This window comes from Adelges cooleyi, unplaced genomic scaffold (genome assembly GCF_023614345.1).
Source record: "Adelges cooleyi isolate 19-005CV unplaced genomic scaffold, UGA_ACOO_1.1 ACOO_flye_CR_arks_rails_tigmint_CR_PRNA_1, whole genome shotgun sequence".
Taxonomy (NCBI): Eukaryota; Metazoa; Arthropoda; class Insecta; order Hemiptera; family Adelgidae; genus Adelges; species Adelges cooleyi.
In genome coordinates, this window is record NW_026095751.1 from 279465 (window position 1) to 407380 (window position 127916).

Below are 127916 nucleotides of genomic sequence, written 5' to 3' on the forward strand. Positions count from 1 at the left end.
TTAATACTCCTAGCTACAATAAAAACATATAATAACTGTTTTACATGTATATAAATGTATAACACATACGTATTATGCATATTGGTGTACAATACTTAAATAAATAAATTTACCTAACTTTGCTATAACTAGCAAGTAACTCCAAATTCGATTGTTGGTCGGATTAGGGGCTACTTCGAATGAAAGTTACAACTGGGCTAGTACACATAAGTCACGAATTTGGTCATAATCGTGAGAAAAATTGTTTAATACAAAATACATTAAATTAATTTATAATATGATTTAGTACTATAATATAACTGAAGAATTATATTTTTAATTTCTGGTTTAAAATTTAAAAAACTGTTTCCTGTGTGGTTATACTTTGGTTGTACACTAGGCATACTCTCCTCATATGAAAATATATTAGGCCTTTAGACTTACTCTTGGTCAAAATAATATCATATATAAATATTATAATAATACATAAGCAAAATATGCGTTTACAATTGTGAGTAAAGCAGTTTATTATGAAATACAATGATTTAATTGACGATTTGATATTAGTGCAATACACAAAAATGATTGATATATTAGAAAAATAGTACAATATAACTTTATAAAAGTTTTATTTTTGACTTCTGGTCTAAATTAGCATATTTCTTCCCCGAGTAGTTGTGTCTTTAGCTGCATTATTTGAAATCCACTGTTTTCGGCGTCTACTTGCCAATATTTGTTACCAATGAATGCGTATTTTTTAACGTGACCGACTTCATCCTTTATGACACAACACTTATTATTGTCAACTTCAGCAGATTTAATATAAAAAGTTGGGATTTTTGTAGTCATCCACAACCCTATAAGACAACACAACCGTTCATATGTCATTGCTAAATCGTATCTAACTGAAAAATAACAAAAAATTGTTTTTATAAAAACATGGTATATTTGGATTACTCGTTTAGATTTAGGTTGAAACTTTTATTTCTTTACAGTTAAAACCGCTACACGTGTAAATAAGTAAAAAAAATAATAATAATATAATATACGTGGCGTCTTTATTGTATAGCCATGCGATATTTAGTCAATAAATTATTTTATGACAGAAATACTGCTGGACACTGTGTACATCATAACATATTGATCATAAAATTTGTATAAAATATATTTAAAATAAGAAAAAATATAGTTTAATTTATAATATAGATATATTCAATTTAATATTAAACATGTCATTCGAAAAGTTTTCCCTTGTTAAATGTACATAACACTGTAGTGAATTAAGTATTATAGAAAAAGTGTATGTATGGAGACAAGATACTTAAAAATTGATATTCTAGTCATACTTATTAGATATTTGTTAAGAAATGAATTTCGATTTATCTTTGTTATATTGTAAGAAGTTATACTTTAGAATTGGCGTTAATGCGTATTGCACAAACGACGAACCATACGAGTCTAAACGCAGTTAAGAAACAAGAACGAACTTTGAATATGCCGGCTTGTGTGCAATATTGTAAATCTTATCGGCTACATCGAAAAAAAAATGAATCAATGATATGTTTTAGGTTATTTTCTAAGTCAGTATTGATAAGAGATCAGTTTAGTTAATAATTTTAAAGAAATCGGTTGAAAATTGACAATTCGTTATTTGTAACCAGAAATCCTGGTCAGCGGAGAGGAAAAGGGTGAAAGAAAAGTTCTAAGGGTTAGATAGGGTGTAAGATGTTAGAAAATGATGCATGAGGTTGAGAGTTGGACGGTAATGGGGAAGAGTTTTATGAAGTATAAGAGTGTAGAAGAGGCTAAGAAATGCTAGGAATGGGTTGAGGAGGGTAGGGAATAGGTTTCGAAGCTGGAAGAGGTCCAGTCGCGCTAAACATGCCAGATTAAGCCAAAAACATATGCATGTTCAAAACAAAATTGCTCAAAAGAATTAAAAAAAAAAAAATTGATATTTTAAAAAACAATTATAGTTCAATTTACCTATATTATGGATTTTACGATTTCTATCATTTTAATTAATCAAGTAAAACAAATATATTTATGACTGTAGTAAGGATTTAAAATGTCTTTGGAATGTGCAAAACTATAAAAATCATTGTTAAAAAAATTACTGAAATTAAGATGTTTTTATAGGCCAATTATATTAATAAGACGTATATAGTATCAACAAAAAATCAACACCATGATAACTCTATAATAATGTATACCTATCGCATAAAGAAGTATTTTTTTCAAAGCTTTTCCTGTAAGACGTCTTCTTTCTTTTCCAAGATCGGTTAAATTTACGTTAGCCATATCTGCAAAAATGAATTCTCGCGATACATAATTTTATTAAATGTCAAAAAACGGTGATTTTATGAAAATAATTGTTTTCATTAGTATCACTGAGACACGTATTAGCAAATATAAATTAGGTCTCATCCTCTCTCCTAAAAATTTAATGTTTACTTTATTTTAATTATTGTTTTGTAAGAAAAAAAACAATAAATGTTATTTTTAAAACAAGCATTAAGGGATATACTTGACTATTCAATACATTATTAATTACTTGGGTCTGGAAGATTAGGCATAGGAATAGCTGTAACAAAATTATAACTTAACAAATAGTTTGCACACTAATTAAAAGCCATATTTTATAATTAATCCATAATAGTCAACCTAAATTTGGGACTAATTAGATTAATTAATAAATGTGACCTCAAAAAAATTAAATAATTACACACATAAAGTACATCTTAATTAATATCTATAAGATTCACGATAAAATTGCGACCAATAAGAATTATTTATTGATGCAATACCTTATATTAATATCAAATTATTTTTAATAGCCACGTTTACACTAAAGATTAGAATTATATTTTAAAGGATCATCAAAAGCTTTGGTGAAAACAAAAAGTTTTCTGACTTTGAGCTTCAATCGAAATTTTACATTTTCTCTTTAGAACTCCAAACATGTACCTAAATATCATAAGAATGTGTTGAAGTTTTCACGGGTTAAGATTTCACGAGGATGACTTTTATATCCGTGTCAATAGTTGAAGGTGGAATGTGCAAATACCCCGAAACGTCGGCTAATAACTACTGACACGATATATATTTGAAAATCTTCTACGAATAATGTTTACTTAGAAATATTATACTTACATAATATGTCGATCATTTCTTGTGCCATTTCTGTATAATGATCTATGGAGTCTGAAATTTGAAAAAAAATAGTTTTGAATGTACAGGTGTCTTCTGATTGAATCCAAAAAAAGGTACAAATTTAATCTCGGTATAAGTAAACAATGAACGTAAGTAAAGTATTGTAAATATAAAACATAAAAATGTGGTTACTCTGTATGTTTACGAGGTCTGCCTTTTCTGAAATGAAAACGAAATTATTGTATACTTAATGAATATCAAACATTAATGGCATGGAAAAATGTCGAATGATGCAATAGAAGTTATTACCTGGTACAGCGAATAAAATACTCATGTCTTCTGAAAATATCATTCCCTAAATTAATGATATCTTTCAAGATTGAATGTATGTTATATATATAAGTAATTCGAAAAAATTTTTTTTGCATAAAGATTTTTAGAATTTTTGTTGCAACTCTTATATAAATATCAATTTTTTTTTCTACTAGCAAGCTTCATTTTTTATATTATATTGATTTTTATATAAATACTACTACCCATTGAAAATTGATTTTCATAAACAATTGCTTTAATAAGAAACTCCAATCCATCTATAATAAACAAAAAAAGGTTTGAAGTTTTTTTTTATAAGCAATTTCTAATAAAACCATAATACATAAAAAAATAAGAGTTCGCCATCTTTTAAATGATGCCTATTAAGCTTAGCACTACTTCCTCTGTTGGATTACATATCCACTACCTAAAGTCAAGTGTGCCTTTTTTTAATTATAGAAACTGCCAATGGCGGCTCGAACCTATGACGTGTTGTCACGCCCCCTTATCAAAATTATAAAAAAAAATAGTTTTATTATATTATTAAGAACTGAAATAGTTATAATTCTTAAACTATATTTATTATATTATTTATATATTTCGAGAATGATAACTTTAATATATGTTAATATAATTTACATAGTCTGCCAAAATAGGTTATAAGACTCTGCCAAAAGTTACTCCCAGATTTTCCGACGTGCGGCAGCTAGGAATTGTGGACATTAAAATCGGGGTTTGATTTATACATATAAGGCGGTATATATTTTATTTTTTTTTAGTTTCTGTATACTATTTAATTTTTATTAAAATCTTTTAAATCTTGAATATGCCAAATTTCATATAAATTGAACGATATGAACATACGCATCAAATCTTCCGAAACACTAACCATAGTGCCCAACCAGCTGAATGACAAAAATTTTAAAATCGATAATTTGTTGGTTATCATTTTAATGGAAAACATAAAACTTAATAACGATTATTTCACTGATCTCGCGATTTAAAGAAAAAAATTAGAAATAATGAAACATTAATATATATATATATATATATATATATAATAAATACTATTATCTTAAATAAAAACAAATTTGAGTGATTCCAACGATTAGTTTTTATTTAGCTTAAAATACTGAACAGAAATCATTGTCTAGCATTTTAACATAAATTACCATGGAATGCAAAAACGACATTAATGACCCAAAAAGAAATCCCTACTAAATATACAAATTTTAGAATAAGTTTGCTTAGGTACTTTGAACCGTAAACGGTGTCGCTAACTCAATAATGCAATTTTGTCTAAGCAAAAAAAATGTGTATCCAGCCCAAAAACATAATGTTATATAGAATAAAATATTATATTATATTTCGTAAATCAAATTAAACAACTATGCTCGTATATTAGTTAATTAATTTTAAATTTATATATACATATAAACATATTACTTCCATTTATATCATTACGGTCAGAAGCATTCTGGATGATTAAGTCTGTAGTAAATAATTAAAAAAATATCAATGAAAGCTGTAAAATTAATTAAGAACTCAATAAGTTCTGTATAATAATAAATGTTACCAACTTGTAATAGAAACTACCCTCTTATAGGCCACTGTAAGAGGAGGTTAATATTATATTTTATTTTAGATTTTTAATTACCTCACGTAGAAAAGTAAGAACATAAAATAATTACTTATATCAGCCGAAACATTTACAAAAACAAATGATATTACAACACAGAGTAGTTTCATTTTTATCTGCAAAGAATAATAATCATAAATCTGTTGGTCACAGTCGCTTCATATGCAGAGATAAAAAAGTTTTACAATGATTTTTTATATTGTCGAATATACAATTATATATATATTTTTATATTTAGATCCCTAAGATTACCTAATACGCTAAACAGATTTTTTCATGTATGTAATTATCAGTGCACCATCATAAATCTACGTTTTTTAAAAAACATTGTCAATTGGCGCTGTTTATAACATTTTTATTGTCTTATACAAAAATAGCTATTAGTAATAAATCTTAATTACTATACGATATTTTCAAAATTTACGGTTTTGGTATAAGGTAGAACCGATAATCAATTCCGTCGATATTGACCATATCGTTTATTGGTTATTTTTGTCGTGTATATTTTTTTGAGCTAAGGGTCTACCTAGAATAAGCGTCATCGATTTCCCGATATCTTTTTCCCAACAGTGATAAAAAAATAACTGATTATGTATGCTGATAAGATACACCTGATAAAGCATAAGTGATAGGATAATAATTATGAGAGACAGCATATAATAGCTTCTGATAAAATAAAATAAAAAGTTATCAGCTCATGCCTACATTTTAGTAAAATGGATAACAAGGGCAACAAACTATTATAGACGAACGATAGACTTTAAATCTGAGTATTCTGAGTAGATGAAATTTTACTAAGCTATTAGTTCTAAAACAAACAAAAATGGCTTATACTAAAAGAAAAAAATATTGTAATTAAAATAATATTTTAAAACTTATGCAAATCAGCCGATAAATTAATTGACATTGTCGAAATTTACTAAAATCTTTTTTTTATTAAATATTGCCTACACAAAACTCCACAAAAACAGCCCGCATGCAATCCCCTTAATATAAAAAAAATATCAATTTTTTTTTTGGAATTCATTGTCTATATTTGATTAAAATTGTACTTACATATTTTGAACCTTGAAATTATTGCTTTTAAAATTTATTCTTAAGATAAAACTTTTAAGACAAATACCAAAACGATCGAATAATTGTTAAACTCGTTATTTTAAAGTGAATTTTTACATCTTAGGTATAGACTTATTCTTCTACCAGTGAAGTAAAATCTAAACTGTTTTTGCAGAGTCACTATACTAATTTATTTACATAGCTGTTTTTTTTTAATGATTTTTAATTTGCGTTACACTTACGTATAGTGTGACTATGTTCTTCAAATTTATTTGTTTTACAATCACCCAAAACACTAATGTTTACATTAAAGTTGACATTTTATTTATGTGGTCCAACTAAAAACTTAGTCAAAATTGTGTTATTAAATATATTAGAATTATTAAAATAAAATTGTATAATATATTTAAAAAGTCTTTATAATAATTATTCTGTATTCTAATTATACTTTATATATCTTACTTGTTGTTATTTTTTACTTTATATTACTAAAAATTAATTTCATAAAAAAAATCTCAAAATAATCAAATTGAACTGCTTTTTAAATTAACCGTTTGAAAATGGGAATTGTACGATTTAAAGATGGGCTAATTTTATATTACTAAAAGTTTAGAATCTGAATAGGATCTTGCAGGGTACCCGTGTAAATTTATTTACAAAGCTGGTTCATTTTTAAAATTTAATTAATGATGTTTAGACTGTGTTCTTTAAAGCTATTGATTTATATTGACTCATACATACAGGGTGTTCTAGCATGAAAGGTAAGTAATAGGTTATTGGACATCTGGGGATCTCCAAATAATCTTCTATTACTTATCATTTACTTCTGGTTTCTAATCATTTTTATCTTATAGTTTTATGTTAGGGCCCGTAATGGACTGAAAATGATGAGACCCCTTTTTTAAGGTGAGCTTTTTGCACTGATTAACAGGACATAATTTTTTTTTTTAAGTGATTATTTTTTTACTTAACTGTCGAATCCTTTAATTTTTGCCTTATCGAAAAAATGAAAACGGGGAGCTTATTTGGGGGTCCCCAGATGTCCAATCACCTATTACTTACCTTTCATGCTGGAACACTATGTATAATATATTAGATAATTGGATTATCCATTAGATAATTGCAACTCAATTTTTTTTTATAAAGCCTAACTGTGTATTTTGTCATACACAAAAATGTATTATTTATTAAAGTATAGAATGGAATGTTTTGAACATTTTAAGATGTTCACATTTTCAAAATCTTATTTAAAACATATTAAAAACGTTTCATTATTTTATTGAGAACAATGATTGTTATTGATGACTTATGGCCACTTTTTTATTTTAAATTCTTTGTATAAAACGTTTATATTAAATTTATTTTGTTTTTATTCAAAACAATATAAACATATTGACAACACCCCAATTCCGGCCTATGATCTTTTAGGTCTTTTCCCTGTAAAATAATATTAACGAATATGAAAAAATACGGTTCTCTATAACTATTTTTTAATTAATCTAATTCGTTCCAAATTTGTATGGAATATTTTAACATGGATATGTAATTAAGTTGGATACAAGAAATTTCATGTCGCTATTTTCGCGTTTTGCTAAGAAATAAGTGATAAGAGATTAGAGATTATTGATAAGAAACTCGAAATAAGTGATAAGATATTAGAGACCGGATATAAGAGATATTATTTAAGTAATAAGTGATAAGTAATAATAGATAAATAATAAGATGTAAGTGATATGTACTACAATAAACCGCAAAAACATATACACGGTTTAATGTTTTTCCATGGAGTGGAGAAAATACTAGTTTTTTTAAACATAGTACTACCGATGAATATTGACAAAAAAAAAAAGTATCAACACTTTATGCAGGTACATCAATACATGGATATGTCCTGATAATTATATGATTATTTTCGATTTATAATCTCCTTGCGATAATAGTTTTAATTCTATGTTCTGGCCAAACTTTTTTTATTAGTTTTATAATATCTAGCCTTAATTTTTTTACAGGCAATATTTATCAATATTTAACATTCCTCATAAATTAATTTCCGTGGTTCGCCAGTAAGTAAGTGCCTACCTAAAATTTCATTTGACTATCCTTATGATAGTATCCATTCTGTCTAACTTACGCATTATACTGTGTTTGGTTCGGACTGTACTAATATGAACATACTATTCACGGATTCGCATCGGAGCGTTTATTTATCACTTTCATTTAAAATAAATTTTTTTTATTTGTTGTTTCCACACTTATTTTTTTAATACTGGGCCGATTCACTGGATTTGCTTCTCTAAGGATGACTTGTTGTATGAGGAGGCTGGTCGTATAAATTGTGAAGTATGAACAACAAATTTTCTAATTTTTTATGTGTTACCACTGTGAAAACCTTTGATGGATTTTTTTAATTTAAAATATTAATAAGTTAATTAATTTAATTTAGCTTTCAAGTATAAATATTTTTTAATTAATTATACTACACAAGAAATAACAAAGTCAATAAAAGTAAAATTTATTTTAATAAGTGTGTGATTTATATTACATTTATTTAAGACGTCATTGAAACCAATAAATCTAAAAATAAACACTACATAGATTTTACCTGTTGAAAAAAAAAAGTAGGTAATGTAACAAATTATACCTTATAGGTTATAACTTATAACGCTTTGACGTGCCATGTTTAATGTATTTTATAATAATTTTTGAACTGGTTACCATTTTTATACGGAAAAAAAAACAATTGAAACTTATTTAATCCTTATGTCTATATTACTAAATTTACTGATATTATTCACTCGGGTTTGGAATAGTAAAGACGGTTACGTCCGTCTCCGCATCGTATTTAAAACCAAGCTTACTCAAATGCTTGTCTATATAATCCGTGTAAGAGTCCAGTGTGTTAACATAAAAATCGTAGCGGTTCATAATTACAGTTCTTAGATTTTTATATTTAGTCTCCAATTCTTCCAAATCGAATACAGGAAGTTCTGGTTTACAGTCTGTGTTTAAAAGATTCTCCAAGTATTCCACAACAGGCGTGATTTCCCAGTTAAAACCTTTGGATTTGATTAAAAGTTGAACACCATACAAACGCCCGTAAAGCGCACTTAGATTTATAGCTCTGTCGACAGAATGCAGCAGTTCCAATGCGCGCAACAAGCTTAATGTAGTTAACACTAGCGTTTCGAGACTATTGTTCAGTTTCCTCCAACAATCGTCTGCGACAAACTTTTGTTGGAAACTTTTACACTCTTTGACCGTATGGACCATTAGTCTGAAAAAGTTATAAAATTTTGATCCGTAACCGCATACCATCATACAAGGGATAACATTAAACTTCTGTATCGCGCGGTTTATGACATCTGGATTGGGCAAATCACATTTCTCCACCCACTGCGTTTCGGCTTTGACCTTTTCGAACCACATCTCTTGCCAATGTTCCGGTCTACATACATAGTTGACAAGTTTCATTTTATGTCTAGTGTATGCGCCGTCACACATCGTATTATTTTTTATGCATATAAGGGCTATGGCAATTAAAAACTTAATGATGACAATTTTTCGCATGTTAAATTCGTTTAGGTGCCCGATTTTTTTTTTTTCAACGAAATGAATATGACCTGCCTGGTCTACAACAAAAACGAAAATATCTAAATTAAATAGATTTGTGCCACGTACTAAATGCCAATACTCCGAGCAAAAACGAATAGACAAGATTTTGCTAAATATTCAATACTGGTTTTTTGCTTGGAACAATTGTATTATTACCACAAATCATTTAAACATCAAATTTTATTTTGCTATAAGTTTAATAGAATTGCACTAAAAAAAGTGTACAAGACACAGTTTTTGTTTAACATGTACAAACTAGATACTATTAGATGCATCTACTCTGAGAACCCTTTTGAGTCCAGTAAATAAATTACAATAAAATACTCTAATAAAAAACATAGTTCAACGTTTATAATTAGTACTTTTTCTTAAGAATTTTTCGGGTGTTTTTTTAAATTTTGAAGAAGATCTTTTTTTGTAGACTTGCTAAAAAAATAGATACAAGACACAATATAAAAATGTTAAACATATTCATTAATAACAATTATCGTCAAAATTACAATTAATGTTATCAACTTAAAAGTTAAAAGTATAAAAAATAATAATTCCTACAATACATATTAAGCCAAATAATATGATAAAATTAAAAATTAATAGAATAATAATGTGGTTAAATTCAAAATCTAACTTAGCATTTTATACAAAATTGTACCGACTTATATTTAAGATACAAAATACAAAATAGAATTTTGCATCTTCAATACGTTTTCAAAATTAAAGTATTTAAAAAAATTTCCTACTTACATATTTTTTAACTTTATGGTAGGTACAGCATACTTAAGCGATTCGATTAGATTGAGAAACTGTTTTAAAGTGACATTCTTGGGTCTTGCTTATGGGATTATATGTCCACCGAAAAGTAAATTTTTACCTATGGTGCCTATGTTGAATTATTTACATAGCTGGTGTATTTTTTTAAATTATAATTGTACAATATTTTGACGCAGAGTTTAAATTATTAAAATTTTTTTTTTTAGTTTTTGGTTTTCTACATTATACATCACGTGTAACCTAAAATTATTTGGGTATAAGCCTATACGAATTTATTTACAAAGCTGGTGTATTTATTTGTATTAAAAAAACGATTCACACTTACTTACAATTATAAATTTGTATTAAATAGGTATCAGCATTTTTCATAGTGATACATATTAATTAATTTACATTATAGAATACACATTTTTAATTTGCTTTAAAACTATAAGGGATTAGTTTTGCTTTTTATTCTTGTTATGACTTATAAGTCAAGTGCCACTACGTTAACTTACTACTTCTCAATTGAAAATTTAAACTGTATTTTCAAACCTAGTTGTCGGTAAATCGAATAAAAGCCTAATTGTTAAATAATTATTTTGTATAAGCAAAATTGACTTAATTAATAATTACTTTATTTTAAAAAAATTTGATTTATTTAATTAAAAAAAAACAGGATTTGGAACTAACACTACACGCCAACATATTATGTTAACAGAAATTATTTGGCTCATAACGATGTAATATTTTTTTACAAATAAATAAATGCAGAGCAAAATGGTGTTTTTGCAAATAATTTGTTATTTTATTAGATTGGTTGCTAAATAGTAAATAATAGTAAATATCAGAAATTGTAGGTAGGCACTCCAAAAGTATAATATTCAAAATATTTCTTTTGGAAAACATTTAAAAACTTTTTGATTAATGGATTTTTTTGTAAAACCATAAATGATTTATTTTGGTTTTTTTTGTGACATTTACGCACCGCCAAAAGGTCATAATCTGTCTTTCACAATTGTGAGAAATTTCGTTTTTGTTTAAATTTGAAGTTGAGAAAAATATCAACTGAATATTTATTTAGACTGGACAATATTGTTTGACATAATATTTTTACCCGTATAGTGCACATCACTGCTAAAATTAATAAAACCGGAATAACATGTGAATAGAAAATTCCATTGGCAGAAAAGGAATATTTTTAGATAGATTTTCAGATAAAAATTTGGTCAAAATTACATCTTTAAACAACGATGTTTAAGTCTTTGATATAGGAAACATATAGTAAAGAGAGATGAGAAATTTTTGTTATGCCTTGTTAATGTTAAATTATGTATGGGAGTATGTTGAGGACGGGTCTTCTTAAAAATATTAAAGCAACTCTAGATATTTTGTGTATGCAAGGAAGAAGTCATAGAATGTCTACAGAAAATGTAGATTGCTATTTTTTTTTATAGGTTCTTCAAGTGTATCCGATGAAAACACATTTTAGTGAGAACCGCATAAGCGCAACTAAAAGAGGGGCTTGGGGTGCTTTATCGGGAAGGTAATACAATAAATCAATACAATTTGTCATTGTCTGCTATTGTTCGCACGAGTTATTTGATTAGTGCATATTTATTATTGGTTTTATAAAGTAATAAAGGCACGAGTTCTAAGAAAAACAGCAATGTGCACGATACCTAAAATAGTTATGGCTGATTCGAGATTGTTGTCAACTTATGATTTACTATAATGTTTGTTGTTCACAAAGCTAGCACATCATTCTTTCAACGTATATTCAAATGGTTTTTTAGATATTCTAGAAAACTATAAACCCGTGTTAGAGATTGAAAAAAACAATGAGCCATAAAATATGCAAATTAAGTTATTTATAAAGAAGAGCTGCTGGTTTTTACAATTTAAGGATTGGTAATACAAATTTTCAAAATATTGTACAATGTGTACCAAAAAGTCTTGGAAAAAAATTTTGTCAAAATAATAATATATCGCGAGAAAATGAGTGTCTTATCCTTAATGAATCACCTTGTGTACAAAATTTCAATCAAAAATAAATAACGAAATAAAAAAATGTTAACATCAGTTATACAAGTAATTTAAAAAAATAACTGAGAAGTCAATACTTAGTCTAAACACCATGTGAAATAATAATTTTATCAACATGAAAAAAAGCAAACCAGCTATGCAAATAAACAAACATATGTACCCATATAAATATATTTAAATTGGTATTTCTTCCATCAAAATATAAGCCTATTTACCAAAGAAAACTGCTTTAAAACTGTTCATTTAAAAAAACTCTACTAAGTGTTTATTGTCTTAAAAATTGTAAAAGCTTAATATTTTATGTAAGCATAACTATCAAATTCCTCAAATTGTAATTAGGCTTTCAATCAGGTATGGAAAAATTATTTTGATATATATTTATTAAGAAATAATAATACAAAACAGAATTGTAATTTATATCACAAATAAATAAGTCTAGGCCATTTTAAGTACAATTTACAAGTACATATAATTTTATAAACTTTCTACCACTTAATTTGTTAAAATTTAGGTATTAGAAATGAATTCTTTTACATTGTGGAGAGGAAACATTCATTCTTGGGCCTAGTTTTTGGAATTTATTTATCAAAATTTATATAAGAGTTTATCTAGAGTGAGACTCTAACAAATACATTACTTTTTTTTATAAAATCTGTATAAACTCTTTTATAATGTATATAAAAAAACAGCTAGAATTTATTCCGAATAAGGCCGTTTTAACCAAAAAAATTATAATTAAAATTAGCCGGTTAAGAGAAATGGGCATTATTTCGTTTGGCGAACATCATTGTAAAACCAAAACCTTCTAATCTTTGCACCAAAGTAGACAGTAAATAATATGGATTGATTTTATGTTTATTTTTATTTGCAGATAAAATGAAAATTTTCCGTATTTTACTATCACTTTCTTTTGTATATGTTTTGGCCGATATAAGTAATTATCATGTTATCATACTTACCGAGTTAGCAAGAATCGAAAAATATATCAATCAACATTTTTTCTTTACAGCGGCTTATAATAGTTTGCTCGCCATTACAAGTCAGTAACATTTTTTATCATAAAGCTTACATTTTCGAGGTTTTTAATTATATATTTTTTTAAACATAATTTTTAAAAAAACATTTAAAAACCTAAGACACACACATCCTGCAAGCTTCTATTTATACTGATCCTGTAAAAGGAAGTAAGATATTATATTTCATATCATTGTAATAATAAACAATTAAATTTTTTTATCGCCCGATTGTCAAATAATTTATAAATTAAAAATGAGTAATTCTATGAAAGATTTATGTTTTAGGGTTCACAAGGTAAAAAGAACCAGTGTTTGTTTTATTTTTAAATTCTAAAAATCGAATTATTTATATTTACATTTAGTTTAGTAGTTAATATAATTTACTAGATCAATCTTGAAACTAATAAGTGTCTACTTAACAAAAAAGAGGGAGTAGCATTAAATGAAATGGCCATAGTTAAAAGCATAGTATTTTACATTTTACAAAAAAAAATAACTCGACTACAAAGGTCATTGGCCAGAATTAAAAGGTTGGAAGTTATCTTTTGGACATAAAAATTAAAGTATATAATATAAAGTAGGTATCGTTATTTTTTATAGAATTTTTTTATTATATTGGCGAATTTGTTAAATTTTGGTACCTATGTTGTAGATATTTGATGGTCAATTGTTGAGGTTGTCATTTTTTTTACGATTGGTTACTTATTATTGTAACTTCTTTAGTATTTTTATTTTGTCGAGTCAATAAAGTTTACTATTAACATTCCATTGATGAATATATTGTATTTTTTCTACATTATTTTTGTTAGTTTGTAAACTATATTGGTTGCATAACGATTGAGCGGTTATATCGATATCGATTCTTATACGATAGCGGAACACGAACAGTATTACAATTCTATTTAAGAATTTTTTTTATAGAATTAACTTAAATTTGTTATTTTTAGATGGATTGGAACACGTAATTAAGACAATGGTCTACGAAAACAGATTTACGTTGGGTAGTTATAACTTATAACTATATAATAATAAAAGTCAAGCTTGCTATTAGAAACAATATTCTTAATTATTACATAAAATTGCAACAGGAATAATCTTTATGCAAAATTGTACATATATATGTATATATAAGATAAACTGAAATATAAATCATACATTTCAACAATTAGATAACTATATAGTTTTCATTCAATTTAAAATAATCTAGCAAAGCACTTTTGTCCATAATACTAAAATAAATGTTTTTTTCTTTCTACCTTGACTTTCGTCTTCAAATGTATAATAGAGTAAAAAATGAAATCCAATATAATGAATTTATGAAATGACAATTTCAGTCAAAATGAACTTTATGATCGCTATACCGGGTAATAATATTTTTAATATATTTAATGTAAATATGTCTACAAAGTCGTTTGATATTTAGAATGAATATATAGGACATTCTGTGTCATTCTGGGTCATCGCCCCGACTTCCTCAACATTTTTTTTAAACTTCTGTTGATCTAATATAAGACCTTCATTTTTTTTCTTTTTTTACTCATATTTAGTTCAAAAATAGAGGGTTTTTTATGTTATTTTAATCGAAAAATCGATTTCAACCAGTTTTAAAATTCTGAAATTTTAATAAAAAAATCAGAGTCTCAAACCAAATTAGTTTGGTCTAATAACGGCAATGGGTCGAGAATTATTTATTTTTGTTTTTTAACCCGAAAACAAAATGTATATTTACAGTTTTTTTATTTAAAAAAATAAATCTCTGTCCATTCCTATTATTATACCAAAACAATTTATTTGAGTCTCTTATTTTATGATAACATTTTCAGAATTTTAAAACTGGTCGAAAAAAATTTTAGGAGGTCGGGCCGATGACCACGTGGTTTAAATCAGAATGTCCCATACACTATGTTTTCGTATTCATTTCAGAGTATGCAATCCTTACTGACGATAACAGAATAGGTAACCACATTTATATATATATAAACCTTTACACATAAAAAATATATAATTACTAGAATACTAGTTTTAGTTAAAAGAAACATGTACATAAAAATGTATTTTATTTTAAATTTCAGAAATTATAAACCACCAGTTGGATATGCGACAAATGATAATACGTGAATTGCGTAAATATAAAATTTAATTTTTTTCACCGAATAATTCTTGAACTTTATTACTGAAAAGTTATAAAAAAAAACTGCATTTAAAAAGTATATTTATGTATAATATTATTGGTTTGATTTAAATATAAAGCTAGTTTATGTATAATGCTTGTGTATTTTTTGATATCTTAATGATGGTTTGCAATAATAATTATCGAATACGATGCTATTAGAAATATGTTTATGTTAATGCAGTATATTATAAATAAATTTAAAAAAATCTCATTTTCGAGTGTTCGTAACAGCTAGTATATAGCATCAGTATTCACTATATGTTTAATTATTTTATAGTTTTATTTTTTGTTCCAGCTATTCCTGTGCCTAATACACCAGACCAAAGTAATTGCGAGCTTATTGGATAGCAGTAAATAAACTTTAGAGCTTGTTTTAAATAAGAAACTTGCACCATTTCGTTGGGAAAACAGAAACGTAGAAGTTCAATGCGTCGCATTTGTTATATTTTTTTTGCATTCTAGATTTCAGAAAAAAAAATAGCTCCTCTACACATCCATGCTAAATCCAAATTTTTAACTAAATTCTTTTACATTTTTTTTAGAGAAAATTGTTAGTAATATTTTATAAGGGTTCCATTGTATGTCGGTATTACTAATACTAATATCCTACATAAGTTTTTAATTACTAGTGTTTTGACTATTTTTCAAAAAGTACTAACAAACCGTTATTCCTATTGGTTTTTTAGAATTATTTTTGATTTTAGAATTTTTAAGATACGATTTCTGATCCAAAAACTTGATACATGGATATATTGTACCATTTCTTAAAAATGTATTGCATGTAAACTTTCTGAGACTAAATCTCAAATTTTTCATTAATTGCAGTCAGTCATTTTTGTTCGAAAAATACTAAAATCATCCTCAAAGCATTTTGACATTTCATGACTAAGTTTTTTTTATATAGAATTGCGAAAATGATTTAAAGTCAAAACTCGAGTGAAATCCTTAAAATTGGAGATTTTGATTATACGTATTTCTTTATTGTCAAAGATATAAAAAAAAATTTAAATAACTAATTCTACAAGTAATTTTATCACTTTTATTGATATAAATTCCTGTAGATCTGTGACCTCTCCGTCTCCCCTATGCTTTCTTTCTGTTATGCCCCCACCCTACTGTACTAGTACTCTCGGACAAAATCACTTTCAAATAAACGCTTTGATGCTAATTTGTAAATATTGCACCTCAATTTAATTCTTCCTTACTTTTCTGGGTTTTCCTATGCTTGGATTAAAAAAAATAACTATTGATTCGCATTAAAGCATTTATTTCTAAGTGATTTTATCACTTTCAGTTGTAATAATACCTGTAAACCTCCCCGTTTACACTATTCCCCAACCCCACTGTATTTTGAATTTCAAGTATATAAGTAAGATTTCCTTCTGGTTCTACAAAAAAATTAGCAATAATAAAGTACTTTAAGTTACAATGTTATGTTATGTTTTAAGAGCAATTATTTTTTTTTTGTTATCAACACTTTTGTTTATTAATTTTTGCAGAATATATGAACATAAATTTGCATAATATGGGAGAAGCGAGACGAAAAATTACTAGGAAAGCTTTAAAACAAATAATTATGGATGAATTAAGTAATTAATTATATAAAATTGTAATGTTATCGTTTTTTTTATCTAATGTATGCATAGTGGATCAAATGGGTAGGTTTACTAATTAAAATAATTGATATAATATATATTTATATATATATATATATAAACTTTCTTTTTCAATAGCATTTTTTTTATAACTCTAATGAGGATACCTAAGGCTTAATATTTTCAGACAAACATGTATGAAAGTTGAATTTTACTATAGTAATACAAATCTAGTTGTTTTATTAAACTAAAATTATAGAGCTTACACAATACACATAATATGTTTGGCTAGTCTCATTTTCTAACATACAATATTTGGCAAGTAATATAAATATTGAAATTATTTCCCTTTTTAATTTAGTTCTTGTTCTTTAATTGCCAATAACTTATTTTGGTCCAAAAACCAACCTAACCGAAAATTTAGAAGATATAATTATTTATTATAGAAAAACATAAGAGAAAGATATTATCAACTTTTTCTTACTAATAAAAATATACTTGTACTTCCCTGATGAAATAAATATAATAATAATAGTAAGTAATTCTGAAATCTACTTGTTTATGTGTTTTTCACAAAAAAATACTAAAAATGTCTGAATAAAGTTTCACTTCCCACTCACTTACTCGTAACATACACACTGGTTATTTTTAATGTAAAAGTTTTTAAGATATGAACAAATTTAATCATGAAACATGTATAGTTTTATTTCATGTGGTGTATTGTATACTATTTCAATGATCAATAGGGTGTGATATTATCCACTGTCCCACGGTGTTAAATTATTATTAATTTATTAATTATTATCAAGTGATTGAGCTGTGGCTCTCGCGATAAAAAAAAAACCGTAGCTAGTTATCAACATTTTTCAATATTAAAAAATAATTCTTTTATTTTTTAGATCGGAAGCAACCGGTTTTCTATTTTAGCCAGATGTGTTGTTTTATAGGATTGTGGATGAGTACACAAACCCCATCATTATATACAAGAACTACTCAGGCTGGCTTTAAGAATGTTTGTACCATAACGGACAGAGCCGACCATGTCATTAAATACAGGTCTTTGAATGGCATCATTTGTCAAGTAGACGTCAATAACATTGATGAGATAATAATAGAATTAAAAGTACAAATACTTGAAGAACAGTTACATTAGACCAGAAATCAAACATTAAATCAAATGCGTATATCTTCTAAATTATTTAGTAGTGTTTTTATTTTATTTAAATAGTTATTAAATATTGAACTAGTAACCAAATAGTCAATTAATGTATTTCATAATAAGACATTTTGCTATCTATTATAAACATATTTGATAATTGTATAGTATTATGATGTTGCGTACAACTTTATTTTGATAAGGAATAGATGTAAGGACTCTAGTTTGTTTTTCTTTTACTTCTCTCTACTAGACAAATCATGCTCAAAGAGAGCCAATCACTAACACATTGCAACCATATCCACTCAGCCACTCATCACGAACTTTAAATAATTAATATATATTTAATATAACAAAAGCGAATGGTAATATAGGGAGTGCAAAAACTAGACCGTCTACACGACATCACGACGGCCGACCGATTGATAAGTATATTTATACGATAAGATATCAAAAACAAAGTTAAAATTCTCGGTCATCCTGTCTTCAAAATGACCTCATTTAAGTATACTATAAAACTGAATTCTTATAAATTCAGTAGCATATAATGGATCATAAACAAAACAAAAAAACAATATTTCTAAATATATCAATAAACAAAATAACAAATAGGAACTCAACTGATAACATAATCTTTTAGTTATTGTGGTTTTTTTGTAACTCTTCTTGACCGCTTCTCCTCTTCAATTTGTATGGTAGGTGGATTGGTAACTTCTTCAATTTCTCCTCCCGTCTTTTCTTCCTCATTTTTATCAACATCTCCATCGTCTTCCTTCCTTAGTAAATAATTTGAGATCAGATACGTGTGCAGTTGTACTATACTGATGGCCACTCCGTTGTATCAGTTCTTCGAGTCGTTAAGACGTGTCCCCGGCTAGTACTTGTTTGATCACCAGAGGACTTCTGTACTTAGGTTATAGTTTGGTTGGTTTTCCTGTGTGTTCGGGTACTCTTTTCGAGTATAAAATTTTTCTTACTGAATATGTTATATTAGTATTTAATGAATTATACCTCTGTTTTCATATCTCATGTTCTTTTGTTATGCGGTCTTTGGCTTTGGCTTGTAGGGTTTGACTATCTGTCCATAACTGATTATTATTGAGTAAGCTAGTCAAGGCTCCGTCCTCTACATTAGCATAGTATCCAAAAAGGGTGTATAATGGTGTATCTCCAATAGTTTTGTTGATTGAGTTATTGAATTGACTCTATACTCGCCGAAGTTCTTTATCCCATGTCATTTCCTAATTCATATTAGCTTGTATAACTGGTAGTAGCGTGTCATTAGTACGTCCCACTTAGCCATTTGCTTATGGGTGTCTTACCGAAATGATTGAATGAGTTATCACATTAGAAACTCCATACTCATTAAAAGATTTACTAGTGAAACACGTATCTCTATCCATGATGACCTTCTGAGGTAGAACATAATCCAAAACTTTTGAAACAAGTTAGGAGCACCTGGGTCCTTGTGTTTTTTTAACTGCATACAACTTTACATATTTTGTTAAGTTATCACTAATTACCAATTCACAAATGTGCCTATATGATCGATATTTAGAATCTGGAACTGCCTCCTTCCTGGTGTAATAGGATGCAGTTCTCCGGGTATTTTCCCTCGTGGAATTTTAAACAACAAACATGCGGGACAACAATTTATATGGTATCGTACATAGCGCCACATTCCCGAAAAGTATTATTTTCCCTGGATTTTTGATAATGTTTGATCCACTGCTCCATATCCTCCCAGTTCATGGTGCTTGACAAGGATGCTCTTCTGTATATATCTTAGTACTTCCCATAACAGTTTTTTCCACAAATTTAAAAATGACATCATAACCAAATATTAGCTAAGTTTTTGACTTAAAAAAAAGAGGCATTATCGCGATCCGTGAAAGTTTGGCCAACTAATAGATCATAATTTTGAGCTAAATCGTCCATTACCAAATAGTTCAATTACCTCTGTCATCATATCGATTAGCAAATTGGCTGTAGTAATGCCACTCACCACATTTATTGAGTTGGTGTCATATACAGTCAGTTGTCGCGTTGTAGGTGAAACGTCTAGAATCATTTGCTTGGCTACGCAGGTCTTTAGCAGACACACACCCCATCCAGTGTCTATTAGCCTTTGCATTTACTTTTGGTCATTAATTTTTACCATTTTAATATAATTCGACTTACTTGAGTCTAAGGTCACAAAACTGAACGCTGGCTGGTTTGCTTTACAGTATTTTTTAGTGTGGCCTTCCTGCGAACACAAGGTGCACTTAAGGGGTTTACGTGGAGCTTTACAGTCCTTATTGATATGACCAGTTAACTGTCATTTATAATAATATAAATGGGCGGTGAACACACTTAGGAAAAAAGGGCCGAGAACACTCATTTTGTAACTACTAATATGAATTTCCCAATCGTCCAGAATTCATTTTTAAGCAGTTGGTTTTAAGAGAAAACCAAAAATAACTAAATTGTATACACATTCATTGTCAATTAAGTAATTTGCACTTAACTATCTCCATCCTCACGACTACCCGTCTCCACTGCTCGGATTTTATTTTTATACAATGTAAAATAATGGCGAAAAACTTTGTAGTATAAAATATGAACGATTTATTTATCGATATATTGGCAAATACAATAATTAATTCATTAATGTAAACATTAGTAAGATCAGTGATTGTAAAACTAACAACTGGGTAATAAATAGTCTAGACCCTGCGTCAGAATAATGTAAATATGTAATCACATAAAAAAATACCAACTGTGTAAATAAATTAATATAGGAATCTTGCAAAATATTTTTCGATTTTACTGTTTCAGTCATAATATAATCCGATAAACAAGACACAAGACAATCACTTCAAAAGAGTTGTTTTGACAGGTGGATTATTTGAGTAATTATATCAAGCTTAATTGTTGTAAGTGCGCATTTAATTAGATATGTGTAAATTATAAAATACTTTACTCATATAAACGTATTTAATATGCGAAATTGTTTTATATATTTTCTAACTACAATGCCGTTTAAGTTCTCGCTATTTTAGAGCTTTAAATAAATTACAAATGTAAAACATTTTTTTTTTTTAAATATTAAATGAATACATGATTTAATAATTTTGGTAATATCAGGACAATGTACCAACAAATTGGTTAAGAGTTCGGTAAATGCAATTTTTCGAAAACATTTAATCAAAAACTAAAAAGTCTTATGTATTATTCATAGCCGTTAAATGATTTTTCCGATACCGATTATTTTATTATAAAACCTTACTAGATAAATAAAAAGTGATTGCTACTATTAAAAATCACTTTGCTCAAGAAAAATCGGTATCTGTTATGTTGAATATCGATTCTGGACGATACCCAGCTCTCTTAAGAGCTAAAAGTAGTCGTGTGAAAAATAGTGTATAGTAATTATTATTAAGACATTTCTGATTGTTGGTAAATTTTTTTATAGGACTATCATAGCGTTTCATTTGAAAAATACAGCTTTTTAATCAATTTATGATATTGAAATTCTTAAATATAGTCGACACATTTTCTGAATCGTGTATAATATTTTTTTTTTTTTAGAAATAGCGCTTACACATGTATGGTTAATAGCAACAAATTATTATCAGCGAAACAAATTACACATTTTAAAGAGAAATAGGTAATTTTTTGTGAACTGAATAGATAGCCCATTAATATACTTCCATGTAAGCTTTTTTATTTGATAAATGAATAAATAAATTTAGTGGTCTAGAAGATATTGTTTGTCTAGTAAAAAAAAAAAAATATATACCAAACAAAAACATACTCGTAAAATCAAAACTTTCTCATATCCGTACCAAAGATGACTTGTGACCAATATTAATTAATTTTTTGTTTTTTTTTTATTTTAGATAAGAATGAAAATAATTTGTGTTTTATTATCAATTGTGTTTGTCAATATTTTGGCAAATATAAGTAAATACTATACATTCACACTTATTTGAGGTAGTTAAAAATCGAATAAAAAATTTATTTTTTAAAAATACTTTTTTTTACAGCACCCTATTTGAGGTTGACCGCACTTACAAGTCAGTAAAATTTTTCATCGCACAGTCTAAAGTTTGGTGTTTTTAAATATAACTGTTTACACTTATAATTTTAAAATTTACCACAGATAAACACATCGAGCTAGCTTATGAATATTTTGATGATATAAAAGGAAGTAAGATATATTAAAATTAATATACTACCGAATAATTGTACTTCATGATTCCCTGAATGACAGACAATTTATAAATTAAAACCTATTGTATTAACTATAACGATGAGAGTACGAGAGGAATTTATCATTATTGTACCAAACACCGTAAAAATCTATTCGTTATTATTTTAATTTAAATAATCAGTTTCTATAATTTACTAAAAGCATACTTGGCAGTGAACTTGATAATGATTTTGTTGGAAGTATATTTTTTAGACTAATACACTATTATTGTCTTTCGTGATTCCCTGATTGTAAACGATTTATAAAATTTTAGTTTAGGATTACTCTTACTATTTAGGATTAGAGTGCGTGAGATTTATAGTACTGGTGTAATAAATACTGTAAGAGTTTGCGAGTTAAATATTTAGTCGTTTTAATTTTTATTTAAAGTAGCCTTTTCTATAGTTAACTAAAAGCACGCTTAAAACTAGACAATCTAACCCAAATGGGGGAGTAGCGTTAAGTTGATAGTCATCGTCAAAGGTCTTATATTGCTGATTTTTTATCTATTATGATTTTATTTGAAATTTTTTTTACAGCTCAATTTATTTTTTGTTTTTTCTAGATGGACTGGAATATGTAATTAAAGCAATTGTCTGTGAAAATTTATATACGATGGGTATATATTATTATAATAACATAATATACAAATTAAACTCGCTGATAGAAAAAATATTTGAAGTGAATATCAGAATTACAACAAAAATTAATCCCCATACAAATTTATCGGTGCTACAAGTCTCAAAATTTAGACATTATGATTCTGTTGAAATATTACATTCCATTTAATAAAATCGAGCAAAACACTTTTGACTAAATAATTAATATTTACCTATGATTTTTCTACCATGACATCTTCTTATTTATATTAAATTTATAAAATACTCAATACAGTACAATTAATTTATATAATGTAAATTTCAGATGAAATGAATTTTATGATCGCTGTGCCCGGTAATAAATTTTATTTCATTAAATGAAAATTTATCCATACAATCGTTAGACATTCATTGAATATAATATATAATGTTCTTATTCACTTTAGATAAAGCAAGTATTGCTGCCAATCAGAGACTGGGTAACAACATTTATATAAACAATTCTTTACACTGGTTCATTATTTGTACACATTTAAAAAATTCATGGACATTTTTAATTAAATTTCAGTAGCTGTATCTCACCAGATGAATATGCAGTATCAAATAATAATAAAATTGGGTAAATTGAAAATTAAATATATCGAAGCGTTCATCAGTTCTCTAAATAGATTACTACATAGTTCTTAAGGAAAACGATAGAAACTCGGTTTAAGGACAAAGCCATAACGATTTATGTTTTTGGCCTAAGTTCTTTGTGATTATTTTAATGATAAAGCAATTACGCTGCTATTAGAAACAAATAATTATTTAATGTTTTCACAGTATTTTGTAACAATTGATCTGCCTTAGTAATCGCAGTTTTGGGTGACTATTATGGATTAAATATAATATAATCGATGTTTATTAGCTGTACTGTTATTTATTATTTGGTACTTTTTTTTGTTATAGGTATAATGCCTGAACTTAACGCTGCAAACCTATGTAATTTCAAATTTATTGGATATTAATAAATATACTATTTTATAGGATGTGATGCTTCGACTCACGCAGGGTATATGGTGGTTAAGGGGGTTATTATGGGGCTTATTAAGGGGTTAAAGATGGTTCTTATGTTTATTACTATATATTGATAATACTATATATAATTGAAGTCCTACACGAGTTTAGAAGTATTTCAAATATTTTTCAAAAAATTATAGAACTAAATTAAGTTGAAAAATACCGAAATGATTAGGGTGTCTCTTTAACTAGAATTTTAAAAGAGTGATATGATTTTTTTTTTTGTTTCAGCCTTAAAGAGTATTATTAATAATATACGTATTCTGATCTAATGAGCTACCACATGACGATGTCGGTTCATTGCATTGCCTAAAAATATAGTGTAGTTTAACTTTTTGCGATTTTTCAACCAGATTTTCTGGAATTTTATTCAACAATTTCCAACAATTTTTTTTCTAACAGAAGCTAGAATCATCCACAGGTGTTTTTTTTTAATATTTTGACATATAAAAAATATTATTTTTTAGATTAAAACTCGAATTAAGACCCTACATTTCATAGTTATAATAATAATACGAATTTCTTTGTTAGAAAGGTGTAAAATTCAAAATTGTATTCACAAAAAAAAAACGCTCAACTATAAAAAAAAAAAATATCTCATTAGAATGCAATTGGAAATCGCAATTGAACGTTGCTAATTTTCTGATACTCTAATTTTTAGGTTGTTCCCTGAACTCTATCGCTCCTCATCACTCTTAAGTTGATTACAATGTTAATTTGTTATATTAAGTTCTTCGAGTTTAAATATACTAATCGCAGGTTGTACAAACAATTTGTAATGTCACAATTCTTTGATATAGAATTCATTTATTCTTCACTTTTTATTTGCATTATTTGTTTTAAACACCGTTATTAAATCATTTTTGTAGATTTCGGAAACCTAAATTTGCCCGCTCTTGCCGCATGGAGAAGACGTTTTACTAGAAATGCTTTAAGAAATATAATTCGCCGTGAATTAAGTAAATATTACAATAGAGATGTAACGTTATTGCTTTTTTAACTATTTTATGTATGAATACTTATAATGGTTAGGTATGCTAATTATAATGATTGATTTAAACAAACATTTATTTTAGAAAAAACGATTTTTTCATTTAACTCGAAGTATAATACCGTATGCTTAATATCAGACGTGCATATCAATGATTAATTCTTATCACAGTAACACTCAAATTTAATTTTTTTCATTTTAATGAAACTGTACAACTATATATACAGATATATACGTTTGACTAGACTCTTTCACTATAATAATGTCTGGTTGTGTTTCTGCCATTTAGAGGAATTTTTCACTTGTTGAGCATAGCGCACTATGTAAAATACATTATTCCTTTTGATGTTTGTTTAATAACAAATGTGTTTTGCTTTAATTATGAATGTGTAGTAACTAGTAAAGCCACTAAAATAAATTGAGTAATTAAAAAAAAATTGTTTTCAGTTAGAAACGAAACGGAAAGAGGACCAGAACGCGTCACTTTTAATCAGAAGTGTCGGTTTTTAGGATTGTGGATGAGTATAATTGTTCCAACATTATATACAAAATCAACTCACACCGGTCCCAATAATGATTGTGTCATAACGGATATAGCCAATCATATTACCATTTACAGATCCATTGAGGGCAAATATTGGCAAGTAGACGCCAATGACATCAATCATAGAATCATACAACTTGATGAACAGTTATATTAATTATTTAGACCTTGTAACATCGGTCGATCTTTTATAAAATTGGGAGTAGTATAATACTATGGTTTTTTAATTTAAATAATTTTTAAAAATTGATCTAATATCTAAGTTGTCAATTTTTTTATCGTACTTCGTAATAAATAGTTTTACTCATTGTTATATACACATTTTTTGCTGTGTATAATTATTATTATTGCTATGCCTTTACCGGAAGTAGGGTTTAAGGCCTCGTTTTGTCGCCTACGAAAACGAAAGTGTACTTATGGCTAATGCCTTATCGGCTTAATACAAAATTTAAAAAAAATATAATATAATTTTTACTAGGGCCCTAAGAAATACGCTCAATTGTCAAGTCAAGTGAGTCATTAAATAAAGTGTAATTTTATTTAGCAAAGCTAAAGACCAAGAAAAGTATCTTAATCCCTTTTCCCTAAAAAGGGAAAAAGCTAACTGTGGAAATCGGCCGATGAAGAAGCCAAGACTATTGTGTTTAAGTTGTTTAAAATAATATACTGAGAGTGCAGGTAATCAAATATTTTTTTTTATATTTAAAAATATATCATCATCGTCAGCTTAACCGGCCTTTAAAACCTAACGCTACCACGGTGAAATGATGGGTTCTAGCTCACTGTCCGGGACGGGTTGTCACTTGACAGTCCGTCATCGGTAATTATTAACTCTTTTTGTTCTCATAACTTTATATCAACAATGACTTGGATGTAATATAAAATAATAGCAAAGCCTTATAAAATATGTAAGATTTTTCTATCGATATATTAGCAAACGCAATAATTTAATTCAAAATTAAATTCATTTTTTGATGAGTGGTTGTAAAACCAATAACTATAAAAATATCCTAGACCTTGCGTCAGAGTAACATAAACGTGTAATCGTATCAAACCAACTATGTAAATAAATTAATATAGGCACCTTGTCAAATATATTTAGATTTTACTGTTTCGGTCGAAGTATAAGCCCCTAAACAAGTCACTTCAAAACAGTTAGTTTAACAGGCGGATTTTCGTATTGCAAATTACTGTATTATTCCAATTATTTAACAAATAATATCAAGCTTAAATATTGTAAGTGCGCTTTTGATCAGATACGTGCAAATTAAGTTAAAATCAAAAAGTCTTGTACAGTATACATAGGCGTTAACTGATTTTTTCGATATCGGTTATTTTATTATGAAATATGAGTAGATAAATGAAATGTGATTGCTACTATCAAAATTGACTTTGTTGAAGAAAAATAGGTATCTGTTATGTTCAAAACATTGGTTACTCTATAGTCTGTATACTAAAAAATGTATTATATTAGGGTCAGGGTTAAGTATTTTTTAGACTGTGGCTAATACGAATTGATTATATGTTTATTTTTTATTTCAGATAAAATGAAAATAATTTGCGTTTTGATATCATTTGTCTTTGTAAATGTTTCGGCTGATATAAGTAATCATTATAATTTTATACTTACTGAGGTGGTCAAACGTTGAATAAAAAAATGTATTATTTAATAACACTTTACTTTACAGCGCCTTATTTGCAGTTAATTGCAGTTACAAGTCAGTACATTTGTTTATCATACAAAATAAAGTTTTGGGTTTTTAAATATTACTATTTTCATAAATAATTTTAAAATGTATTATAGACAAACATATCCAGATAGCTTATCAACGTAATTATGATATAGTTGGAAGTAAGATATATTACACATGTATATTAAACATAGCAATATTGTTTTTTATGTTTCCCAGATGGTGAAACGATTTATAAAACCATACATTTTTTAACTATTTAGGATTAGAATGCGCGAGGTATACAGTACTAGTGTACATAACATCGTAAATGTTTATGGGTTCAATATGTAATCACTTATATTTATATTTAAAGTAGCTTTTTTTATAATTAACTAAAAGCACACTTAAATCCAGATCGTGACAATATAATTCAAATGGGGGAGTAGCATTTAGTTAAATGGGCATCGTCAAAAGCATGATGAAGCCTTATATTGCTGATGTTTTATCTATTATGTTTTTTTTTTTTAATTAATTTTATAGTTCAATCCTTTATTTTTTTTATTCTAGATGGATTGGAATATGTAATTAAAGCAATTGTCTGTGAAAATGTATTTACGATAGGTATATATTATTATATTATAATAGCAGTAAATACAAATAAAATTCTCTGATAGGAAAACAAATTTGCAGATAATTCCAGAATTAAAAAAATTAACCCTTATGCAAATTTATCAGTTCTATAAATCTTAAAATTTAACTATTATAGTATTGTCGTAATGGTACATTCTATTTTTTACTATAGAATATTAAGTACAACATTATTAATTTGTATAATTTAAATTTCAGAAAAAATGAATTTTATGATCGCTGTACCGGGTAATAATTTTCATTGCATTAAAAGAAAATGTGTTCACACAAGTGTTTAATATCCATTAAGTATAGAATAATTTGGTGTTCATTTCAGAGTATGCAAGCATTGCTGTCAATCAGAGATTGGGTAAACACAAATTTAATTTACAAAACTTTACACAGATTTATTGTATATATATATATATATGTATACAGAGTGTAATGTAAAGTTCTACCGAGTTTCAAATGAGATATTCAGGATGCTCTATGGGTACAATAAATGGTATTCATTTTTTTTTTATTTTAAAACTATTTAAAATAGAACTGGTATCTTATTAAAAAATTGTCTTACAAAAAAAAATAATTTCAGATTTGAAAACAGGAAAAAAAGTCTTTTTGAATTGATATGTAACATGATTTTTTGGTATCTGTCCACACATACAGGGCGGCCACCGAGTGGCCGGCATGTGACTAAAACTAACATATGGCATGTAACATATAATTTAATTTAAAATAACACCTCGGAACTAGAATAAAATAATAACTGATAATGATGTGTCACTTGTCATATGTTGGTTTTGGTCACAACTCAGCGGCCCCTTAGTGGACGCAAATGTGGCCAGATACAAAAAAATCATGTTACATATCAATTCAACACGATTTTTTCTTCCGATTTCAAATCTGAAGTTATTTTTTTCGTAAGAAAATTTTACATAAGATACCAGTTCTATTTTAAATAGTTTTAAAATTAAAAAAAAAATTAATACCATTTATTGTACCCATAGAGCATCCTGAATGTCTCATTTGAGATTGGTAGAACTCTATATTATACCCTGTACATACATAAAAAAACCTATACAGTTCAGGGTTCAGGGTCTACAAGAATTTTTATAGCTGAAAATGATAAAATCACTTTTAAGTAAACGCTTCGGTGCAAACTTATGGATAGTAGGCTAACCTATAGATGTTTATCGGTGGTACTATGTTTAAAAAATATTTCATACAAGTTTGGAACTCATTCGACTATGAGTCTATTTAGTTGAAAAATGTGTACATTTTTTGAGCGTTTTTCTCAATTTTAAAAGAGAAGGGGTGAATTTTTTTTAAATTTTAGACCCAATAAAGTATCTTTCAAGTACGATTTCTGATCTACAGAGTTGCTACATGGAGAAATTGGTTCAGCGGTTTAAAAAATAGTGGGTCCAGACATAAAAATAAAAATAAATCACATAGCACATCGTTGTCAATACAGCTCCGCATCGAAGCTAAAATAATTTACTCAAGTATGGTTTTAGCTATAAGAAACATGTATTTTTATTTAAATTTCAGCATCTATAGATCACCAGTTTAGTATGCAAGGACAAATATTGATGAAATTGGGTAAATTTAAAATTTCATATTTTTAAGCGTTCAACCGTTTTCAAAGTTGATTGCTACTTAGTTCTTAAGAAAAACTATAAAAGCTCGGTTTACGTCATAAAAGTATATGTTTTTGGTCTACTCACTTAATGGTCATTCGAAGTATAGTCAAATATTATGTTGTAAATGATAATTTAATGTTAACACAATATTTTGTTATCTCGCTAATCTTTGAGTGACTGCTGGGGATTGATGAGTCGGTGTTCATTATCTGTATTGTTAATTACAAATTTTTTTGTTATAGGCATTCCTGTACCTAACCCTGCAAACTTACGTAATTGTAAACTTATTGGATAGTAATTAGTAGACTATAGTATAGGCTTGTTTTTAAATGAAATTTGCATTGGTATATGTGCTGTTTGTTTTCCACACAGTTATTTAATCATTTTTACAGATTTCGGTAACCTAAATTTAACCAATCTTGGAGTATTGAGAAGACGTTTTACTAAAAAAGCTTTAACAAATATAATCCGCCGTGAATTAAGTAAATATTACTAAAGAGTTGTTTGATATAATATTATGTTTGACTAGCTTGTGACATTTAAATTAGCATACATAGTCTTTTTTATTAAGCTCTAGTTTTCAAGCTATCAGTTAACTAAATGGGGTTTCTTGGCAGTTTACCCAGTATGTGATGACTAGACAATTTGTACATACAAACAATAACTAGTCGCCACTTGCATATTATATTATATGTAACTTTTCTTAAAATACACAATTCACTTCAAAGTTATATTTAACAGGCGAAATTTTGGTTTCCGGAATTGCAAAACTTAAAACATTTTACATTTTTAATAAATCTTATTATATAACGAAGCACGAATTTTTATTTATGAAATTTCTTTTATATTATTTCGAAGAATAATAAATTATGATTTAATATTGAGAGGCCGGTATAAAATTATTGACTTGTTAAGCATAGCGCACTATATTATATTGCTTCTTATGATGTTTTTTTAATACATGATGTAAAGCAACTAATATAAATTTGCAGTTAAAAGAAAATATGTTTTTTTATATGTCAGTTGGAAATGAAACGGATGGAGAACCAGAACGAGTGACTTTTAGTGAGAAGTGTCTTTTTTTAGGATTGTGGATGAGCACAAATATTCCAACATTTTATACAAAATCTGCTGTGACTGGCACTAATAGTGATTGTGTCATAACGGATATAGCCAATCATGTTATGGTGTACAGATCCATTGAGGGCAAATATTGGCAAGTAGACGCCAATGACATCAATCATCGAATAATACTACTTGATGAACAGTTATATTAATTTAGACCTGTTATCATAAGTCAAACTCTTCTAAAATTAGGTATTATATTATAGTACTGTTGTTTTTGAATTTAAATCATTTCTGCGTATTGCTCCAATATAAAAATTGTAATTTCATATAATGTATGTCATAATAAATAGGTTTCCTCACGATTATATACACATTTGTTGTCGTATGCCTTTATTTTGACCTGAAGTAGGTTTTAAGGCCTACGAAGAGTATGGTTGGTGGAAGTGTACTGACGACAAGTTAGTTATTTATTATAGTCAAGTATAATTGTATTTCAATACCAACCAAATTTAATTTGTCCTTTTTTTATGTACAATTTACTTTTATTATCCATGATTACATCGTTTTGAATAAATTCAGTTTTCAACTTACTTAAAAATTTGTAATCCATAATTTTACATTCATTCAAACGTATATGTTATTTTTTTTTATATTATTTATTCTTAATTTTATTTTGTATGATTAATTTTTCTAGATTAAATTATATTTTCATTTATAAATACTGTTATACTGTATTCAATGATATAAATAAATAAATTAGGATGTAAGAAATCAAAATAATTTATTTTATTATGTCCAGAATCCAAGTCCATTCATCCTCGAAATCATCAGTTACCTTGTGAAGTTAATCCAACTTCTTTAGCAATCGCAAAATATGTTACAGATGTAATACCTAATACAAATATGTATATTGTATGATTTTGTTCAATAAAATTAATTGTCCAGAGATGAAAACAGCTATTAACCGTGTTTCAAGTCTATTATTTCTATAATATTTTTTGCAACCTATACACCTGCATGTACAAGTACTGAATCTAGGTTAAATACAATAGTATGCGGGTATTGTTATTTTCGCTAACACTGATGATTATGTTTTCCTCCTTTTTTTTGTTCAAACAACAACCTACTAGAAAGACTTTTTAAAGTGCTTTCTGTCTTTTGACGTTCGAGATAGCTCTGCAGCTACAGACTACAGACTAATTCATAGCTTGCGCCCTTTTATTAAACTCGTTTTTTCTTAAAATATTTACAACTTAGTTGTTTTTCTTTTATTCTTGGTTTGTCAATGTTTAATAACGGTACTATGTTTCAAAAATATTCCATACAATGTTGGAACTAATTCGACTAATTTAAAAAAGTTATGGAACATCATAATTTTAAGTTGAAAAATATGTTGTTTTTCTCGATTTTGAAGGGAAAGAGAGTTTTTTTTAATTTTTGGCCCAACGATTGTTCAGAAGTTAGCAAAAGTTGGCGAACATAATATTGTGTTAGTCAACGTATAAAAAGCGATGTGTCAATTCTAAAGAGTGTGACACATTCTAAAAGTGCGAAACATTTATATTGTTTTAATTTTTATAATTATTTTTATCACTTAAAAATAAAACAAACCGAGTAAAGTTGATTACGTTTGGCATAAAATATTTTACATACTGTTAAGTAATTTGTATTGTTTTAATTTCTGTTGTACTGCAAATTATATGTCTGCAGTAGATATACATACATTTATATGCATGTACGTATGTATGTTATGACCTATGAAAATCAATATACAATCAAATAAAACCCCTAAATTTTTTATTTCTATAACTTGCTAAAGATGATAACCCTTAATATTATAATTAAAGTAGATATTGGAGCAGGAACGATTATAGGATACAAATTTACATTAAGGGATAATCTTTCACTATCTTTACACCGCTTGGTATGTACATGTGTATAATATTAAGTAGGTATTTAAAAACTGTCTGTATACTGTATACTGTGCTTCAGTACATTCTATTGTAATTTTGTTTATATATTATTTGAAGAATAAAACTTTTATAGTTTTATAAATTACTTATGTTAAATCATTTGGTAAATTGAAATTCGCTGCTTTATCTCTTTGTTTGTCAATCATAGACGATGTTACTCAAGAACGAAGCTGTTCATCATGATTGTTTTATCATCATCATTATGAGTAATGATGTACTCTAAATTTATTTTCGGAGAATACTCCAGTTAGCGAGGAAAATATTCGAACCATATAATATTATGGCCATTAAGATCTTAAATAATATCAATGCAACCTTTTCGCATCATCTGTAGAATCCGATTAATTGTATGAGACACTATAAAAAAAAAACAATCGTACCTATTTAAGTGATGTCTCTTTTATGAGGACTTGAATTTAATTATGTATTATTTTCCTATGTGTTTAACAGTTTAACTTCATAAATCTTCTTACTTTCAGACTAGTCTAACTCACTAAGACAACTAGCAATAATAAAAGCAGGAAAACAATTTAGGAAAATTATTATCAAAATATTAATAAGCAACAAATGTCTTCATAAGCATAAGCAAAATCGTTTATTGTGAAATATATTAAACTAATTGACAAATATTTTAATATTAGTGCAATATGAAAAAATTGTTTTAACATTATTAAAATAGTATTATATAATTCAGAAGAAATATAATATTAATAATTGGTACAAATAATTGTATAACTGTTTCTCAAGTGCGAATATTTGCTTCGATGGATATGTATTTTGTATCACGATATTGGATGTATCCATTAAGGTACAAACACTGTTAGAGTCAGTCTAAGTAATGGCTATACTGTTCCTCGAGTAGCTGTGCTTTTAGTTCTATTATTTTATTATCAATGTCAACGGCATCTACTTGCCAAAGTACGCCATTAAAGGATCTGTATTTTGTTAAATGATCGGAACCATCCATTAAGACACAAACACCATTATTTTCAGTCTTAATACCTGTTATATATAATGATGGGATTTTTGTACTCATCCACAATCCTATAAAACAACACAGCTTACCAAATCGATGTATCTGGCCTAAACTGAAAACTGGTTCTTTCGAGGCTAAAAAATTAAAAGAATTTTTTATTTAATTTACATATTTTGCTCACTTGCTACTACTTGTATAATTTATTATGGTTAAATCGCTGATGCACACTTCACTCAATACCATATAGGGTTTAATCAGTTATTAAATATTTGTTGAGTAGTGATTTTGTGCAATATGATCTCATATTTTGATAAACTCTTATGTTTTAAACCTCCCCCGCTCAGTTAGTTATTTTCATCTTTTAACTTTTGAAATTTAAATAGTAACGTATACATTTTATTAACTTATTAATTAATTTAAAAATACTGAACATTTTGACCAGTTTAGAATAATTATTCATAATGTTATTTAAGTTTAAAGTTTAGCATAGGAGGATGTCTAGGGTGGTGGTTAGTTTAATTTTATCTGTGCGCATTACTTAACCGCACTGCCCCTCCTGTCATAACTTTTAAACTTTATAACGTTAACAAAAAAAAAAAATTATCCAGAACTGGTTATCGTCAAGTAAAATATTTTAGTAAATTTAATATAAAAATAACTAATTGAGTAGGGGGTTAAAAACACGAAATTTTGTAAAAAACTAAGGTCACATTGTATAAAAACACTACAGAAATATTGAGTGGTTTACTTTAAAATAATCAACCTGCATTTTTTTCAATGAGTACTTTAGTAAACAATCATTAAGTTAAGAAAAAAGTATTTTTGTTAATTATTCCAAATAGAAATGTTTTCAGAAATCAATGACATACAACTCTCTATCGATATTTACCTAATATCTTGAGAATTATTTTTCTTAAAGCTTCTCTAGTGTAGCGTCTCCTTGCCTTTCCTAGTTCAGTCAAGTTGGAGTTTCGAAAATCTGCAAAAATCAATAAATAACCTGCCATTAATATTGAAAATAGAAGAAGGTATTCTTTCTGTACTTAAAACTAAAGGCGCTTGTAATGCATTAACATTGTATTCAACTTTGAGTTGAATGAAAGGGTACAGAGCATGACCTACAAATTAGAGCATCCGACCACTGCAGTATTTAATTTCAATATTCTATCATATTATAACAAATATAATATATTTCAAAAAAAATTGTTTTTAATTTTATGAATTTTGGACACTGTGGTTTTTAGTAAATAAAAAAAATTGTTTCCACCATTATAGGCAAAAAAAAAATACAACTTCGAAATGTAGAGGTATAATTGATTGTGAATCATTTCCGTTGTTTCAAAAGAAAAGCCATCAAATTTATTGTGTAAAACTAATTATATACAAATCAAATTACATCTTCAAAACAAGCATTAAGGTCTAATTATTACTATACATTAAATTTGTGATTACTTTGGTATGCAGCATCAGGCATAGGAATAGCTGTAAAACAAAAATATTAAATATCAAACAACTACCTATACAGTTACATAACTTTACTCTAAAACTGCGATTAATTTGACCAATTTTATTCAATGTAAAGTATGGTATTTGCATTCAATTATTTCCAATAGCAACGTTTGAATTACAAATTTAAATTATGTTTTGAATGGCCATCAAAAGCATATTATGAATTTGAACTTGTATCAAATAAAAAAATATTGAAGCTTACACTATATACTATATTTGCGGTTACTTCTACTTGAATATAAAGTTTAAATGGTTCCTAAACTTTACTGTATATTAACCGCAAGCTTTGTAAATAATGTAATAGCAAATTGTTGTAAGTTTGCTTTCATACTACTCCTTAGATACTAAGTAATCATCAATATTATGAAAGTTGTTCACTAAGAAATGATAAATTGTATAATTACATAATGCAGAAGTTATTTCAACTCTCATAAATCTCTGGCATTCTATGGATCCTAATATTAAAAACAAAATATATATTTAATAGACATGTTTCTTACGTTTGAAATTGAATATATTAGTATGTGCATATATTTTGTAATATTTATAAACAATGAATCTGCGTGAAGAGTTGTAAAATATAAATGCGGTTACCCGATACGTTGGTAAGGCTTGCTTTCTCTGAAACGAATACAAAAACATTTTAAAATTAATGAATAGGCGTCCAACAAGCGTGTGGAAATACTTCCATAAAATACAATGATTATATTTACCCGGTACAGCGATCATAAAATTCATTTCGTCTAAAGTTAACATTACATACATTAATAATACTGCATTTTATTTTATATTCAATATACATTAGAAGCGAAGATGTTGCAATAGAAAACATGTCTGTTAGTAATTCGGAAGAAAGTGGTTATGATTATAATAACATATCTAAGCTGTTTATTTCATATAAATTGAAAACTTTATGATAGTAAAAAGACTGAATTAAATTAAATGTTGCTTCAGGATGAGGGGGAAACAGCCAACAGCAGTTTTGTTTTCCTAAAGTTTCCGTTTAGGTAATATAGTAAAATTTAGGATATATACCATTGATAAACGTATTTATTTTTTCTATGTTCATTAAACTTTTAAATTATTTTTCTACTAACCCATTGAAAATCCATTTCCATTAACAATTCTTTTTATTACATACTCCAATCCATCTGGAATAAACAAATAAATGTTTGAGGTGTACATTAACCGATTTTAAATAAATCATAATAAATAAAAACTGGTCAGAATAAAACGTTCTGCTATAAGTTAAGACCATTTAGTTTAACGCTACTGCCAGTATTGTGATAATTAGTCACTATTTACAGTTGGTGTGCTTTTAGTAATTTATAGACATTTCTACTTTAAATATAAATGTCAACGATATAATTTCTTTAATGAAATATTTACACAGTGTTTGGGACACATCACCTAGTGCACTTTTAACCTTTAACTGTTAAAAAAAAAACTATAACTGTTATTTTATAAATCGTTTGACAATCAGGAAAAAAATAACTATTCGGTAGTAGATTAACTTTAAATATATCTTACTTCCTCTTGAACCAACATTATTTTCAAAAGCTAGCTGAATGTGTTTGTCTGTAGAAAATTATTTTAAAAATAAATGTAAGAACAGTAGAATTTAGAAAGTCAAAACGTTAATCTGTATGATAAAGAATGATACTAACTTGTAATGGAAACCGCCCTCATATAAGTCGCTGTAAAGAAGACATAAATATTAGAAAGGTTAAATCGATTTTTTAACTACTTAGGTAAGTATGAAATATGAATGTGTAATAATTACTTATATCTGCCCAAACAAATACAAAGGCAAACGATATTAAAACACAAGGAAGTTTCATTTTATCTGCAAATAATATTAAACATAAAATTAATTTATAGCAGTAGCAGTCACAAGAGCAGGTACTTTAACGTGCCAACATTTAAAATACAAAAGGCTTAAAATATGTTAAAAATTAAAAAGTACAGAGTTATTCCTAAAGAAGTGTGTTTGGTACATAAACGATATTCAAAATTTGTCCATACCTGATTAACAACTTTAGGAGTTTGTTAGCAATGCTTTGTTTAGCAAAATCTAAATTGTTGAACTGATAGAATTCCTAAGACAATGCACAACTTGAATGACTTTTCGAGCAAACAGTTTTAAAATGGTCTTTTGGTGCCTTGTAGATTGTCTTTTATCGCAACCGTCAAATCAATATCTAAATATAGTTAACTGGTTACATATGTATGTTCGCATTTATTTAGATTGCCGGGTTTAATGTTAAATATGATTATATATTTAGATTACCTGGCACGGGGGTTCAGACTATGTTTTTCTTAGTGATTGGTTTTACAGCCACTCGTGCGTCTAATGTTTACATTAAAGAATTTAAAATAAAATTTTATTTTTATGGTCTAACCAATGACTGTGTCAACAAATTATAAATCTTTCTATTTGTTCAACACCCAAGTTTAGCATCCATAATATTGCGATACAAGTCGACCGTTATAAGCTATCTTATGTTTGATCACTAGGTGGCCCCAATTGTTGTTCGTAATAAATCCAACTCAGACTCATCCTGGTTTCATCGGACTAATTTCCTGACCATCGGATTTCACTCACACCAAGTACATCTAATCCTGATCTTGTCATTTCCACGTTAATGTTCCTCAACTTGCCAATACATAATAATAGTTCTCAGGTTCCACGTCCCAATGTTTTTCTAAAGGTTTTTTTTGATGACGACCCAAGAAACAAGTTGTTCCTTCAACTACCGAACTGATATTTTCGAGAATATCAATGCTTAACTAGATATTTTTGTGGTGGTGTCCTTCTCCTTTCACATAGTGGTTGATAAGCCAGTAGTGGAGTATGTCCTACCTTTCATCATCAATGTATCCTTCTATTGCCGTTAATTATGCTACAGAAATCGGCAACGGCTGGTAGTACCGTTTACTGCTGCCTTTGACTACCTCCTTTCAATCGCCCTTTGCGATAAGCCGGAGTTACTGTAGACCTATTCTAAACCCCAGCCACGTGGGCTTAAAAACCTCTTAGAGTATCATGTTTCTATTTGTTAGATGTATTGATAAATACAAATTGACCACGGATCGTTTTATGATAGGCAATAGTATTTTTGAAATATAGTCGAAACATTTCTGTTATTAATACTATAAATTCGTAAGCAAGCCCCGTGGATGGTATTGATGATGCGTTAATAATTTGACCAAGTAATTTTAATTTTGGCATTTCGTTTGATATTTGCACATCCGAGCTGAGACGGGGCTAGTATGTTATTATCCACCGAAAAGCAATACCTTAACGTTGTACCAGCGTCTACTATTTCTTCTTCAGTAAAAGCTTAATATCTATTATCTAGCCAAGGTCACAGTAGACGGGCCGAAAATTAGGCAGAACGATGTAATTGATTTGTGCTACATGCTTTTAATTCGATAAACAGTTTTTAGCTTCGTTTTTAAGTATACAGTGAAGTGTTATTTTTATTTTTTGCCCATTACTCATCCGCACTCCACCTCCCGTCCTAAACGTTAAACTTCATTGAAGATTAATCAAAACTGGTTATTGATCACTCAATATTTTTATCACATCATTCTTAATTTAAAAAGCTAATTTAAAATATATGTTAGTATTTAAGTTTTTAAACTTAATAAAGTTCTAGAAAAAGATATTAATTTGAATACTGTCTTATAAAGTAAAGTGCCATAAGCTGAAATACCTCCAATAAGAAAGTCTACAAAATTGGGATTAGCTTTAAAGAAAATTGCCTGTTACAAATAGCATATATAACATTATATAGAATTTAAAAAAGTTTTGTGGTACAAAATCAATATTATTTGTAGTTAGCATAAAAATAGTTTAAAAGAAAAACCAGCACGGTAGAAATGAGTACAGTAAAGTGTTAGCATAGCTGAGATTCACCCAAGCAATAATGATTAAATTGGAATTTTCATCACTATCAAGTGCTTTGATTCGAGTCTGCTAACATAAGAATCAAACACCGTCCAAATCAAGCACAATTTAACAAATCTTACACCCCATAATAACTCCAACATACTATCTCAGATTTTTGAGTGAGCAGGAGGAAGGTGAATTTATTGCTATACGTTTTACTTAATTTGGAATTAAATACAGTTTAATTAAAAAAAAAAAAAATGCTCTAAAGATCTTATACTAGTACCGGGTGATTGGTTACCTATGACCCAGTCAAAAACTTGTAAAAAAAAAATGACTTTTCTTAATTATATTTTTTTAAAACTTTTATAGTTATTAGTTGGGATAATTGCAATATATTTGTTTTCAAATAAAACGCCATCCCTTATATGTTAAGACAGTATGACCTTAGGTTTTTCAAATGATAACGTATATACTTGATTAACTTTTTAAATTAAAATCAATTTGCTGAACATTTTGTATGTATAAATTTTGGCCATACCTGACCTTGGGATGCAAATAACATGAATTGCTAAATACTTAATACATGTGTGCGCAATAGCATGCAAGTATTTATTTTATAAAAATAAAACGTTTGTAAATAGGTAACATATTTTAGACGTATTGTATTTTATGCTATATGTCCCAGACCGCACTCCGTCTCCTGTTAATAACACCATATTCACGATAAACCGCGTGTATTTGGTAAAGTGTTATTATCATGGCTTAAGACAGCCACTGAGTTAATATTGAACAACATTTTTTTATTCAACAATAGATGCTTGAAGCACGGCACACGCACATTATTATTAGAACGTAAAATGTAGACACCAGACGACATGTATTTATAACTAAATACCTTTTATTGGTTTTTTTATAACATAAGCTATGTTAATCAAATAAAGTCGTCGGGTAAATGTTTCATGAGAATAAAAAAAAAAAAGTATTTACTTAAAATGAAAAAGTAGAATAATTAATTTCGTTTAAACACACTAGAAAGTTAAACTGGTGTTATATGAAAAATTAAAGTGCCCGCATATGAACTGTTATAAATAACTCAGCTCTTGATGTTTTAGATCTTCCATTTTATAAATTGTTTCGATGAAAGTTATAAGAAACAATACAGCTAAAACCAAGCACACCCTAAGGCCGCACAGTATGAAACACAGAGTGAGAATTTTTTCAAATTTTGGTATAGTATCCACAGGTTCAATACGTTTAATACTATTTGTGATTTATAAACATACCAGTTGAGTAAATGGGTTAATGTCAAGAAACTAAATTTTTTTTTTATAAAAATGTGGATTTTTAAAGCTATGTTGAGTTTATCGGCATCAAACTTGTTATCCCCACTCCATAGAAAAGTGTCCTCTACATTTTATTAGAACATATGGGAGGATACTGGGCAAGACGTAGAAACCAGTAAAAAGCCAATTAAGAAAAGTGATGGGAAGGGGAGCTGAGAATAATGAGTGAATTCCATGGATAGGAAACAAGGGAGGGAACATCAAGGGGGTTGTCCGAAGCCGTAATCAATATGAAATATTATAATCTATAGCCGTTGTACTGTTAACCACATATATATTATTTGACTATAAATATCAATAATAGTAATAGTTGAAAATATATGTTTGAATGCTGAAGCTGCCAGTTGTGTTTGACACATTATACCAATCAGAAGTAACTTTATTATAATTATAGTCTGAATGTATTATTGCATATTTTACATTTTTACTGTAACATTGTAGTAAGACCGAGCAAATTCTTACGAAGCCGTTGTTCTAAACATTGGCTATATTATAAATAAACGAAAAAACTTTTTTTTATTATTGCAGGGCGCCGAAAACTGAGTCAGAGTAATGTAAACATGTAATCGTACTAAAAAAACAAAAAACAGCTATTTAAATAAATTAACATAATCATCGTGCAAGTCGTAATTGGATTTTCTGATACAAGAAAGTCACTTCAAAACACTTAGTTAAACAAGAGGATATTTGTCGTACAAAGTGGAACGTTCCGAAAAAATTCGGTAATTATATCAAGCTTAAAAATCTTAAGTACGCTTTAATTTGATATGACCAAATTTTAAATTCGTATTATAATACTATTGTGCTGTCTGTTTTCTAACTTAAATACATCTGGTGTACAAACTATTTAATATCTTTCGATTTATTCACTATTTAACTTAATGTATATTGTCGATTAGATTGTAATAAAGGTTGCCTTGTAGTAATCTTGGCAAATGCACCATCCCCCGTCGTTACCTATTAAGTGATGTCACCCACTATACGAAAATCAGGCGGCCGTTAACGTCACGCGTAGTACAACCATTGTTTGTAATGATTAATATTAAGTATTAGTATTGTTTTAGACATTATATTTATATATTATAATTTTGACATGGACATGTCTTATGGCCGGGGGTCGTGCTAAACATTTTCCCGCAACGTCACGCTGGATGTCACACTCAGCATTGGCGGAGTTGAGAAGGCTGAGGATAAGAGATCAGAGAAAAGAAAAGTACCATAAGTACGTAACCAGGGTCCTATACTTCATCAGGTCCGGATTAAACCTACAGTGAGAAATGTCTTGTGGCAAAATAAAATAACTAGCTCTAGTTCTTAATTTTATTTGTTCAACTGACGAACAAATATATTATTATAATTACACGTTTAATTTTTAAATACACGTGTAATTGGCAAACGCGCGTATTTACATATTTTTCATTTTCGTTATAAATTTGAGTTTGAGTTAAACAATTTGTACAATGTTTATACTTGTGTTTGAGTTGGTATTCATTTTATTTCCAATGTTTTATCGTTATGAACCTAATAAATATGTTTTTTGTAGTTTTTAAAGGGGTTATTTCAGTATTTTATTTTAAGCTGGCAATTTTGGCTGGGGGTCAATACACAAAGGTCCTTACTCGTTTCATCACCCACCGTCTTTGGCTTTTTCCCCATTTCCTCATCCGACCTTCTTCTCTCCTTGCATTTCCCGAGCTTAGGCCTAGCCTCGGGCACGCTCGACACGTTCCTGTCGCTAACCGCCTCACTAACTACCGTGGACATTACAAATCAACACTATTGCTGCGAAAATAACTATTGATAAAATATGTTGACAGTAAATCTATTTAGGCCAGATATTATAAAACTACTATAACATGAAACATAAAACGTTATCGAGTATATATATTTATAATAATTTATAATGTTCTGGGCAATTAGTTTTTGTCGCTCATTCAACCTGCCCATTCAGACAGTATATTATATTTAACATATTCATAGTTGACATTAGACATATATACATAGGCCTATGTATCCGCTTGTAGTGTGAATACTAGATTTGTTTTCACATATTGTGTTGCATTTATGGAGATCTACATATTATAATACCTTTTCCCTCTTCTTTATCTTGGCGCACACAATCGTCCTATAACCATACTAAATAAACCATAATTTGGCCAGATTAAACCAGTTTTTTTGTAGGGGTAATAGCTTGTCGGGAAATGGGCTGTCGGGAATGGGGTATGTCTGGATTTTGGATTCGGGGAAATGGCCGGCAAACTAAATAAATATAATCTATACATAAATACAATTTGGTAATTAAAATAAATTAGTCACAGCTTGACTATTTTTCACAAAGTTACAGCAGACGTAATTTTAGGTTGCGATATACTAATACTCTTAGAGTGTTTTTCTTATTTAAATGTTGGCAAACTAAAGTACCTACTCTTGTGACTGCGACTACTATGAATTAATATCATGTTTATTATTTGTTGCAGACAAAATGCAACTTCCTTGTGTTTTAATGTCATTTGCCTTTGTAATTGTTTGGGCGGATATAAGTAATTATTATATATCATTCATACTTACCATGACAGTTATATATCTAAAAACATCTAATATTTATCTTTACAGTGACCTATATGAGGGTGGTTACCAATACGAGTCAGTATATTTTTTATCCTACAATCTACCAGTTTGAGTTTTTAAATTTAGTATTTTGATACATATTTTGAAAATTCCCTACAGATAGACACATCGAGCAAGCTTATGCGAATTACAATAATTTAAGAGGAAGTAAGATAATATATTTAAAATGTACATACTAATATTATTTGTTATAGTTGTCTTATTATTAAACAATTTAACGAGGTATACAGCACTTTTGTAGCTAACTCCGTCAACATATTTTATTATGAAAATTCAAATTACTCATAATTCTATTTCAAAAAAGCAGTTTCTATACTTGACGACCTTACTTGAATCTATGTAGTGATGATTTAACCCAATGTGGTTAGTAGCGTTAAGTAAGATGGCCATCGTTAAAGCATGATGCCATCTCACTTTGATGGTTTTTGTATAATGATTTTATTTGTAACTTTCTTGTAACATAACCCGTTATTCGTTTATTTTAGATGGATTGGAACATGTAATTCGAAGAATTGTCTGTGAAAATGAATATACCTTTGGTAATTAGGTATATATCAATAAAACTATAGCTAACTAGCAGAACAAATATTTGTAATTTATGTAAAGATAGAAACAAAAATTATTCATTGTGCATGTATGTATCAGTGATATAAATCTTAAATTTTAGCCATTGTATTATCATAGTGTGTTACCACTCTATTTAATATATCGGAATAAGGACCTTTTTTACCGAATTTTCAATACACATGTTTTTTTTACCTTAATGTTCGCGTTTTAATTTATAAATGATGAAAAAATTAAATCCAATATTATTATCATTTTATGTAACTCGAATTTCAGACCAAATGAATTTTATGATCGCTGTGCCGGGTAATCATTTTTATTGCATTTTATGAAAATATTTCCACAAAGTCATCTGATATACAATGTTGTTTTCATATTACTTTCAGAGCGAGCAAAATTTACCAACTTACCGGGTAACATTTGTATTTACAAATCTTTATAAAGATTCATTATTTATGTATTATTATTTATTTATTTTGTTTTTATTTCAGAAGCTGTATTTACCCAAATAGCTTTACAAGGAAAAATAAGCTTTGAATTGTGTAAATATAAAATTTAATACTTTTGAGCGAACAATTTTCAAAATTACCACTACTTAGTCCTGACAAAGAACATATTAAATGTAAATTCATAAATCTATATGTTTCTGTCTTAAGCTCTTAAAGATCATTCGAAATATTAAATTCGCTGTTAAAATGTTAATACATTATTTTACATATTTTAATTAACTATTTTCAATACTGAATGACTGTTATAAATAATATTATATAAGTTTTGATTAACTGTATGATTATCTGATTTATTGTATTTTTTGTTACAGCTATTCGTGTACCTAATGTTCCAATGCACTGTAATTACGAATTTATTGAATGGTAGTAAATAGGCCTAAAGCGGTCTGTTTTTTTGAAGTTTTAGACAAAAAAGCCAGACAATATTTTGACTACTTAGATGGGTCCGATTTCTATTCTGTAAAGATATTCCAGTTCTTTGATCAGTTTAAAAGGTTATGTAGAAAAACGATAATTGATTTTTTTGCTTTATTATGTAAAAAAATTGAATTTTAGTATCGAACAAATTACAAACTTATTTAATTAATTAAAAAAAACTAACATTTTTAAATTAAAAACACTACATAACATAGTAAAGTAGCTAAAGAACTCAAATCTCTTTTACAGAACTGAAATTTGACTATTCTATGAAGTCGAAAATTTGTCTGGTACTTTGGTCTACAATTAACCAAAATGGCTTTTACTCGCAAGAAAAAATGTTTACATTAAAAATAACACCATAAAGCTTGTACAAATTAACCGGTATATTAATCGACATGGTCGAAATTTATTAAAACTACCTTTTTCTTAAATATTGCCTATCGAAAACGCCTTAAAAAAATACCGCATGTATATATATATATTTTTTTTTAATACAAATATTATAAACATAATACATAAAATAGTATATATTTTTTTGAGTTGAAACACTAAGGCAAGTTGTACAAAAAAATTAAAAGAGCACGATTGTTCAAAATGTAGTGAAATTATGTACTACAATTCCCATGTAACTAATTAAACTTTTTTTTATGATTTGTAATAATTAACACGGTTATTTATTTTAATTTTTCCAGATTTTGGAAATGTAAATTTGACCGAACTTGGAAATCTGAGAAGAGTTCTTACTAAAAAAGCTCTAAATAATATAATAAGGCGTGCATTAAGTAAATATAGTATAGAGTTATAATGTTTTTGTTTTTTTTATTACAAAAATAAAATAAATATAATGGTTAGGTATACTAATTAAAGTACTTGATTTATTCAAACGTTTGTTTTTCTATAAAAGTTTTTTTAAATTATCATAAAATACCTACGGACTGCTTAATATTTTTCAAACTTACTTATCAAAGATTCATTTTTACCACAGTTATACACACATTTAATTGTTGTTTTATACAAAACACGTATAGTATCTTTGATTCGACTTTTTTCCAAACATAAATATTTAGTAACGTATTACATTTAACAGCAATATTTGCTAAAAATAATATTAGAATTAGTTGTGTTTTCTATTTTGTCTATTTTAGTAGTTCTTTAATTATCCATGGACTCTTTTGGTCCAACGCTTGATTTGATGCGTTTTAACGCAAATGCTTTTACAATATATTAAATAGAAATAATTCACCACATTATAACATAAAAACAACAGCTAATATTTTAATTTCCTAACTATTAAGTTATGATTTAAGTATACATTTACACTTTGTAATGCCACGTTCTAAAACAATGTTTTTTCTTAAAATACACATTTCACTACAGAATTAGTATTGAGTAAAGCAAGACATCATTTTCCACATTTTCAATTCGTGTTTTCTCAATACAATAGCTTGTCCTTTTTAATAAAATATGTAATTGTAAAACAAACTAGAGTTTTTTTTATTTTAAACTGTATCTTATACCATTGTTGTTGGCTATTGTTTCTTCCATTTAGTTAAGTTATTGACTCAGAGCTGCATACCTAGTACAATACGGTCACCGTATATATTTTATTATTTTCTATGATTTGTTTAATACATGTGTATTAGTTGTGTCCTAATATAGTATAAGCTAGTAAACAAAATTTCGAAATTGAAAAACATTTTAATTTTTCAGATGTAAACGAAAAAGATGTCACTTTAAGTCAGTTGTGTTATTTCATAGGATTGTGGATGAGTGCAAAAATTCCAACATTATATACAAATTTTATTGATACTGACTCTGATAAATCTGTATCTTAAAGGATGAATCCGACCATGTTATAAAATACAGATCTATTGGTGGAATATTTTATCAAGTAGATGTCGATAACCTTGATTATAAAATAATAACACTTGAGGAACAGTTATACTAATTTGTACCAAGAATTAAATGTGTATTTCTTCAAAAACTTATACAGTACTACTGTTATTATATTTATTAAAGTAAAGTAGTTTTCGCATAATATTACACTTTTACCCAAATTGTCAATTTATTAAGTGTATTTATAAATAAACTATTTTGTTCACTTTGACCGGGAATAGTTTTTTGAAGCTCAGTTTAATCGCCTATGAGTTTCTCCCTCTCTAAACAGTCGTTCGGCCAAAGAGAGAGACCTTTCTAGCCGAGCTAAACAACACCACAATATAATATATTATTTGAAAAAATAGTAAAGACGACCTATAAAATATAAAATGTGTACGATTTTCATCGATCGAATACCATAAAAAATAATAAATGTTTAACAATTCTAATGCGAACTTTAGTTTTAAAATCTAGGTTAATACTAAAAACACACACCTATACATACTTATACACATATACCCCACATACATTATGATGATGTTATACAGACAAATAGTAAAAAATTGCACACTTATTATAATTTCCTTAATTATACAAAGGCGGGAGCGTGATTCACAGTCAACACAAAACGCACAAGTGTAATTGTCTAATCTCACACTATGATTAGATAAATTGCAAACGGACATTTCATATATAAAAACCACTGTGTTTTCCTTTCCGTTTAGATAAAGTTATTAGTAAACATTATGTTATTGCCATTATCGTAAAACCCCACGCAATTAAAATTATACGATGTGAAGAATTGTCTGTGAAAATGAATATACCTTTGGTAATTATTGGTATATATCAATAAAACTATAGCTAACTAGCAGAACAAATATTTGTAATTTATGTAAAGATAGAAACAAAAATTATTCATTGTGCATGTATGTATCAGTGATATAAATCTTAAATTTTAGCCATTGTATTATCATAGTGTGTTACCACTCTATTTAATATATCGGAATAAGGACCTTTTTTACCGAATTTTCAATACACATGTTTTTTTTACCTTATATGTTCGCGTTTTAATTTATAAATGATGAAAAAATTAAATCCAATATTATTATCATTTTATGTAACTCGAATTTCAGACCAAATGAATTTTATGATCGCTGTGCCGGGTAATCATTTTTATTGCATTTTATGAAAATATTCCACAAAGTCATCTGATATACAATGTTGTTTTCATATTACTTTCAGAGCGAGCAAAATTTACCAACTTACCGGTAACATTTGTATTTACAAATCTTTATAAAGATTCATTATTTATGTATTATTAATTTATTTTGTTTTTAATTTCAGAAGCTGTATTTACCCAAATAGCTTTACAAGGAAAAATAAGCTTTGAATTGTGTAAATATAAAATTTAATACTTTTGAGCGAACAATTTTCAAAATTACCACTACTTAGTCCTGACAAAGAACATATTAAATGTAAATTCATAAATCTATATGTTTCTGTCTTAAGCTCTTAAAGATCATTCGAAATATTAAATTCGCTGTTAAAATGTTAATACATTTTTTACATATTTTAATTAACTATTTTCAATACTGAATGACTGTTATAAATAATATTAAGAAGTTTTGATTAACTGTATGATTATCTGATTTATTGTATTTTTTGTTACAGCTATTCGTGTACCTAATGTTCCAATGCACTGTAATTACGAATTTATTGAATGGTAGTAAATAGGCCTAAAGCGGTCTGTTTTTTGAAGTTTTAGACAAAAAAGCCAGACAATATTTTGACTACTTAGATGGGTCCGATTTCTATTCTGTAAAGATATTCCAGTTCTTTGATCAGTTTAAAAGGTTATGTAGAAAAACGATAATTGATTTTTTTGCTTTATTATGTAAAAAATTGAATTTTAGTATCGAACAAATTACAAACTTTATTTAATTAAAAAAAAAAACTAACAATTTTAAATTAAAAACACTACATAACATAGTAAAGTAGCTAAAGAACTCAAATCTCTTTTACAGAACTGAAATTTGACTATTCTATGAAGTCGAAAATTTGTCTGGTACTTTGGTCTACAATTAACCAAAATGGCTTTTACTCGCAAGAAAAAAAGTTTACATTAAAAATAACACCATAAAGCTTGTACAAATTAACCGGTATATTAATCGACATGGTCGAAATTTATTAAAACTACCTTTTTCTTAAATATTGCCTATCGAAAACGCCTTAAAAAAATACCGCATGTATATATATATATTTTTTTTTTAATACAAATATTATAAACATAATACATAAAATAGTATATATTTTTGAGTTGAAACACTAAGGCAAGTTGTACAAAAAAATTAGAAAGAGCACGATTGTTCAAAATGTAGTGAAATTATGTACTACAATTCCCATGTAACTAATTAAACTTTTTTTTATGATTTGTAATAATTAACACGGTTATTTATTTTAATTTTTCCAGATTTTGGAAATGTAAATTTGACCGAACTTGGAAATCTGAGAAGAGTTCTTACTAAAAAAGCTCTAAATAATATAATAAGGCGTGCATTAAGTAAATATTAGTATAGAGTTATAATGTTTTTGTTTTTTTACAAAAATAAAATAAATATAATGGTTAGGTATACTAATTAAAGTACTTGATTTATTCAAACGTTTGTTTTTCTATAAAAGTTTTTTTAAATTATCATAAAATACCTACGGACTGCTTAATATTTTTCAAACTTACTTATCAAAGATTCATTTTTACCACAGTTATACACACATTTAATTGTTGTTTTATACAAAACACGTATAGTATCTTTGATTCGACTTTTTTCCAAACATAAATATTTAGTAACGTATTACATTAACAGCAATATTTGCTAAAAATAATATTAGAATTAGTTGTGTTTTCTATTTTGTCTATTTTAGTAGTTCTTTAATTATCCATGGACTCTTTTGGTCCAACGCTTGATTTGATGCGTTTTAACGCAAATGCTTTTACAATATATTAAATAGAAATAATTCACCACATTATAACATAAAAACAACAGCTAATATTTTAATTTCCTAACTATTAAGTTATGATTTAAGTATACATTTACACTTTGTAATGCCACGTTCTAAAACAATGTTTTTTTCTTAAAATACACATTTCATTTCACTACAGAATTAGTATTGAGTAAAGCAAGACATCATTTTCCACATTTTCAATTCGTGTTTTCTCAATACAATAGCTTGTCCTTTTTAATAAAATATGTAATTGTAAAACAAACTAGAGTTTTTTTTATTTTAAACTGTATCTTATACCATTGTTGTTGGCTATTGTTTCTTCCATTAAGTTAAGTTATTGACTCAGAGCTGCATACCTAGTACAATACGGTCACCGTATATATTTTATTATTTTCTATGATTTGTTTAATACATGTGTATTAGTTGTGTCCTAATATAGTATAAGCTAGTAAACAAAATTTCGAAATTGAAAAACATTTTAATTTTTCAGATGTAAACGAAAAAGATGTCACTTTAAGTCAGTTGTGTTATTTCATAGGATTGTGGATGAGTGCAAAAATTCCAACATTATATACAAATTTATTGATACTGACTCTGATAATATCTGTATCTTAAAGGATGAATCCGACCATTTAAAAAATACAGATCTATTGGTGGAATATTTTATCAAGTAGATGTCGATAACCTTGATTATAAAATAATAACACTTGAGGAACAGTTATACTAATTTGTACCAAGAATTAAATGTGTATTTCTTCAAAAACTTATACAGTACTACTGTTATTATATTTATTAAAGTAAAGTAGTTTTCGCATAATATTACACTTTTACCCAAATTGTCAATTTATTAAGTGTATTTATAAATAAACTATTTTTTCACTTTGACCGGGAATAGTTTTTTGAAGCTCAGTTTAATCGCCTATGAGTTTCTCCCTCTCTAAACAGTCGTTCGGCCAAAGAGAGAGACCTTTCTAGCCGAGCTAAACAACACCACATATAAAATATATTATTTGAAAAAATAGTAAAGACGACCTATAAAATATAAAATGTGTACGATTTTCATCGATCGAATACCATAAAAAATAATAAATGTTTTAACAATTCTAATGCGAACTTTAGTTTTAAAATCTAGGTTAATACTAAAAACACACACCTATACATACTTATACACATATACCCCACATACATTATGATGATGTTATACAGACAAATAGTAAAAAAATGCACACTTATTATAATTTCCTTAATTATACAAAGGCGGGAGCGTGATTCACAGTCAACACAAAACGCACAAGTGTAATTGTCTAATCTCACACTATGATTAGATAAATTGCAAACGGACATTTCATATAAAAAACACCACTGTTTTTCCTTTCCGTTTAGATAAAGTTATTAGTAAACATTATGTTATTGCCATTATCGTAAAACCCCACGCAATAAAATTATGACGATGTGAAGAATTGTCTGTGAAAATGAATATACCTTTGGTAATTATTGGTATATATCAATAAAACTATAGCTAACTAGCAGAACAAATATTTGTAATTTATGTAAAGATAGAAACAAAAATTATTCATTGTGCATGTATGTATCAGTGATATAAATCTTAAATTTTAGCCATTGTATTATCATAGTGTGTTACCACTCTATTTAATATATCGGAACAAGGACCTTTTTTACCGAATATTCAATACACATGTTTTTTTTACCTTAATGTTCGCCTTTTTATTTATAAATGATGAAAAAATGAAATCCAATATTATTATCATTTTATGTAACTCGAATTTCAGACCAAATTAATTTTATGATCGCTGTGCCGGGTAATCATTTTTATTGCATTTTATGAAAATATTTCCACAAAGTCATCTGATATACAATGTTGTTTTCATATTACTTTCAGAGCGAGCAAAATTTACCAACTTACCGGGTAACATTTGTATTTACAAATCTATATAAAGATTCATTATTTATGTATTATTATTTTATTTTGTTTTAAATTTCAGAAGCTGTATTTACCCAAATAGCTTTACAAGGAAAAATAAGCTTTGAATTGTGTAAATATAAAATTTAATACTTTTGAGCGAACAATTTTCAAAATTACCACTACTTAGTCCTGACAAAGAACATATTAAATGTAAATTCATAAACCTATATGTTTCTGTTTTAAGCTCTTAAAGATCATTCGAAATATTAAATTCGCTGTTAAAACGTTAATACATTATTTTACATATTTTAATTAACTATTTTCAATACTGAATGACTGTTATAAATAATATTATAGAAGTTTTGATTAACTGTATGATTATCTGATTTATTGTATTTTTTGTTACAGCTATTCGTGTACCTAATGTTCCAATGCACTGTAATTACGAATTTATTGAATGGTAGTAAATAGGCCTAAAGCGGTCTGTTTTTTTGAAGTTTTAGACAAAAAAGCCAGACAATATTTTGACTACTTAGATGGGTCCGATTTCTATTCTGTAAAGATATTCCAGTTCTTTGATCAGTTTAAAAGGTTATGTAGAAAAACGATAATTGATTTTTTTGCTTTATTATGTAAAAAAATTGTATTTTAGTATCGAACAAATTACAAACTTATTTAATTAATTTAAAAAAACTGACATTTTTAAATTAAAAACACTACATAACATAGTAAAGTAGCTAAAGAACTCAAATCTCTTTTACAGAACTGAAATTTGACTATTCTATGAAGTCGAAAATTTGTCTGGTATTTTGGTCTACAATAAACCAAAATGGCTTTTACTCGCAGGAAAAAATGTTTACATTAAAAATAACACCATAAAGCTTGTACAAATTAACCGGTATATTTATCGACATGGTCGAAATTTATTAAAACTACCTTTTTCTTAAATATTGCCTATCGAAAACGCCTTAAAAAAATACCGCATGTATATATATATATTTTTTTTTAATACAAATATTATAAACATAATACATAAAATAGTATATATTTTTTGAGTTGAAACACTAAGGCAAGTTGTACAAAAAAATTAGAAAGAGCACGATTGTTCAAAATGTAGTGAAATTATGTACTACAATTCCCATGTAACTAATTAAACTTTTTTTTATGATTTGTAATAATTAACACGGTTATTTATTTTAATTTTTCCAGATTTTGGAAATGTAAATTTGACCGAACTTGGAAATCTGAGAAGAGTTCTTACTAAAAAAGCTCTAAATAATATAATAAGGCGTGCATTAAGTAAATATTAGTATAGAGTTATAATGTTTTTGTTTTTTTACAAAAATAAAATAAATATAATGGTTAGGTATACTAATTAAAGTACTTGATTTATTCAAACGTTTGTTTTTCTATAAAAGTTTTTTTAAATTATCATAAAATACCTACGGACTGCTTAATATTTTTCAAACTTACTTATCAAAGATTCATTTTTACCACAGTTATACACACATTTAATTGTTGTTTTATACAAAACACGTATAGTATCTTTGATTCGACTTTTTTCCAAACATAAATATTTAGTAACGTATTACATTTAACAGCAATATTTGCTAAAAATAATATTAGAATTAGTTGTGTTTTCTATTTTGTCTATTTTAGTAGTTCTTTAATTATCCATGGACTCTTTTGGTCCAACGCTTGATTTGATGCGTTTTAACGCAAATGCTTTTACAATATATTAAATAGAAATAATTCACCACATTATAACATAAAAACAACAGCTAATATTTTAATTTCCTAACTATTAAGTTATGATTTAAGTATACATTTACACTTTGTAATGCCACGTTCTAAAACAATGTTTTTTTCTTAAAATACACATTTCACTACAGAATTAGTATTGAGTAAAGCAAGACATCATTTTCCACATTTTCAATTCGTGTTTTCTCAATACAATAGCTTGTCCTTTTTAATAAAATATGTAATTGTAAAACAAACTAGAGTTTTTTTTATTTTAAACTGTATCTTATACCATTGTTGTTGGCTATTGTTTCTTCCATTTAGTTAAGTTATTGACTCAGAGCTGCATACCTAGTACAATACGGTCACCGTATATATTTTATTATTTTCTATGATTTGTTTAATACATGTGTATTAGTTGTGTCCTAATATAGTATAAGCTAGTAAACAAAATTTCGAAATTGAAAAACATTTTAATTTTTCAGATGTAAACGAAAAAGATGTCACTTTAAGTCAGTTGTGTTATTTCATAGGATTGTGGATGAGTGCAAAAATTCCAACATTATATACAAATTTTATTGATACTGACTCTGATAATATCTGTATCTTAAAGGATGAATCCGACCATGTTATAAAATACAGATCTATTGGTGGAATATTTTATCAAGTAGATGTCGATAACCTTGATTATAAAATAATAACACTTGAGGAACAGTTATACTAATTTGTACCAAGAATTAAATGTGTATTTCTTCAAAAACTTATACAGTACTACTGTTATTATATTTATTAAAGTAAAGTAGTTTTCGCATAATATTACACTTTTACCCAAATTGTCAATTTATTAAGTGTATTTATAAATAAACTATTTTGTTCACTTTGACCGGGAATAGTTTTTTGAAGCTCAGTTTAATCGCCTATGAGTTTCTCCCTCTCTAAACAGTCGTTCGGCCAAAGAGAGAGACCTTTCTAGCCGAGCTAAACAACACCACAATATAATATATTATTTGAAAAAATAGTAAAGACGACCTATAAAATATAAAATGTGTACGATTTTCATCGATCGAATACCATAAAAAATAATAAATGTTTAACAATTCTAATGCGAACTTTAGTTTTAAAATCTAGGTTAATACTAAAAACACACACCTATACATACTTATACACATATACCCCACATACATTATGATGATGTTATACAGACAAATAGTAAAAAATTGCACACTTATTATAATTTCCTTAATTATACAAAGGCGGGAGCGTGATTCACAGTCAACACAAAACGCACAAGTGTAATTGTCTAATCTCACACTATGATTAGATAAATTGCAAACGGACATTTCATATATAAAAACCACTGTGTTTTCCTTTCCGTTTAGATAAAGTTATTAGTAAACATTATGTTATTGCCATTATCGTAAAACCCCACGCAATTAAAATTATACGATGTGCACGTCCGCTCATCATTATCTAAACCCACACGATTTACTCAACAACACTTTACAAAATTATCATAACCATATAAAAAGGAGTAGTAAGTAGAGCTAGGCCAGACGAACTACAACACTCAACAAGTATACGTTCTTATGACTAGTGGTCATTTTTATGTTTAGTAAATTTTACAAGTGTTAATAAAATATTATATCTGAGATTATTCAGAATTCTTTACTTTATTTCTAAAAACCCATCTCCCTGCATTGATTTCAACGTCCGAACAGCAAATAAATATTCTTAATAGTCTGGTACCAGTGATCAGTCTATTACAAAGAGTGCCCTAGTTTTAAGTTGAAAAATATTTACACTTTTTCTGTGTTTTTCACGATTTTGAAGGGGAAGTGGCCACAATTTTTCACAATTATTGTTATTGTCCAGAAAAATACCTACATTTCTCGCCTTGGCGTCGAATTGGTATCATGGTTCAATCAAATACATCCACGTTCATCAAATTTTGTTTTTTTGCTTTTGCACCTGTGTCAGTGTAAAATGAAATTTATGTCAAACGTCCTAAAAAAACGTCAAAAAAAAATCTGCATAATGGCAGAGCATTTTTGAATTAAAAACCCTGTACTTTTTTAATGCAATCCAAGTAAGATATACTATTTTATTAGAACTAAGAAGTTTATTTCTCACAGTTTTTTATTTATTTGCTTTTTTATGAATATACCTGACGGAAAATATATTGCTATTCCCAGTTGCTTACTTGCCTGATTGTTTAATTTCCTATATATGAGTCATATAGGACACATTAATACATTGACATAACATAACACGTTAATTATTTCTTCGTTTTATTTGGTACCGCTATCTATTAGTTAATGAATTTCGTTATTATAATATTTCGATTCCTCCCACCTTTTATTGGTTATCACTCATACGTTATTTATCTCTTACGGCTTATCGATGTTACTCGGTTTAACTACTTGAACTTGTTATGTTAAATTACAATATTCATAATAGCGTTTTATCACATCAAGTACTGAAGTGTTAAGCAATTGCATTGTGTTAAAAGCGCACCTTACTTAAAAGATGAAGTTTTGAATAAAAAAAAAAACAATAGAATACAAATTAATTACACGTATGAGTACGGTATTGAAATTAAGGAAAATAATTTTACAAACTTAGTACTTAATATACTTGGTGGTCCGGAAAAAGAAGTATTGCAACCTACAGACGTCAAAAACGATAATAATTCAGCAAGTACATTTTAAATTTGTTAATGATAATGTTTAACTGATGTTGTTGTAGGTTACCGAATTACATCATTATAAATACGAATTAATTTATTAAAAGAATATTTAAATTTAAATAAAACCAATCAACAGATAAATAAGACAGATTTAAAATTCAAAATTCGCGGTATAAATATTTTAAATGTAGGTAATAATTTTATAAATTAAATATTTATTTTTTAGTGTTTTTAACTAAATTTTTAAACTAAAAAAAAACAATTTTAACCCAATTTATTCCGTTGAAGTTATTATTAAAAATTACATTTTCGTTCACGTTATTCTTCTATACAAAATATACTATATTTTTTATAAAGTATCAAAATTGTATTTTAGTTTTTCGAAATTTGCACTTTTACACAATAGCTTGTAATATTAGACCTCAACATTTCTGGTGGATTAAGTATAAAAGAATTAGTATTTTATTGTACATATTTGCATATTATTTCAATGCAAATTTTAATTAAATGTCGGAAATTTTATTAAAAATTAATAATAAGGTTGGCTTTTTAGACACAAAATAAAAAAACAATTTAAAAAGACAGGCATAAGCATTCATTGAAATCATTACAATTTAGTATTTAATAATTATAATAAATATTATATAGTGTTACTGTAAACATGAATCGTGATGTAACTGTCTCTCAGTTTGACTCTAACTGCTATGACTCGTCGTTCCAAAAAAACAAACATTTTCTTAACACCCTGGTAAACCGGTACATTAGTCACATTTCTAAACTAATGGTACTTAGTTTATCCGTGTTGAATATTGACTCATAGCTCTTGCATAATATATTGATTTTATACTATTCATGTTTATTATTTTGAATAATTATAAAAATTAACGTTATTAATTATTATAATATTAATAACAGTAGTTATAAAAGTCTATTAAATCCTAAGTTCTTATCTATATTTTATTTTTGTGCTTTTATCACTTGAAAACATTAAAATACTTACATTATAAAGTTGTTTTGAAAAATGAAAAATGTATACCTAAATAAGTAAAACGACAAAAATAAACCAAACAACTATACAAATGGTCAAACTGGACTACCGTCAACTACTTAAAATTAAAAACAATAACAGTTACAATATCTTGAAACGTTTTTAACAAACAATAACGAATATAATGTATGCGGCCGACCTATGCGAATGCACTTATGCGTTCTAGTTGAATGCAATTGTGCAAGTGAGTACTGGCAAAATAATTATCGTCAAAAGAATTTCGTAGATGCCGCCGACCACTTGTGGCGACTTAGGTAAAAATATTATGTAATAATAATAACACCCGACCGCATTATTACCATTAAGAAGAAATCTATTATAATTTAATAACAGCCTTCTGCTGTTCGATCATCGTCGGCATGAATAAACCATAAGACATAGCTTACGTTTTAGCATAGTCATTAACATATTATACATAACCGTGTTCAAGTGTTCACACCACCATTGTTATTAGTTTCGATAAGATAAAAATCGTCGCCGCCGTTTTATTTATTTAACTCATCGACTACAATATTTGAAATAGGCAAGATAAACGTACATTTCGCCAAAAAAAAAAAATATGAATGCCTTCCGTGCGGTACCCACCCACCCTTTGCCTAACAGCCAACAGACAGTCCAGTTATTTCTGTTTGCATATGGTTTTGTCTTTTAATATTTTAATTCGTTTGTATGCATGAAGGTGTACGAGTAACACGTTTTCAGGTCGTAATCATGATAAGTCCAACGCAGATTCTGATCATTTGTCTATCATTGAAGCTCGCCTTGGACGTTTACGAGTACAGCAAATACCAAAATGGATATACAAATATAAAAACAACTGTGGCGGCGATGTCAGTAGCGTTTACTTTGTATTGCGGTTATTATTTGTTAATCAGACCAGTGAACATACGAAGGGTAGGTTAGACGGCGATGACAACTGCAATGACAGTGCATTTAACAGTGCGTTCTGTAACTGATATAATATAATAATCATTAATCTGTAGACGCTGGCACACTTGGGCTATGATGGTTTATCACAAAACCAGTGGGCATCAAATGAGAGAATGAACATGATCAAACAAGCGATGAAGCTTAAGAAAAAAGGACAAATGCCACCTGTTTTCCCGAATGGATGGATTTCGCTCATCGAGTCTGATCAAGTAAAATTAGAACAAGTCCAATATGTATCGGCTCTAGGTAATATCTGTTTTATAATTTTGCCGTTTTCCAATAACTAGCATAATATGTCTTATTTTAAATTACTTAACTCTGAACACCATTAGTAATTCAATAATTTTTTTATTAATAACGTTGTTAATTTGTTTATGTCATAGTTATTGAGGCAATTCATTTGATATTCAGTAATTTTTTTAATTTAAAAATGATACAAACGATTTAGTATCGTTAAATTTTTATTGTATCTAGAGGGCAATATATACGATGCCAAAAGCCTCAGTATATTATTTAATGTTTTGGAGGGAATGTAAAGTGAGAGCAAAACATTTTGTAATTTATGAAAAATATAATGTTAAAGAAGTTTTCTTCTTGCTAACCAAAGTTAATAAATCAGATATTACGTTATTTTTATGTATTTATGGAATTTCTTATCAAAATTACAAAGTTAAGTTCAAAATATTTGTTTAACATCATAACATGTTGTAACTTACTTAACATGTCAACAAACATTTTTGTCTTAAATATAATTAAATGTTAAATTTAATATTTACTATGCTACTAACTTTTCAGGAGAACATTTTGCGGTGTTCCGATCAAAAAATGGCATTATCAATATTCTAGATGCCTACTGTCCTCATTTGGGATCTAATATGGCATTTGGAGGCTCAGTTATAGGAAATAGTCTACAATGCCCATTTCATGGCTGGACATTTTCGGGTAATAACGGGAAGTGTGTAAAGATTGCAAACAGTTGTTCAAGTGGTAAACATTAAACTTTACAAGTGTATATTAAAATAATACATACGGCTTAACTGGCATAATACATTTCAAGGAGATATTTCTTTATTACAAAACTATTAAAAAATTGTTTTTTAAAGGTATTTTTTTTATTTTCATGTAATAATCGTACACGTAAGAAATGGTTAGCCAAATTTTTCACATGTTATATTTTATTTATTAGCAATCATCATTAGGTTAATTATTTCCTGCGAAAACTAACAAGTTTTTTTTTATTTTCCAATGATCAAATTAACACGTAACATACTAATGTAAAAAAAGAAATTCGCAACTAGTTGTTTTTAATAACAAAAATTTTTTTACTAAAGATTTTCACTTAAAAAAGATATTGTGCCAAATTTTTCGTAATCTGTTCAGGCTATTTTTCGCTTTTTCTGTACATTTATATATCCTGGCAAATTCGCAAAATGTGGTCACTTAAAAGAAAAAAAAAATTATAATTATCTTCTTTCTTAGCACTTCAAAGGTTAAAATCCCAAAAAGTTCGTCATACAAAAACATTTAGTTTTTATTTTACCCTGAGGACCAGGGGTGACAGAATATCTATGGAAACTATCATTATCTTGGTTACTTGGGAATAAAACAAATTAATTTTAATGATATGGATTTACTGACAGATAACGTCATATTCTGATATACATTTACGATAAAATTACTTTCGTGATGTGACTTATCATTGACAGGGTGTAAAATCATATTCAAAAATTCACCCCATCCCCACTTTTTTACTACTAATAAACTGCTTATCAGACAAAGTCAACAACATGGTTGGTTTTCGAGAGAATATAGCAAAGTTGTCAACTCCATAAAAAAAGTTTTCCAGCCGAGTCTGTAACCACGAAAGAACATTTTCATGTCTCGTCGAAGTACCAAATAAATTTAGAGCAGTGGTGGAATTATAGATAAAATGATATAGTATATAAACAAGCTAGTATATTAAAACATCAAGTTTCTGGCTAATATTCTAGTGTTTAATATCTGGCTTAAAACAATTCATAGAGAATTTGGGTCCTTAAACTATTTTGAATTTATCATTTAGTTCTAATTTCAACGTCGAACGTACAACATATCCCCTTGTCTCCCACCTCCAACCCCATCCCCGTGTGATAACGCTTTTTTCGTTATTAATTTTTGGTAACACTTTTTTCGGTTATGTGCCAGAGCTAAGATATGAAAATGTCAATAATATTACGAAAACAGTCAAACCCTAGCGGAAAATTCATAACTTGATAGGGAAGCGAAGTTCTAATGGTGAAATTTAGACAAATTTTTGTTCCAACGTACTGATAAATCTCCTGATTCGATAAGTAATCTGAACAACAAATTTAAATGTCTAAAAATCTCTTCTAGGGGAAGACTTCTTCTTAACTTAACTGCTATGTTGTGCGTTAAATTAACGCAGACAGGAAATATTGCTTTCCAATCCTCTAAACAATTAAAATTTTGCTACCAAAAAACTTGATGAACTTTCTAGTCAAACTATTTAACGTTTTGCCCTAACATAATAATAATAACCATTTTATGTATTATACAATGTTGTCGTTTTTTAAGTTATCCCTAGAGTATCAGTTAAAAAATGGATATCATGTGAAGAAAACGGTTTTATATTTGTTTGGTATCATGCAGAAAAAGAACCGCCTCATTGGTATCCACCTAAATTAATTAATAAGAATCTGCTGTACCGAGGTAGAAGTGAACATTACACCAATAGTCACGTACAAGAAATAGAAGAAAATGGTGCAGATCTTTCACATTTTTCATTGCTACATAAAGATGCGGGTGTCGGAGGACTATATATGTCTCAAGTTTTAAAGTCTATTTGGAATTATGTCGGCCATCATGAATGGAAGAGTTCATGGAAAGTTAGTCAAAATGAAATTCATAAAACAGAGCTGGAAATTGAACATACATTTGAATTATTCAATAGATTTCGAGTGGGTGAAATAATAGCAAAAGCTAATCAAGTACGTTTGTAAAATAAATATAAAAACTAAGTTATTCAATAGACATCAAAATTTTAATTATGATAAACCTTACATTTCGATGGCTAATAGATAGTTTAAATAAATAATCTACAATAAACTTGAATACAATCTTCCTTGCACGAATTTAGATTATGTACAAATAAGAAATTATATTTCAAGATAGTAGGTAATACGCTTTTTTTACTATTTTATCTATAAATATAGTAATAGAATCACTTATTAATTCTGCAGAATATCGGCGTAACATTCCATGTATTTTAATTGTCTTGACTTACAACTCTTTCAAACCTTAGACATTCAAGTACTCTCTCGTTACTTCCTAATATAAAATTTCTGTCAAAGAATATCGATTCTTTCGATTGACAATAACACTTGTATATAACGTATATAGTAAATGTATATATGTATATAAAAAATAAATTTTAAAACCCTTTGAGCTCTACTTTGTTATAATATATAAGAGCAGCTAGAGTTCTTTGGAGACGGGAAATATTAAACTTTAAAACAGTGCAATGAGTAATCATTTAAAAAATATACATCTATATATAAATATGGGAGATTGAAATAAGTGTTTTTTTTTCAATATACAACTATGTTTTTAGATTGGACCTGGATTAGTAATTTTAAACATGAAATTTTCGATTGGAACTATATCAATAATACAAGTGATTACACCTGTAGAACCTCTTATTCAAAAAATTGTGCAGCACGTCTACTGTCCTTGGCAATTATCACTTTTTGCTCCACTCGTTCTGAAAATGGAAACAATTATGGTATATAATATTATTTTATACGAATGAATAATATTATATTATGATTTACCTTGACCTAAAGTAGGTACTTTACTTTCAAGTTTAAAAATGTTGTAAGCTAAATGTTTTTTTTTTCGATTTTGAAGGGAAGTAAGCTTTTTCAATGTTTTGTATTTCAAAAGTACAATAAGCGAGTAATATTTCCGATTAATAAACTGTATTAGTTAGGAATTTGGAATTAAAGCTTAAGTTTTTAATTAAGATTAATAAGTTCACGGTAAAAACGTGGTATCCTTTCTAAATAAAAAACGGCAGAATTTTGGAGGACTATAGCAGTCATATTGGAAAAATTGATAACTTGAGTTTTTTGCATTCCTACATTTTTATTTGTTCATACTCATAGTCGATTAACCTCCTTAAAACTACACCGTCCCTCCGGTTACAATAATTCGCGGTATCATGTGGATTTCAATTTTTAATCACTCGCAAGTCGCAATACGTTAAAATACCTAAATATCAACAAGCAGTTCATCTTAAATTATTAAAAATTTTAAGTCCCAAAACCAAAATTTTACAGGACAAGGAAAAACCTTTTTTCTACTAATGGTCTAATCTCATGTAAACGGAAAATCCAAATCCTTATTTAGAAGGGAAGAAAACTCCGCGATACCGGTATTTCTCCAATCTTCATAAAATGTGTGTCTAGGCTTTAACAAAAAAATTATTTTGGCTTAAATATTGACTTATGAGGTTTCACAAATGACTGATTCAATTATATAATGATAAGTTCTAAAACTAAAATTATATATTATTTATAGGCATTTGCAATATATATATGTAACACCCGTAAGCATAATTTAATTATACTGTTTTATTCTTAACTCATTTTTTTAATTTTAGCTGGAGAGAGATATAGTAATATGGAATCACAAGACTTATGTGGAAAAACCTTTGTGTACAAAAGAAGAATTAACACTTTTATCTTACCGTCAATGGTTCAAACAATTTTACAGTGAAAACAGTCCAAAATTTAGTTTTAAGAAAGAAACAATGGAATGGTAAATAATTGTGTAAATCTAATTAAATACAAAATTAAATAATTTGTATTTTTTTATTTCAAACCAGCAAATTAAGTATTAAATATAACATAATTTATTAATGACATCATTAAAATAATACTAACTGAACAAATACAATTAAAAACAAAAAACTTTAATAATTAACGTTTTATTGGTTCAGTCTATTTTTTTAGCCACCTTGAAGCTCTTTCATCGCCAACTTTTTGTAGTAGTGGTGTTAATGTCTCCAAACATTTCTTGTGATAATCATTTAAATAAGCAATCTAACACAGATATGATAAAAATAATTATTTTAACACTGGTTCAACGAGTTAAGTTAATCTACTTACTTTTTTATCAGTGAGTATATCAATAACCAACATTTTAGTTTGAATGGGACACATTAATACAGTTTCAAACTCCAAAAATGGTTTGTGTGGTATTTTATATGTGGTTGTTGAGTAAATAAAGTTGAAAAATGTATTATGGTAAAACAAATCATCTATTTAACAAATTATTTGCTTCCTGCAGTTAACCTTTAATTTAAAAAATTACTTCAATTTTTTTTTTTTTTGGGAATAAATAAAGTAGAAAAACTTTATAATTTGAACGCACATACAAATTATCAGGCATAGATCTTAAAAATTTAAAGGTATTTTAAAAATATAGTACTTGGACATAAATTAAATAAATGGGAGATAATTTTTGTATCCTGTTTGTATAACAAACCAACCAGGAAACTATAATAAAATAAAAACATTTTCCGTGTGTCAAAAAAATAAACTACAATTTTGTTATACTCCATCTAATTTAAGAATATCCAGACGGCCACATAAAAAAACTGGTTTTCAGTTGGCCGCCTATTAAATTAGATGTAGTCAATTTTTTTTTTTTTTAATTTAATATAATTTAGGAATTCATTAAAAAAATGTTGGAGTATTAAGAATATTTTTTTTACAACCAGTTGCATATTTTGACTGCAAGGGCCATGGATGGATGCTGTCCAAGAGGATTTTCTCTTTATTTTTAAACAATTCATAAATATTGTATTTACACTATTTAATTTTTAAAACTATTATCATTATTATAAGTTTTTTATCAAACTCAAATTGAACAACATTTATAGTCACTTATTAGTAATTAAAAAGGACGTCATACACCCATTTATTAAGGAGCGAGGTGTAGGCAATTTTATGCAAAATCTTAATTTACTGGTTAAACTGTGACGTGTTAATTCGATTATTAGTTAAGTAATTAGGACTCTTTTTTGGTAGCTGAAATGTTATCTCCTTCAAAATTTCAATTATTGCAGTTGTGTCATTGTTCTACCGGGGTGGCGATACTATCTGCCTAATATAAACCTGATTATTTCTGTTGTTATAATTGCTATCGCTTATCTAGTACTTAACATACTATACGTGCATGCAAATGCATTGGTACCATTAGTACCATAAATGTGCTATATCAAACTTTTCCAATTGCAACTGTTTTTAAGGGGATCGGGTATTAACATTTCTTATTCCCAGCCAACCTAGTGTTACGATAAGAAATCTGAAAACTTATTTCAATTTATCATAAAGTTTTCTTGAGATCGGCTTTTATACTTTTTTAAACTTTAAGTTATACACTTTTTTTAATATATTATATTCTGAACATTCAAAATTACTATTGGACAAGAATATTCCTGGTTGTAATCCTGGATCGTTAGGTATCTCTCTCCAAGAAATTCCCATTGGGACTTCATAAACATTTAAATAAGCACCAATCCCATGTCCCGTACCATGCATATAATCTAATCCAACTTCCCACAGAAGTCTACGAGCAAATGAATCTAAACAGTTACCCTGGAATACAACATTTCAAATTAGTTTTAAATGTGTAATGTAATTAGATAAAGTAGAATAATTATTAGAAAAAATGTATTTACTAAAATCTTATGAGGAAATTTGCTCATTGCCAAATTTGCTTGGTCCTTAAAAACTCTAGTAAAACATTCTCTTTGATAATCAGTTGGTGTTCCAAAATGTAATGTTCTGGTAACATCAGGTGTGCCATCTATAAATAATTATTTCATAAAATTAGTTATTAGTTCTATTAAATAACAAATATTTATAATGACAATGGTAGTATGCTAGTAGCATTACTTACAAAAATTGATAAGACCTAAAAACACCAAATTAATATTATATCCATTTATCATTAATTTCAAAAATAAATTGTAATACTGCCAATACCTTTAATTTAAACTGGATTTTTGATAGCTTTCGTAAGAGGAATTGGCGTTGGTTTAGATATACGATTTGATTTTACAGGAGTAGTGACTAAATTATAACTGGATTTATCCGAAACCCAATTTTACCAGTTTTACTTCTATCCGATGCCAACTAAGAAAACAAATACAAAATGTAAACATTCATAGATTTCTTTTATGCATTTAGAAATTATAAGTGTTAATTAAAAAAAAATGTTATTTATAAATTTATCTATTGGTTGAAATAGGTAAACAAATAAAATAAAATGATCTACAGTCGAATAAGTCACCTCAAAAATTACATGTCATTAAATTAAAATTTTACACTAAACATAAATAACCTAATTACTCCAAAAATTAAACTTAATTTTCACTTTTATCTTCTTATAGTTTTATTTTTAGGATCTGGTATCCATAGTTCATAGTTTTAATAGTTCCATATATTAGTTAATCAACGTAAAACATATTTACCTTGTGTAAGTTCCGCGAGGAATAGTAATTGACTATATACAATTTGGTCAAAGAAATTTGAAACTAAAATGGTAACATAAATATTAAAATGCATTTTTAAATTAGGAATAATTTTCTGGAAATTTCGACTGGCCTTGTTTTGAATAAATAGTCTTAAAGTTATTAAAACATAAAACTTAGGACGGGAAGAAGGGTGGTGTGTGGTTATCTTTATCTGTGCGCATTATTTAAACATACTATACCTCCCGTCACATATTTTAAACTTTAAAACTATTTATTCTAAACTGGTTATCGATTAGTCAAAATGTTTAGAATATTATTTTTAATTTAAATATTTAATCAAATATATATATGTTATTATTAAGTTTCAAAAGTTGATAAAGCTCTAGAAAAATACTAAAAATTTAAATATTGTCTAATACTGTAATATAACATTAACGAGTTTGTGTTCAAAAAGGATAACTGCTGAATTGAAATTTCAAGAGTAAACTAGTGTAGGGTGTTAAAAGAATCACTCAGCATACATATTGTATATTGTAATATTAAAAGTATGAAACTCTAGTTGATCTGCTGTATAGTATACTATTTTTTGTTTATAGGTTTTAACTTTTAACTAATGTGAAAGGTTCTTATAAGATAAAATTAGATATGTACCACAATACATTAATCACTTAATTAATAACCTAAAATAAAATCAATAGATTTCAGAAAGATAGTTAGACAAGCAGACAAATTTATATAAAGTACATTTCATGTCTATCTAATTACGAAATAAAACATTCTACATATTACATTTTAAGTGCAAAACTATTTCTTACTATATCATTGAAAAAATAATGTATTGTTTCATATTATGGATGGATCTTAACAGATAAATTTTCGTAACGTATTACATTAAACAGCAATATTTGCTAACATTAATATTAGAATTATTTGTGTTTTCTATTCTATCTATTTTAGTAGTTATTTAATTATCTATGGACTCTTGTGGTCCAACGCTTGATGAGATGCGTTTTAACGCAAATAATTTTACAATATATTAAATAGAAATAATTTACCACATCTATATATATATATATATATATATATATCTGTCTGTCTGTTTGTTTGTCCTTTATGCATTAGTACACCATTCATCCTATCACCATGAAACTTTGGAAAGTTTCGGAGTACACTCCCGTGAACCTAACTGACATAGTACTTTTCGAAAATTCCACCCCTAAGAATGACCTCAAACACGAACTTTGTACTTAAAATACGAAATGTAAAAAAATTAAATGTTTGTAACCATAGTAGCCCAAAATAAACACTTGGTTCTTAATTGTGACCGATTATAGGACATAATAACCGAAAAATGTGTCACACTGTTATCTGATAAGAGATTAGAGATGAGGGGTGGGGTTGGTGATTGGGATGGGGAATGGGAATTATTTTACTCAGCCCTGGCAAACTAAATACCGGGCAACGCCGGATCCGGACAGCTTGTACATAATAAAAATCGTAAAAACTTAAAACGATAATGTATTAAGTTTTATTTTATATAATAAAGAATAATTTTTTTATTATATATGACCATAGTTTGCTTAAGTTTTTTCTGGTTTTTATTTTATACATTGAATCTCCGTTGGTAATATATTTTATTGCGTTCTATTTACACCTAAAATTTGTATTGATGTGAAATACAATTTTAAATAATAAAAACACTTAAAAATATGGTCTATGTACCCAGATTTTTCATACTACGAATGCCAGTATATAAAAGACCTTGAAGTACTGTGTGTAAATTACACACAACTATTCATCATTGTTTTTAGCGTTTTTTTTTTGCTCGGCTTCGTATCGAAGTAAATAACAAAATATGATCAATAGCCCACACAAAAACGGTTCTCTAAATCAACACACAAGCGCATAAACAGTTTTACAAATTTAGAATTTAGCACACAGTAACGCTCTGAAAAATACTTTGAAAACAACATACTGTTCAATTTAAAATATGTGGGATTAATTTTCGTACTGTGAACTGTTCTTATATAAATCGTATTGAAGCCAATCCACTTCCAATGTGGTTGGTCAGTCAGATTTGGTTAGGTTAGGTTAGGTTAGGTTAGGTTGGGAGGCAACTCTGGCTTTCTGACTGTATATAATATAATATATATTCTACACTATTTGATTTTAGTCACTCCACATTAGAATTCCATTTAGGTAATTCGGTAATTATTTATATTATTACCACTCACCCTGTCACCAGCTACTACGTATATCCGAAATAATTGTTCGTGGGTTTGAAAGTAAAGCATACACTACAGCTGTATTTATTGACATCACCAAAGAATTTGATCATGTTTGGCACGTAGGGCTTACTAAACAATTTAAATCTCTCAACCTTCCAGCGCGTACATACTCAAAATCCTAGATTATTTTATCTTAAACAGATCTTTCCAAGTACGAGTGGAAACAGATGTATCTAAAATCTTACCCCGTAAAAGCTGAAGTTGCCCAAGAGTCAGTCTTGGGCCCTACAATATTTAACCTATACTGTCATGACATCCCAATACAGACAGATTCGTAACTAGCTATGTTTGTCGATGACACTACAGTCATCACCCAAGACAAATGTCTCGACTCAGCTATTCACCAACTTCAAAGCTCACTAAACCTAAATCCCAGCAAAATTGAAGCCAAAATATTTACTCTAAAAAGATACAACAATCCAATCTGTATTCAAATAGACAACTAAACAATTAACTGGAACAAGAAGGATGATACCGTCAAGCAAATAGGGGTTTTTCTAGATGAAAAGATTTCCTGCAAAGCAGATATTAACCCAAGGCTACGCCAGAATGAGAGTTATTTACCCATTAGTGAACTATAAGTCCACTCTTAGGCGCTAAGAAATATGCTAGGGGGGGGGGGTGTCAAAATGAAGATGCCGACTTTAAAATTTTAATTGCTGACTAAAATATTTGGGTATTTTCGTAAATATATTATGATATTTTACATCACAAGTCACAACTTTTTTACTAAAATTAATGGGAATTAATAATTGTCGAAAACAAAAATAATGAGTAATTTAGTAATAAATATTGTTTGATTATTATTTTTTTAACTTTATTAATTAATACAAACAAATTTAGATAGTACAAGTAAAAATAAACAACAGAAGTTAAACTTTAATACGGCGTTTTTCTTTATTATTTCTTCCAAATCAATTATATCGAGAAGATCTCTGGATGGAGTTTGACATCGAGAGGTCATTTTTAATAATTTTCAGATCTCAGTCACCAAAACTAGAACAATTTGAGCCCTACTGGAAGAATGGATTTAAAAGCATTTTTTAAAAACGTTTGAATTTATGTAAAATAATTATAACGTATTGCAGTTGAAACTGCAATTTAACCGAGATAACGACGGCTACTGTTTTTTTTTTTTGGACAACCTAAGAAACATAATGAAATACATTATCTTTACAAAGTCGATGGGATTAATGAAAATTGAAAATTCAAACGCTAAAATATTTTTAAAAATGTTTTTCTTCGGTCTACATATTTATGGAACTAAAAACATATGTTTCCATTTGGAAAAACAAAGTCCGTGTTTATTTGACGTATATGGGATGAAGATACAAATTTTCGATATTAAGTTTTAAAAATATTGAAAATATATAGTAAAATATACAGGGTGATTCATTGTGGGTAAGACAATCCTTCTCTCGGAATATATTAATATTTTGAACATTATTTTTTTCCAAGATTAATAATTTGTATAACTTGAGAGTACTATGTTTCAATTGTATTTCTTAACCCGTGCAAAGCAGGGTACACGAGCAGCTAGTTATAACATCATAACAATAGCTAATATTTTAATTTCCTAACACTTAAACTATTAAGTTATGATTTAAGAATAAATTTACACTTTGTAATGCCACGTTCTAAAGCCATGTTCTTTCCTTATGATACACAATTTACTACAGTATTAGTATTGAGTAAAGCAAGACATCATTTTCCACATTTTCAATTCGTGTTTTCTCAATATAATAGCTTGTCCTTTTTAATAAAATATATAATTGTAAAACCAACTAGAGTTTTTTTTATTTTAAACTGTATCTTATACCATTGTTGTTAGCTATTGTTTCTTCCATTTAGTTAAGTTATTGACTCAGAATTGCATACCTAGTACAATACGGTCACCGTATATATTTTATTATTTTCTATGATTTGTTTAATACACGTGTATTAACTGTGTCTTAATATAGTATAAGCTAGTAAACAAAATTTCGAAATTGAAAAACATTTTAATTTTTCAGATGTAAACGAAAAAGATGTCACTTTAAGTCAGTTTTGTTATTTCATAGGATTGTGGATGAGTGCAAAAATTCCAACAGTATATACAAATTGTATTGATACTGAGTCTGATAATATCTGTATCTTAAAGGATGAATCCGACCATGTTATAAAATACAGATCTATTGGTGGAATATTTTATCAAGTAGATGTCGATAACCTTGATTATAAAATAATAACACTTGAGGAACAGCTTTATTAATTTGCACGAAGAATTAAATGTGTATTTATTCAAAAACTTATATAGTACTACTGTTATTATATTTAATAAAGTAAAGTAGTTTTCGCATAATATTACACTTTTACCCAAATTGTCAATTTATTAAGTGTATTTATAAATAAACTATTTTGTTCACTTTGACCGGGAATAGTTTTTTGAAGCTCAGTTTAATCGCCTATGAGTTTCTCCCTCTCTAAACAGTCGTTTTGCCAAAGAGAGAGACCGTTTTAGCCGAGCTAAACAACACCATAAACCACAATAGGTAACAATATTAAATTTAGAACAATTGTTGTAAATGTTATTGTTTGTTTCCCCTTAAATTGGACCGCTTATTCAAATTTCCTATTTAGAGGATGTCGTATAATTAGTAAACGTTATGGTTTTATTAATATAACTATAATATATTATAGGGAAAAATAGTAAAGACGACCTATAAAATATAAAATGTGCACGATTTTTATCGATCGAATACCATACAAAATAATAAATGGTTAACAATTCTAATGCAAACTTAAATTTTAAAATCTAGGTTAATACTAAAAACCGAAAAAAAATAATCTAAAGTGTTTCGCAAAATAATGTAACTATAATACTATAGCCGTTTTGAACGTTTAAGCGTGTTCGAGTTTTAAGTTTTTCAGGATTTTGAAAGGGAAGTGGTTACTATTTTTTACAATAATTGTTATAGTTACCTACCTTTCCCGCCTTGGCGTCGAACGTATCATGGTTCAATCAAATACATCCACGTTCATCAAATTATGTTTTTTTTTGCTTTTGCACCTGTGTCAGTGTAAAATGAATTTTAGGTCAAACGTTGTTGAAACTTAGTTCGAACTTTTTTTTGCCGTTTATTCGCCATTTGACAAAGGTTCCAACGGTCGTTGTTCATTACACCTAACTGAATTTTAACTATTTTGAAAACCCCCAACTATGCATTTCAAGATCGCCGTTATTCTCTGTGCGCTGTATTTCATAACATCAGCATGGGTAAGAATATCGTTTAGTTACTAATTTATTTCATATTATAATAATTTCAAAAACAAATACATGTACGTTGGTTATTTCACGGTGGTTTGACGGAGATGCACATAAATTAATTGTAAATCTGCAGACGTATTATTATATAAACTAATAAGTTATACTTCATTTTAGAGCAATGGGCTCAGCAAGGCGCAAATAGAAACAGTTGCTAAAATGTACAAAGGTAACGAAAAATCCCTAAAAAAAATCTGCAAAATGGCAGAGCATTTTGGAATTAAAAACCCCAAACTTTTTGAATGTGGTCCAGGTAACATAATGATTAAAATATATTTTATTAATTGAACCAGTAGGTTGAGGTTTATAACACTAATACAGTGCCTTGCTTGATTAACAGTACTATATCTTTTTAACTTGATATATTTGATAACAACAAATTTAACTACAGAGTACTTATACTAACATTGATCTTGTTAAATATATGTCATAAATTACTAAAGTTTAGCAGTACACACGATAGCTAGTCAAATAGGAATGCTAAATGTGAGTAAGGTAAAATTAAATTTAAATTGATTTTCTAAGATTGTGGTACTGAGTTGAATTTACATTATTAATGCGATGAACTATTATATCAGACAAATTAAATACAATTATTGGCTTAGAAGCTATCCGTTTGCCCCTGTGGCTGATTATAATGACGATTTGCTCGTGTTTCTACTGACTTAACTTATGTTGAATAATTGTAAGGAGGGAATAAATACGCCCAGTAAATTACAAATGGTCAAAAAATAATAATAACGGGTAAAACTTGGCTAATAATATGAATTCAGGAAAAATAAAAGTACTTACTACTCACATAATGTAGACTGCAAAACTTTTTGCTTGACAAACTTTGTTGAATAACATTACGCTGTTTTATTAAAAAAAAAAAAATTAACGACAGTAAACTAATTGCAAAAATTTAATCAAATTATATAGAAAATCCAGAATCTACAGTATTGGAGAAGTTTTTGATAGCGTTGGCCACAGATGATAACACAATAGCCGGCGAATCTAAGGTATGCGGTCTAAACTCGTTTAACTTTTAACTATTAACAAATATCAAAGTTGTAAAAAATGATTAGCAACATTTTTTATCGTTACGTTGGGAACGTGGCAGGACAGTTAAAAAAATTTTATCTCATTCATTTCAGCTTCGATGCAGAGTGGCAAAGGTGTTGGTTTTACTCTGATGTGTGTTTTTTTTATCTGTATACACTGTAACTTTTTTAATACTGGACCAAGTCTTTCGAGTAGCATCTCTATAAATCGCAAATTTCATCTAGGTGGTACTTTAGGGGGGGGGGGGGGTAAAAGTTGAAAAAGTTTACTTCTGCACAGACGAAAATTGAAAAAACAAAAAAAAAACCGTACGAGTTTTTAAGTTAGAACTTTTACTGGCTATAATTTCGAGAAAAAGAGTCGGATCCAGTTGAAATTTATAAGGAATAGCTATTTGGTATGCCCGCACACGTCAGTTGTATCAAATTTATTTTATTAAATTTTATCACTTTTATTTATATTAACTCCTGTAGACCTGTGACGTCTCCGTCCCCTCGTTGCTTTGATTCCACTATGCCTATACTCTACTATTCTAGTCCTCTCGGATAAAATCACTTTCAAATAAACGCTTCGATGCTTATTTGTAAATACAGCATCTCAATTTAATACTTTCTAACTTTGCTGGTTTATACTGTGCTTGGTTTGGACTGTATTGGCTTAAAAATGTTAACTACCGATTTGCATCCAAGCGTTTTTTCGATAGTGATTTTAACACTTTCAGATTTAAAAATTCCTGTAAGCCTGTGACCTCCCCGTCTTCACTTTGCCCCGACCCAACTATACTCCGTCCCCACTATGCTCCGACTCCACTGTACTGGTTTTTTTTTTTTACAATTAATTTCTAAGCTTTTATACATAACTTCACCTAGTTTTTAATCATTCGACATGGTGAATATGTAATTTTACTTTGACAATTCTCTAGGAAGGCAAAGTGATTGATGCAGACACGGTCGTTTTATACATAGAATTATTCCATTCGTTTGACGTTGACGGGAACGGTGTCATTTCCGGAGAGGAGTGTCCAAATTTAGTAAAAATATTAACTAAAACTATAGATATGTCGGAAAACATCAAGGAAAAGAAACTCGCTGTCGAAAAGTTGGAAAATAACGTTGCAACATTAAATGGTAATCTCATCAGTTATAGATTACCGAGTTAACGATGGTTATTGGAAATCACTTAAAAAACTTAAATTTCAATTTTCAGATGAAATAAACCTTGCGGAATTCTTGAAAATCATCATTCCCTTTGAGATAGACATCGAATAACAGGCCGGAAAACCCCTTCCTTGAAGATTAAATATTTAATACTGTGCATGTTCGATAATCAAACAAATAATAACGTTTGTAGCATTTCGTTTATTTATATTTGTTTTTGTAATATTTGAAAATATCGCTTTGTATTGTCTAATATATAAAAATAACATTGTTGGGGTTTTTGTTTGTTTTTGGGATATATACTGAATATAAGTTTTAATTATTGAAAAAAGAACCATAGCGCATTGTAATTCTTTTTATTCTTATTAATAACCTATTATATATTTTATTTGCTACTTATTCTGCAGTAGGGTAAACATGTCTAATAATACTGGACTGGACAAAAAAAACAGATGTCTCAAACCGCAGTAAACTCTTTATATTAAGCAGCTGTAACATTAAGCGATTAAATGGACAAAATGTATGCCATAAACGCTGGTTGTGTATTTTAAAGCACACAGTTTTTAATTTAGTGAAAAGGCAAACTTTGTCATAAAAAATAATTTGTTTTTAAAAACCCAACAACCGAACTAATTTCTTAAAGTAATAATTAAAGACTTATAGAAATACAGTACACAGGTAGAGCTTTATTACTTAACTTGTTATACAATGCGAGCTTACATAAAAATAGTGTGACAAGTGAGTAACTAAATAACACCCCCCAATACCTTTTTATATAAGACCAAATAATGTTCTAGATACAATATCGTTCAATATCAATATTACTAATGACGTGAATTAAAACGTAATTTATTTTAAACAATTTTGATTGCTTTTTATAGATTATGCTTACATGAATATTATGCTTATTAAAAAAACAAGTTTTTCTCCTTTTAACAATAATAATGCTTACGTACAATTCTAAGAAGAATACAATTTTTATTGCTATTTAAAAAAAAAACGTTGTACTTTAAAATCGTAACATGCAAATGTAGGTCATCAGCAAACGATTCACACCAGAACAGAAAAATAAATACATTATTAATTGACTGCATAATCAAATATCACGTTATTTGAAAATATTTTTCAAAAAAAATCAGGTCTGTTTTAAATAACTAATTCGATGAGTATTTTGTAACATATTAAAATTAATTTTATTTAAAAAAAATGTTTTAACCGACTTTTGTGCTATTTAATTTTATTATACATACAATTTATTAACATAAGTCATTTCAAGTTTGTTTGCTTGAAAAATATATTAGAATTTTTATTATTTCGTGTTTTAGACAATATATATTAGTTTGTGAACAGTGTTTTTTATATTATTGTTCATGGAAATTGACAATTATTAGTGCGGAGTACAGAGTAGCCATAACTATCTGGCCAATACATCTAAAAAACACTATATTGAATTTTTTTTTTATTAAAAAATATATGTGAAAACCGAGATAAGCGGTGAACATTATGCTATGTCGACAAAAAGTTATTAACATTCATTTAAAAAAGTTTCGAAACTTATATACAAATATTTAAGCTAAGAAAACTACGTTAATCTATTTATGAGTTTTTCTATATTAAATATTGTAATTTAACAAATATGACATTTCACATAATTGTAGAGATAAATTATGTACGCAAAATCCCAATAAAATTAATTAAAAAAAAAAAAAAAATATGACATTTGCTTTTAAAGAAATGCTTACATTTATCCCACTTTGCCTAAAGACAAAAACTAAATTCTGTTGTAACTAAGCCAGTGCGATATTTATTGTAAATACACAGGGCGAAAAATTTAAATGAGACACTCTTTTTTTCTGAAAAAAATATTTATCACGTAAGTAGTTTGACTTTTTACAATTATTTTGGATTTAGAACTCCGTTGACAACTAAAAGCAGTTTCATATTTAATATAATATTATGTATTTTTCAGAATTTTCTGGATATATTTTTTTTTTAAATATTATAAAGGCTGTGATGGAATAAATTCACCAACTTCTAAATTACTAAAAAATATCAACGTTGACTAGAATACTATCTATGCTTGAGCTTAACAATTTTTTAATAGTTTTTTTTCTATGAATTTTTCAAGTTAATGTTTTTATAGTATTTTTCAATGAACTGTTAAAAGTGTGTGTATTGAGTTATCAACAATAAAAAAAAAAGTTTAAACATAGCTAAATTTGGTTACAGCAAGTCCAAGACATTTTAGTTTTTATTCTACATTGTTATATTTTTCTATAAAAATGATTGTAATAGACTGACTAAAAAAAAGTATAACCAATAACTAAAGTTATAACTGTATTAAGTAATATAGTTATACTACAGGTATAGTACTGTATAATAGCTAGAGTTTAAGCTCTAATTGTATATTAATAAAACAATTTTTTGATGTCTGATATTTTTTAATGTTCTATCTTTTTTTCACCATTCACTTTTCTTTGTGCGAATGACACCACTAACAATTTAAACTCGTTAGAGATCTATAATTACTCAAGCTTGCTTACAATGGTAAAAGTTAATCATGGTTTTGTGTTTATACTATTTTGGCTTTTTGGGTATTCTAGGACATGTGTGGGGTGTGTTCACTATATTATAACACTGGCTTCGTCTAAAGTCATCTGATATGTTTAATTTGGGGTAATTGGAATCCCTTGCAAACCATGTTTTATAATAATGGGTAAGCGAATCGTCTAATAACCGATTAAGGGCGTTAGAAAAAAAAATATACACAGATAGAGGCGTTACTTTATTTTTTAAATGGTCATAACAAATATTTTATTAATGGAAAAACGACATTTCTTATATTATCTTTTTAAATTTTGGTCTTCTTTTTCACCGCTAACTTATCTTAATCTTTTATATCATCTTCCTGGTCCTCATTGAGCTCCTTTTCCATATTTTGGATCTAATTTACCGTCGACATAGACTCCAGCATTAGTAAATTGTACGGACGAGCCGGTAACATTTTTGCCGTCAATAGTAAAGTTGTCACCGGTCATGTCTACGTTAGGACCCCGGTATCCTTATCCAACAAAAAGCATTTGAAAACATTCGAATTAGTTCAAAATTTGTATGAAAATATATTCTTTACAGTACTGTCGGTGTACACTGTCAAATTAAAAAAATTGAAACCCTTCTACCATAGTAAAATATAACGATATATGATTAACAACGGCCAAAAACTATTATAGCCCAATAAAAATATTGCATGACACTTCTTACTGGTCAATGTTTTTTATTATTATTAATAATCAAATAATACTATTTTCTATTTAATTACCTCGTGTTTCCCCACCACCACGAACATCAGCTGACTGAATGTTAACAGATGAACTTCCTTCTCGACTACCTCCCGGACGTCTAATATTTTCGCTAACGTTATCGGTTCTTGGTGGCATACCACGGTTTGCATATCTATTACCGTAGTCATATGTTCGTGATTGGCTATCTGGAAATTTGCAACATTATTCTAATTTAGGTTTTTTGTTTTCACAGATTACAATTAGCGCCGACACTATTATAGCTTGACGATAATCATCAAAATTTGAACGTTACCCCTATTGTAGTCCATTGGCATTCCCGTTGGAACAGTTGGCGGTATTTTATCTGAAAAAATATTAATTTAGTCCGATTTGTTTTCTAGCTTTCACAGTTTGAAACTAGCGCCATGCTGTTACTGTAAATGACTTGCCTTTCATCCATCTTGGAAAGTCATCAAACATATTATTCCATTCTACTCCTGGCTGAGGTTCTTGCGAATTACCTAACAAATAAAATAATTATATAATTTTAATTTTTGGCACTGATATGGTACATACGTCAACTTACTATTATAGCTGGAACCACCACCTGCATATGCTTGACTATTGCCGTAGGCCCGACTTGGGTGCGATCCACTTGCATTTTGTTCTGATGTTTGCTCAGCTTGTGATTTTCCTTTACCGTGATGCGTAGGCCTAAAAAAATCTTCATCATCACCCATAAAGTTGTCCATAAATCCTGAAAGAAAATCGCTTCGTAGGCCGCTTATATTATTGCGTTTTCCTTTTCCTTTTCTATTAATGTTGTCTAAAATATAAATTAAATTATTTGGAAAGTTATGTTAACAAATAACATCCCTCAATAATTATTATATACACTAATAATAATAATAGTTGATTTAAAATATTTTTAGCATTGATACACAACTGAGAATGTATTGGTTTTAGAATGATTAGTTTTAATTTAATTTTGTTGTGGTTTTTACTTTGTTGATTGCTTTTTGGAATATTACAACTGAAAGTGGTATAAGCACTTTCTAATAAACGCTTCGACTAGCTACTCGACAGAAAAAAAATTTTGTGACTTCAATGCTTTAAAAAAACATCACTATAAAACTAATATCTTCTAGGCTAACGGTTTTTTTTTTGGCATCGAAGATAAAAAAATTAAAAATTCATCTGAAAATAAAACCGTATTTACGTCTAATGTTTTAATTAAACATTTGCGAAACAAAGCTCGAGTCTATTTCTAATAACAAATTCGTTGAGAATTTTTCAAAATAATGAAATTAAATTAATTTTAAAAGTTCTTTTTTAACCAACTCGTTTGTTATTTAATTACCATTTCTGTTAGATTCATTATTGCCAGAACACCTGAAAATTAAATGTTCAATGTATTTTTATGTATAAATGTGCACAAAAACTATAGACTTTATTTCGTTTTTTGTTCAAATTTGAAACCAGAAATAATTTTAAAAAAAACTTACCACACATACGCTGTTAGACTAAGCAAAAGAATAATCTTAATATTTATCATGTTACTAGTGTTATATCATATAGGTTTAATATTCGACTGTTATAGTATACTGTTTAAATCGACTGTATAATCATACTACGTGTTCCCAGTATTTATGGGACAAAATTTAATTATTATGTCTACTATTTATAAACATAGTGATTTTTATGTTTGTTTTACAATTAATAAATGTTTGAACAATATATTATAATTTATAATTATTATTATTTCGTGTTCTAGACAAAATATATTTTTGTAAACAGTTTTTTTCTACAATTGACAAATATTAGTGCATAAATATTTGAAAGTGATTTTATCCGAGAGGACTAATACAGTAGAGTATTGGCATAATGTAATCAAAGCAATGAGGAAACGGAGAGGTCACCGGTCTACAAGAATTATTATAAATAAAAGTGACAAAATTGAATAAAATCGCTTTCAAATAAACGCTTTGATGCTTCTATTTTGTAATTTTATCGGTCATTTAAAAAACGACACAAGTCACAAATTTGAAATATTACACTAGTCACAAGAAACTTCATAAATATATTTTGCAGTGATTCAAATTTCTTGTACTCAACATTTGTATTAAATATGAGTTTGACAAATTGAGTTTTCACACAGAATACGTAGCTAAGTATATAATTATTACATTTGATAAAAAGACAGTTTTGAAAAATCGGTGACCTAAGTCGTTTTTGAAATGGCCGATTCAATTTAATACTTTCTAACTTTGCTAGCTTACACTGTGCTTGGTTTAGATTGTACTGCCTTGAAAATACTAACTACCGATTTGCATCGAAGCGTTTTTTCGAAAGTGATTTTATCACTTTCAGATTTAAAAATTCCTATAAACCTGTGACCTCCCCGTCCCCACTATGCCCCGACCCCACTGTACTGGTTTTTTTTTTAAGATTTTAAGTGTATTTTGTTAAAATATACGCAATCTGCGAAAACACAGTTTTCCGGCTATTAAAAAAAAAACTGTATTGCTGAATTATTTTTCCGTTTAATATGTTATGGATACATATGAGTTCCAACTACTGGCAAATTTTCAACCCAAAGGTCTTAAAATTACGGCTAAAAACCCCGAAAAACAAAAAAAACCTGTACCCCCCCTAGGGGGGTAGGCATTGGGTTAAATTTAAATTTGATACAACTGACGTGCGCGGGCATACTAAATAAATATTTCTTATAAATTTCAACTCGATCCGACTCTTTTTCTCGAAGCTATAGCTAGTAAAAGTTCTAACTTAAAAACTCGTACGGTTTTTTTTTTTGTTTTTTCAACTTTCGCCTGTGAAGAGTTAAACTTTTTTAACTTTTACCCCCCCTAAGTACCAACTAGATGAAAATTGCGATTTATAGAGTTGCTATTCGAAGGAATTGGTCCAGTATTAAAGAAGTTACAGTGTATGCAGATAAAAAAAAAACACACATCAGAGTAAAACCAATACCTTCTCGCTTTGCATCGAAGCTAAAATTACAAGCGGTAGCATACTACAACGTAGGTTAATATATAGTACGGTACCTTAATGTACACAGCAATACACGGTGATGTACTCATAATGTATAGTAAAATTACATTAGCGTAATGAGCTATACGTATGTTGAAATAAGCAAAATTGAATCCCTGTTTTTAATATGTATAAACTATTTTGAATTTCATTATTAAAGAAAACTCTTATTCGCCGACAATATAAAAATATTTAAAGTTATATCCTCCTTACACGATTCCCAGGTACTATTAACCGAGGTTTTACTGCTCCTCTCTATGAACACCGTTTTATCAAAGTCATAAATTAAATATTAATTTTGTTATAGAAATATTAAGGAATTCCTCTTAGAACCTGTCTTAGAAACATTTAATTTGGAACCATTTAATATAATGCGATCAAAGCTCTATTTATGGTTTCATTTTTTTGATGTAGGTTTTTTCTTTGTGTCTGTATATGCATTGTAACTTTTTTTAACTGGACCAATTCCTTCGAGTAGCAACTCTATAAATCGCTAATATACAATCTAGTTGGCAATTTTAAGGGAGTAAAAATTGAAAAAGTTCACTACTTCATAGTTAAAATTTAAAAAAAAAACCATACTAGTTTTATAGTTTCAACTTTTACTGGCTATAATTTTGAGAAAAATGGTCGAATCGATTTGAAATTTCTAAAAAAGAACATTTACTTGAGATTCTAATTTAAGTTAGACCCCTCGCGGTGGGATGCAAGTGGTTTTTTGGGGTTTTTAGGACTTTTTAGTTGAAATTTTGTCCGGAGCTAGAACTCTTATGTACACATAACATGTTAAATCTAAAAAAAAAAAAATTTATCAAATATTTGATGGATACTCCTTAGAGTGGCCTCAGTAATGTTCAAGTGCACAAGTACCAGTTTAAGGTTTTAATTAATTTTTAAAAAAGTGATTTTATCGCATTCATTCGGCTTGGTGCAACTCGAATCCCAACCCAAATTGTAATGGATTTTTCCTTTGAGAAAATCCGTCGATAGCCATACTTAAGGTTAGGCTACTATTAGTTTTACGGACTATTAAAGGCAGTAGTTGTATAATACGAATAAAATATTTATGTGTGCAAATCGTATGTAAATAGTATATCCGATTAGATAACATTTTCAAGTTTTGACTATTATCTATGACCTTCGAATTTTCGACGTAAAAAGTAACACTAAAATTTGCACAAAAAAAAATTTGTAATTCGAACATCAACAATTTTATATAATATTGTTTTTGTCGTTCGATCGATGTATTTTTCTGCTTAAAATGTATAAACATCAAAGGATGGCAAAAAAAAAAAATGACTTAATACATTCTCATGTGTGCGCAAGTGCCGAAATTGTATGGTGATATTTGTTTTTTTATCTGTGATCACTGGATTGCTCTTTGAGGCCCAAATTTGGGTTTCCAAACCATAATATGTAAGGTTTTATTTTATGCTCTGAATTTTCGTTGTATGTTATTAATGCGCAAACAACACACGGTTAGTAATATTTTATTTTTGCGTTTTATTTACCTTAAGTTTGTATCGGTATGAAAAAAAATACCAGTCATAATAATACACATAAAAAAGCTGCTTTATAGTAGATGTACTCAGATTTTTTGTACTAATATTAAATGCGTTAATATATAGAAGGCCTTGGAGTTTTATAAGTTAAACATATTCGATATAGACACAAATGTGTTGAATACCTTTGGGTAGAATTTACAGGAATGAGAAAATTGTATCATTGTATACGAGATACATTTTATATGTATAAAAAATATAAATAGGTATTGATAAAAGCACTGTAAAGACATTAATGTACTTAAAATTAGCCTACAATTATTATTGCATACAATTAGTACCAATCATGTCGCACCCTTGGAGCAAGACTGTCACAACTGAAAAAATAAAGTTTTGAGCAAATACAACTTAAAGATTGAACCTGCTCCCAAATGGTTAATTTTAACTTTTTAAGCTTTAATTTCAATACTTTTCAATTATTTTTGTTACCCGGTGCTTGTTATTTTATTTTCAAGCTACTTATTAGTTATATCTCGGCCAGACACCACAATTTGAGGTTACGGCTATTTAGCAAAAGGTTTTAACAAACCAAACTGGCAAATTTGATTGTTGTGCCAGTTTACCACTTAAAATATTTTATAAGCCGTAATGAGAAATGAGGCGATTTTGTTTTTCTTTTTAGATTATTAATATATTGCTACAAGACAAAATGTGGCAGTTTCTTATTATTTCACGGGTGTCATGCGGTTGAGAATTATTATTATGTTAAAAGTTTAAACGCCTCAAAGACACAGTCTTGATTTATTATGCTTAAGTATAAAAACGTGTAGCAGTACTATTATAAATGGTAAACAATTCTAATGCAAACTTTAGTTTTAAAATCTAGGTTAATACTATAAACCGAAAATAAATAATGTAAAGTGTGTCTCACAGAATCATGTAAATATAATATTGTAGCCGTGTTGAACGTTTAAGCGTGCCCAAGTTTTAAGTTTTTCACGATTTTCAAGGGGAAGTGGTTACTGTTTTTTACAATAATTGTTATAGTCTAGGAATATACCTACATTTCTCGCCTTGGCGTCGAACGTATCACGGTTCAATCAATTACATCCACGTTCATCAAATTTTGTTTTTTTGCTTTTGCACCTGTGACAGTGTAAAATAAAATTTAGGTTAAACGTTGTTGAAACTTAGTTCGAACTTTTTTTTGCCGTTTATTCGCCATTTGACTTAGGTTCCAACGGTCGTTGTTCATTACACCTAACTGAATTTTAACTATTTTGAAAACCCCCAACTATGCATTTCAAGATCGCTGTTATTCTCTGTGCGCTGTATTTCATAACATCAGCATGGGTAAGAATATCGTTTAGTTACTAATTTATTTCATATTATAATAATTTCAAAAACAAATACATGTACGTTGGTTATTTCACGGTGGTTTGACGGAGATGCACATAAATTAATTGTAAAACTGCAGACCTATTATTATATAAACTGATAAGTTATACTTCATTTTAGAGCAACGGGCTCAGCAAGGCGCAAATAGAAACAGCTATTAATATGTACAAAGGTAACGAAAAATCCCCGAAAAAAATCTGCATAACGGCAGAGCATTTTGGAATTATTATAATGACGATTCGCAGTGTTTCCCGTGTGTCTACTGACTTAACCTATGTTGAATAAATGTAAGGAGGGAATAAGTAAGCCCAGTAAATTACAAAATGGTCAAAAAATAATAACAACGGGTAAAACTTGGCTAATTATATGAATTCAGGAAAAATAAAAGTACTTACTACTCACATAATGTAGACTGCAAAATGTTTAACTTGCCTAGCTTTGTTGAATACCATTACGCTGTTTTATTAAAAAAAAAAAATTATCGACAGTAAACTAATTGCAAAAATTAATCAAATTATACAGAATATCCAGATTACGCAGCATTAAAGAATTATTTGTTGACGTTAGCCACAGATGACACCACAAAAGCCGGCGAATCTAAGGTATTAGGTCTAAACTCTTTTAACTTTTAACTATTAACAAATATCAAAGTTGTAAAAAAATTACCAGCAAAATTTATGGTTTTTTTTCAATTAATTTCTAAGCTTTTATACATAACTTCACCTAGTTATTAATCATTCGACATGGTGAATATGTAATTTTACTTTGACAATTCTTTAGGAAGGCAAAGTGATCGATGCAGGCGGGGTCGTTTTTTACATAGACTTATTCCAGTCGTTTGACGTGGACGGGAACGGTGTCATTTCCAAGGAGGAGTGTTCAGCTTTAGTAAAAATGTTAACATCAAGGATCAAGGAAAAGAAACTCGCTGTCGAAATTCCGGAAAATATCGTTGCAGCATTAAATGGTAATCTCATCAATTACAGATTACCGAGTTAACGATGATTATTTGACATCACTAAAAAACCTTAAATTTCAATTTTCAGATGAAATAAACCTTGCGGAATTCTTGAAAATCATCATTGCCTTTGAGATAGACATCGAATAACAGGCCGGAAAACCCCTTCCTTGAAGATTAAATATTTAATACTGTGCATGTTCAATAATCAAAAAAATAATAACGTTTGTAGCATTACGTTTATTTATATTTGTTTTTGTAATATTTGAAAATATCGCTTTGTATTGTCTAATATATAAAAATAACATTGTTGGGGTTTTTGTTTGTTTTTGGTTTTGGGATATATACTGAATATAAGTTTTAATTATTGAAAAAAAAACCATAGCGCATTGTAATTCTTTTTATTCTTATTAATAACCTATTATATATTTTATTTGCTACTTATTCTGCAGTAGGGTAAACATGTCATATAATACTGGACTGGACAAAAAAAACAGATGTCTCAAACCGCAGTAAACTCTTTATATTAAGCAGCTATAAAATTAAGCGATTAAATGGACAAAATGTATGCCATAAACGCTGGTTGTGTATTTTAAAGCACACAGTTTTTAATTTAGTGAAAAGGCAAACTTTGTCATAAAAAATAATTTGTTTTTAAAAACCCAACAACCGAACTAATTTTTTAATGTGATAATTAAAGACTTATAGAAATACAGTACACAGATAGAGCTTTATTAACTGAAGTTGTTATATAATGTGAGCTTGCATGAAAATAGTGTGACAAGTGAGTAACTAAGTAACACCCTCCGATACCTTTTTATAAAAGACCAAATAACGTTCTAGATACAATATTGTTCAATGACAATATTACTAATGACGTCAATTAATAAGCAAATTATTTTAAACAATTTTGATTGGTTAATATAGATTATGCTTACATGAATATTATGCTTATTAAAAAAACAATTTTTTCTCCTTTTAACAATAACAATGCTTACTTACAATTCTAAGAAGAATACAATATAAATTATTTATTGCTATTTCAAAAAAAATTTTACACTTTAAAATCGTAACATTTAAATGGAGGTCATCAGCAAACGGTTCAAACCAGAACAGAAAATAGTAAAGTGGGGTTGAGACAATTATTAAAGCTGAAAGTGATTTCTTCAGAAAAAGCTTTTCGATGCGAATCGGTGGGTAGTGAGATTCTATAACAGTCCAACCGAATATAGACTAAACTAATAAATATATACTTGTTCCTCCTACTACAAAATTACTTATTATCCCTAACAATTAAGGATATAGTCCTAAAAAAGTTTATACAATAAAAGCACATTGGGTATCTTTGAAATATTAGAATCTTTAAAATCTGAAGTATACCATTTTTAGGTTTTTAAGAAACTCATGGAGTAGTTGGACAAAAGCAAATTTTTTAAATATTATTTCAGGAAAAACACATTAGGCGATAGCTTACATGATATAAAATAGATACGGTTTTTAATCGAAGAACTGCATACGAGTACACAACATTATAATAATAATATAATTAATAGTGTTAAACGTGTTTTAATAATACCTACAGACAACTGAAAATAAGTCTATACTCTGCATCAGAATAATGTGAATATTTATTTTATAATAAAAGCAATAAACCTGCTTTGTTAAGTATTTAATACCAAAAAGTATAAAATTAGTAAAAAAATGTTTGGTATTAAAAATTACCGATGAAGGTTAAATAAGCTTAAAGGTTATCATCAGCCGAAATTTTGAGACATACATCACAAATTAAAGCCAGGAAAAACTACTAAAAAATGTGTATACTACAACGGATCGCCTCGTGAATTTCAGTTGCTGTTTAAACAAACTAAATAAAATTGTTTTTACCATTGCATCTGTGTATCAATAATGTATAAAGAAAGTAGAAACAAAGAAACTAGATAATCTACGCTGTGTAATAAAATAAAAAAAGTTACTAAATGTTTTATAATATAAATTTACAAAACGATTACCGAAACTAGAAATAACAGACTACTCGATTACTATTTGTGGTGAAATAACTATTGGGCGTACTCAATTCATGTGAGTCTGCACCTACTGCAAATGTGCAATTGATGTATGAACAAAATGTTTTATTACTAAAATATCAGAGCTGTGTTTTTTCCTAACTTTTTTATCTTTGATGGAAAAGCCCATTTTTTGTTTTTATTTTTGGTCTGTGCACAGCAATTAAATACTTAGCGAAACTAGTTCAAAATTGCTTTTTAATGCTACTAGTAAGAAAAACTATGATTAACTATGTAATATTAAACAAGTGCGATTATTTATCGATAGAATAACTAATAGAACGATATATAGTTAAACCTATTATAGTTATACGAGCGTTTTACAGGCTAGGGCTTAGTAATAAATTGTCAAATTAACATACTGTGATTTTATTGAAAATGTAAGTCAGCTATGCAAACAAATTAATAACATAATTCTGGGCGAGTCACCATTCAAATTATAATTAAATTTTACTGTTTTAGTTGAAATACAAACCCATCGAAAGGTTACAAGTAAAAACTTTTAAATAGTTGAACAAGCTGATCTCCGTCATAAAATTTATAAAATTTTATCAATTTAATCTTACTGCTTTGTTCGGTTCCAGACCGTGAATTACTTTGTTGAGTAAATAACATTAGGTTATTTTATCATTTTATACTATTTTTGGTTTTCCTCAGTAAAGAACAGATTTAAAAAAAGGTTTAAACAAAATGTGTTTATCATAGTCACGCTAGTTAGTCCTTTTGGCTAGTTTTGAGACGTTAGTTCTAAAAATTAGGACTAAGAAAACAAAAAATAAATTATATCCACCACTTTTGAGGGAAAATAATAAGGATCTTTCACTGTATATCTACAGCACGCTGTAAAAAAATAAAAAATACGCCATACGAATTTGAAATTAATTCAATTACGAGTATAAGAAAGTTGTAATTATAAGATAAAAATGTAAACAATTTTTAGTTATTAATATTTTATTTTTATTTTAAAAAAATTTCCAACATTTGTCTAGTATACTTAGTCATACAAAATACAATTTGGGTGTGATTTTTGTTGTGTATAATAAAATTATAAAATATAATAAAGTATGCAAGTAGAAACAAATTTTTTAAAGATATATAACAACTTCAACGATTTTTCTCAATAAAAAACTATGAAGTATGTAAATTTTTTATTTTATTCTAAAGTTAAATAGAATATTTCTGTCAAATAACGTTGATGTTATGTTAACTCTTTTAATCTTATCTTATCATTATATTTTATTTTACAATCTACATTGACTCCCATTTTTTAATTTATAATAGAATACAAATATAATCCATTCGCATTAAATAATACATTTGTGTCACGTTAATTTCAGAGGGAATGGCTCTCATGTTGGCTCCACCTGGTAATAATTTTATGTAACTACTTCCACATAGTGGTTTTATACCTAATGACTAAATGTTTTGGTTTAATTTCAGAAATTGCTGATGATCTTACATTAGAGCGTAATCACCTTTATATATTTATTTTTCTTTAATAGCTTAACGTTCCATTAAAGACCTGCGCTGCCACAGGGTAAGCCTCCCTGGGGCTACCTGGAGCTTAAGGGTTTATTATAACTGTACTAAAATTAATATAATTTTTTACACAGAGTCTAATGTCTAATAGGGTGATCCATCTGATGTAAGACATCAGACTTATCATATTGTTGTTTTGATTTTTATCGCTAGAAACTATGTACATCAACATTTAATTAATTTTTTTTTTTTAGAAAGCGAGTTACAATCAGACGTATATGCAAAAAGAAATACAAACAATAACATGTAATTACAATATTTAATATATTTTGTATAGCAACAGTTTTTAAAATTGATTGTTAGATACTTATTTCTAAATAATAACGATAAATATTTGATTTTGCTTCAAAGTCATAAATCTAAATTGAAATAAATGTTTCAAACATAGCTTTAGATATACTTTACAATATTTAATCGGTTTTAAAGTGGCTATTTTTTTAAAATAAAAAAACTGATTTGTAATAATTCTATAGTTTGATTTAATTTGATATTTGATATTCTGGTTACAGCCATCGATCCACCTAAAGAAATCGAAGGTAAGCACGCGTTTATTTAATATACTTTAATATACCTCAAGGCTTAGATTACCCATTGAAATTAATATAAGTTATTCGATTGATATCTTGACTTCAAATACAAAACAGTCCACTTCATGACCTTGCACAAATATTGTATTTTTACCTTTATTTGGTTTTTTCTCTATTCGTGTTGTATTTTGCTTAAGAAAAATGTATGAGCTGTTGGATCCATTGGATGAAAATTTTTGTAAAGTTTAAAAATTGGGACAGGAGGAGGGGTTTACTTTTGTAACTAAAAAAAAACACTACGGTCTTATTCAGCACAGTCTAAAGCGGTACAGTGTAAATCGTCGTAGCTCAAAGCAAGTACAGTATAAATTACTACATAAGATGTAAGCAAAATTGGGTCAAAGCAATTATTAAGTTTGAATGTAATTTTACATTCATACGCTTTAATGTGAATCTACAAATAGTACAAACCCAGCATAGTACAAACTTTTTTTTTTTTTTTTAACCAAGTAATCGCTAACCTGGAAGGGAACTGTTTACACACTACTTCCTCCCAGGCAGCATCGTTTATTAGCATCCACTACAAAAAAAAGTCAGGTTAGAGCTCAGCTCAACACCCAGTTATTTGGTTGTCTTGCTAAGTTCTACCCGTTCATTCTGAAGGAAAATGTCTGGTTTCCTTCTCTTGTTTGTCATCACCATGGCCACTGTCTTTATGTGAGAAATGTTAAGTCCATGCGCCTTCATCCAATCTCCTACCTTGGCTAGCGCCATGTTATCACCATATCTAGCAGATCCGTCGTGCGACCAGTGCCAATCACGATTACATCGTCCGCAAAACCGACCAGCTGTACTCAGACAGGAAGGTCGAGTCTCAGAAGACTGTCATAGAATATGTTCCACAGTACCGGTCCAATGACAGACCCCTGAGGATCGCCACAATACGAGTACAAAAATAAGCTGGACCAAGCACAGTATACGCTTGACATGAACTTTGACTCGGACTGTATTTATACTGTGCTAGATTTTTTACTTTTAATACTTACTATCATTATGTTTTCCCCTGCGGGTGGGGGTTAGAATACACCTGCGGTAGTCCATGCCAGTCGTAAAAGGCGACCAAAATGGACCAAACAATGGGTAGCAGCGTTGTTTGTATCAAGTATAGATTTATCTATACTTGAATAGAACCTCATAGAAATAAGAGGTGCTACTGCGATGCAGAAGGCAAGGGGAAACCACTGCATTACCATTCCCAACACACAACCATGATACGCTCTTCTAGTAATATAAAAAGTACTAATCATGAACCCAGAGAAACAAATCTGGGGAATATATAGAAGCTATTAGCTCTAGCAAATTATGAAGAAATGAAAAGACTAGCAGATAAAAGAGAAGATTGGTTGAAGCGACAAGGCGAAGCCTTTAGACAATTAAAAAAAAATTATAATTATTTATTAACTTTTGCAGAAAATACAGATCTTGATTTGTCAAGAATTGAAGCTACAAGAAGATTACAAACTCAAAAAGCTATACGAACTATAATCCTTGGGACAATAAGTAAATATTTATATTTAAAAGTTGCAATGGATTTACTTTTCCAACCATTTATACATATATTAGTTAAAACATTTAATCAAAAACATTGGCCAACATAAAGATAACAAACGAGCAGCTATTTTGTATGACAAAATATTTTTTTAACCTAAAGTAACTAAAGAAGTTATTAGCCGAGAGTGACAATTCTTTTCAATGCAGGCACCTTGTATACTTAATAGTTTTTATAATATAAGAAAAGTAGTAACTAGTAGACTAAGTTTGACACATTTTTTTTTTAGGTGGAATTGTACTAGGATTAGGTGATACTGAGATATGTCGTTTAATAGGAATATACAGAAGTACAAACAATCCAAAATTATATACAGTATCTGCTGTGATTGACAGATTTCATATTTGTTTCATAACTGCAAAAGACAAAAGTGTTACCTTGTACAAAACCGTAAAGGATGATATTTGGGAAATAAACACTGAAAAAGCTAAAATGTATTCACTTTGTGATCAGCTCAAAAATGTTGACCAGAAATAATAAAAATAAATTATTTTATTGTACTAGTATTTTAATATGTTTTGCACGTCACATATAAATTATTAATTAGTTTAATGGATTTCATAATAAATTGTTTTGCTACAATTATAAACACTATTATATTGCTTACGTATTGACTTATATTGATGTTTATTTATATTTCATCATGTACGGATAGGATTCAAATAATTGCTTTTAATAATTATTTGATTACTTTCGTGAGATTTGTTGTATCCAAGTTAAAAAAATTCCTTGTTTCACATTTTTAAAAGAATGGCGTATAAAAAGGTTTTATACTGTGCTTGGTTTGGACTGTACAGGATTTATCATCATAATATAATGGTAGGATATTATGACAGCACACTACAAATATGAAAAATATAGTTATCCAAAACTTGTTCAACTGATCAGTCCAAATATATAGTACATTATTCTCAATTTAAAAAGTGGATCCAATTTATGCGTTACTATTTAAGTTTCAAAAATAGATATATAAAAAAAAAAAATAGACAGTTTGGTTGGGCAATAAGTACAATACAATTTGTGGGTTTTCACATTAAATAAAAACACTATGGAAAAAAATTCAATTCATCATAAAACCCAGTGAGACATTGAATAAAAAATCGTCCTGTATTATTATTTGTAGACAAGTGTTAATGAATAAACATCTACTTATACAAATATCTCTTAGCCATACCCCGGCGACGAAACGTTTGTTTTTTACACACAGCAGTTTTTTGTACAGCGTGCAAGTGTAAAACACAAATTCCCGTTCGCCATATAAAACTTTGCATTAAAATGTATAACATTTTAAATTTCAGTACACAGTTTTTTGCGTCAATGAAATGTCGAACAAAGTGTCCACCGGGTTTCTCTTTTTGTATTTAATATTCTGTAACGGTGAACTTACTTTTGCATCTAACGCAGACATAAAAAATCTGTCTGACATTCTCAACGCACTATTTGGCCATCAACAATGGGCGCAGATTACCGATGTGGAAGCTAAACATCGAAACTTTTCAAACGAGTTCATTTCATTTTCAGGAAAGGATTTATTCATTTACAGAGGTCTGTTCTCTCGTGCAAAAAACACTGAGAACTCTCAAGTTAGTGTCGATAACGTGTTTAAAAAACACAACATGGTTATTTGTTTGTTAGGATGCGTATACTTGAACGCGACCGATGTATTTACAACGTTGATTTTACAACTTTTTGATTTAAGAACTAATGAAAGAGATAGATTACGCAAGAGAGCAAGTTATTTTAAACATAAAAAAAACAAGAGAATAAAAAACCTTCCGGAAAACATGACTCATGGACGTTTTTTCACTTACAATTCTAACTCGCAAAGTATACAACTGACAGCTAAAGCACAACTTGAACAACAGACCGAACGGACTGAACATGAAGAAAATGACGATCCAGACGAAGAGGAAAAAAAAGAATGTTTCAGGAGCATTTTAAATTTTACGCACCAACAATTATTGGACAGTCAGCCGATGTTTGAGTACATGTATGACGCATTAGTTTATTTGTTTAACTTGATTCCGCAAGAGGAATTTCATTTATATCCTAACGTATATGATGTACAAAACGTAATAGAGTTAATGAAGTGGTACAAAGATATAGCAATATATTTAAATCACTATTTTCCTACTTATATCGATGGACAAGATGTTCAATTTGATCGTAGTTCCGTTAGATTGTTCAAGGACATTAAACGCAGAAATAGAATTCAATGGAAACCGTTTGTGGACAAATATTGCACACTTCCAATTAAAGACAACGAGCACATCAAAAATTCAATAAAACAATTTAAAGCTAAGTATCCAGATAAAGAAGAAATAGATATCATGTATCAATTTGGAACTCAAATTCAAGAGCTCGTTAATAATGTTATTAAGAATCACTATTTAGATTTAGGTTTCGTGTACACCGAACAATAGCATTATGTTGTCTTTTTCAAAATTTATAATTAAATTATGAATTATTATAATAAAAAAGTCCATGTTTATCTAAACTGTTCAAGTTTGGGCCATGTAAAACGAAATTGTATAAGCTAATTAATTTCAAGAATTTTCTGCCATCGTCGAGACAATTTTGAGGCATACATCACATATTACATACATATCCGTTCATTCTATAGAACTTACTTTAATAAATCACAACACAGTTCTTGCCAAATAGCTTATCAGTCAAAACTATATATATGAAAATAATCGTCTTCCAATACAAATATATCTAACCATTCACCGGGAACGATACGTTTCATTCGCGGGTGTTAAATGTAAGCAAACACATTGAAAAACAATCAAGATTTTATTGTAACATTATATTACATTGCTGTTGTAACTTTAAAGTCAAGTGTTCTACAGACATACCAATACCAACTAAAAACACAATACACGAAAAATAGTGTCATTTGTCTATAAAAACAATACCGAACAATGCGCTCATGAACCGCAATTGCCTATACATAACTTTTTCATTAAATACAAATATATTTTATCTTCGACGCATAACTGAGAATTATTATTTTTGTAATGATGTGTTTTTGTTAATTTATTTATTTTGTGTCTGAATCCATGGTATCCTTTATATCTAATTCAAACTACCCAAACCGATTTCTTCATGTAGCATCTCTTTAGACCAAAAATCATACCCGGACGCTTTATTCGCCAAAAAATCAAAACATTTTAACCCCCTTCTCTTCAAAATAGAGGTAAAGTAAACCATTCAAACGTAAATTTGTAGATTTAAAAAAATCCTTTGCCTTTTATTGGTTAAATGTAATTTTAGCTCAATTGCCGCTTTATTATTTTCTTATGTTCCTTTCATCTGTACTTATAATATGTCATTGGTATATGTGTTCTTCCACCTCTTCAGTATCCAGATTTCTTCGTAGATGAATTTTTGCCTTGGTGTAATTACTCTTACTACATACAAGAACTTTGAGTTTTCTATTTTTTTATGTCTACGACTTTTTGAATGTAAGCAATAAGTACGACGGATGAGATAGTGCACTCCTGTCTTATAATAACTGTTTACTTTTTATATAGAATTATAAAACAGCCTTCTTTCCATGTGCTGTTTTCAATTCCATTAACATTGTCGACTAGTTGACATTGACGATACGAAACTATAATTACTCGGTTCAATCATCAATGCAGTACTAAAACTTTCCACGAGGAGGCTCATGATACTGATTACAATTTTTATATATTTCATAATAATTTAGTAATTGGCTACAAAGTATTTAAAAAAAAAAACCAGTATCCACACTACAAGCAGAAACGTAGGCACATGTATATGTCTTATGTCAAATATGTTAAATATAATATACTGTTTGAATGAGCAGGTTTAATGAGCGACGAAAACGAATTGGCTAGAACATTAAAAATTGTTTACCAGTGTTTAATCTCTTATCTCTAATATATTATATGTATATATATACTCGATAACGTTTTATGTGTTATCTTTTAGTAGTTTTATAATATCTGGCCTTAATAGATTTCTGTCAACATTTACCAGTAGTTAACTTCGCAGTAATAGTGTTGATTGTGTGGAAGTAAATTTTGCTTGTAACTCGAGAGATACTCGCTTGTTTTTTGTAAATCTGTGTTTGTTTTCTTTGTTACGATCCCCTCTATCGATGACGGTAGAGGGAACATCGTAGTGCTGACCGTTCCGGAAGGAAGACGCATAAAGTGTACCGTTGTTCCGTTGCTAAGACGAAAATATTCTAATTTGCAAATCGGATAGCAAAATCGAACAGCGGTGGTCCTGATCACGCGGCATAGACCCCAGTTGGTCTGAGTGGTGTCCCTGGCCCAGTAGCTCGCGTCAGAAATCCTGCAGGCAGTGGAAGACGCGAAAAAACACAAGGTTAGTTCCTATAGTATAACCGTGTTTCACGTCAGACTGTAACACGACTAGATGTCGTAACTTCATGCGCTTAGTCTTGACAGATAGAAGATGTTACCGCAAGTCCAACGCAAGGTTGCGCGGCCTTCTATCTGTCCTAGTGGCCGAGTTATCTTGGAAAAAACACTTTTTTTGTGAATTTTCCGTTTGAAAATTTGCGTTACCGAGTTTTGTTATTTTGCATAGCAACAGCCGTCAACAGCGGGTCAAATTATAGCTTTTGACTGGTTTCCTAGGGAGAAGTGGGATTTTGGGTGTTTTCTCATCGGCAATTGGTTTAAACTACTCCGGGACCTATAATAGGATAATGGTTGATGGCCCTTAGACACTGGAAGTAGGAGAAAAAGTTTTTCAGCCGAGTCTGCAACCACGAAAGAGCATTTGTCTCGTTGAAGTACCGAATAAATTTAGAGCAGTGGTGGAATTATAGATAATGCAATGTAGGTTATCAAGTACTTTTAAGGGTAAAAATGTATACTGTAGTAATAAAATATAAATATTTTATAAGTTTTTAGACTTCTTGCAATATAAATTCCCATAAAAGTTGAAAAAAAGTTGTAAAAAAATGCAAAAAGTGTTGAGAGGGAGCCGGATTTGAACCCGGTACCACTCACTCCTGGGAACCGATCACGCTCGACCGCACCACATATAGTTTTCATAACGCGTTACATTTTTTCTCGGTTAGGTCCCCTCGCCAACCCGCGATAAGGATCTTCGTTCCAAAAAATACCGTGTATTCCCAAGCACTCGAATAAATAAGTAGAATTAAAACGACACTTTAAAATGTTTTTCTGATAAAATAAACAATTATTAAAAGAAGTAGTACAAGCATGCGTCAGAATAATGTAAATATGCAATCTTATATCACAAAATATACCAGCTATGTAAATAATTTTACATAGACACCCAGTAAAAAAATGTAGGTTTCACTATTTCGGTCGATATATAGGGCCAACGATAAGTTGCAAGAAAATCATTACAAATCAGATAGTTTAGCAAGCTGATAGAATTCACATACACCTTACAAATGCTATCGTTTGAGTTATAAACGGTAAGTAACATTATCAAATATTGTACATTTTAGTATGCCTTTATTGATCTACCTTTCTTTGATGTTTGTCCTACTTTAGTACCATTAGGATGTTAGCTATTTCAGACCAAAATACTTGCTACACGAATATATTGGTCTAGTCGCTAATAATTTACCGTTGGTTCTGAAACAAAAAAATAAAAACATGGCTAATGACCTAGTTGTCAAAGCCTTACTACTACTATATGAATAAAATAATAAAAAAATAGAAACAGATCACTACAAAACAAAAACCTTCACAGCCCCGCATAGGTGCTTATAATTTATTGGAGTCTGTGACTAATATAATAGGCTTTTAAGTTTTTCCTTTTTTATAGTCAAAATGAAACTTTACTGCATTTCAATATCGCTAGTCTTTGTAAAGCTGTTGGCAATAGTTACAGGTGATTATTTTATTTTTACACGTACTTTTTTAATGTAGATAAAAATCTAAGAAAAATATCAATATTAAATGTTTCCTTACAGCGGACTATCGGACGTCAATTTTCGTTACAAGTCAGTATCATCTTTTCATATAAAAAAACTGTTTATGCTTTTACATTGTACCGTTTTCATAAATATGTTTGTTATATTTTATTGCAGACTTACACATTAAACTAGCTTTTGAAACAAGTGAGAAACATTTAGTGTTGATTTTCAGACGATTGAAAATAATACTACACTCCACCTTTCCTCCTGTCCTAAACTTGAAACCTCAATAACTTAAAAAATAGTAATACAAAAATGGTTATCAACCAGTCAATATTTGTAGTACATTATTCTCAACCAAAAAAAAATAATGACATGTAATCTTTACCATTTAAATTTCAAAAGCTGATAAATAAAATATTAGATTGGGAGGGGGGGTAAGAACATGGGGAACATGAAAATTTGTGGAAAAATTAGATCACATATGAAAAAAAAAATGTAATTTTTAATTAAACCCAGTGAGATATTGAGTAGCCCATAATAAAAGAATCACCCAGTGTTAACGATTAATTTATTTTAAAATTATTATACAGTTCAAACCATTTTTTTGATTGTAGATGCTGCTGGATTTCGGAATGTAGTTAAACATCTTATTAATGGATATATAACGATGGGTAGTCATAATATTGTATAATTAAACAAATCTAAGCTAAACAATAAAAATATTGATCACTAGTAGAAGACAACTATTTAAAAGTGATATAAATCATACATATTACTCTTAGATCTTAATGGAATCTGTCTGGAAAAAACACTGATGTTACCTCTTTCAAACTCAAAATAAAAATGTAATAAAACAGTACTGTGCAAATAATTTCTGAGTTAATAATAGTTATAATTTTTTCTACTTTCAACTCTGCCTTTCGTTAATATTAGAATAAAAAAAAATCCCATATCATTAAATGATCAACTTATGTTATTTTTATTTCAGAACAAATTTCTTTGATGTTAGCTATACCGGGTAACAATTTATGGACGTATTTGCATATATTTGTTTAATAATCATTAATCAGTAAATTTAGGCATAACTTATTTTCGGTTTAATTTTTAGAATGTACAAGAGCGTATGCTGAGTTTCGCGACTTACAAGGTAGTATATTTTTATATAATATTCCATATTTCTAGTACTTGTCATACCCAAAAGAAACGACACTATTTTTCGTACAAAGTGATTTAATTTTTTTACTTAAAAAAAAAAAACACTCAACTTGAGCCTTCAACGAACTCGCCATTGGAGTGAATACACTTGGCCAATCTTGTATTCTACTGTTCGAAACATTGTTTAAGTTCATCTTTTATAATGCCCGACAGCGCCTCAGTCGTTTTTGTCTTTACTCCAGCAACGTCCGTGAAACGCTTTCCTTTCATTCGGTGAAATAAAAAGAAGTCACAGGGGGCTAGATTGGGCGAATAGGGAGGATGGGGTACAGTGGTCATACCATTTTTGGTAAAAAATCGGCGCACATAGAGGGTTGTATGAGAGGAAGCGTTGCAGTGGTGGTTAAACTAGGCCTGGGTGATCTTATATTTACAATGATGTGTTTTTATTTACTTTTTTTTTTGCGTCTGTACCCAAGATATCTTTTTAACGTACTTTCTTCGTGTAGCGACGCTGTAGTAGACCAGAAATTATACCTGTTAAGTACTTTATCTGACCAAAAATGTCATCGCTCCCCTTTCAAAATCGAAAAAAAAACCAACAAAATTTAGATATTTTTTGAATTTTTTTTTTTTACTACTACTACAACTTTTACAACTGCTGCTGCTGCTGCTGCTAATACTACTTTTGCTACAGTTGATGTATATAATATAATATATATTTTTTCATACAATAGTAAATTGTTTTTTCGTTTGTCATTTACATTTTATTTGCTTTATTAGTCTATCTGTTTTTAGTAATAATTGTTTTTCGTTTTTTTACCAATACTACTACTACTACTACTACTACTACTTTTGCTACAGTTGACACTTAATTTTTTTTTAATAACTGATAATGATTTTCCATTTGTTAATTACATTTTATTTACGGCTCCATTACATTTTTTTTAAATAGAATTAATTTTTAATTTTTAAGCATATACTTGACCTTGGGTACTATGCTTTTAAATATATTTTTATTGTTGTCTGTGAAAACTGAACCTCCTTAACTTACTTACTCACTTACGTATAATACTCTTTTACTGTGCAAGATTATACTGGGTTTTGTTTAATCTGTATTGATTTGAACCTACTATTCATAGGTTCGCATCGAAGCGTTTATTTAAATATTTAAAATTGATTTTATAACAATATTATTCCTGTAGACCAGTGAATTCCTCGCCCCAACTATTCCTAGACCTCACTGTACTGACTTTCATTCATTATTTTTTGGTTTTTTCCTATGACTTACACTTTCAATTGATAGAAGTCAGTTCGGATAAGAAATGATTAACATTTCTGATCCCTAGCCCAACTTTAAGTACTTTTTCATAATTGTTTATTATGAATTGGTAATATCGAAAAATTCTACATTAAAAACTAAGTAAGTAAGGTGTTTTTAATTATAAAAGTGATTGTTAAAACCTAAGAGTGTGAACTTATTAGAAGTGTCATAATTCACCTATTTTCTAAAATGCATTTTTTTTAAATTTTAGAACCATATTTAATAGCTGAACAGGAAATATTGCAAGGAGTAATAGTGCATATTACAGGTAAAAATTAAATTTAACATAATTATACGTATATTTTACATTAATTATTATTATTTGTTCCAAGTAATATCAAGTTTAGAGTGATTGTTATTGACAAAAAAAAAAATTGTGTTTGATTTATTATTTAATTATTTTATATATTTCTTACAGGTATCCCTGTGCCTCAACTCGTAGGCAACGAAGGTAACCATACATTAATTAACATGCGTAAATAGCCCTTAAATGCTTATAGTAAAGACGGGGAGGTCACAATTATACAGAAACTATTATAACTTAAAGTAATAAAATTACTTCTAAATAAAACCTTCGATGCAAATCTGTAGACGTTAGGAATATTAAGCATTGATAAGAACACTGTAAAGGTACATAGTAAACACTGTAATAATGTTCTATAATTTTTTATATTTTCTTGAAAATACTGAAATTTACTCATTTCTGCAGATATTGAAAATCATACATTAGATTGGCTAGGACATGCTAGAAGACTTATAACAAGTGAAGTTACGACATCTTTAGCTTTCGATGCCATAGGTGTAGGTAAGCTTAGTAATTATCTTAGACTTTTACTGGGTTTGCTTTTAGTTATATTGAATTATGCCATTTTACATATTACTCGAATAATGAATTAATAAAAACAATTATTTTTCAATTCTGTGTTTTTAATAATAATCATAAATAATACCTAATAACAATCATATCACAGCAGCACACAAACTTTTTTATTATTGTTATAAAAGTAAAGAAATCGCCACCACATAGAATTAATTTGTCTTGTCCTAGCATATAATTATTACTAATATTATGAATACACCTATTTTGTGTCCTTTAAATTAGTTTAGAAAAACCAATTTTTTTTTCTTTTATAGTCGGAAGCGAACTAGTAATTCGCGAAGATTTTACCAAGTTGTGTCGTTTAATAGGTTTGTTCAGAAGTATAAAATTCCCAGATTCATTAATACAATTTGCTGAAGTTGACATTTACGGTACTTGTAGCTTAACTACAATTGATGGAAGAGAATACAAATATAGACGTTTTAGTGGCATAACCGTGGAAGTACAACTCTTTAATATTACAAAAGTAGTAGAACTCTTTATTGTACAGTTAAACAATTGGTAATATAGACGAGGAATCGTAGCCAACTTTTTAAATATTGTATAGTAGTGTTGTTATTTTGCACCAATAATATTTATATGCCGCACTTAAAATTAAAATTATCAATAATTACAATATATATTTTATAATATATAATTTTGCTCACAATTATAAACCTATTTATTGCTTTATTTATTGGTTCATAGTGATTTTTATCACTATTTACCGTACGGAATTTTATTCGGAGACTCATTATTTATTGGCTCATTATTAACGACCACTCTTTTCCACCTATCCATCTATCTGTTGCACTTCTTCGATATTATTTATTCACATCAAGCACGGGTGGGGTGATGTTCGTCTACCGGTTATCGTCTGGAGAAGCGGAAGACCACGAGATTGAAATGACACGGCCGTTGAAAAAGTCATCGGACCGTGTCAGACACGTCGATAATCTGGAAGAAAATATTAGCTGCAAAATTCTTTGGAACACAATTTATTCGAGCAATAGTTGGAGGAGAATAAATAAAACCATTGGAATCATTTGACATATTTTTAGAAATATTTGGAGTATTGAAATCACCAATGAAGATAACCATATGGTCGAATAATTATAAATTAAAGTTTTGAAAGAACTCAAAAATGTCTCATAGGACGTAGACGGTAAGTTAGGCGGAAGGTACATACACCACCAACTAAAAACTTTTTTTGAATTATAATTGAAACACACAAAAATATGTTCAACGCTATTATTAGTACTATAAATTACATAAGCAGGTATGGTGATGCGTATACCAACAAGAACCCTACCACCTCTAGAATAGCTGCTAGTGACACTACTACTATCACATCTAAAAATATTATAATTACTTAAACTTAATTCTCCATCGGCTTTTCGCCATTGAGCCATGTTTCATATTTATTTGAAGTAGATGTACACTGGATTGACAGGTCACGAAATAGATCGTTAACTATATTAGAAATTGACTGAGGAGTTTCATCGGACGCAGGAACATTAAATACCATAAGTTTAGAAGTCTTTGACAACCTTTCCTGTGTTTCATGTAAGATATCACATTCAGAGGCAAGAATCTGAAGTGATTTAACCTCAATGGCCAAAGCGGCGTTTTAATCTTTGACCAGGACCAATTCAGTAGATAACTTATCAAGTGTAGACGAAAAAGATTTTAGATTTTTTTCCAGACTCTTAATACTATTTACACTAGTTACCAGATTACTATCGTGGGCCGAAACAGTCAATTGAGTGGATAACAATAAACTCCAGACACCATCTAAGGTTACTTCCTTTTGGTTTTTTAACGCCCGTCTGGTCACACGCTGTGATTTAGGCGAGTTGTTTTTTACCGTGACATTAAAATAACAAGAACGCCCGGTAAACGAAGAATAGATTACACAGATAGCTCATCAATTAATATGACGCCGAACCAATTGTAGTTAGGCAATATAACATAGCCGAATAGCGGAAACGATAATCCAGCTCCTCCACGGGCGAACAGGTATTAATATTATAAACAGGTAAAAGTAAAACCATAAAAAGAAAAGGAGCACAACCATTACACTATAGAACAACGCTAAAAACATTGGAGTGTGGACCAATCGCAACCCACATGTTACTCGCAAAAATGCTGTTACTGTACATATTGAACAATCACCTATGTAAATAAATTTACAACGGTACACTGCCAAATATATTTCTGACTCTCTCTTTTTGTCGAAATACAAGCCATAAAAAGCATAAGAAAATCACTTGGAAACTATTCGTTTAATAAGGTGTTTGAATTATTCATTGGTTTAATACGGTTTTTAGTACACTTTTAATCAAATTTGTATGGACAAATATTAAAATATTGATTGAAAAGTATCTATACGTTATAATATATGTATTGATGATATAAAATTATATTTTCTTATTTGTATCTTATTCCTAGTAAATGGTTTGTGACAAAATATAATCAACAAGACAAAAGAAAATCACTTCAAAATATTTCGTTCAACGAGCCAGTCAAATTAACCATAGTCTTCAAAAGTTGTAAGTATGCTTTTAACAAAATATGTTTGAGCCTCTATTGAAATAATTACTGCAACGTATAAATAGTTAAATATGCATTGAAGATAAAAAATTGTATTTTTTATTTTGAATCTTAAACACAGGGTGATCCACTTATCGTGAACCACTCAAAAGTTTGGAAGGGTGTAAAAACTAAAAAAAAATTTGAAAAATTGAGATCACATGGTATAAAAAAAAAATATGAAAAAAAAAGGTTAATTTCTCATTAAACCTTATGAGATATTGAGTGGTTCACGATAAGTGGATCACCCTGTATTCTAATAAGTTTAAGTTGTACTATATTTTGCATTATTTATTGTTGTATTAACGCCAAACGGCAATTGTGTAAGTAAACATGAATATAAGACGAATATATGAAATAACAAGTATTAAAATTGAAATTAAGCGAGTAACAACAAAGTGTAATAATTCTAAACAAGTATCTTAAACTAAACATTAATCATTAAGGTAAAAACTATGAGGTAGCGTTATTAAGGAAACGTAGCATTCGATGTAGAGGATAGTTATAACCGTAAGAGGTTGAATGTGGAGGAATATAGAAACATCAGTTTTTGTGATGGTATGGACAATGTCGACGGTAGATTTCAAATAAATGGGCTTAGCTTCTGTTTGGTGGTTAGATAATACTTTATGGTTTGAGTTCAGTTTGATTTTCATATTTTCCTATCACTTATCTTTTGTCAATTTTCTCTTGTCAACATCCTAAATCAATGTCGGGAAAACAGTTTCAGAAAAAACAAAGGTTTCTCCGCTCACAGAAATACATATTACAATCATGGAAATATTTTTCCCCTTTCCTCCCTGACCTATACCCTCCTCTAATTCCATAACTCTGGTCTAAACTCTTAAAATTGATGACGAAATCCCAGTTAAACCCTTAAGACATAGTATTGTTAATACTCTGTTCTCATTATGTCTCCATTCCACAGTGCTAACCATACCAAAAAAATATCTCACTAAGTTTAGAACTAAATCGAATGTTTTACAAAAAGTTATGGTAGGCCTAAAATTAAGTTAAATAATATTATGTTACATTTTTCTTAAATTTTAAGAGAGAGGGGTGATTTTTTTATAATCATTGACACAGTAAAGTATCCTACATGTACGATTACTGGCTCGTAACATAAAAAATGAATTTATCAATCTATATAGATAGGAACTAGGATGTCTTTAGCTATTCTAGTAAAAAAATAATACTAATCAAATGTGTTAATTAAAAAAAAAATTGTCGTGAATCCAAAACCTTCTCGTCTTCCTTCTGGAGGAGACTGTGAACAATTTTAATTGCTCTTATGTTTATTATTTTTTGCAGATAAAATGAAACTTCTCTGTGTTTTAATATCATTTTTCTTTTCAAATGTTTCGGCAGAAAACAGTAATTATTTTACTTTATTTACATACTCACCTACACGATGTAGGTAAAAATGTATATAAAAAAATAGGTAATATTTAACTCTTCTTTACAGCGGACTCCCCATACGCAGGGTCGGTCGCCATTACAAGTCAGTAACATTTTGAATTTTTAGATTGTTCACATTTTTTTTTTTTACAATTTTTTCCATACTGATTTTACAAATATTTTTTAAATAATTTACTATAGACAGACACATCCAGATGGCTTCTGACCATTACTATGATCCAGAAGAAAGTAAGATAATATATACAAACGTTATATACTAATTTATAATTGTGTTCTTATGTTTGCGTAATAGCCAAATTATTTATATATATATATAATAGTTTATTATTTCTATTAATATTCCAAGTGCACGAGTTATGTAGCTAGTTTCAGTGAACCGAACACTGCATTAATGTAACTGCATTTGTAATATTATATCATTTTGAATACGTTTTTTTTTTTATATTTTCGGTTTGGGTTGCGACCGCACCATTGCACATAGACACGTGCCGCCATTGACAGTTTCTATTATTTATTAAGGGCACACTTGACTGTAGGAAGGGCCCATTTAACACAACAGGGGGAGTCGTCTAAGCCATGATGACATTTTATATTTATTATGGTTTTTTTTTTTTTTAATTTAAAGCTGAACCTTTATTCGTTTGATATAGATGGATTGGAGTATGTAATTAGTAAAATTGTTGATGAAGATTTATATAATATAGGTAATATTAATTATTTAGCAATAAAAAATAATAAACATAAATCTTGATAGTAGAAAAAATATTTGAAATTTATATACAGATAACAACAAACGATCTTGTTTAAGCAAATTTATCAGCGATTTAAATCATATCTTTTTATTTATCTTATTCTAATAGCCACAGTTTACATACAGCCATAATTTTTTCATGAAGTTGCTTGATCCAAGTATTTTCTTCCGAAATATTACTACTTAATATGTTTTTTCTATTTGGACCTTCGTATTCTAATTTATACAGATTAAAAAATATTATTGTTATCTTATTTAATGTTGTTTCCAGAGACTATGAGTTTGATGATCGTTTTACCGGGTAAATTGATATTCGTTGCAATTTTTTGGAAATATTTCTACACAATTGTTTGATATTCATTAAAATATATACAACAGTTATGTTTTAATTTCAGAACTTGCATTAACTGATAAGATAGAAGACGAACAAGGTAATAAATATTTACTATTATGTGTAACATATTTCATACATACAATGCGTAAATACACAGAATCACTTTTACAATATTAATTTCTATTATGAGAAAATATTTACATTCAAGTTTTTATTATTTTTATTTTAGAATCTTTGATTAAACAGGAATACATGCAAAGAGAAATATCTCAAAACATTTGTAAATATAAAATACAAAATTATTTTTAAATAAACAATTATCATCAAAATTAATAGTTACTTATTTATAAAGAAAATCTTTGGAAAATGATATTAATTTTCAAATTTATAAAACGATTGTTGTTTTCTAAACTTATGATTATCGCACGAAAAAAATCCTATCCACAAAAATACTTCACTTTATTTAGGTTTTTTAGGTTTTTTTTATTTAATAATAACTTTTACTTTTAAGCTTTTGATGATCGTTTAAAATACGATTCAAATCGTTCATAAAAATGTTGCTATAAGAATAATTTTATTTTTATGTAACATTTTGCATTGATTAATTGGTCTGTTTAATATAAGTTTTAGAGTGACTGTTAACGATAAAATATTAAAACCGGGTTTAATTAAATAGATAATTGTTTGATATCTTTGTTATAGATATTCCTGTGCCTGATGCACCGGATGATACAGAAAACAGTAATTACGAATTTATTCAATAGTAGTAGATAAAAGTTATGGCTTGTTTTATAAATGACATATATTATATTTATTTATATATTTTATGTTAACACATTATAAACACGAATTAATTTATAAAGTTTTATTAACTACAAGATGCTTTATTCATTTTAAAGGTTTTGAAGATTTAAATTTGTTCAGTCTTGGAAATGACAGAAGAAGTCTTACTAGAAAAGCTTTAAAAAATGTAATTCTCCATAAATTAGGTGAATATAAATAAAGTGTTTTAACGGTATTGCTTTTTAAACCATTATATATATATACATATATGAGCAAAAAAAACAAAGTACAAAGTACTTTTGTCGATAGTAGAATACGGATACCGTGTATAGTGTTGTAAATATTTTTTTAAACTTTATTTAAACACTTATTGAAGTTGTGTCTTGCACAATAAAAAAATGATTGGCTAGTAAGCTAAATTTAGCAAAACATTTTTTTTTATTTACATTTAAATGTTTTTGCTATGGGTACACTTTTTTTTTCTTCTAACCGATTTCACGTAACGAAAAATGTATGGGTGTGGCGCAATCTAGCGGTTGTTTTTTTACCAAGAGATGGTGCATGGGTGTTTTTAATTTTCACCGCTAGATGGCACCAAAACGGATTGCAAAATACTCATACCATTCAATGTTTTACTGTGAAGCGGAGAAATGAACTTTTTTTGTACAAATTAACTGATAAAACGGATTTTTTTTTAGCCGCAGCTGCATTTGAACCACGAATAAGCCAAATAGGGGAGATGTATCGTGTTTTTAAGTTGTGTAATTTGTTAGCAATGTGGATAAGTACATACACTACATTATTAACATCTACTGATGTTAATAATTCTATTGATCGCATTTGTATCTTAAACGATGAATCCAACCAAGTTACAAAATACAGATCTATTGAGGGCACATATTATCAAGTAGACGAGGTTATCGTCGATGTACCATTAATAAGTCTTGAACAACTGCTGATGGACAGTGAATAACGTGAAAAAATTATGAAGAATTTATGGAACATATTTTATGATTTACACTCATTATATAAGGTATAACTCCTATAAAATATTTTGTGTGCACTTATATACTTTATAATTTCAAAAATATCTGAATTTTTAATTGATTGTATGTAATTCATAATAAACTGTTTCGTTCACGATGATTAACACATTTGTTTCTCATGTATTTATGTTATTGCTTAAGACTTTATTTTGCTAGGAAACAGGTCTTAAAACCTAGTTTGGTCACTTTGAGGATGGTAGTGTTCTATCTCGCTTTCTACAAAACTTCTTTGCCATATGAAAGAGGCCGTCTTAGCCGAGTTAAATATCAATAAAATCACAATACAGAGAATCAACAAGTAACAATATACAAATGTATTAAAACTATTGTATTTGTTATCATATTTTTTTGGGGGATTTTCCTTAATCCGGATTACTCGCTCTCGTATTATAGTGGCTGTCTAGTTCTTACTTTATATCAAATAAATTACAATTTAAATTATTTTATGTGTACATTATAAAGACAAGTGAGTGTAAAACTAGTAGCTGTTAAAAAATAGTCCAAAATTTACGTCAGTGAATTGTAGATAATATGACGTAATCGTTAAAAAAATAAACCTAAGTAAATAAATTAACAACGGTATAGTTTTCGTCGAAATACAAGCCAGACAAGACATAAGAAAGTCACTCTAAGACGATTTGTTCAATAAGATGTTCGAATTACTCATTGTTTTAAGAAGTTGTAAGTACGCTATAATCCATAATGTATGGACAAATTATAAATTTATAAGACCAACTAAATTACACATAACTACTAAAAAATATTGTTCTGAGAGAGATTGGTCAGTCAATCTTATCACAACTTCGTGGGTAAATACTTAACAACTTCTACATTTGTAAATAAATTCTGACCAATCAGAGTGCAGATTAGCTGGTTGACCGCTCTCTTATCATATGGGCTGTCTAGTTTTTAGTCAACACAAATCGAATTTAAATTTAAAATCTTTTTTTGTAAAACTTAAATAAACGTGTAGTTGTAAAACTAATAGCCAACAAGAAAATAGTCTAGACTCCATTTTGGTGTAATGTAGATATGAAATAAAATAAAAAATATAAACCAGCTATGTAAATAATTGTACAACAGTATTTTGTAAAATATATTTGTACTTTATTACTTCGGTCAAAGTATAAGCGAAACAAGTCTCTGCAAAACAGTTCATTTAACATTAGTCATTGTTTTAATAAGCTGTAAGTAGATTTAAAAAAAAAATTACATGGGCAAATCTTAAAATACTGGTTGAATAATATAAATACGTTAGGTATGCATTAATGATACAAAATTATATTATCTATTATTGTATTAACTATATTTTTTAATCAATAGTAGAGCGTTAATCTAATTGTTAGTTTGTGTTTTATTCAAATACCAAACTTCCACTTGTACATACCCTTTAGCTGTGTACATTGTGTATGTTAATGCAACATCCAGTCAAAAAAATAAAACCAAAACCTTTTCATGTTTTTGTTTGAGGAAACTATAAAAAAATTGTTTTCGTGTTTATTATTATTTGCAGATAAAATGAAACTCTTATATTATGTTTTAATAACATTCGTCTTTTTAAATGTTTCGGCAGAAAGAAGTAATTCATTTATTTTCATTTTAACCTACACGATACGGGTAAAAATATAAAAAAAAGGTAATATTAAACTCTCATTTACAGCGGACTCTTCATATATAAGAACAGTTGCCATTACAAGTCAGTAACAATTTGAGTTTTTTTTTAATTCTTACATTGTATTTATACAATTTTATACATGCTGATTTTATAAATACATATTTTTTAAATTATTTACTACAGACGCATACATCCAGTCAGCTTCTGACTATAATGATGATATAGTAAAAAGTAAGAATTTAAACAGGGTGATCATTTTATCGCGAACCACTCAATATCTCATATGGTTTAATTAGAAAGTACATTTTTTTCTACATAGTGTTTTTATACGATGTGATTTCAATTTTTCACAAATATTTTTTTGTTTTTACCCCCTCAAACATTAATAATTTTTATACCAACATTTGTAACTTAATTGGGAACGTAAGTATTTTAATAACTTTTTAAATTTAAAACCCTAAAGAGTCACTTAAAGCATTATGTAGTTTTATTCTGATGATGATTTGTAGAACTACTATGATTTTTTTTTTGAAATTTTTTTTATAGCTCAAGCCTTTATTTGTTTTTTTTAGATGGATTGGAACATGTAATTGAACAAATTGTTTCTGACGATTGTTATTCACTTGGTAAAACTAATTATATAATAATAAGAAAAAATGAAAATAAAGATTAATAGTAAACAAAATATTTGAAGTATATAGTATAAAAAAAACCACGACAAAATTTCATATTTAAGCAAATTGATCAATGACATACATTTTAGGTTATCAAATTATTTGTCAATTTTACCATTTTATTTATATGTATACATCATAAGGTATTCACCATATTTATTATATTGGGCAAATTGAGTCACTAACTTCCGTATTACTTAACACACGTACTTTTTCTATCTTTACCTTTTTATTTAAATTGGTAATAGATTGGAAAATTCAATCCGATATTATTAATTTATGTTATATTAATTTCAGGCAACATGAGTCTTATGATTGCTGTACCGGGTAATAATTTTCTTTATTTTTTCCGTTTTATGAAAATATTTCCACACAATTGTTCGGTATTCATTAGGTGGTATACAATGATTTTCATATAATTTCAGATCATGCACTTACGGACAACCTAAAGGACCAAGAAGGTAGTCAATAATCGCCTTTATTTATTTAATATTTATAATGCATTACACAGCAATAGCAATATTTAGGTCATGATCTTTTATAAATGTATTTAATTTGTAATTTTGTATTTAGTTTTACTTTAAAATAGTATCTAATTCTTAGTCCTAGACAAACCCTGGTTGCACTACTGTTGCACAAAATCATAGGTGCAGTATTGGTTTGTATTATAATAAAATATGTACATTCAAGTTTATTTTATTTTAAATATAGAATCTATTGAACGAGATATATTTGTGCAACAAAAGATAAACATTGAATTAGGCAAGTATACGATTTATAATTTTTAAGCGAATAATTATCAACATTAATAATTACTTAGTTTTAAAGAAAATTAATAAAAATTCGTATGTTTATTCAATGTATTGCATTGATAAGTTGATCAAAACAAACTCAATTTTAGAATGGCTGTTGTAGATAAAGTATAAAAATTGGGTTGTACTAATTATATGGTTTTTTATATTTTTGTTACAGATATTTCTGTGCCTGATGATCCAAACCAAAGTAATTACGAATTTATTCTACAGTAGTAAATAGAAATAACGACTCTTTTAAAAATAAAATTTGTGTTTTATGTATTTCCTGTTCGCATATTACTAACAATAAATTTAACTTTCAGTTGTTTTAACTATGTAAAATAAATGTGTATAATAACTGAATAATATTTGGCTTTAATAGAATGCTAAATATAAAAAATAAATATTATGTACAACTATTAAATTTCTTTAGGATATGATAGAATACCGAAATTTAATGTTGCAGTGATTGGGCCCTTCCACTCTTCGTCTACAATTTTAGTTGACTACAATTTTATAATATATTAAAAGTTCTTTGCGTTAGTTGAAGCATAGAAAAAAATACTTTCTTCGAGTTTCAAAATAAATATTAGTAATGTTTTAATTCTTTGATATATAACGACAACATTATGAAAATGACGAGAAACTAGTTAATTTTTAGTTTTTTTATTTGAAAATGTTACCACAATCTATACATTTTTGCAGGTTTTGGAAATTTAAATTTGATCGATCTTGGAGATGCGAGAAGACATCTGACTGGAAAAGCATTAAACAATATAATTGCCCGTAAATTACGAAAATTTGGTAAATTACAGTTATAGTGATATTTGCTTTTTAACCATTATATATACAAGCTTAACATGCCTTGATAGCCCGACGCTGTTATCGTAGAATTATGGTTTCTAGATGAATTGGCCCTTTTATTTTTACATACACTTGTAGTATTTTGGTCATAAACAATAAAGAAAAGTTTTGGCCTAAAAACTGAATTTATCAATTTAAAAATTGTCTTTTTAATTTTATTTTTTAGCTTCGTCGTACCACAGATTAAGTGTGTACGCCTGGGAGTATCGCATACACGAAATGTGTGATTTCTTAGGATTGTGGATGAGTACAAAATCTGCTGTATTAACAACTGCTGCTGATATTCATGATTATGTTATTTGTATCTTAATAGATATAGCCGGGCATGTTACAAAATACAGATCTTTCCGGGGCATATACTGGCAAGTACATGTCGACAACATTGATAATAAAATAATAAAACTTGAAGACCAGTTAATTTAGACCACGAATCTAAGATACGAATTTTCTAAAACTATATAATACATTTTCTATAATACTTGCATTGTACACTAATATTGTAATTGTCAATTAGTTTAATGTATTACATAATAAACTGTTTCCCTTAAAATAATAAACACATTTGTTTAAGATTTTTATTTTGAAACATATTTTAAGGTAAGTTTAAACCAACAGGAGGAGGATGATGGTCTCTTTCATCCTATAGATCGTTCCACTAAAAGAGAGACCACCTTAGTCTAGTTAATTATCGATTATTTCAGTCAATTAGCCAATAGAATATTAGGTTTGTATTGGAATACAATTTTAAAAAATACTAATAACTAGGTTTTTTGGCTGATTTAACCTATTATCGGCGTGGCAGTTATAATAGTGATTATTTTTTATCATCAGCGCATAACTGTTATTATTTATTATTTCTAACTAATTATTTATAACTCAAACTTCATCTCCTAATCCATCTCTAACTCCATCTCCAACCCCATCTTTAACTCAATGGCACAATACATCTTCAACTGCATCTTCAATTTTAGCTTAACGCAAACTTCAACTCCTACTCCATCTCTAACTCCATCTACAACTCCATTTCCAACTCCAACTCCAACTCCAACTCCAACTCCAACTCCAACTCCAACTTCATTTTCAACTTCAACTTCAACTTTAACTTCAACTTCAACTTCAACTTCAACTTCAACTCCAACTCCAACTCTAACTTCATTTTCAACTCCAACTTCACTTCATTTTCAACTTCAACTTCAACTTCATTTTCAACTTCAATTTCAACTTCAACTCCAACTCCAACTCCAACTCCAACTCCAACTTCATTTTCAACTTCAACTTCAACTTCAACTTCAACTTCAACTTCAACTTCAACTCCAACTCCAACTTCATTTTCAACTTCAACTTCAACTTCAACTTCAACTTAAACTTCAACTTCAACTTCAACTTCAACTCCAACTCCAACTTCATTTTCAACTTCATTTTCAACTTCAACTTCAACTTCAACTTCAACTTCAACTTCAACTCCAACTTCATTTTCAACTTCAACTATAACTTCAACTTCAACTTCATTTTCAACTTCAACTTCAACTCCAACTCCAACTTCATTTTCAACTACAACTTCACTTCATTTTCAACTTCAACTTCAATTTCAACTTCAACTTCAACTTCAACTTCAACTCCAACTCCAACTCCAACTCCAACTCCAACTCCAACTCCAACTCCAACTCCAACTCCAACTTCAACTTCAACTTCAACTTCATCTTCAACTTCAACTTCAACTTCAACTTCAACTCCAACTCCAACTCTAACTTCATTTTCAACTACAACTTCACTTCATTTTCAACTTCAACTTCAACTTCATTTTCAACTTCAATTTCAACTTCAACTCCAACTCCAACTCCAACTCCAACTCCAACTTCATTTTCAACTTCAACTTCAACTTCAACTTCAACTTCAACTTCAACATCAACTTCAACTCCAACTCCAACTTCATTTTCAACTTCAACTTCAACTTCAACTTCAACTTTAACTTAAACTTCAACTTTAACTTCAACTTCAACTCCAACTCCAACTTCATTTTCAACTTCATTTTCATTTTCAACTTCAACTTCAACTTCAACTTCAACTTCAACTCCAACTTCATTTTCAACTTCAACTATAACTTCAACTTCAACTTCATTTTCAACTTCAACTTCAACTCCAACTCCAACTTCATTTTCAACTACAACTTCACTTCATTTTCAACTTCAACTTCAATTTCAACTTCAACTTCAACTTCAACTTCAACTTCAACTTCAACTCCAACTCCAACTTCAATTTCAACTTCAACTTCAACTTAAACTTCAACTTAATTTTCAACTTCAACTTCAACTTCAACTTCATTTTCAACTTCAACTTCAACTTCAACTTCAACTTCAACTTCAACTTCAACTTCAACTTCAACTTCAACTTCAACTTCAACTTCAACTTCAACTTCATCTCCAACTCCATCTCAAACTCCAACTCCACCTTCATCTTCAGCTTTTGATCCATTTCTATTTGAAGCTTGATTTTCAACTGGACAAAAGACTAAGTTTTAATGAACATACAAATAAAGCTACTATGGAAGCTGGAAATCAACGAATTCAATTGGAAGACTTATGCTAATTATCGGCGGACCGTCCCAATCGAAAAGATTATTGCTAACGACGTAAACTCCAAAATGTTCCACGTATCACCAACATGGGCGAAACTTGCATTCAAGACGGCCAAAAATTGGAAGGTGTGTATCAAAGTCTAACGTCGAGGAGCCCTACGTGTAACTAGAGCCTACCGGACCATGTCTGACGATGCGGCCCTGATTTTGACCTGCATGCTACCAGCGGACTTATTAACCCAAGAGAGAGAGAGGGTTAGGTTTCGAAAGGTAGAAGGTACTACCCAACCTTTTATCATTAAAACGGAGGAAAGGGCTAAAACAATTAGTGAGTGGCAGGAAAAGTGGAGCGCTTCACCTGAAGCTAGCTGGATTAGACGGATCTTGCCGAGTCTGGCCTGATGAATAGAGAGACAGAACCCTGTAGTCACGTTTCACCTAACACAAGTGTTGACAGGTCATGGGTGCTTCCAAGAGTACTTGTGGAAGAGGAAAATAGCCCAGAGTCCACAATGTGTGTACTGTCAGGATCTGATGGATAATGTAGAGCATACAGTGTTCTACTGCGAGCATTGGGCCCATTGTAGTACAGTACTTCAACAACTCTTCAGAAGACCACCAAATCCGAAAGATGTGGAAGATCTGCTGTGTGGCACAAACGTGAAAGAGCTTCCAGAGGGTAGTCATAGAGCCCGTCTAATGGAGGGTCTGACAAATCGCAGATAGCATTCGTGAGCATAGTGGGCTCGATAATGGATGCGAAAACAAATGACGGAAGAGAACGAGAGCGACTCCTTAGAGGAAGAGTGACATAATAGCGTAATAATTGTATAAAACCGAGCATGTAAATGTAAATGTGAGACCCCCCCCCCACCCGCAGGGGTATAGGGGATTTTTTTTACAAATAACAGTATTTATATATGTACATATGTGAATAAACGATGACGGCTAATGAGGGGAAGTCATGTGGAAAACAGTTCCCCCTCATTGGTTTTGTATTAAACAAAAAAAAAGCTCCAGCGCCACCTTATGCTCCATCTCCATCTCCATCTTCAGTTCCTTCAACAGCTCCAGATTGAGCTCCAACTCCATCTCCATCTTTAGTTTTTGCTCCATTTCTATCTGAAGTTTGATCTCTATTTCCATCTCCATATCCAGCTCCAACTTTAGCTCCTGCTGCGTCTCTAGCCCCATCTCTCACCTATTAATTGGTAGAAAAATTGGTTTTAACGCCAATTCCTTTACAAAATATTTTATACTTAAAAATTCACAGAATTATAACGAGACACTTCGCATCCATCAATGATCACATATTTTAATGAAACGATGTAAAATCTATAGGTATCCTTTAAAAAAAATACCAAAACCTGATTATTGTATTATAATATTTTATTTCATTATTTTTTTTAAAACTTTATTCCAACGACCATTATTTTGTCACGTGTAGAAATAATATAAACACAAATGTTTTAAATTTCAATAAATACACATAGCCACAACACAAATATACTTAAATTTTAACAATCTTAAGTGTATAAATTACACTAAGCATAATTATTATTGTCTGTATATATTATTTAATTAAATAATTTCGCGGTTCAAAAAAAATTAAACACGTGCGTGCGAAAATCCTAAAAATGTCATTGTACGATAATATTGTCAATTTAAAATTTACTTAAGTATTCAATTTTTTAACAAAGCTATATTATTGAGTTCAAAATAAAATGTTACATAGTTAAAAGATACCTCCACTGCCCCTATAAAATCATGAAACCTCTAGAAATATTGATAGTTTTACAAATAACTTACTGGAATCATAATTTTCAGACATTTTTATCCTCAGTCCCCCAATGGAGTGTATTTTTAAGTTTTTAAAAAATGTAATTGTTTTTTTCACCTTCATCTGTTATATAGAAGTGATTTTCAAAAATCTGGAAATTGATAAATATTTCATATTTTCAAAAAATGAACTATAATATAAAATTAAAAAAACGTTAAACAAACAAAGAAAAAATTTTTTGGGTGACACAATTTCTAACCACTCGTTTGTAAAACTAATTAATTATCTGCTGTCTTTACAACAAATTAAACAAAAGAAACATTTTTTTTTTTCAAATTTGCTGTTTGATTTATAACACTGTAAAAACGATTTACATTTTGCTTTTTCAATTCACTATATAATTTAGTCTAAGGCAAGAACAAATTATTAATTTTGTATCTGAGTTAGACTTTAATCTAAAGCAGATCTAATAATAAAATGCACTTCAAGTTCATTACTTTATTATTATCATATTTATTGTTTACTATCAATGTACTAGGTGCACCGCCGAATTCGCTCCCACGATTTACCGATAACGAGGTAAATGTTTTATATTTTCTCAAGTAATAGTAATATTTGTAAACTAAGTTTTACCTTATAATATGTAAGTGGTATACAATTATATTATGTTATGGATGGTGTTCTGGTAGAATGTATCTATCAGCCAGGTGCTTTGGTAAAAATTAGTACACAAAAAAAAAATTAACAACTTTCAGTAATAGCTAACAATAAATTATTACCTTTTTCCGTAAATAAAATGATTAACAAATAAAAATTGTACATTTATTCATTATGTATAAATTACAATTTTTGTACAAAAATCTGTAGATAATTAGTTAAATATTATTCTCAAATGAAAAAATTGATCATGGGATTAGAAATATGTTGGTATACTTTACCATACTACCTAACCTAACCGTCCTAAATTCTTAACATTAGTAACTTTAAGATAAATGATCGAATACCGGTTATAGATCAGTCTAAATTTTCAAAATAAAATGTTACATAGTTAAAAGATACCTCCACTGCCCCTATAAAATCATGAAACCTCTAGACATATTGATAGTTTTACAAATAACTTACTGAATCATAATTTTCAGACATTTTTATCCTCAGTCCCCCAATGGGGACTTCAACTTCAACTTCAACTTCAACTCCAACTTCATTTTCAACTTCAACTTCAACTTCAACTTCAACTTCATTTACAACTTCAACTTCAACTTCAACTTCAACTTCAACTTCAACTTCAACTTCAACTTCAACTTAAACTTCAACTTAATTTCAACTTCAACTTCAACTTCAACTTCATTTTCAACTTCAACTACATTTTCAACTTCAATTTCAACTTCATTTTTAACTCCAACTCCAACTTCATTTTCAACTTCAACTTCAACTTCATTTTTAACTCCAACTCCAACTTCAACTTCAACTTCAACTCCAACTCTAACTTCATTTTCAACTTCAACTTTAACTTCAACTCCAACTTCATCTTCAACTCAACTTCAACTTCATTTTTAACTCCAACTCCAACTTCAACTTCAACTTCAACTTCAACTTCAACTTCATTTTCAACTTCAATTTCAACTTCAACTTCAACTTCAACTTCATTTTCAACTTCAACTTCAACTTCAATTTCAACTCCAACTTCAACTTCAACTTCAACTTCAACTTTAATTTCAACTTCATTTTCAACTTCAATTTCAACTTCAACTTCAATTTCAACTTCATTTTCAACTCCAACTCCAACTCCAACTCCAAATCTAACTCTAATTCCAACTCCAACTTCAACTTCAACTTCAACTTCATTTCAACTCCAACTCCAACTCCAACTCCAACTCAAACTTCAACTTCAACTTCATTTTCAACTTCAATTTCAACTTCATTTTCAACTCCAACTCCAACTCCAACTCCAACTCCAACTCCAACTCCAACTTCAACTTCAACTTCAACTTCAACTTCATTTTCCAACTTCAATTTCAACTTCAACTTCAACTTCAACTTCATTTTCAACTTCAACTTCAACTTCAACTTCATTTACAACTTCAACTTCAACTTCAACTTCAACTTCAACTTCAACTTCATTTTCAACTTCAACTTCATTTTCAACTTCAACTTCAACTTCAATTTCAACTCCAACTTCAACTTCAACTTTAACTTCAACTTTAATTTCAACTTCAACTTCAACTTCATTTTCAACTTCAACTTCAACTTCAACTTCATTTTCAACTTCAACTTCATTTTTAACTCCTACTCCAAATCCAACTCCGACTCCTACTCCAAATCCAACTCCGACTCCAACTTCAACTTCAACTTCATTCTCAACTTCATTTTCAACTCCAACTTCAACTCCAACTTCAACTCCAACTTCAACTTCAACTTCATTTTCAACTTCAACTTCAACTTCAACTTCATATTCAACTTCAACTTTAACTTCATTTCAACTACAACTCCAATTTCAACTTCAACTTCAACTTCAACTTCAACTTCAATTTCAACTTCAACTTCAACTTCAACTTCAACTCAATTTCAACTCCAACTTCAACTTCAACTTCAACTTCAACTTTAATTTCAACTTCATTTTCAACTTCAATTTCAACTTCAACTTCAATTTCAACTTCATTTTCAACTCCACTCCAATCAACTCCAAATCTAACTCTAATTCCAACTTAAACTCATCCTTAATTTTCAACTTCAACTTTCATTTTCAACTTCAACTTCATTTTCAACTTCAATTTCAACTTCATTTTTAACTCCAACTCCAACTTCATTTTCAACTTCAACTTCAACTCCAACTCTAACTTCATTTTTCAACTTCAACTTTAACTTCAACTCCAACTTCATTTTCAACTTCAACTTCAACTTCATTTTTAACTCCAACTCCAACTCAACTTCAACTTCAACTTCAACTTCAACTTCACTTCAACTTCATTTTCAACTTCAACTTCAACTTCAACGGCAACTTTCAACTTCAACTTCAACTTCATTTTCAACTTCAACTTCATTTACAACTTCAACTTCAACTTCATTTTCAACTTCAATTTCAACTTCATTTTCAACTTCAACTTCATTTTCAACTTCAACTTTAACTTCATTTTCAACTCCAACTCCAACTCCAACTTCAACTTCAATTTCAAACTTCAACTTCAACTTCAATTTCATTTTCAACTTCAACTTCAACTTCAACTTCAACTACAACTTCATCACTTCAAACATCAACTTCAACTTCAAACTTCAACACCAACATTCATTTTCAAACTTCAACTTCAACTTCAACTTTAACACTTCATTTCAACTTCAACTTCAACTTCAACTCCAACTTCAACTTCAACTTCAACATCAACTTCAACTTCAACTTCAACTTCACTCCAAATTCACTCACAAATCAAACTACCCAATTCAAGCTCATAATTTCACTTCAACTTCAACTTCAACTCCAACTACAACAACAACTTTCAACTTCAACTCCCAACTTCAACTTCCAATTTCAACTTCAACTTAAACTTCAACTAATTTTCAACTTCAACTTCATTTTACAACTCAACAACAACTTCATTTCACTAACAAATCCAACTTCATCTTTAACTCCCACTCCAACTTCATTTTCAACTACAACTTCAACTCCAACTCTAACAACATTTTCAACTTCAACTATTACAACTCACAACCAACTTCATTTTCAACTTCAACTTCAACTTCATTTTTAACTCCAACTCCAACTTCAACTTCAACTTCAACTTTCAACTTCAACTTCAACTTCAACTTCATTTCAACTTCAACTTCAACTTCAAACTTCAATTTCAACTTCAACTTCAACTTCATTTTCAACTTCAACTTCATATTCAACTTCAACTCACAACTCAATTTCAACTTCAACTTCAACTTCATTTTCACTCCAACTCCAACTCCAACTCCAACTCAAACTTCAACTTCAACTTCATTTTCAACTTCAATTTCAACTTCATTTTCAACTCCAACTCCAACTCCAACTCCAACTCCAACTCCAACTTCAACTTCAACTTCAACTTCAACTTCATTTTCAACTTCAATTTCAACTTCAACTTCAACTTCAACTTCATTTTCAACTTCAACTTCAACTTCATTTACAACTTCAACTTCAACTTCATTTACACTTCAACTTCAACTTCAACTTCAACTTCAACTTCAATTCATTTTCAACTTCAACTTCAACTTCAATTTCAACTCCAACTTCACTTCAACTTAACTTCAACTTTAATTTCAACTTCAACTTCAACTTCATTTTCAACTTCAACTTCAACTTCAACTTCATTTCAACTTCAACTTCATTTTTAACTCCTACTCCAAATCCAACTCCGAATCCAACTCCAAATCCACTCCGACTCCAACTTCAACTTCAACTTCATTCTCAACTTCATTTTCAACTCCAACTTCAACTCCAACTTCAACTTCAACTTCATTTTCAACTTCAACTTCAACTTCAACTTCATATTCAACTTCAACTTTAACTTCATTTTCAACTACAACTCCAATTTCAACTTCAACTTCAACTTCAACTTCAACTTCAATTTCAACTTCAACTTCAACTCAACTTCATTTTCAACTTCAACTTCAACTTCAACTTCAATTTCAACTTCAACTCCAACTCCAACTCCAACTTCAACTTCATTTTCAACTTCAACTTCAACTTCATTTTCACTTCAACTTCAACTTCAACTTCATTTTCAACTTCAACTTCAACTTCAACTTCAACTTTAACTTCATTTTCAACTTCAACTTCAACTTCAACTTCAACTTCAACTTCAACTTCAACTTCAACTTCAACTTCAACTTCAACTTCAACTTCAACTCCAACTTCAACTTCATTTTCAACTTCAACTTAAACTTCAACTTAATTTTCAACTTCAACTTCATTTTCAACTTCAACTTCATTTCAACTTCAATTTCAACTTCAATTTTAAACTCCAACTCCAACTTCATTTTCCAACTTCAACTTCAACTTCATTTTCAACTTCAACTTCAACTCCAACTCTAACTTCATTTTCAACTTCAACTTTAACTTCAACTCCAACTTCATTTCAACTTCAACTCAACTTCATTTTAACTCAACTCCAACTCACCTTCAACTTCAACTTCAACTTCAACTTCATATTCAACTTCAACTTTAACTTCATTTTCAACTACAACCTCCAATTTCAACTTCAACTTCAACTTCAACTTCAACTTCAATTTCAACTTCAACTTCAACTTCAACTTCATTTTCAACTTCAACTTCAACTTCAACTTCAATTTCAACTTCAACTCCACCTCCAACTCCAACTTCAACTTCATTTTCAACTTCAACTTCAACTTCATTTTCAACTTCACTACTTCAACTAATTTCAACTTCAACCAACAACTCCAACTCCAACTCCACTCAACTTCATTTTCAACTTCAACTTCAACTTTATTTCAACTTCAAACTCAACTTCAACTTCAACTTCAACTTCAACTTCAACTCCAACTCCAACTCCGACTCCAACTCCAACTTCAACTTCAACTTTAACTTCAACTTCATATTCAACTTCAACTTCAACTTCAACTTCATTTTCAACTTCCACTTTAACTTCATTTTCAACTACAACTCAATTTCAACTTCAACTTCAATTTCAACTCCAACTCCAACTTCAACTTCAACTTCAACTTTAACTTCAACTTAATTTTCAACTTCAACTTCAACTTCAACTTCATTTTCAACTTTAACTTCAACTTCAATTTCAACTCAACTTCAACTTCAACTTCAACTTCACATTCAATTTCAACTTCATTTTCAACTTCAATTTCAACTTCATTTTCAACTTCAACTTCAGTTTCAACTCAACTTTAACTTCATTTTCAACTCCAACTCAACTCCAACTTCAACTTCAATTTCAACTTCAACTTCAACTTCAATTTCATTTCAACTTCAACTTCAACTTCAACTTCAACTTCAACTTCAACTTCAACTTCAACTTCAACTTCAACTTCAACTCCAACTTCATTTTCAACTTCAACTTCAACTTCAACTTTAACTTCATTTTCAACTTCAACTTCAACTTCAACTTCAACTTCAACTTCAACTTCAACTTCAACTTCAACTTCAACTTCAACTTCAACTTCAACTTCAACTTCAACTTCAACTTCAACTTCAACTTCAACTTCAACTTCAACTTCAACTCCAACTTCAACTTCATTTTCAACTTCAACTTAAACTTCAACTTAATTTTCAACTTCAACTTCATTTTCAACTTCAACTTCATTTTCAACTTCAATTCAACTTCATTTTAACTCCAACTCCAACTTCATTTTCAACTTCAACTTCAACTCCAACTCTAACTTCATTTTCAACTTCAACTTTAACTTCAACTCCAACTTCATTTTCAACTTCAACTTCAACTTCATTTTTAACTCCAACTCCAACTTCAACTTCAACTTCAACTTCAACTTCAACTTCAACTTCAACTTCATTTTCAACTTCAACTTCAACTTCAACTTCAATTTCAACTTCAACTTCAACTTCATTTTCAACTTCAACTTCATTTTCAACTTCAACTTCACTTCAATTTCAATCCAACTTCAACTTCAACTTCAACTTCAACTTTAATTTCAACTTCAACTTCAACTTCATTTTCAACTTCAACTTCAACTTCAACTTCATTTTCAACTTCAACTTCATTTTCAACTTCAATTTCAACTTCATTTTTAACTCCAACTCCAACTTCATTTTCAACTTCAACTTGAATTTCAACTTCAACTTCAACTTCATTTTCAACTTCAACTTCATTTTCAACTTCAACTTCAACTTCAATTTCAACTCCAACTTCAACTTCAACTTCAACTTCAACTTTAATTTCAACTTCATTTCAACTTCAATTTCAACTTTCAACTTCAATTTCAATCATTTCAACTTCAACTTCAACTTCAATTTCAACTCCAACTTCAACTTCAACTTCAACTTCAACTTTAATTTCAACTTCATTTTCAACTTCAATTTCAACTTCAACTTCAACTTCAACTTCAACTTCAACTTCAACTTCAACTCCAACTTCAACTTCAACTTCAACTTCATTTTCAACTCCAACTCCAACTTCAACTTCAACTTCAACTTCATTTTCAACTTCAACTTCAACTTCATTTTCAACTTCAATTTCAACTTCAACTTCAACTTCAACTTCATTTTCAACTTCAACTTCAACTTCAACTTCAACTTCAACTTCAACTTCAACTCCAACTTCAACTTCAACTTCAACTTCATTTTCAACTCCAACTCAACTCCAACTCCAACTCCAACTTCAACTTCAACTTCAACTTCAACTTCATTTTCAACTTCAATTTCAACTTCAACTTCAACTTCAACTTCATTTCAACTTCAACTTCAACTTCATTTACAACTTCAACTTCAACTTCATTTACAACTTCAACTTCAACTTCAACTTCAACTTCAACTTCAACTTCATTTTCAACTTCAACTTCAACTTCAATTTCAACTCCAACTTCAACTTCAACTTTAACTTCAACTTTAATTTCAACTTCAACTTCAACTTCATTTTCAACTTCAACTTCAACTTCAACTTCATTTTCAACTTCAACTTCATTTTTAACTCCTACTCCAAATCCAACTCCGACTCCTACTCCAAATCCAACTCCGACTCCAACTTCAACTTCAACTTCATTCTCAACTTCATTTTCAACTCCAACTTCAACTCCAACTTCAACTTCAACTTCATTTTCAACTTCAACTTCAACTTCAACTTCATATTCAACTTCAACTTTAACTTCATTTTCAACTACAACTCCAATTTCAACTTCAACTTCAACTTCAACTTCAACTTCAATTTCAACTTCAACTTCAACTTCAACTTCATTTTCAACTTCAACTTCAACTTCAACTTCAATTTCAACTTCAACTCCAACTCCAACTCCAACTTCAACTTCATTTCAACTTCAACTTCAACTTCATTTTCAACTTCAACTTCAACTTCAACTTCAATTTCAACTTCAACTCCAACTCCAACTCCAACTTCAACTTCATTTTCAACTTCAACTTCAACTTTATTTTCAACTTCAACTTCAACTTCAACTTCAACTTCAACTTCAACTTCAACTTCAACTCCAACTCCAACTCCGACTCCAACTCCAACTTCAACTTCAACTTTAACTTCAACTTCATATTCAACTTCAACTTCAACTTCAACTTCATTTTCAACTTCAACTTTAACTTCATTTTCAACTACAACTCCAATTTCAACTTCAACTTCAATTTCAACTCCAACTCCAACTTCAACTTCAACTTCAACTTTAACTTCAACTTAATTTTCAACTTCAACTTCAACTTCAACATCATTTTCAACTTTAACTTCAACTTCAATTTCAACTCCAACTTCAACTTCAACTTCAACTTCAACTTCAATTTCAACTTCATTTTCAACTTCAATTTCAACTTCATTTTCAACTTCAACTTCATTTTCAACTTCAACTTTAACTTCATTTTCAACTCCAACTCCAACTCCAACTTCAACTTCAATTTCAACTTCATTTTCAACTTCAACTTCAACTCCAACTCCAACTCCAACTCCAACTCCAAATCCAACTCCAACTCCAACTTCAACTTCAATTTCAACTTCAACTTCAACTTCAACTTCATTTTCAACTTCAACTTCAACTTCAACTTCAACTTCAACTTCAACTTCAACTTCAACTTCAACTTCAACTTCAACTTCAACTTCAACTCCAACTTCATTTTCAACTTCAACTTCAACTTCAACTTCAACTTTAACTTCATTTTCAACTTCAACTTCAACTTCAACTTCAACTTCAACTTCAACTTCAACTTCAACTTCAACTTCAACTTCAACTTCAACTTCAACTCCAACTTCAACTTCATTTTCAACTTCAACTTAAACTTCAACTTAATTTTCAACTTCAACTTCATTTTCAACTTCAACTTCATTTTCAACTTCAATTTCAACTTCATTTTTAACTCCAACTCCAACTTCATTTTCAACTTCAACTTCAACTTCATTTTCAACTTCAACTTCAACTCCAACTCTAACTTCATTTTCAACTTCAACTTTAACTTCAACTCCAACTTCATTTTCAACTTCAACTTCAACTTCATTTTTAACTCCAACTCCAACTTCAACTTCAACTTCAACTTCAACTTCAACTTCATATTCAACTTCAACTTTAACTTCATTTTCAACTACAACTCCAATTTCAACTTCAACTTCAACTTCAACTTCAACTTCAATTTCAACTTCAACTTCAACTTCAACTTCATTTTCAACTTCAACTTCAACTTCCAACTTCAATTTCAACTTCAACTCCAACTCCAACTCCAACTTCAACTTCATTTTCAACTTCAACTTCAACTTCATTTTCAACTTCAACTTCAACTTCAACTTCAATTTCAACTTCAACTCCAACTCCAACTCCAACTTCAACTTCATTTTTCAACTTCAACTTCAACTTTATTTTCAACTTCAACTTCAACTTCAACTTCAACTCCAACTCCAACTCCGACTCCAACTCCAACTTCAACTTCAACTTTAACTTCACTTCATATTCAACTTCAACTTCAACTTCAACTTCATTTTCAACTTCAACTTTAACTTCATTTTCAACTACAACTCCAATTTCAACTTCAACTTCAATTTCAACTCCAACTCCAACTTCAACTTCAACTTCAACTTTAAACTTCAACTTAATTTTCAACTTCAACTTCAACTTCAACTTCATTTTCAACTTTAACTTCAACTTCAATTTCAACTCCAACTTCAACTTCAACTTCAACTTCAACTTCAATTTCAACTTCATTTTCAACTTCAATTTCAACTTCATTTTCAACTTCAACTTCATTTTCAACTTCAACTTTAACTTCATTTTCAACTCCAACTCCAACTCCAACTTCAACTTCAATTTCAACTTCAACTTCAACTTCAATTTCATTTTCAACTTCAACTTCAACTTCAACTTCAACTTCAACTTCAACTTCAACTTCAACTTCAACTTCAACTTCAACTCCAACTTCATTTTCAACTTCAACTTCAACTTCAACTTTAACTTCATTTTCAACTTCAACTTCAACTTCAACTTCAACTTCAACTTCAACTTCAACTTCAACTTCAACTTCAACTTCAACTTCAACTTCAACTTCAACTTCAACTTCAACTTCAACTTCAACTTCAACTTCAACTTCAACTTCAACTTCAACTCCAACTTCAACTTCATTTTCAACTTCAACTTAAACTTCAACTTAATTTTCAACTTCAACTTCATTTTCAACTTCAACTTCATTTTCAACTTCAATTTCAACTTCATTTTTAACTCCAACTCCAACTTCATTTTCAACTTCAACTTCAACTCCAACTCTAACTTCATTTTCAACTTCAACTTTAACTTCAACTCCAACTTCATTTTCAACTTCAACTTCAACTTCATTTTAAACTCCAACTCCAACTTCAACTTCAACTTCAACTTCAACTTCAACTTCAACTTCAACTTCATTTTCAACTTCAACTTCAACTTCAACTTCAATTTCAACTTCAACTTCAACTTCATTTTCAACTTCAACTTCATTTTCAACTTCAACTTCAACTTCAATTTCAACTCCAACTTCAACTTCAACTTCAACTTCAACTTTAATTTCAACTTCAACTTCAACTTCATTTTCAACTTCAACTTCAACTTCAACTTCATTTTCAACTTCAACTTCATTTTCAACTTCAATTTCAACTTCATTTTTAACTCCAACTCCAACTTCATTTTCAACTTCAACTTGAATTTCAACTTCAACTTCAACTTCATTTTCAACTTCAACTTCATTTTCAACTTCAACTTCAACTTCAATTTCAACTCCAACTTCAACTTCAACTTCAACTTCAACTTTAATTTCAACTTCATTTTCAACTTCAATTTCAACTTCAACTTCAATTTCAACTTCATTTTCAACTTCAACTTCAACTTCAATTTCAACTCCAACTTCAACTTCAACTTCAACTTCAACTTTAATTTCAACTTCATTTTCAACTTCAATTTCAACTTCAACTTCAACTTCAACTTCAACTTCAACTTCAACTTCAACTCCAACTCCAACTCCGACTCCAACTCCAACTTCAACTTCAACTTCAACTTCATTTTCAACTCCAACTCCAACTTCAACTTCAACTTCAACTTCATTTTCAACTTCAACTTCAACTTCATTTTCAACTCCAACTCCAACTCCAACTTCAACTTCAACTTCAACTTCATTTTCAACTTCAACTTCAACTTCATTTTCAACTCCAACTTCAACTTCAACTCCAACTCCAACTCCAACTCCAACTCCAAATCCAACTTCATTTTCAACTTCAACTTCAATTTCAACTTCATTTTCAACTTTAACTTCAACTTCAACTTCAACTTCAACTTCATTTTCAACTTCAACTTCAATTTCATTTTAACTCCAACTCCAACTCCAACTTCAACTTCATTTTTAACTCCAACTCCAAATCCAACTCCAACTCCAACTTCAACTTCAACTTCATTTTCAACTTCAACTTCAACTTCAACTTCATTTTCAACTTCAACTTTAACTTCATTTTCAACTACAACTCCAATTTCAACTTCATTTTCAACTCCAACTTCAACTCCAACTTCAACTTCAACTTCATTTTCAACTTCAAATTCAACTTCAATTTCATTTTCAACTCCAACTCCAACTCCAACTCCAACTCCAACTCCAACTCCAACTCCAACTTCAACTTCAACTTCAACTTCATTTTCAACTCCAACTCCAACTCCAACTTCAACTTCAACTTCAACTTCATTTTCAACTTCAACTTCAATTTCATTTTCAACTCCAACTCCAACTCCACTTCAACTTCAACTCCAACTTCAACTTCAACTCCAACTCCAACTCCAACTTCAACTTCAACTTCAATTTCATTTTTAACTCCAACTCAACTCCAACTTCAACTCCAACTTCAACTTCAACTTCAACTTCATTTTCAACTTCAACTTCAACTTCATTTTCAACTTCAACTTTAACTTCAATTTCAACTCCAACTCCAACTTCAACTTCAACTTCAACTTCATTTTCAACTTTAACTTCAACTTCAATTACAACTCCAACTTCAACTCCAACTTCAACTTCAACTTCAACTTCAACTTCAACTTCAACTTCAACTTCAACTTCAACTCCAACTCCAACTCCAACTCCAAATCCAACTTCAACTCCAACTTCAACTTCAATTTCAACTTCATTTTCAACTTCAACTTCAACTTCAACTTCAACTCCAACTTCATTTTCAACTTCAACTTCAACTTCAACTTCATTTTCAACTTCAACTTTAACTTCATTTTCAACAACAACTCCAATTTCAACTTCATTTTCAACTTCAATTTCAACTCCAACTTCAACTTCAACTTCAACTTCAATTTCAACTTCATTTTCAACTTCAACTTCAACTTCAACTTCAATTTCAACTTCAACTCCAACTCCAACTTCAACTTCAACTTCAACTTCATTTTCAACTTCAATTTCAACTTCAACTTCAACTTCAACTTCATTTACAACTTCAACTTCAACTTCAATTTGAACTTCAACTTCATTTTCAACTCCAACTTCAACTTCAACTTCAACTTCAACTTCAACTCCAACTCCAACTCCAACTCCAAATCCAACTTCAACTCCAACTTCAACTTCAATTTCAACTTCATTTTCAACTTCAACTTCAACTTCAACTTCAACTCCAACTTCATTTTCAACTTCAACTTCAACTTCAACTTCATTTTCAACTTCAACTTTAACTTCATTTTCAACAACAACTCCAATTTCAACTTCATTTTCAACTTCAATTTCAACTCCAACTTCAACTTCAACTTCAACTTCAATTTCAACTTCATTTTCAACTTCAACTTCAACTTCAACTTCAATTTCAACTTCAACTCCAACTCCAACTTCAACTTCAACTTCAACTTCATTTTCAACTTCAATTTCAACTTCAACTTCAACTTCAACTTCATTTACAACTTCAACTTCAACTTCAATTTGAACTTCAACTTCAACTTCATTTTCAACTTCAACTTCATTTTCAACTTCAACTTCAACTTCAATTTCAACTCCAACTTCAACTTCAACTTCAACTTCAACTTTAATTTCAACTTCAATTTCAACTTCAACTTCAATTTCAACTTCATTTTCAACTCCAACTCCAACTCCAACTCCAACTCAAACTTCAACTTCAACTTCATTTTCAACTTCAATTTCAACTCCAACTCCAACTCCAACTCCAACTCCAACTTCAACTTCAACTTCAACTTCAACTTCATTTTCAACTTCAACTTCAACTTCAACTTCATTTTCAACTTCAACTTCATTTTTAACTCCTACTCCAAATCCAACTCCAACTCCAACTCCAAATCTAACTCTAAATCCAACTCCAACTTCAACTTCAACTTCAACTTCATTTTCAACTCCAACTCCAACTCCAAATCCAACTCAACTCCAACTTCAACTTCAACTTCAACTTCAACTTCATTTTCAACTTCAATTTCAACTTCAACTTCAACTTCAACTTCAACTTCAACTTCAACTTCAACTTCAACTTCAACTTCAACTTCAACTTCAACTTCAACTTCGACTTCGACTCCGACTCCGACTCCGTCTCCGACTCCGACTCCAACTCCAACTCCAACTCCAACTTCAACTTCAACTTCAACTTCAACTTCATTTTCAACTCCAACTTCAACTTCAACTTCAACTTCAACTTCAACTCCAACTCCAACTCCAACTCCAAATCCAACTTCAACTCCAACTTCAACTTCAACTTCAACTTCATTTTCAACTTCAACTTCAACTTCAACTTCAACTTCAACTTCAACTTCAACTTTAATTTCAACTTCAATTTCAACTTCAACTTCAATTTCAACTTCATTTTCAACTCCAACTCCAACTCCAACTCCAACTCAAACTTCAACTTCAACTTCATTTCAACTTCAATTTCAACTCCAACTCCAACTCCAACTCCAACTCCAACTTCAACTTCAACTTCAACTTCAACTTCATTTTCAACTTCAATTTCAACTTCAACTTCAATTTCAACTTCATTTTCAACTCCAACTCCAACTCCAACTCCAACTCAAACTTCAACTTCAACTTCATTTTCAACTTCAATTTCAACTCCAACTCCAACTCCAAATCCAACTCCAACTCCAAC

At 28.9% G+C, this 127916-nt stretch overlaps 12 protein-coding genes and 2 long non-coding RNA genes across 70 annotated transcripts; 11 read left to right on the forward strand and 3 right to left on the reverse strand.

Moving 5' to 3' along the window:
* Positions 1-3253: 3253 nt before the first annotated feature.
* On the reverse strand, positions 3254-10615 carry LOC126835528 (uncharacterized). The gene is made up of 7 exons (XM_050568189.1): positions 10496-10615; positions 5136-5199; positions 5025-5054; positions 4891-4935; positions 3669-3722; positions 3442-3471; positions 3254-3351 (listed from the first exon to the last, which is right to left on the reverse strand). Exons 2-7 carry the CDS (start codon positions 5191-5193, stop codon positions 3254-3256), a joined length of 315 nt encoding a protein of 104 aa, XP_050424146.1. The 5' UTR covers positions 5194-5199; positions 10496-10615.
* Positions 10616-12799: 2184 nt separating this feature from the next.
* LOC126832906 (uncharacterized) lies at positions 12800-14529 on the forward strand. The gene is made up of 5 exons (XR_007684818.1): positions 12800-12898; positions 13419-13481; positions 13557-13586; positions 13684-13731; positions 14511-14529. It is a non-coding gene; the product is annotated as an uncharacterized LOC126832906 (long non-coding RNA).
* Positions 14530-14538: 9 nt separating this feature from the next.
* On the forward strand, positions 14539-18492 carry LOC126832881 (uncharacterized). The gene is made up of 7 exons (XM_050563908.1): positions 14539-14564; positions 14898-14927; positions 15487-15519; positions 15636-15686; positions 16032-16061; positions 17236-17325; positions 18279-18492. Exons 2-7 carry the CDS (start codon positions 14903-14905, stop codon positions 18482-18484), a joined length of 435 nt encoding a protein of 144 aa, XP_050419865.1. The 5' UTR covers positions 14539-14564; positions 14898-14902; the 3' UTR covers positions 18485-18492.
* A 3879-nt stretch (positions 18493-22371) lies between these two features.
* Positions 22372-26785, forward strand: LOC126847970 (uncharacterized). Of its 4 annotated transcripts, XM_050588456.1 has the most exons (11): positions 22372-22435; positions 22519-22548; positions 22635-22682; positions 23290-23343; positions 23649-23678; positions 23770-23802; positions 23892-23942; positions 24272-24304; positions 25252-25341; positions 25821-26013; positions 26396-26785. In XM_050588456.1, the coding sequence occupies exons 1-11, from the start codon at positions 22378-22380 to the stop codon at positions 26430-26432; spliced, it is 657 nt and encodes a 218-aa protein (XP_050444413.1). In that variant the 5' UTR covers positions 22372-22377; the 3' UTR covers positions 26433-26785. The 4 variants fall into 4 exon arrangements, with proteins under 4 accessions (XP_050444413.1, XP_050444393.1, XP_050444403.1 ...); XM_050588436.1 differs by lacking the exon at positions 26396-26785 and having other exon boundaries at positions 25821-26230; XM_050588446.1 differs by lacking the exon at positions 26396-26785 and having other exon boundaries at positions 23895-23942; positions 25821-26230.
* A 152-nt stretch (positions 26786-26937) lies between these two features.
* On the forward strand, positions 26938-31577 carry LOC126847938 (uncharacterized). 6 transcript variants are annotated; one of them, XM_050588391.1, is made up of 12 exons: positions 27022-27326; positions 27460-27522; positions 27606-27635; positions 27722-27769; positions 28158-28211; positions 28437-28466; positions 28555-28587; positions 29769-29819; positions 30103-30138; positions 30253-30342; positions 30884-31177; positions 31279-31577. In XM_050588391.1, exons 2-11 carry the CDS (start codon positions 27465-27467, stop codon positions 31135-31137), a joined length of 684 nt encoding a protein of 227 aa, XP_050444348.1. In that variant the 5' UTR covers positions 27022-27326; positions 27460-27464; the 3' UTR covers positions 31138-31177; positions 31279-31577. The 6 variants fall into 6 exon arrangements, with proteins under 6 accessions (XP_050444365.1, XP_050444348.1, XP_050444341.1 ...); XM_050588408.1 differs by having other exon boundaries at positions 26938-27326; positions 29778-29819; positions 30884-31291; XM_050588384.1 differs by having other exon boundaries at positions 27026-27326; positions 30884-31291.
* A 2022-nt stretch (positions 31578-33599) lies between these two features.
* LOC126847806 (uncharacterized) lies at positions 33600-55347 on the reverse strand. 2 transcript variants are annotated; one of them, XM_050588209.1, is made up of 11 exons: positions 55175-55347; positions 37170-37232; positions 37054-37083; positions 36917-36964; positions 36484-36537; positions 36100-36129; positions 35981-36007; positions 35791-35841; positions 35330-35359; positions 34767-34856; positions 33600-34011 (listed from the first exon to the last, which is right to left on the reverse strand). In XM_050588209.1, the coding sequence occupies exons 1-11, from the start codon at positions 55203-55205 to the stop codon at positions 33728-33730; spliced, it is 738 nt and encodes a 245-aa protein (XP_050444166.1). In that variant the 5' UTR covers positions 55206-55347; the 3' UTR covers positions 33600-33727. The 2 variants fall into 2 exon arrangements, with proteins under 2 accessions (XP_050444166.1, XP_050444170.1); XM_050588213.1 differs by lacking the exon at positions 55175-55347 and adding an exon at positions 37412-37576.
* LOC126848021 (uncharacterized) lies at positions 40379-54173 on the forward strand. 29 transcript variants are annotated; one of them, XM_050563656.1, is made up of 12 exons: positions 40388-40490; positions 41156-41377; positions 43105-43167; positions 43241-43270; positions 43355-43402; positions 43741-43794; positions 44096-44125; positions 44206-44232; positions 44311-44361; positions 44640-44669; positions 52760-52849; positions 53776-54173. In XM_050563656.1, exons 3-12 carry the CDS (start codon positions 43110-43112, stop codon positions 54012-54014), a joined length of 657 nt encoding a protein of 218 aa, XP_050419613.1. In that variant the 5' UTR covers positions 40388-40490; positions 41156-41377; positions 43105-43109; the 3' UTR covers positions 54015-54173. The 29 variants fall into 29 exon arrangements, with proteins under 29 accessions (XP_050419753.1, XP_050419739.1, XP_050419744.1 ...); XM_050563603.1 differs by lacking the exon at positions 52760-52849 and adding an exon at positions 45441-45530 and having other exon boundaries at positions 40390-40490; positions 41156-41349; XM_050563594.1 differs by lacking the exon at positions 52760-52849 and adding an exon at positions 49097-49186 and having other exon boundaries at positions 40390-40490; positions 41156-41349.
* On the forward strand, positions 54886-62909 carry LOC126847735 (cholesterol 7-desaturase nvd). 11 transcript variants are annotated; one of them, XM_050588159.1, is made up of 7 exons: positions 54886-55376; positions 57727-57918; positions 58008-58200; positions 58750-58941; positions 60529-60941; positions 61565-61735; positions 62615-62908. In XM_050588159.1, the coding sequence occupies exons 2-7, from the start codon at positions 57736-57738 to the stop codon at positions 62774-62776; spliced, it is 1314 nt and encodes a 437-aa protein (XP_050444116.1). In that variant the 5' UTR covers positions 54886-55376; positions 57727-57735; the 3' UTR covers positions 62777-62908. The 11 variants fall into 11 exon arrangements, with proteins under 11 accessions (XP_050444116.1, XP_050444106.1, XP_050444092.1 ...); XM_050588149.1 differs by lacking the exon at positions 54886-55376 and adding an exon at positions 55703-55983 and having other exon boundaries at positions 57704-57918; XM_050588135.1 differs by lacking the exon at positions 54886-55376 and adding an exon at positions 55703-55987 and having other exon boundaries at positions 62615-62907.
* Positions 62910-70782: 7873 nt separating this feature from the next.
* LOC126832829 (uncharacterized) lies at positions 70783-83834 on the forward strand. Of its 4 annotated transcripts, none has more exons than XM_050563823.1 (5): positions 70783-71041; positions 71207-71342; positions 72011-72090; positions 73056-73260; positions 73340-73480. In XM_050563823.1, the coding sequence occupies exons 1-5, from the start codon at positions 70985-70987 to the stop codon at positions 73399-73401; spliced, it is 540 nt and encodes a 179-aa protein (XP_050419780.1). In that variant the 5' UTR covers positions 70783-70984; the 3' UTR covers positions 73402-73480. The 4 variants fall into 4 exon arrangements, with proteins under 4 accessions (XP_050419780.1, XP_050419788.1, XP_050419807.1 ...); XM_050563831.1 differs by having other exon boundaries at positions 71207-71258; XM_050563850.1 differs by lacking the exons at positions 71207-71342; positions 72011-72090; positions 73056-73260; positions 73340-73480 and adding exons at positions 82643-82694; positions 83045-83124; positions 83303-83489; positions 83569-83834 and having other exon boundaries at positions 70892-71041.
* LOC126847795 (uncharacterized) lies at positions 76058-78210 on the reverse strand. The gene is made up of 7 exons (XM_050588198.1): positions 78077-78210; positions 77932-77963; positions 77158-77397; positions 77021-77092; positions 76885-76935; positions 76610-76777; positions 76058-76351 (listed from the first exon to the last, which is right to left on the reverse strand). The coding sequence occupies exons 1-7, from the start codon at positions 78124-78126 to the stop codon at positions 76206-76208; spliced, it is 759 nt and encodes a 252-aa protein (XP_050444155.1). The 5' UTR covers positions 78127-78210; the 3' UTR covers positions 76058-76205.
* Positions 83835-94558: 10724 nt separating the features above from the next.
* On the forward strand, positions 94559-99123 carry LOC126847910 (uncharacterized). 4 transcript variants are annotated; one of them, XM_050588359.1, is made up of 11 exons: positions 94559-94670; positions 95027-95092; positions 95175-95204; positions 95292-95321; positions 95735-95791; positions 96109-96138; positions 96229-96267; positions 97811-97867; positions 98018-98050; positions 98309-98404; positions 98734-99123. In XM_050588359.1, exons 2-11 carry the CDS (start codon positions 95032-95034, stop codon positions 98982-98984), a joined length of 684 nt encoding a protein of 227 aa, XP_050444316.1. In that variant the 5' UTR covers positions 94559-94670; positions 95027-95031; the 3' UTR covers positions 98985-99123. The 4 variants fall into 4 exon arrangements, with proteins under 4 accessions (XP_050444316.1, XP_050444333.1, XP_050444322.1 ...); XM_050588376.1 differs by having other exon boundaries at positions 98309-98400; positions 98734-98854; XM_050588365.1 differs by lacking the exon at positions 95735-95791.
* Positions 99124-100722: 1599 nt separating this feature from the next.
* On the forward strand, positions 100723-105415 carry LOC126847820 (uncharacterized). 3 transcript variants are annotated; one of them, XM_050588224.1, is made up of 12 exons: positions 100723-100839; positions 100910-101010; positions 102362-102424; positions 102516-102551; positions 102650-102697; positions 103120-103173; positions 103492-103521; positions 103616-103651; positions 103784-103834; positions 104257-104295; positions 104454-104543; positions 105036-105415. In XM_050588224.1, exons 3-12 carry the CDS (start codon positions 102367-102369, stop codon positions 105308-105310), a joined length of 717 nt encoding a protein of 238 aa, XP_050444181.1. In that variant the 5' UTR covers positions 100723-100839; positions 100910-101010; positions 102362-102366; the 3' UTR covers positions 105311-105415. The 3 variants fall into 3 exon arrangements, with proteins under 3 accessions (XP_050444181.1, XP_050444197.1, XP_050444189.1); XM_050588232.1 differs by having other exon boundaries at positions 100781-100807; XM_050588240.1 differs by lacking the exon at positions 102362-102424.
* Positions 105416-106513: 1098 nt separating this feature from the next.
* Positions 106514-107628, forward strand: LOC126832901 (uncharacterized). The gene is made up of 5 exons (XR_007684817.1): positions 106514-106641; positions 106897-106962; positions 107044-107079; positions 107182-107229; positions 107571-107628. It is a non-coding gene; the product is annotated as an uncharacterized LOC126832901 (long non-coding RNA).
* A 321-nt stretch (positions 107629-107949) lies between these two features.
* LOC126832855 (uncharacterized) lies at positions 107950-109868 on the forward strand. Of its 2 annotated transcripts, XM_050563884.1 has the most exons (7): positions 107950-107999; positions 108098-108133; positions 108384-108434; positions 108645-108674; positions 109172-109270; positions 109497-109577; positions 109644-109868. In XM_050563884.1, the coding sequence occupies exons 1-7, from the start codon at positions 107975-107977 to the stop codon at positions 109751-109753; spliced, it is 432 nt and encodes a 143-aa protein (XP_050419841.1). In that variant the 5' UTR covers positions 107950-107974; the 3' UTR covers positions 109754-109868. The 2 variants fall into 2 exon arrangements, with proteins under 2 accessions (XP_050419841.1, XP_050419832.1); XM_050563875.1 differs by having other exon boundaries at positions 109497-109868.
* The last annotated feature ends 18048 nt before the right edge of the window (positions 109869-127916 follow it).

Excerpts from the sequence above, each read along its gene's own strand:
- LOC126835528 (XM_050568189.1), bottom strand. The coding sequence starts at position 5,193 with ATGAAACTACTCTGTGTTGTAATATCATTTGTTTTTGTAAATGTTTCG. Across the intron at positions 3,723-4,890 it reads CCGTAATGATATAAATGGAA|ATGGATTGGAGTTTCTTATT; the intron begins GTAATATGTTTA and ends TGTTTATTATAG. Across the intron at positions 3,352-3,441 it reads TATTTTATTCGCTGTACCAG|AAAAGGCAGACCTCGTAAAC; the intron begins GTAATAACTTCT and ends TTTTCATTTCAG.
- LOC126832881 (XM_050563908.1), top strand. The coding sequence starts at position 14,903 with ATGAACTTTATGATCGCTATACCGG. Across the intron at positions 14,928-15,486 it reads CTTTATGATCGCTATACCGG|AGTATGCAATCCTTACTGAC; the intron begins GTAATAATATTT and ends TATTCATTTCAG. Across the intron at positions 17,326-18,278 it reads AATAATTATGGATGAATTAA|GATTGTGGATGAGTACACAA; the intron begins GTAATTAATTAT and ends GTTGTTTTATAG.
- LOC126847970 (XM_050588436.1), top strand. The coding sequence starts at position 22,378 with ATGAAAATAATTTGTGTTTTATTATCAATTGTGTTTGTCAATATTTTG. Across the intron at positions 22,683-23,289 it reads TTTTGATGATATAAAAGGAA|ATGGACTGGAATATGTAATT; the intron begins GTAAGATATATT and ends TGTTTTTTCTAG. Across the intron at positions 23,679-23,769 it reads TTTTATGATCGCTGTGCCCG|ATAAAGCAAGTATTGCTGCC; the intron begins GTAATAAATTTT and ends TATTCACTTTAG.
- LOC126847938 (XM_050588391.1), top strand. The coding sequence starts at position 27,465 with ATGAAAATAATTTGCGTTTTGATATCATTTGTCTTTGTAAATGTTTCG. Across the intron at positions 27,523-27,605 it reads AAATGTTTCGGCTGATATAA|CGCCTTATTTGCAGTTAATT; the intron begins GTAATCATTATA and ends TTTACTTTACAG. Across the intron at positions 28,467-28,554 it reads TTTTATGATCGCTGTACCGG|AGTATGCAAGCATTGCTGTC; the intron begins GTAATAATTTTC and ends TGTTCATTTCAG.
- LOC126848021 (XM_050563656.1), top strand. The coding sequence starts at position 43,110 with ATGCAACTTCCTTGTGTTTTAATGTCATTTGCCTTTGTAATTGTTTGG. Across the intron at positions 43,271-43,354 it reads GAGGGTGGTTACCAATACGA|ATAGACACATCGAGCAAGCT; the intron begins GTCAGTATATTT and ends AATTCCCTACAG. Across the intron at positions 43,795-44,095 it reads TGAAAATGAATATACCTTTG|ACCAAATGAATTTTATGATC; the intron begins GTAATTAGGTAT and ends CTCGAATTTCAG.
- LOC126847806 (XM_050588209.1), bottom strand. The coding sequence starts at position 55,205 with ATGATACCAATTCGACGCCAAGGCGAGAAAT. Across the intron at positions 37,233-55,174 it reads TCGACGCCAAGGCGAGAAAT|ATAAAATGAAACTTCCTTGT; the intron begins GTAGGTATTTTT and ends TATTATTTGCAG. Across the intron at positions 36,008-36,099 it reads TTTTATGATCGCTGTACCGG|AGAAAGCAAGCCTTACCAAC; the intron begins GTAAATATAATC and ends TATTCGTTTCAG.
- LOC126847735 (XM_050588119.1), top strand. The coding sequence starts at position 57,251 with ATGCCGCCGACCACTTGTGGCGACTTAG. Across the intron at positions 57,279-57,703 it reads GACCACTTGTGGCGACTTAG|GTGTACGAGTAACACGTTTT; the intron begins GTAAAAATATTA and ends GTATGCATGAAG. Across the intron at positions 57,919-58,007 it reads GACCAGTGAACATACGAAGG|ACGCTGGCACACTTGGGCTA; the intron begins GTAGGTTAGACG and ends ATTAATCTGTAG.
- LOC126832829 (XM_050563823.1), top strand. The coding sequence starts at position 70,985 with ATGCATTTCAAGATCGCCGTTATTCTCTGTGCGCTGTATTTCATAACA. Across the intron at positions 71,042-71,206 it reads ATTTCATAACATCAGCATGG|AGCAATGGGCTCAGCAAGGC; the intron begins GTAAGAATATCG and ends ACTTCATTTTAG. Across the intron at positions 71,343-72,010 it reads ACTTTTTGAATGTGGTCCAG|AAAATCCAGAATCTACAGTA; the intron begins GTAACATAATGA and ends CAAATTATATAG.
- LOC126847795 (XM_050588198.1), bottom strand. The coding sequence starts at position 78,126 with ATGATAAATATTAAGATTATTCTTTTGCTTAGTCTAACAGCGTATGTG. Across the intron at positions 76,936-77,020 it reads CTTTCCAAGATGGATGAAAG|ATAAAATACCGCCAACTGTT; the intron begins GCAAGTCATTTA and ends ATATTTTTTCAG. Across the intron at positions 76,778-76,884 it reads GCCAATGGACTACAATAGGG|ATAGCCAATCACGAACATAT; the intron begins GTAACGTTCAAA and ends GCAAATTTCCAG.
- LOC126847910 (XM_050588359.1), top strand. The coding sequence starts at position 95,032 with ATGAAACTTTACTGCATTTCAATATCGCTAGTCTTTGTAAAGCTGTTG. Across the intron at positions 95,322-95,734 it reads TAAACTAGCTTTTGAAACAA|ATGCTGCTGGATTTCGGAAT; the intron begins GTGAGAAACATT and ends TTTTGATTGTAG. Across the intron at positions 98,051-98,308 it reads TCAACTCGTAGGCAACGAAG|ATATTGAAAATCATACATTA; the intron begins GTAACCATACAT and ends TCATTTCTGCAG.
- LOC126847820 (XM_050588224.1), top strand. The coding sequence starts at position 102,367 with ATGAAACTTCTCTGTGTTTTAATATCATTTTTCTTTTCAAATGTTTCG. Across the intron at positions 103,174-103,491 it reads TGAAGATTTATATAATATAG|AGACTATGAGTTTGATGATC; the intron begins GTAATATTAATT and ends TGTTGTTTCCAG. Across the intron at positions 103,652-103,783 it reads TAAGATAGAAGACGAACAAG|AATCTTTGATTAAACAGGAA; the intron begins GTAATAAATATT and ends TTTTTATTTTAG.
- LOC126832855 (XM_050563875.1), top strand. The coding sequence starts at position 107,975 with ATGAGTCTTATGATTGCTGTACCGG. Across the intron at positions 108,435-108,644 it reads AAAGATAAACATTGAATTAG|ATATTTCTGTGCCTGATGAT; the intron begins GCAAGTATACGA and ends TTTTTGTTACAG. Across the intron at positions 108,675-109,171 it reads GCCTGATGATCCAAACCAAA|GTTTTGGAAATTTAAATTTG; the intron begins GTAATTACGAAT and ends ACATTTTTGCAG.